Source organism: Phyllostomus hastatus, unplaced genomic scaffold (assembly GCF_019186645.2).
Source record: "Phyllostomus hastatus isolate PE091 unplaced genomic scaffold, TTU_PhHast_1.1 phas_contig_86, whole genome shotgun sequence".
NCBI lineage: Eukaryota > Metazoa > Chordata > Mammalia > Chiroptera > Phyllostomidae > Phyllostomus > Phyllostomus hastatus.
This window is the reverse complement of record NW_025333977.1, coordinates 19627316-19771494: the sequence shown is the minus strand read 5'-3', so window position 1 is coordinate 19771494 and position 144179 is coordinate 19627316. Positions and strand designations below refer to the sequence as shown.

Sequence of the window (144179 nt, the reverse complement as noted above, 5' to 3'; positions counted from 1 at the left end):
CCCGTATGTTTGAAATGCCGTGTGCGCTACATAATAGGAAAATGAGGGTGGGGTAGGGCCATCTTTTACTTCTTAAAATTCCATTTTCTGATTAGCTTGTGTACATTCATAACAAAAGTCTAATATCCTTGCTAGAAATTGTGTCTTTTATTTAAGTAAACTGACTTGAATCAGTGAAGGGGGAAAAAGCCTGATTTTTAGAAACGTACCGAGAAAGACAATCAAGCCCAAAGCTGCCATCCATCTCTCATACAATGAAGTGCACAGGTGTGGGTGGAAGCGGCTACAGTGTTGACCAGAAGGATGTGACGCCTACAGGACAGACTTGGGCCCAGTGTCTGAAGAAGCAGGTAGCTTAGGGTGAGCCAGTTTTGGTTACATCCTGGCCTCACAAAATCAATAAGGATCTTGACTGGGCAGGGACAGGAACAAAATTATGGGGAGTGAGGTCCTCATTTCTGATTGGTTGCTTGCTTGATTAGGCTAGGATTTAGCCTAGGAGCAGGAATCATTTAAACCAGTCTTTCCAAAACTATAGCACTTTCTTCTGGCATTAAATACATAAAGTTAGGTCATATATACATGACATTACCCTGACTGGGACAAGTGATACTAATTCTACATTTATTGGTCAAATTAGAAACCTTTAATTAAAAAAAATAAAGGTTAAAGTTTTACGAAACATTCCAAAAATTGTGACAGTTACATGTGAATGGCCGTTTGTGAAACATCCGTTCAGGTCGAACAGCAGACCTGTCTTTCCACTGAAGCGCCCCTCGTCCTGAGAGGCATGGGCACATGAGTCGACATCCTGAGACTCCATCAAAACCAGTGGGGTTTTGGGGTTTTGGGGTTTTGGGGGCTGAATTTTAATTTTACCTTTGTGTGTTTTTCATTTAATTCCTATAAATATAAATATAGTCTAACAGGTAATAAATGGGAAAAGATACTATCTCCCCAAGTCCCAAGATGGAGATGAATAACACACAGGATCAGAAAACATTGGTCCCACTGTGAGGGCTTTGTATATTAGCTAGAAAAAGTTATAATAAAAGTCACTACCCTGTAAAATACCAAAATTTTGGTATTTGCTTGATCTACAACATACAAAATTACCTCCCAGTGAACATGTTTAATTTAATCATGTTAATATTATTTCAAAGATGAACTCATGTGATGATTTGAGACCCATACAATAAAACAGAATTTCATAAAGTGGCTGACGACGTTGGCATAAAGGAAGGACACCACGAAAACAGCAATGTCCAACCTGCAGGCTGTGTGGCTAGGAACACACTACAAAGTTCGGTATGAGCTTCCCAACAGCCAAAACCAAGGCAAACGCAATTAGTTACTGCGGGTGGCACACTACAGCCCTTAGGCCAAGTTTCATATGCCACCTGGTTTCGTCAATAAAGTTTCACCGGAGCACAGCCGTGCTCACGTGCTTCTTTACTGTCTACAGCTGCTGCTCTGTTACAGCACAGAACCAAGTTGTCGCAGCAGAGACCCGGTGGCCTCTGAAGATGAAAGTGTTTGCCCTCTGGCCCTTTACAGAAAGAGTTTGCCAAACCCTTGAGGGGCAACATCACAGGACCTAAAAGATTTTTTAAAAATTCATTGGCTTGACTTTCTTTTTTAGTTTTAAAAGCTATTGATTTTTATTTAAATATTTGCCAATATTGATAGGGTATTTTTGCTTTAAACTTTATGTTCGGATTTTCATACTCATGGATTAGCAGAGTAAATTACATTTTAAATTTCAGTCAGTCAAAGCTGATCTCCTGTATAAATAAAATAGCATATATCCAATATCTCCCTAAAATATTAGTCTAAAAAGGGACTGCATATATAAGGCCAGCTCTAAAACAATGCATTATCATCCATTATTCTTTACATATGATGTCTAGATACAGTTTTCTGCCTTTTAAGGTACATCAGATTAGTCAATTATTGCAAAGGAAAAACCATCTCTCAATAAAGATCATTTCCTTCTGCTCAGTCTTAGTACAGATCAGCAGCAACTGTCATAAAATGGATTTAGGGCTGAAAGAAATACACTGAAAGAAAAAGATGAGAATGTCAATAAAACCTCTTTAAAAATCTTTCCATTGCTTGGACTTCAGAGGAGGCAGGGGAAGAAAGAAAATAAAGGGAGGCAGACCTAACTGTGAATATGTGAAGAGTCCACTCTTAGTTTTCCCTTCTAGCAGCCTAAACTTGAAGCCCACTTTACTACCTGGCCATAACTGCTGGGCCAGGTCCTCTCTCCACAGACCTGGCAGAGACTGCGATGTTGGCACTGAGGCACGAGAACAGTGGCACCCAGAGAAAGAAGCCTCAGGTCCTGCTGCTGAATGAAACACAGGAGCTGCCTCGGTTCCTGCTTCACTGAGGCCTGGGTGTCCAGATCATCTCTAGACCCTGTGAAGTTCTCCATCTTTTCCTAATTTCTACTGCTTGTATCCAAAGGAACTATAATTTATCCAGATAGAATTTTTTCAAATACTTAATAATAGTTACTACATCTCCCCAAGCTTTCCTCTTCCATATGGAACATATTTACTTTGTTAATTCTTTCCTCAAAAATAATTTTATTGGGAGAGAAAAATCCCAATAATCTAAACAAAGAAAATTTTAAAAAGAGTTTAAACCCAAGCCTAGACCATGGCTTCCTTAAAATCTTGTGTTCAGAACCAAACACAATGCTCAAGGCACTGTGTGATCAGTATTGCATACGTCAAGATGTTGGGAACTGCCCTGTCTGGTATCAGAAGCTGTAACCCCTGCCTAGGCTAAGGCTAAAGGAACACCCTTGGAATCATAAGCCAGCAAGGAGACAAAAGCTTATGTCCCTGGCAAGAGCGCTGCTTCTGCTGCTTCACTCATAACTGAACCCCAAAGGTTGGTCGGTTAGCCAAAGATGGGTAAGATTCCCCAAGGGGGGAACGACCTAAGACAGGCACGATCACATGGGAGGCCCCCCAGAGAAGGACTTTGGGGGCTACAGCAAAAGGGCGTGATGGACCCTCACTCCTCGGCTTTGACAGAGCTTGAGTTCTCCTCGTCTGGGAGAAAATCTCCTTATCTCTTGGCTGCCTTACTTCCCTTGCTCCACCTAAGCCTGAAACAATGACAGGGTGGTGCAGCTCTGTGCTGAAAAGGGCAGATTCCCCGGGTGATCAAGCCTAAGAAAGTATATGTAAATTACTGTGAAACCTTCTTTGTTTAGAATGCTCTCAGTTGAATGAGAAGGGTCCAAGGACAAAGTTAGTTTGTTCCTCAAAGTTTTACAGCTCTTTGACCCTGACTCAAAATTGTTCCTTACTTCCTCGTAATGAGTAATATACTTTACCTGAATTATTATGCAGAATGAGCCCAATAAAAGCAGGTATGGATGGTAAATTGGTGCGCTCCCCACTAGAGGGGGTGGCCATTCCATCCCTACTTCTCCACAGAAACTAGTCTGTCTCTGTACATGTTTTTTTCTCACGTTTCGATGAGCCATCCGCAGCATTCCATGATCACTGCTGGCTGGTGACCCATGCATCATCAAGACTATCACCTCCCTCATTCTAAACACTATACTCCTACTAATGCATCCGTAGGTCATATTTTTTTCTGATAGACACATAATACTACTGATCTTACATTTAACTAAATTAATTGTGGTTTTATCATTAAAGCTGACAGTCGATTATGTTGACTTTTTTTATCTAGGTATATAAATGTATATTTATCTCTAACACATTTGATCCTATTAATTGATTCATTCAGGTACTTATTCCAGTGCTTACATATATCCAAGAAATTCAAGTATTTATGAAACAGATATCTTTTTTATCCACTCCCCTGCAAAATCATCCCCAAGTATTTCTGAAAGGGTTCTGGCAGTGTACATGAATATGTTATTTTAAGCACCAGTATGCACACCCTCACCATTTTTCCCTGAGCCTGCCTTACTGAACATTGCAGTCTTCTGCCAGGAGCTGCCACCACTGCCTTTCATCAGACACTATTTCCAAGTGACCCAACAGTGTTCAAAAAAAATTAAGTCTACAAGCTCACCGTAGCCTCGGTATATAATAACTTCTGCCTTCCCTAAAATGGTCTAGCTGTCTGTTTTCATGTATTATTTTCCTGATGGTTTGTTGATTGTCTGGAACTTATAGTTCAAGCTATTGAAAAGCTTAGCAAATCACTGAATCCCAAAAATGTTTTTTAAAGATTTTATTTACTTGTTTTTAGAGAGAGGGGAAGGGAGGGAAAAAGAGAGGGAGAGAAACATCAATGTGTGGTTACCTTTCACATGCCCCCAACTGGGAACTTGGTACCCAGGCACATGCTCTGACTGGGAATAGAACCAATGACCCTTTGGTTGACAGGCCCATGCTCAATTTACTGAGCTACACCAGCCAGGGCCCAAAAATGTTTTTTAACTCACGCATTTAGTGTAGGTCATGCCAAACACTTTAGAACCTGTATTTTTTTTTAGGGTTTGTGCTTACCACCTGACTGGACACAGCATCTCACATATTTTAAGGCACCAGTCAAGAAACAATGTTAATGTTATATCATCAAGATATTTATTCACATGCCAGCAAGATAGTGTGAATATCATTATATCATTATTTAAATCTTCTTCCCAATAATTCACATTAGTTATTTGATCTATGAACCACTGGAAGGGAGCAGAAGTCATTAAGATTCTTTTAAATTTTGATAGAGTCCATAGTAATGATGACTGCCACGTCGACCTTTCCTTTCTTATCTACAGACATACGAAATATTATTCTACTGGGAACAGTTGTGTAAGTTGTGTGCTACTTGAGAGAAGAAAGCACAAAATCTAAGGGAGTGCTATTTACATCCTAGTCACTATATATTTTTATAAAATGCTTCTAATAAATAAATCATTACATGGTGAGTGTTATACATTGCTTTAGGAAGTAGAGTATCTCATGGAATGGAGTGACTTTGTCTAATTTGCAGAATAGCATTGTGCTGACTTCCAGCAGCGCTAGAACTGATCATAGTCACTTTTAAGTCCAATTTTGAATGGCCCTAGCTAATACTTAAGTAACTAAGAGAGCCTGGATTGCTGTTGAATGATGCCACTGACCCAGACAGAGAGAAAAAAGGAAGGAAAGTCTGAACTTCAGAGTTGGAAATGTGAGAGTTGAACTCAGTAGAATGGTAAGGGTTAGAATTTTCGAGAGTTGAATTCATAAGAGTGAACAAGACTGCCCAATATATGGTATACATGTGAGGCAAGGCGGCACTCAGGGATAAGACGACCTATTATCTAGGCCTGAAGAGGCAGAAAAGGGAAAAGGGTAATGAGAAACACAAATAGAAAATGATCAGAGTATTAATAGAGCTAAAGGAAATAATATCATAAATGTAAAAAGAAACTTTTAAGATGAATAGATAGTCCACACTATCACTAAGAGTAAAGAGAAGTCATGGAGAAAGAAGATTGAAAAGAAGTTACTAGCTTTGATAAACAGAAAGTCCTTGGTACCATCAGCAAGAGTAGATTCTATAGGATTGTTGTGGAAATTAGACTGCAATGGATTGAGGAGAGAATGGAAAGTGAGTTACTAGTGGTCATAAATATAGGCTAGATCTTTTAAAATTCTGGTTTTGAATGGAGAGAGATTATTATTTCAAATGCGATTTCTCTTAGAAAAAAATGCTACATTCAAAGTTAATATCCTAAGTCAGCCTAAAGCATTTATTTAGTCTAATGAAATGCAGAAACTGATGATTTATGATTAAAATTAGAGGAGAAAAATGCTATTGCAACACATGTAATAAAACAGAATATATTTTAAATAATATATTAAATTTTATATATTTTAATAATAAATAGTTTATGTGTCTTGTTTGCTCATAGCTGGAAATGATAGGTTTAACTAAAAGATTATGAGTTGGCAGATTGTTTTACATAAACATTACTATGAACCTCCAGAAATTTTTAAGGTCTTAATTTTATTTCTTTGTGTTTAAGTTTAATTTCACTTTTAAACAAATGATTGTGTGTCACTTTGAGTCACCCCTGTCACAGGCATTAGTCCCATAGTTTCCAGCTGTGTGTAGAGTTGCTTGGGTGTTTACAAATATGAGAGATGAAGGGAAAAAGAGGCAGCAGTTAAAAGTATGTAAAGAAGCTAGTCTCAAGGTCAGTGTGGAGAAAGGAAGTTTTGGTGATTCAAAGGTACTTATTTTTTTAAATACATTCATATCCAAGTTGGTCAAATCTTGAAGCAGATCAATGTCCTATTCTTCTTTTTTTTTTTAAGATTTCATTTATTTATTTTTTTTTTTTTAGACAGAGGGGAAGGGAGGGAGAAGGAGAGACAGAAACATCAATGTGTGGTTGCCTCTCACGTGGTCCCCACTGGAGAACCTGGCCACAACCCAGGCATGTGCCCTGACTGGGAATCGAACTGATGACTCCTTGGTTCACAGCCCACGCTCAATCCACTGAGCTACACCAGCCAGGGCGAATGTCCCATTCTTTACTTAAAAGAAAAAAGGCAGAAAAAGCAAAATGGTGAAAGAGAGGATAAAAGTTGGAACAGTGAAGAGAGTGGGAAAGAAATTTTGCAGCACTTAAGCTGACCAAGAAAGTAAATTAATTTTCCAAAATAGAGAGTCTCATAAGCTCTTACTATGTTGCTGCAATAAAACTTCAGCTGCTTGTTGGGTGGAATGAAAGATGGTGAAACCAAGTTTTCGACATTGTCATAGAGAGAAAAGTCCATTGTTAAGGGGAATTTCTTGGTTCTTACTGATTTTTCAGCCACAGGAAAACTGGACTGATTTAAATGAATTGTTTTAACAAATCTACACATACTATACCACTGTAAGGACCTCAACTTAAAAGACTTTAATGGGCCTCAAAATGTTAATATCAACAGTTGCTACAGATATGTAATAAGAAATGTTAAAGTAACAATTAAAAAGAATTTGTCTTACTTCTCCTATCCCTTTCCCCCACCTCCTTCCCCAAAACCCCTCAGGCTCAGATTCCTTCACAGATGAATTCTACTCTATATTAAGGAATAGATATTACAAACTCTCAGAATATAAAAAAGAACTATTCACAACTCATTTTATATGTCCAGCTTTATCCTAATCATAAAACCAAACTATATAATAAGAAAAAAAATATTACACACTAATATCTTTCATAAAAAATAGATCTAAAAATCTCTAATAAAATATTAGCAAATAAAACTCAGCAATATATGAAAAGATAATATAGCTTAAAAACTGGCATCTATCCCAGGAATTTATAATCGTAAAAAAACAAAAAAGAAAAACCAAATGGTCATCTCAACAAATGTAATTTAAAAAAAGTATTTCACAATATATAAACCTATTCCTTGTTTAATATTCTCACCAAGTGAAGAATCAAAGGGAACTTTCTTAATCCAACATATTACTCAGTGGTGAATGATTGAGTATTTTCCTCCTAAGACCAGGAACAAAGCAAAGATATTCACCTTACCCCTTATATTTAACACTGTACTCAAAGTCCTAGGCAATGCAATTATGCAAGAAAAAGAACTAAATTGCCTATAAGTTGGAAAGAAAGGAATAAAACTGTCATTACTCACAGGTACTATGATTGTCTGGAAAATCTTAAGTCATCTATAAAAAAGCTTCTGGAACTAATACATGAATTTATCAAGGTTTCAGGACACAAGGTCAATAAAGAAATTAATTATAACCCATATTCCAGCAAAGAACAATTTCAAAATAAAAATTTTTAAAAATTACAATAGCATCAAAAACCATGAAATATTTAGGGGTATATTTAACAATGATGGGAAAGACATGTACACTGAAAATTATAAAACATTGCTAATAGAAATTAGGTAATCCATAAATAAATAGGATGATATGCTATATTAGAAAGTTTGTTTTTGTTAAAGTATTTATTTCCCCTAAATTAATTTGTAGATTTTCTACAAACTCATACAAAATCCTAGTATGTTCTTAGTTGTCAAAATGGTAAGCTGTTTTTATAACTAATGTGGAAATAAAGAAAGAACAGAGTTAGAGGACTTTCATTGGTAAATATAGAAATTCAGAGAAACAGAACATAGATTCTACAAATAGACCCACATATACACAATTAATTTTTGACAAATATTTGAAGGTAACTCAATAAAAAAATAAAATTTTCAACAAATGGTGCCAGAACAACTTGGTAGCTATATGCCAAAAAAAAGCCTTGGTTGCTACTTCACAGCATAGACAAATAATATTGTGAAATGTATCATAAACTTAAACACAGCACTAAAACTATCAAATGTATAAAAGAGAACATAAGAGAACAATTTTGTAGCATCACTTTAAGCAAAGACTTCTTACTTAAAACTCAAAAAGTACAAATCATAACAGACAAGATGAAATCAATAATTTCAACTTTATTAAACTATTTAAACTTTTGCTTTTTAAAATATACTGGTAAACTCTAGCTGGGTGGCTCAGTTGGTTGGTGCCTCATCCCACACACAAAAATGTTGCAGGTTCCATCCTTGATCAGAGCACGTGTGGGAGGCAACTGATCCATGTTTCTTTCTCACATTAATGTTTCTCTCTCTCTCTCTCCCCTCCCCCCCAAAAATCAATACACACATACTTAAGAGAGGATTAAGCAAATATATAAGGAAGCCCTCTCTTTCCCCTTAATAGTATGTATACACACAAATAATGCCCCCTTTTTATTACAAAATCTTTATTACACAATCATAAGCATGCAATTCTGTAACATAACAATATGACACTCAAGCACACCATATGACATTTTAGGTGAAATGTCCAAATTACAACTATAGATTATTACACCTATATTATTACCCTACCAACCACACTCAAGTAGGCGTTACTTCTGCTAGACACTGTATATATACTGGTAAGTTGCTTGTCTAGACCAGATAACAAAGACTCATTTCTCCCTGCTCCTCCCCACTACAAACACTGAACTAACCACAAGAAGCAACCAAAGGAGAGATTCAGAAGGTAGTAAGATGAGCTACTTGGGGGTCCCAAGATGGAAGAAAAGGCACAGGGGATGGGCATCTTACCTTTCTCTCCACCCAATAGAAGAAGGCAACCCAGATCTGGTGTTTCCCAGGCCCCAGACTAGTAAGAGAAGGCAGTCCAGGTAGGCCCATTCCATCCAAAGATCAAAAGGGAGTCCAGATGAACCTGGCCCCACAGGGAGGAGAACGGACCTCAGAGCCCTTTTCACAGTAATTGGGCAGGGAAGCCCTCTCTTTCCCCTCCAGGCCTGAGCCTTCCTTGCCACAGCAAGCTGTACCAGAGTGGCAGGGGAACCAGCAAGAAGGACATTGCCACAACAAGTCGCCCAGTCCTGGAAGCCTCTTTGTCCCGCAGACCTGAGACACCAGGTTGAACAGCCCAGGGAAATACTTTCAACCTCTCAGCAACCTGGAGGCCAGTGGGAGCCCCAGATAAACCAGGAAGAACAAAACAACATCACAGAGTCCCTGAAAGTTGAACTGTCACTGGAACCACAGCCCACAAAAATAGGCCAGGACCTGAATGTTAAAGTTAAACAGGAGGACTGCCTAGCGAAATAAAAAGTTCAGAGGAAATTTTAAAAATACAGAGAACTGAATGAAAATAAAACATATCAAAACTTGTGGAATGCAGCTAAAGCAGTGCTGAGAAAAGTTCATTTCCCTAAATGTTTACATTAGAAACAGGGAAAGGTCTCAAATCAGTCATCCGAGTTTGATGAAACCTACCTAAAGAAACTAGAAAAATAAGAGCAAATTAAACCTCAAGCCAAAAGGGTGGGAATATTAATGATATGAGCAGAACTCAATGAAACGAAAGCTGGGTAAAAAAAAATAAATAAAATTGATAAAGCTCTAGCAAGACTGACAATAATAAAAAGAGGAAACACAAATCACCAGTCTCAGGAATAAAGTGAGGGATATTACTCCAGGCCCTGTGGTTATTGAAAAGCATAATAAAAAAACAGTACAAACAACTTTACACCCGTACACATGGGGCAAAATCAGGTGTACAGTTGTAAGCATGAGAAACACAGTTTATTCTTGTATTGTTATTTGTTAATTATTGTACTATTTTCCATATCAACAACTGTAAATCTACTTTTGCCCTGCCTTGTGTATTTTAAAAATTAGAAGGAATATGCCAATTCACCCAAAATGACAAACTATCAAATGTCAATGTCAATGAAATAATTTAATTTGTCCTTTAATCATTAAATGAATCTAACTAGTAATTAAAAGACTCCCCAAGCCCTGGCTGGTGTAGCTCAGTGAATTGAGCACGGGCTGCGAACCAAAGTGTCGCAGGTTCAATTCCCAGTCAGGGCACATACCTGGGTTGCAGGCCATGGTCCCCAGCAACTACACATTGATGTTTCTCTCTCTCTTTCTCCCTCCCTTCCCTCTCTAAAAATAAATAAATAAAATCTTAAAAAAAAAAAGACTCCCCAAAAAAGAAGTCTCCAGATCCAGATGGCTCTAATCATTTCAAGAATTAACACCAACTTTATGCAATTTTTTTCCAGAGAAGAGAAAAAGAGGAAACATTTTCCAGCCTACTCATTGGCCCAATATTACCCTGATACCAAAACTAGACAAAGACAGTGCAAAAAGATAAGTACTATGAACTCAGATGAAAATATCCTCACCAGAATATTAACAAATGGAATACAATATATAAAAAGAATCATATATGATAACCAAATGAAACTTATTTCAAGTATTCAAGCCTGCTTCAATATTTGAAAATCAATTAATATAACCCATTATACCAATAGAAAAAAATATATATAGTCACATCAATCAATTTAAAGAAAACACTTGATGATATCCAATATAAAATAATAAAAACTCTCATTAAGTTAGACATAAAGGAGAATTGCCTTGATTTGATTATGAGCATCTACCAAAAAAAATCTACAGGCAACATCTTAGTGGTAAAAGACTGGATGCCTGCAGACAAGGCGAAGATATCGACTTTACAACTTTCATTCAACATACTACTGAAGTTCTAGTCACTGAAAGAAGACAAGAAGAAGAAATAAGAGACAAATAGATTAAAAAGGAAGAAATCAAATTATCTCTACTTGCAGATAATATGGTTGTCTAGAACTAATGAGTTTAGCAAAATCGTAGGATAAAAGATAAACAAAAATTCAATTATTGAATAAACATCTAACAATGAACATGTAAAAAACAAATTAAAAATAGAATACCACTTATAATTGTTCCAATGAAAATGAAAATCTTAATCTTAAATATATATTTAAAATATATACAGAATTTGTATACTGAAAATTACAAAACGTTGATGGTAGAAACCAAAGACCTGCATCAATGGCACTGAATTCAAGAACTGGAATATTCAATATCATATAGATGTCACTTCTCCTCAAATCGATATATATATAGACTGAATGTCTATACATTTTTAGCACTCTTTTCTATAGACATAGATAAGCTTATTCTACAATTTATATAGAAAGGCGTAAGCCCTAGAATTGCTATCCTGACAAAGAAGAATAAAGTGAGGGATCACTTCATACAATATTAAGGTTTACTATACAGCTACAGTAATCAGCACAAGGAGGTACTGGTGGAGGGACAGACACATAGATCAATGGAACACAGTAGAGGTCCCCAACCTTTCTAGCACCAGGGACCGGTTTTGTGGAAGACAATTTTTCCGCAGACAGGGTTGGGGGTGATGTACAGCCCAGTTCCTAACAGGCCACAGAACAGTACCAATCCACAGTCCAGGGGTTGGGGACCCCTGCAAAAGAAAACCCCCAAATGGACCCACAGAAATACATTTAACTGATTTTTGACAAAGGCACAAAAGCAATAAAATGGGAAAAGAATAGCCTTCAACAACTGAACATCTATAAGCAAAAATAATAATTTCAAACAAAACCACATAGATTATTCAAAATTAACTCAAAACAAAGTAAACCTTTACAACTTTTAGAAAAAAATAGAGGAGAACCTTTGGTGTCTTAGCATAAAGCAGCATCCTTAGACCTGACAACAAAATCACAGTCCATAAAAGGAAAAATCCATCAATTCAACCTCAACATTATTAAAAGGTTTTGCTCTGAGAAAGACCATGTAAAAAGATTGAAAAGACAAGGTGCAGAATGAGAAAAAAAATTGCCAACCACATATCCTAGAACTAGTATATAGAATATATATATATATGTGTGTGTGTGAGTGTGTATATATATATGTAACTGCAAAACAGTAAATCAATAATCTAAGTAGAAAATGAGCAAACAACATGAACAGACATTTCACTAAAGGGAACATACAGATGACAAACACATGAAAAGGTGTTCAGCATCATTAACTATCAAGGAAGTGCAAATTAAAACTGCGATGAGACAGCACTACACATCTCTAAGAAGAGTTAAAATGAAAAACAGTGATGATGACAAGCACTGGCCAGGACACAGAGAACCAGATCCCTCATCATTGATGGTAGAAATGTAAAATGGTACAATCATTCTGGAAATTAGTTTGCCAGTTTCCTATAAGGCTACCCATGCAATATTGTCATATGATCTAGCAATTATACTGTTGGCATTTATTCTAGGGAAATCAAAACATATTCATGCAAAAATCTGTGTGTGAATGTTCATATCAGCTTTATTGCTAACAGTCAAAAACTGGAAATCATTCAGTCATGCTTGGATGGGTGAACAGTTAAACAAATTGTGGTACATCTATATTATGGAATACTACTCAGCATTTAAAAGGAACACACTGCTGATATATACAATTTTAGAGAATCGTGCTGAGCAGAAAATATTCTCAAAAGGTTACATATTGTGTGGTTCCACTTATATAACATTTTGAAATGAGAAATTTTAGTAGTTGTCAGGGGATAAGGGTGAGGACAGGAAGAGTCAAGTGGGAGTGGTTATAGAAGAGCACAGTAGGAGCCCTAGTGCAGACAGAAGTGCTCTCATCTTGACTGTGGTGGGAAATACATAAATCTAGGCATATGGTAAAATCTTACAAAACTAAGTCATGCACACATACACACGCACACAAACAGAACCATATTCTAGGAAAAATGGGAAGAAGGAAAGACAAAGAACAATTTTAAGTTGTATTTGAATAAAGTCATTTCTTTTCAGGTTAAAAAAATAGAGAAACAAGCCTCAGAGAGTTAGAAATTATTTGCAAAACATGTATCTGATAAGACATATATCAAAAATACACAAAATGCTATTTAATAATAGAAGATAACCAATTACTTGTTTAAATTTATTTTTGTGTTCAATTACAACTGCCCCCATTTTTCCCCCATTACTCTCCCTTTGCCTGCCTCCCCTTCTCCCACATCCAATTCCCCCCCTCCTTGTCCTTGTCCATGGGCCCTTATGCGTGTTCCTTGACTTGGCCCTTCCCCTTCTTTCCCATTATCTCCCTCCCTCTGTTCTCTGAACACTGTCAGTTTGTTCTCTATTTAAATGTCTCTGGTTATATTTTGCTTGCTTGTTTGTTTTGTTGATTAGATTCCAGTTATAGGTGAGATCATATGGTATTTGTCTTTCACTGCCTGGCTCATTTCACTTAGCATAATGCTTTCCAGTTCCATCCATGCTGTCATGAAAGGTAGGAGCTCCTTCTTTCTTTCTTCTGTGTAGTATTCCATTGTGTAAATGTACCACAGTTTTTTGATCCACTCATTTACTGCTGGGAACTTAGGCTGTTTCCAGCACTTGGCTATTGTCAATAATGTTGCTATGAACATTGGGGTGCATTGGCTCTTTTGAATTGTTGTTTTACCATAAAAGTCCTAGAGGAGAACATAGGCAAGAACATTTCGGATATCCCATGCAACAATATTTTCACTGATATGTCCCCTAGAGCAAGGAATATAAAGGAAAGAATAAACAAATGGGACTACATCAAATTAAAAAGCTTTTGCATGGCTAAAGAAAACATTAGCAAAATAAAAAGGGAACCAACTGTATGGGAAAATATATTTGCCCCCGACACCTCAGTCAAGGGTTTGATCTCAAAATATATAAAGAACTCATGATTCCACACCAAGAAGACAATCAATCCAATTAAAAAAAATGGGCAAAAGACATGGACAGGCACTTTTCCAAGGAGAACATACAGAGAGCCCAGAGACACGTGGAAGGAAGTCCAACATCACCAGCCATCAGAGAGATGCAAATTAAAACCACAATGAGATACCACTTCCTACCAGTCAGAATGACCATCCTAAACAAAGCAACAAACAAGTACTAGCCAGGTTTTAGAGAAAAGGGAACCCTAGTACAGTGTTGGTGGGAGAACGGATAACCTTTCTTTGTTCTTAATCACATGGACATAAATGTGATATTAGTAGTAGGGTTTTTTCCCAATTAAAAATGTGGAAAATACATATAATATGAAATTTACCATGTCATTCATTGTTATATGTACAGTTCACTGGCATTAGTATATTCATGTTGTTCTACAACCCTCACCATCATTAATCTCCAGAATTCTTTCTTCTTGCAAAACTGAAACTCTATAACCATTAAACAATAACTCTTCATTCCATCCTTCTCCCAGAACCTGGCAACCAATTTCATTTAAAAATAGACAAAGACCATGAACAAACTCTTAACCAAAAAAGATAACACATTGCCAATAAGCACATGAAGCAATATTTAACATCATTGGTCATCATGGAAATGCAAAGTAAAACCACAATGAGGAGGCATTATATATAGCCAGTGCAATAGCTAAAGGAAAAATGGTTTACAATATCGTATTAACAAACATGTGGAGCAATTGAAAATCCCACACATTTCTGGTGGGAATGCAAAATTGTGCAACTACTTTGGAAAGTAGGTCAGCAATTTTTAATCAAATGAAACACACACTTTTAATATAACCCAGAAATTTCACTTCAAGGTGGGATTTATTTCATTACCGAAAGGGAATGAAAATTCTGTCAAAACAATACAAATAAGGTACTCAGAGGAAGTAATATTTGTGTTGCATACAATGCCATCAGTTATAGTCTTCACATTTTAAAAGACTGTTGAAGAGTGAACTCTACTTCATCCTCAGGAAAAATGCATCTCAATAAGAAAGGGAGATTAAGGCAAGATACCAGTCGAACAAGATCTCAGAGTGATTCTTGAGTGGGGTGTCTTTGAGCTCAAATATCTACTTATTTTTGTAATCTAAGTAAGAAACTCAGCAATCAGCCCAGAGTAAAGTGCTTTGCATATAATTGATGCTCATTAGATATTTGGGAAATTAAACTAAAGTGATCCAAGCCCCACCCACTCTTACTTCAAGTCCTATTGAATTCCCACCTTTTACATGGAATATACCAATTTCTTCCCCTACCACTAACCAACCCTCTTCCTTTCCATCAAAGATATTCCTTGATCCTTTGATTTCCAAGATATTGTACTGTGCCTCATTCGTTAAGAATTTAATATAATACACACACATATGGCATATCTCCCCAATTAGATTGTAGGCCCACTATATCCCATAATTCCTGGCAGAGTGAATTCATCTGTTTACTCTAAATCAAATACTTTTTGTTTGTTTTGAGTGGCCAGATTGTGCCTTTCCATATTTTCATTTTCCAGTCATTTCTTAAAGGTATACTTTATCTTGTAGAAGTTTTAGAGTCACAGAAAAATTGCGAAGAGAATATAGGTAATCCAGTATAATGGTACTTGATTTCCCCCATTAACATTTTTCATTAGTATAGTATATTTGCATGATTTTTCAGATTTATTTAGTTTTTACTTTATATCCTTTCACTGTTCCAAGATTTCATATAGGGTACCATGTTGCATTTACTTGTTGTGACGGATACTGGCCAGCAGTATCCATCGCTGCAGATGCTCGTCGAAACACGAGAAAAACACACACGGACAACCGAGTCCTGTGGGGAAATGGTAATGAAATCTCCACTCTCTCCAGTGGAGAACGCCTTGGCCACCCTCTCTAGTGAAGAGTGCCTTGTTCTTCCACCCAAGTAGGCTTTTATTAAACACACCGATACAGTTAAGGAAGGTAAAACAAGTAGTTAGCTTTGAAAGGGACTGGCAGATCTCCCACTGGGATCCTGAGATTTTGGGGTATTATCATTTAAAAAGACTACAGGACCTAGAAGGCTAGTTTCATTTCCTGCCCATGCCTTCATGTTCTAATTTAATAACACCTCCAGCAAGCAGATCTCACAGGAGCTTGCATATTCTATGTCCCAGGTCTGATTACCCCGGGGGTCCACCGACTCTGGTCTGGACTGCATTGCCCCTGTTATTTCCACAGGCCTGAGTCGGGCAGGAGACAAAGGCAGCCAGGAGACTTGGATTTCTCAATGACTCAGGCTTTGACAAAGCCAAGGGGGCAGCGGTCGATGTCGATCACCCCTTCATTTCTACAGCCCCTCAAGTCCTTCCCTGAGGCCTCCACCTGATCATGCCTGTCTTAGGTGATTTCCCCCATGGGAAATCTTACCCGTCATTGGCTAACTGATCAAGCATTGGGAGGCCGGCACAGAATAGGCAGCATTCATGCCAGGGAAATAAGTTTTGTCTCCTTAGTGTCTCCTGGTTCAGAGGCCTCTCACTCAGCCTTAGCCACAGGCAGTTACAGTTTCCTAAGACCAGGCAGGGTGGACCCCAACAACTTGTCATGTCTCTACAGGCTATTCTTAGCTGTGATAGTTTTTCACATTTTCCCAGGGAAACATTTTTAGAAATTTTCATCATGAGTTAATGTTTCTCTTGAAAATCACCTAGAACAGGTAGTTTTATCTTGGTTGACTGTGTCATAATTCTGATGGGGTAAAAACTGAGCTAATAAACTTGTGGCACATTAGACTTCAGCTTGTCACCCTATATAGCTGTTCTCTCGAACACTTAGGGGTAAGATCTAGTGAATAGACATTAATTTCCAGGCATATTTTTAAGGACACTGAGTCATTCCTCCTACTTCCCACTTCCGAATTCAGGGTCACCACATTAATTTGGGCAAGATTGCTCACTGCACAAAGGCATCCAGCCAAGGGGAGAGGGATCAAATCTAGACCAAACATTATTCCACCAGCTGTGCGCTCATGGATTGCCTCTTCCCATAGGGATAGCTTTTTCCTAATGTGAACAAAGCTGCTATGTGGGCTACAGGAGGTTGGGCTTCCCAAGGACAGTTAGTTCCACCATCCATTGCCTTTTAAACAGACCAATTCTTCTCCAATGTCCAAATCAGTATTATTTCATCCCTCACCCAAACCACTAAAATTGCCTTCTAATTGCAGTGCATACATACTAAATTCTTTACAATAATGTACAAAACCTACAGAGCTCCCATTTACCCTACTGGCCACATCCACTTTTGCTATACAACATGCAGCAAAGCATGTGATCCAGCCATGAGTGCTATTTCAACACAAGCTTTTCCATGCTTCTAGAAAATGGAACAAAAGAAACCTGAGAGAGATGTGGAGGATCTGAGGTCAAAGAGACCCGGGATCCAGCTGCTAGGTAAAGCCAAGAAGAAGCATGAAGATGTCAGTTTAAAAATGCATTTTCTGTCTGTTTAAGAGTTGGGGCAGTAGACAGCTTTACAGGAGCAGCAGAAAGCCTGAGAAGGTATTGGACAGAGCTGAGAGGAAGGCAAATTCAGGAAAAACCAGCACACAGAAAAAAAGAGCAGATCCAGCAGTGACCTGTGAAGGCCGATATGCAAAAGGCAGAGAGGAACAGTCACATCTCAGCAGAAGACTAGGTATAAACAGCAACTCGGAGGGCTAGATGCAGGTGCTTCTCCACATAGAAACCCATGAATTCAGACCTAGCTTGGGTACAAGGTATACACACATTAAAGTAACTGAGATTAAGTTTTCATCACCAAATGAAATAAATGTTCTGTCATGGAAAAATAAAGTTAGAATTCCTGGACATCTGGCTTTATGGACTCAGCTGCAAACTATTAACAAATAAAGGCTAGAACTTGTTAATGTGCCTGGTACATAGCAGGTCCTCGATGAATGTTTATGGAAAGAGTGTATAAACCTCATAATAATATTTTAAGCTATCTCTAAATTCTGAAATCCTGTCATTCATTCAAAATCCTCCAGTTTTCCACTAGGTGGCAACCATCATCTGATGTTTTTTACTTCCTAGATTGCTGAAGCATTTTTCTCCCCAGTGGCCCATGGTTTCTTGTTTGCATTTGGCAGAGGTCTTTTTGACTATTTCACTAGAATCTTACATGTTTTCTTCTTATACAAAACTACTGGAATTTTCCCCCTCTAGTCTTTCCCAGGCTGTCCCTATAACTGATGATGGAAAAGGCTGAAAAATGGAACTTCAGCTTATTTAAATACCAGAGCAGCAACAGTAAACACATTGATTTCACTTAAGAAAAAATGCTCTTTGACCAGTGTGAAGTGGTATCTCATTGAGGTTTTAATTTGCATCTCTCTGATGGCTACTGATGCTGAGCATCCTTTCATATGTCTCTGTATGGAACCTAATCAATAAAGCAAACAAGCAAGCAAAATATAACCAGAGACACTGAAATAAAGAACAAATTGGCAGTAACCAGACAGGGGAGGTGGGAGGGGATAACGAAACAGGGGGTGGGGGAGGGGGAAGGGTTGTCAAGGAACACGTATAAAGGACACATGGACAAAGCCAAAAGGGGGTAGGATCGAGGGTGGGAGGTGGGGATGGCTGGGGTTGGGGGGAGTGGTGGAGAGTAAACGGAGACAACTGGACTTGAATGATAAAAAGAAAGAAGAAAAAAATAGTTGCAGGATGAGTACGCCATCCTTGTACAGGGTACCTGGCTGTACCACTGGTGGGCCACCATGTCATTTTAGTTGTTGATCTCATCAGGGATGAGTGCCGTTAAGTCTAAACCAGTGTTTCTACAAGCACTGGTATGTTGTACTACCATCTGCAATGCTCGATGAAAATTAATTTCTTCTTTCCATGCCCAGAGATTCTGAATCAGGAGGACCAGGGGCCCTGGCATCTGTCCCCAGAAGAATCTGAAATAGGCAGGCTAAAGCCATACTTACTTCTGGTTTTCCCCTGGTAATAGTACTGGTCTAGATGTGAGTGATATGTGACCAACCACGCCTGTTTGCCCAGGGCTTTCTTGGTTTCATCACTGAAAACCCCCATCGCAGGACAGCCCTCACTCCCAAGCAAATGGAGATTGTTGGTCACTCTAAAGGGGACCTGGGAGGCTGTTCTAGTCGAACCGAAGAATCGTCTTCTCTTCACACTTTCTCTCCTTCCCATCCTCCCTTTGGGCACAGATAACGGAGCATGTTATCCCCACTGCTGTTGGCTGACAACTTCCAACCACAAAGAAAGCTGCCTGAGGACAGCACTGCGAACAGCAGAACAGAGTCCTGACCCCTGCTGGGCCCCCTGCCTACCTCTGCACAATAAAAACCATCCTTAGTGCTTATCCCAGGGTGATTTAGAGTTCCATCTTGCATGCAATAACATCCTAACCAATGCAGTTTTGTGAACCGAGATGTTAGGAAGAAATACGATAAGGTACCTTTCAGACAACATGACGATGTGAACTGAAAAACAGGACATTAGGTTAAACCTGTCATTACTGAATGTGCATAAAGAATTCCTCTGGGTTCTGTCTTATTGCAAGCTATGGGGAAGAGTGTGTGAAAATCTGAATCAATATGTAAGATATTCTTCGAAAGCTGGCACAACAGCCCAAATCTAACAAGATGAAATTTAATAGCCACAAACGCAAAGCCCTACTTTTAGGCCCAAAACAGCAATTAATTTCACAAGTACAAGTTGGTAGAAACATGGCTTAAGAGCAGTGCGTGTGAAAGATTTAGGGATTTTGGTTGATTGTAAGCTCAGTGTAAGCCAACGGTATGATGTGGTTGCCAAAAATGCTAATGCGATTGTAGGCTGCCTTATTAGAAGTGTAACAAAGATTTCCCTCAGGCCACACCAGCCACAATAACCTTTTACAAAACAGAGTTTCTCTGTGTCTACAACCACCTGTGTTCTCCTGCTTAGCCCGTGAGAATTCTAGACACCCTCCCGTCACCAACTCTTTCTGGGAATCCTTTGGAGTCTTATTGTGAGCTTGTTTCTCTCTTTCTTTTTGAAAATTATCTCAACCATGGACTAAACCAGATGTTTGCTTTTCTCATTCTCACATTCAAACTACTAAAAACTGAAGAAAATCAAGTAAATGATAACACTACTAATGCACCGTCCCCGTCCACAGCTGGGCCTCCACACTGGTCAGCAACCTTTCATGATCCCTCAGCGGGGCTCTGACCTCTTTCCCACTGGTTTTCCCTTTTCTCCTCAAGACCCATGCCTCCCTTCTCCCTGTGGGTAACCTCGCCTCTTTCTTCATGGAAATGTAAGCTGAATTAGCATGGCCTTTGTCCTTATCTGCTCCCTCAAGACCTCAGCCCATGATTTTCTAAACACCGCCATGGGTCCCCCCCAAACCAAGACACTGAGACCAGTGGAGGCCAACAATTGTCTCCAGCTGGACATCCTCTGAGGACTTCCATGGTCTGCTCGAATCCCTTTGGTCCCAAGGCCTCGGTCCTTGCAGAACAAGGAACCAAAGCATGGGGGGTCCTGTAGCTGCCAGGCAGATCTGTGTTCCAACAATGCTGTTACCTGGTGTCAGCTGGCACCTCCATATCACAAGAAAAACAGCTCCTGCAGCCTTTTCTGATGGCCTCCTTTCAGTGGAACTGAGAGTGAATGCCTCTTCTTTTTCATCGTCCCCACCTTCACTGCTCACCACTCTACACCCACCCGAGGCAACCAAGCATTCTTCTTTATCATTTCGTCAAACCATAAAGCTTTCTGGGACGTCATCTCATAGAGCTAACTGTTCCAAAGGGTCTGTTTCTCCAATTTGCCCCTCATGCCTAAACATACTTCAGCCCAGCAGTGAACACAACCCAGGCCCAAGACAAGTCTCTCCACCTGAAAAACTAGGGGCCAGTGAACAGGGAGACAAATTCCTGACTTTGCATCTCAGAATCTCTCTCCCCATTTCACCATTGTTCTGTGTCTGGCCCCTCTCACCCCTTCAGAGCTTGTTTCTGTCCAGAATCCTCATCATCTTTCTTTAGGGGCTTTTTCTTTTTTCTTGTTTTCCTTTTTTTCCCCCTGTATACATACTCCAGTCTCAACAACCCCTCTAAGAAATAAAAAATAAGAAATTTAAAAAAATATTTTGACCCAGTGCCATAAACTAACAAAAACGTGCCCCAGAGGAGAACCTAATTTGAAGCCTCCTCCGTAAATGAGCTCACATCTTTCTTTCTCTTTTGAATATTGGAAATGGAATCGGCAAAGTCACAAGTCTTTTGGGGGTGGGGCTGGAGCGGGTGTTGAAGGATGTCAGGAATATAGTGAAGTGAACCCAGATAGATGCCAAGGGTGGGGTTTCCTCCTTCTCTCCCTGCTTTTACAGCACTGGGCTTGAATTACAAAAGAAATGATGTCAGGTCAGTTTCCTGAACCCAAGGGCTCTGGGACTGCAGCAGGCCCAGGCGGGCTCCAAGCCACCAAGGCTGGACCGCCACTTCTGTCTGTCCCTGTGGTGGCTCGGCCTTGACACATCCTTGTTCTTTTCAGTTACAACGCCCAGACCTCACTCATTCTCCAGATGAGCCCCCCGATTTCCAGCTTCTCTGCCATCAGCTTCTTTTTCCTATTGTTACCATACTGTGTTCCTCATTAACCTGTGTCCAGTTTCCCAATGCCCCCACCCATCTCTCCTCAACCAATTTTATGCTGCACCCTTTCCCCTGATCTATGGAAACCTCTCTCACTGAGGTCCCCCATGTCCACCTTGTTGCTAAATTCATTGACCATTCTCCAGGCCTTTTATTGCTTGAATTCTCCACAATATTCTTTACTGGTTTTTATCTATGTTTTCTTGAACATTTTCTTCCTTGGCTCATGTGAAATCATTTGCTTTAGGCCCTCTTTCTACTTCCCAAGGCGTTTAATCTCAGTCTCCTTAACTGTCACTCATTTCCTTAAGAATAGTGTTCTCCAAGATTCTGGTCTTCTTCCTTCACCCTGTTCTCTTCCCTCCCTCCTTGAATGATTGTACTCACTCCCATGGTCTCAGCCAGCATTTGTAGACTGCACATTTCCAAAGCTGCCTCTGAGCTCCCAACCCATTTTCCCTCTAAATATAGGTTGAATATCTAGAGACTTCAAATTCAACATGTTCAAAGTTTAACCCAAATTTATGTTCCCTCCACCCCAACCCTAGGCCTCCTCTGCCTCCAGAATCTGTACCTCTGTCAATGATACTATGTTCACAGCCCTGGGTGCTGTCTAGAATTTCTCCCTCTCCACTACTCCCCTGCAGCTCTGTAGCTTAAAGCCTCATATTCTCTCTAGAGACCCAACTTCTCTGATGTAATTTAGGCCTTTATCATTGTGCAGATGACGATGGCCTTTCTGAAAGGTACCCTTACCTCTATCTAATGCCCCACCCGCCCCCTACTACATGTCTATTCTCCTCACTGTTACCAGATCACTTTTTTGCTAATGACATGCTCATCTCAGTTCCTTGCTTAAAGTCTTTGAACAGTGACTGTGACTTCTCACAGACTTCAAGACAAATGCCTAATTCCTTATCATGAATGATAGCACCTCATTATCTGCTCTTCCCAGCCTCTTTATCACACTCTCCAGTGGTCCTCACACTACAGCCTCAGAGTTATCATTCTCAGAATATTCTGCTACCATGAAACAATACATAAGTGAATAAACAGGAGATAGCAAAGCCTTCATTTCCTTAAAAAAAACATCAGGTTAACTCCAGACCTCATGGCGTTTCTCCCATGAGGGATACCTGTATGCTTCTCCCAGCACTAGGCTGTGTGATCCCTGATGGTAGTAGTGTATTTTCTTTCTTATATTTCTATCTCTAATGCTTAGTATAGTGCTTGGACTATTATATTATTCAATAAATGGATGGGAGCAAAAAACTTTTATAAAATGGAAAGATGAATGAGAAAGAGAAAAAGAAAAGGAAACATAAAAAAAGAAATAAAGAAAAGAAAAAAGAGAGAACAAAGAGAAATGGGAAGAAAGAAAATGAAAAGAGAGAAAGGAAGAAGGAAGGGCTGTTCTTAATGGCATTATTCTACAATCTCTTTCAGATCATATTTTGCCATTGGCCAGTCTCTCTGTCTTATAAACATGTGCAGCCCTGAAAGCTTACTATATATATATATGTAGTATATATAGTATATGTAGTATATGTAGTATATGTAGTATATGTAGTATATATATATATATATATAAATATATATATATATTTAATCAAGTAACCTAATAAAATAATTTTTTTGAGAGACAGAGTGTCTAACCTAAAGCACCTAAGACTCCTTCAGAGAGGGAGCGTCTAAGCATCAGCAGACAGCTGGGGATTTTGTTGAAGAAAAGGAGAAATGTTAGGAGTTGAGAAGAATTATTAACGCTGTGTCTCATTAATATTTAACCCTGAGTATACCTTGAGCAAACAGGAGGGAGGATATTAAAGTTTCCCCCTCTTCTCATTGAATATTCTAACTATCCAAGACTCCCACTTTAGGCAAAATCAGAAGCCTGGAGTGACAAGATTAAACATTAAAGTTTTTTCTTCTTATTTTCTTTTCTAGAACTGACACTGTGTGCCGGCACCTTCCCTTTGTCTCAGGTGCTTCACCTTTTTCCCAGCTGTGACGGGGGACCTAAGAATATCCTGGGTAATGGCCCCATCAGGTGAGGCTGGACATGGGGAAGGGATTTGAATGCCAAGAGGTCCAGGAAAACTCCCTGTGGCTAAAAGGACAGTCATAAATGCCACCAGTTCATATCAAAGCCAGAGAGACTGCCCAGGACAAATTTGAGAGGCTGAGGTGAAAAGCTGTGGCATCAAGATAATGTGAGCTCTTTCCGAAAAGCGGTCATATAATATGGAGGCTCCTGAGCTGATGTTGGAAGAGGAAGTATGACATTTTTAACCTTAAAGCCCTTGTCCAGAAATGTATACCTTCAAGAGGTTTGATCCCTTGCCTTGCTTATCTCTGGTCTCTGAGGGAGAAATAAAGGAAAACGAGCATTCATGAATGACTCATTAAACTGCAGTCAGTGTGGTGGAACAGGGCTGGGACCTGCATGTGAGGGAGGGAGTAACCAAAGTCAAGGAGGAGAAAGGTTGGCAGGAGTCAGGATGACTTCCCTGGGATGGTGAGAGTTTTTTTTCCTCACGTGAAGACATTTTTTCATTGCTTTGAAATAGAGAGATAGGGAGAAAGAGAGAGAGGAAGAGGGAGAGAGGGACACACAGATGTGTGAGAGAGCATCAATCGCTTGCCTCCCGTATAAGCCCCGACCAGAAATCCAACCTACAGCCTTGGGTGCACGGGATGATGCCCCAACCAACTGAGCCACACCAGCCAGGGCAAGCTGGTGAGGAATTTGGACTTTGTAGGTAATGAGAACCCCTTAATTGAAAGGTTTTAAGTTCAAAAGTGAAACAGATTTGGTTTTACGAAGGGGATTCTGGCAGCAGGTAAGAGAGAGAGAGAATGAAAATGAGGAGACTGGCTAGGAGGCTTTGGCAATAATCCAGAGTAGACATGATAGAGTCCAAGTTGAGGCAGCAGAAATAAAGGGCAGTGGTGAAAAGATCAACGAAAGGAAGGAAGGAGTTACATAATAGAAAAAGGAAGGGTGGTAGGAGACCTTTTCCCCTGTTTGCCTGACTTCAATTAGGTTGTCTAATTTTACTAGCTGCTCTCTAACCCAGCGAGCTCACAGAGTAGGACACCGTTTTTATGTTCTCTACAAATCTGAGCACTTAAGGCAGAACATATCAGCAGTGCTGCCCACTGCAGCACCCACGGAGCCTTTGAACAGTAGTGAACCCTGGGCGTGGTGCCATGCTCCCTCCTGGTTGCAAATTCTGTTGAGTACTCTCTTGGTCAACAAAATTACTGACTTAAATCAAAAGTACATCAGTAAAGACATGCTCTAGGCATTAAATAGAAATATTCTTTAACTCTTCAGAGGTCTCACCATGTATTTTTAAATTGTTGAAATGTACTTGAAAAATATTTGAAATGTACTTCTTGTTTTAAGGTTATTTATAATGTTCTATTGCTGTTTACAACACTTCCTTTTGGTTATAATTGAAATAAGAATCAGTGAAAAAAACATAAACTTGTGAGATTAATAAAATAATTTCTGATAAAATATATGTATTTTTTAGTCATCCTCTCACCTAATGTCGATAAGAATCATACCTGGTCAGCATTAAACATTTGCCTTCTGAGGTCTGTCTCTAGAAATTTTTATTCAGTAGGATTAGAGAAGGAGGCAGACCCCGAACTGTCTTTAGCTTCCCGAGGTAGCTCTGATGTGCTCGGCCCATGAGCACGCTTTGGGAAATGCGCACTCTCCCTTTTGTACTAGGTTCACAGTATTGTGTATCAGTAAAATGTGTTCGACATTTCCCTCATCTACAAAGATTCTGACTCCTCCTTCACTGAATCCAGGGATCATAATTAGTTTGGAGATCAGGATAATCAAATAGTAAAGGAAAATCTTCTGATGTTTTATTTACATTGGGGGAGAAAATGATGGCTTCTTATACTGAGGGTAGGGCTGTAGACCAGTTAAAGATCAGGAGATTCTGCCCTCAGGGTGCTCTAAAGCTAACATCCCTGATGCTTCTGGCCCTGGGCTGCGAGGATTTGGAGGAAAGCCCTTTGAGCTCTAGCAGGGGTTAGCAGAACATGGTATTTACAGTCGAACTTAGGTCAGGATCCAAGAAGGAACAAATAGTGATTCATGACAAGAGTGAGTCTCAAGTCCTGGGAAGAAAGCTGGGTCAGGAACCAAATGAAAGGTCAGAAGATACAAACATTTAAGGAGGAAACCTGGTACAAGACAGTGATAATGGCCTTGGATGAGCTCGAGGATCACTGGCCAAATATGAAAGAACAAACCCCCGAATACCTAAGTTTCATCCCAGATGAACTCTGGAGGCGGACCCAAGCTCAGGTTTTCTGAAAGTTCTCCAAGTGATTCTATGTGAAGCCAAAGTTTAGCATCCACTCCTCTAAATACCTTCTTTCTCTGAATAGCTTATTGCCTTGACTGAGGGTGTTCATTGGTCCAGTCGCAAATGAAAAGGCTCGCATTCTACTACTTTTAGTCAATCCCTATTGCTCTTCCAGCTCCAATACTAAGACCGAAAGGATGTTTTTCCTCCTCCCCACTCCTTCCTCTTTCTTTCTGTGTGCTCTATTATACACTGTGTAAATACGGTTTTGTCATGGCACATGTAAATTCCATGTACTTATTTGTCTTTTCCACTGAGCTTCCGGAGGGCAGGATTTATGTCTTTATGTTCTCATCCCACTTGGCATATAGCCTGGCAAGTGACAGTTCCTCAATAAATGTTTATTGAACCCTTAAGAATTTAATAAATATTTATTTATTCTTAAATACATATTTAACCATGATGTAACTTGTTTTTAACATTTATACAAGGAAGAGATTGAACTGTATTTATTATATTGTCTCTAAATCTTAATCCCTTTGACATCTAAAATTCTGTGATTTTTTTTCTCCCTGTGTCACACAAAAAGTATGTATATGATTCTGGATAAAATGCTTTAGGTTTGTGCTTCCTAAACTTTAATATGCACACTACTTACCTGGGGAGTCTTATTAAAATACAGGTTATAATTTGGGAGGTCTGGAGTGAGGCCTCAGACTCTGTATTTTTAATAGGCTCCCAGGTCATGTTGGTGTGTCTGGTCAAGCATGACCAATTGTGCTTTGAGAAGCACAGTGTCAGGAGACTGATCCTAGCCCTCTCTGAGTTCACGCCGTACGTTGTGAGAAGGGAAGTCCTTAGCACCAGACTGCCTGAGTTCAGATTCTGGCCCTGACACGCCTGAGAGTCAAGTCACTTAACGTATTTGTGCCTCAACTTCCTCATCTGTAACAGAGGCATAACAGTAAGGTTTTTATGAAATGAACAAGTTAATTCGTATATAATCCTTTCATGAATTGTGCTTCACATATGATGAGGACAATAAATATAAACTATGATATACTTGTTTTCAAACTGCTTGCTTAGCAGTGATTAGTTCTATATAAGCAAAAGCCTTGATTTTTTTTAATCTTGAAATTATTAGAAAGCAGACTGTCTTCCCTTTTTACATTAAGAAAGCAAATACTGGATACTTAGACCAAGAAAGGCTCAGAAGAGAGAAAAAAAATTTTACTTATTCTCCACTAACACCGTTCCTCTGACTTTCCACCCCGCCCCCTACTGCCCCCTCTGCAAAACTTTGTTACCATTTTCAGAAAAGGTAAGATGCAGGACTAAAATCCATTAACAAAAAAAAAAAAAACCTCTGGCCAGAGTCTACAAACAGACACTCAGCACAACATAAATATCAGCACAAAATTTTTCTTTTAATAATAAGATGCAAAGCTTGTTTCCTAACACTAATATATTAGTTCTTCAGCAAGCCAATTGCTTTTCAATGAGAGTATCAAACTCTTAGAAAGTCATCAAATACAAGAAGGATTGCACCAACCTAAAATAATTAAATAGCAAGCATAGGGCTTAGTTCCAGACAAAGAGGAAAATATTAGAATCAAAGAGCAAGAAAAGAAACAAACAAAAACAGAAAATCTAACATTATCTGGAACCTTGTGTTACTTTAAGGAGAAAGAGAAAAGAAAAAAAAACAGAGGCTCAGAACAATCATTGAGTCCTTATTATGTACTGAGTGCTTCAAGTGTATCCGAGTTCTGAACATCTAGTAACACTCTCTGGGGAAGGCATGAGGAACCTCATTTTGTGGATGAGGAACCTGAGAGCAGGAGGGTTGGTTCTACTTGCCAGACTTAGATCAGACAGAGCTGGAATTGGAATCTACTACCGTTGGAGACTCTATTACTCCAGTCAGTCCCATCTCCTAAAATACACTGGGAAAGAACCTCCAGATCTGAGCCTTCTCAAATTTAAATCAACTTTAGGTCATATAACAAATGCTATCCAGGACAAAGTGAAGTAGAAGTGAATACATAAAACAGCTGAAATTGTGCCAAAGCTACTTTCTGCCTTTTAATAGTTTTCACTGAAAAAGTAAATCCTGGGACCCAAGCGAGTTAGTCAGGACTGTTACTAGTTCTGTAGGCTTGGTTTACAGCTCCCCTGGACTCTGGCCAGATGCAATACGGTTTAACTGGCTGGCCCTTTTTCTGCTTTAAGGTATTTTTTAAGAAGGTCTGCCCTGCTGTGTGGCGTAAAGTGTAAAACTCACCAGTAGCTTGAATTCTGCCCCTGGCTTCTTGTGTTGAAGCCGAGGCTGCTTGAGTTGCCATCTCTGTTTTAATTAGTGTGAATTCCATGGGGCCTCTGAGCCCTTGTTAAGGGAAGGAGGCTAACCCACAGGGAAACATGAATTCAAGGGGCTTGAAAAATGGTTTAACACCCACAGCTTAGTTTATCCAAAGGCTGACCTACTTACCTACTCATTTGTAAACAAAAACAGCTAGACAACCTGGCCTATTGGTTTAATCAATACCTCATTATGCTGCAAGATTCTTTTCATATCCCAATTTCTTTTCATTCATTGACTACATTACCTTCTTTTAGTGATGAACCTAGTATGTTCCACTTGGTTTAACTACAATGAAAGAAAGAAAGAAACAAACAAATAAAAACAACCCTTACCCCTGTTTGAAATATTCAGGGAGTCTATTTTTCATACTCAGAGAAGTCCAATTATTTCTTATTCAATATAATTTCCTGTGACAGAAGAAAGAAAATCACTAATAATGACACTGTTAAGGGATAAATAACTTGGTCATGTTTCACCAGTTTGGTTTTCCTAAACAGAAAACTATCCAAATCTTTTTATTTAACTTTGTTTTCCACAGAATGTAGGAATAAATGGAAAATGAAAGTTCATCACAGCCTATAATAATTATGTCAGAAATGTTCAAATTGCCATAAAGAAGTACTGAAATACTTGGAATAGAAAATGACTTCAAATTCTAGGTTATCTCACAGCCTGGCAATAGAGTATTATTGTCCGTACTGTGTATAGGTTAAATATTTTCTGAACACTGAGGTGACTTGGACATTATAATCTCTCTTTGGTAATTCAAAAGTTATTTTTAAAATCTAATACATTTTCAAAGTCAGCATAATAAACAGCAATTAACATAATTTAACTGTTACTGCCAAAACACACGTTTTGAATTTGCATGTGCATGTTTTCCAATAAAACTTTATTTATGAAAACAGGTAGTAAGTAGGCTAGAGTTGGCCCATTTGGACTATAATTTGCACAAATGTCATTTTTAAGAGAAATGCCAGGTTCATAAAATGGCCACTAAACCATCTTTCATGGTAACACATAATACTTTGAAAAACATGTCCTTTTTGTATTTTCATTTAAAATATAATGTTGAGAAGAAACTGTTCTAGCGGTCATGAATCTCCACACCCTACAGCTGATCAAAATGCACCTGCATGCGATTTCCCACTCCCTGCATGCTGCCATTACAGGAGTGGGGGTTAGCGTGACAGACATATTCCTCACAGAAACCCCTTGTGACACTAAGTGCCAAAGAAGTTGAAAGTCACATTTCAAATACACAAAAGCCAATCTAAGGCATTTAATTTTTCCTCATAAGTCAATTTTCAATGTGTTTAAGCCAAGGAAACTTCCCATTCAACTTACAATTTCTAAGGAACTAACCAATTTTTCTATCTAAACTGGAATCAAAACTCAGACATAGTTTCAAGACTGTTTGAAGTCATTATGAGTCTTCAGAGAAATGTGCTTTTGCAATATTAAAAAGGAAACTTAACTTTCTCATTTGAAGAATTTGGAGGATTTATCCAGTAAGTAATATTGATATATTGACTATAAAGTGAGGTATCCTGTAATGGAATGCACTAACTCAATCGGTAGCATTCACTGGATGCATTAAACACCCACCAGACCTGAAAAGAAATATCAAATAAAACATGTGCATCCATTATGTTTATAATAAAATCAGACATATTCTTAACATTTTAGTTACAGAGAGATTTCTAAAACGTAAATTCCTTTGTAATAAGCAATAACTGAATGGGAAGCTGATTGGAGGGTAGAGAATAATAAGGACATTCTGCACATCAGATGGATGAAGGGAAAAGTTCTTGAGAAACCACAGCTCCTTAGTAATAGAACGATGGTGGCAAAAATCAGAACCAGCATGGAATCATGGAAGCACTTCCTGAGACCAGTTACCTGAGAAGCAGTTCTGTAAGTGTGCTGGCTGCCCACAAGGGCTTCACACTGTGTAGGTGTCCTGGTTACGATTCCATCACCCCATTGCCACCCCATTGTCACCCCATTGCCACATACACACACATTTTCACTTTAGTTCCCCAAAGCCCACCTTCAAAGTCTATCTCTTACAAAGCATCTTTATAACTTTAAAAATCATCTTCTAAGAGTATAGTAATGTTGATCAATTTGAAAAGATGTAGTAATTAATCAAAAGTTAAAAATAAAATATATTAATATTACCCTCTCTCATTTCATTTCCTGTTCTTAGTTTTATTTATTTTTTTAAATTTTATTTAAATTGTTGTTGCAGTACAATTTTCTATCCTTTACTCCCATTCCAACCCACCCACCCCACCCTTCCCTCCTCCCTCCCATTTCCACCTGCCCCTAGTTTTTATCCATGTGTCCTTTATACTCGTTCTTGTAAACCCTTCCCCTTTTCCCCCTGAAATTCCCTCTCCTCTCCCCTCTGAACTCTGTCAGTCTGTTCTTTATTTCAGTGTCTTTGGTTATATTTTGCTTTTTTCTTTGTTTTGTTGTTTAGGTTCCTGTCAAAGGTGAGATCATATGGTATTTGTCTTTCACTGGCTTATTTCTCTTAGCATAATACTTTCCAGTTGCCTCCATGCTGTTGCAAAGGGTAGGAGCTCCTTCTTTCTTTCTGCTGCATAGAATTCCATTGTGTAAATGTACCACAGTTTTTTGATCCATTCATTTATTGATGGGCATTTAGGTTGTTTCCAATACTTGGCTATTGTAAATTGTGCTGCTATGAACATTGGGGTGCATAGGTTCTTTTGGATTGGTGTTTTTAGTATTCCTAGGATAGAGTCCCAGCAGTGGAATTGCAGGGTCAAAAGACAGATCCATTTTTAGTTTTCTGAGAAAATTCCATATTGTTTTCCATAGTGGTTGAACCAGTCTGCAGTCCCACCAACAGTGCACTAGGGTCCTCTTTTCACCACAACCTCTCCAACACTTGTTGTTTGTTGCTTTGTTTATGATGGCCATTCTGACTGGTGTGAAGTGGTATATCATTGTGGTTTTAATTTGCATCTTAGTTTTATTTTTGAATAGGTAATTCATTTGCTTAGTACAAAATTCAGGAGCTAATAATATTTCACAAACTTCTAAATGTTGTTGAGAGACATGGCTATGCCTGAGAAAGACCTGAAAGTAGTAAACTCTCATTAACATCATACCTCACTTCCCTTCCACGTCTCACTACAAGATTTCAGAACTCCAGTTTTAATTGTGTATTGTATCCTCATTACTGTGAGGTGTTGCTGTACTAATATACAGAATTTCATTATGACATTCTTTATAAACTGTGTAGCATTTAAATTTTTACTTATGATCTTATACCATCTCTGTATTCTAATATGTTATTCCTTGTAGACACCAAAATGACTACTAAAATATGTTGCTTCTGTAGCTCATATGAGGAATGTGAACAAGGAATGCAATGTCAATTGTGTAGGTAGGGTTTACTGAGAAAGGTGTGATAGTATGAAGAAACATGCCCAATTAAAAAATTCTTATAACAAAAAAGTTTACCTTTAAAATTTTATAAGTAAAAATCGTACTATGAAAAAACAAATTTGTAAAATGCTAAATCTAGCATATAGTCCAAACCCCTCCCCACTGTGGTAGAGGAGGAACTTTAGGCCCAGAGAAATGAAGCAACTTGCTGAAGTTACATTCGCTAATTAATTACAGATCTGAGACTAGAAACAAATCTCCTAATCCCCAATCCTGCTCTCATTTTGTTGTCAGATTTTTTCCTCTTTGCTCATTTCCTTTGAATGTCCTGCAAAGTTGGTATATGTTCAAGTTATGAATAAGAGGTTCTCTCAGATCTTTGTGGGAAGAAATAAGAAAATAGGATTATGAAAGAATTGGATAAATTCATGGATGATATATTTATAGTGATTTAAGGAAAGAATTAGATATCTTTGCAGAATATCATCAGAATTTCCCCCCAGATATGGCTGCTCTGCTTTGTTGAAAATGAACTCTCTAGAGTGATGGCCACACCTTGAAGTTCATCTCGGGGTCGAGTGTCACTCAAAGGCTCCCTGCCCTGGCTTCTGTGACACCACCTTGTCTTTGCTGTCTTTTTGATGCCCGTTTAGCCCTCACTCTCTCTCTGCTTTCATCATTCTTGCCCCTCTTTAAGACCCTCTGCTACTCACCGGAACTTCTCTTTCACTGTTACCCATCAACTTTTACTATATTTTTCCATGTAGATGCTTCCCCAGTTTCTTTCTCCTATTCTTCTGTTGACCTTCATCCAATTGCCCTTGCAGAATCTCCATTTGAATGTCCTGCATGCACCTCAAATCATGGGAAAGGCCTGGGCCAGAGGGGCTTGGGTGGGATGATTAAGTACTCAGTCCTGGGGCACAACCAACCTGATAGGAAATAAGCCTCCCGTACAGAGGTTATGAAAATACAATGTTATGAGTGTTAAAATGGAAATGGAAGCACGGCACTGGGGTGGCTCCCACAGTTTTCTATCCCCCTCCTCAAACCTGCCCCTAGGTTCACATCTCTCAAACCTGCCCTCATTAGGTTACACCCAAGGAAAATGTAAGGTACTATCCAAATAACTTTAAAATTATCAAAAATTATAAATAGGGCAAGCAAAAGAGAAGAGTATTAGGGAACTCATAACTTGGAAAAAACTCATCTAGTATGCAAATCAAATGAATGAGACCTGAAGGGAATGTAGGACAAAAGGAAATGGGGGAGAGAAGAATAATCAGGGCAAAATAAACAGTCTGTGCAAAGGCCCTCAGGTAGGAAAGGGTCCAGAAGAGTTCCTGATCCACTCATTTACTGGTGGGCACTTAGGCTGTTTCCAGCACTTGGCTATTGTGAATTGTGCTACTATGAACACTGGGGTGCATACGTTCTTTTGAATTGGTGATTCAGGATCCTTAGAGTATAGTCCTAGCAGTGGAATTACCAGGTCAAAAGGCAGTGCCATTTTTACTTTTCTGAGGAAATTCCATACTGTTTTCCACAGTGGCTGCACCAGTCTGCCTTCCCACCAACGGTGCACTAGGGTTCTCTTTTCTCCACATCCTTTCCAGCACTTGTTGTTTCTTGATTTGTTTATGACAGCCATTCTCACCTATAAGTGGAACCTAATCAACAAAACAAACAGGCCAGCAAAATGTAACCAGAGACATTGAAATTAAGTACAAACTGACAGTAACCAGAGGGGAGGTGGGAGGGGATAATGGGGGGCTAAGGGAGGAGGGTTTTCAGGAACATCTATAAAGGACACATGGACAAAACCAAAAGGGGGTAGGATAGAGGGTGGGAGGTGGGGATGGCTGGGGTGTGGAAATCGGTAGGGGGAAAATGGAGACAACAGTACTTGAACAACAATAAAAAGATAAAAATAAAAGAGGAAAATGAAAAGAGTTCCTGAGAGGTTCCCAAGGAGCCCAAGGCCAGCGCCTGGCCCTGGCCCTGGCCCTGGCCCACTACGCACAGGGTATTTCAGTTACAACTTGAAGGAGGTGAAAATATACCTTGTGCCAGTCAGGGAATTCCTAGCAGGCCACAGAGTTAGGGACTGAGGTTTGACAAAGCAGTTGGTTTTGTCTTAATGAGTTTTTAAGAGGTGTCATATTCTTTCCAATATCATAATCTTTGGGAGATAGGACAGAACTAAAACTTCTGCATTCTCTCCCTAAAAATAGGGTTTTATGAGCTGACATCTGAGGAAAAGTGAGGTCAGTCCATTTGATTCATGCCTGAGAAATGAGTGGTGCTCTGGCACAATGTTTAATCCTGAACAGTTTCTTGGTTCATCATCTTGATATTAAGATTAAAAAGAAGACTGAGGAAGAGCTGGTCCTTTCTCTCAGATCCACCTACTAACATGACCAGTAAGCCTAAGAATAGAGTGAAAGATAGTTCAATGAATTTTCCAAACTTCTAATTAAATGAGACAGAAAAAGTCATGGCAATGCTGCTACAATTACTTACTTTTGAATCTGCCTCTCCTACACTCACAAAATCAACGGGAAAAGTCTCTGACGGCTGCACAGCTCTGATCACAGCCCAGAGCAGTTTCTATTTTCGAGTCCCTGTTTTCTGCTATTCAAACACACTCTGGGATTTTTTTTCTCTACAATTGAAATGTTGGTTGCTGCCCTGTTACTTAGCCAACATTGCATGATTTTAATCCAGTCCGGCCGTATCTAAGGGGGGAAGGGCACCAACTTTGTAAAGCAAATATCGTCCCAGTCTGGCTCAAGACTGGCTGGGTGTTTTTTTCGGCCGATTTAAGATTGCTACAGATGTTGGAAACTGAATCATTATGGAATTAAAGTCCCCATTAAAATGCTCTATTTATCATGCTGAATCAATAGAACGCAGTAAGTTAATACTAGTTTCCCGAGGCAATGAGTCAATGGAATATTTTAAAGTTAAATATTTGATTCCTTGTTCGGTTGTATTGTGAGTTTGTCCAATGATTGCACAATCACTCGATTAGCCTGCTATTCTGGGTCCAGAACTCCTGGGACACTCTCCAACACATTTTTTTTCCCCATCAAGATAGTTTATTACTAACAGGTTATATAACCTAACTGCTTAAATGATAATAGAAACAAAAACAAATTTCTTCTCCATGGAATTTAAATTCTAGCAATGTTTACATTAAAAAGTATATATATTTTTTCCTCAAGGACCATAAACCAACACTAGCTGTAACTCCAGTACAGTTAACAATGAAAATAGTGTGCAATTCCAGACTCGGCTACTCCAAAGTCTTTCTCTCATTCTTCCTTGCCAACAAGAACTTTTTTTTTTTTTAACCTAACAATAAGCCTAAAAGTACAGACCTTGTTAGACTTTCTTGCATCAGAAGGAAACCATGTGACCCAATTCTGGACAGTTAAAAATATAGGGTGAAATTCTTCAAGTGTTTTCTGGGAAAGCTATTGTTTTCCTGAGTATGTGTAAGAGAGAGAGGGGGTGGGGGAGAAGGGAGGGAAGTAAAAAGGAAGAAGGAAAAAAAAAAGAAAGAAAAGATTTTCCCTTCCTGCCTGGGGCTCAGAAGTGGTGGCTGGCTGCGAAGCATCCAGTCTGCGAAGCATCCAGTCTGCAGCATTGAAATGGAAACCTCCTACTGCAAGGGGGGAGCAGGAAACAAGATAATCTGTATTCTCGATGATTCCTTTCCAGCAGATGTGCATCAGTTCTGGACTGCTTCCTCTCAGATTGCTTATAATCTGAAAAAAAAAAAAAAAAAGGAATCCCTTTATGTTCAAAAAAGAGTGCACCAGTTTTGCAGCCCGTGGCTGCAGGGGATCTTAACTACTGAAACACCCACCCTACGCACCCAGTGGTGTCTGGGGGGATGTCACCTACTTGCAACCGTGTGGCCCTGTCGCTGTGGGATGCTAAGAGAATTCTGGGGATTCAAAAAAGTAGTGACCTATGGATTCTCCTTTTCAGGAACTTATGACCTAATGAGGCACATTTGTAAACAGCTACCATGTAATTTTATCTGCCAAGTTCGGGATTTCACAAGGACACCCTGGGATAGCCCTCAGGTTAAGAAGTGGTCTGGCAGTCAAGCTTCCTAGATTGCCAGAAGTGGTCTGGCAATCTAGGAAGCTTGCTTACTAGAGCTTCACAGGGTGTGCTGGTGCACTAAAGGCTCTGAAGAGTTCTGTAACAGAAAAAGGCTATATAACTTTTTAAAAAATTATTTGTCTTAAAAATGCCATGATTTTACTGCTTTATTTTACATCCCAGCACCTCTTTAAATGGCACAATTCATGGTGCTGCTGTTTGCGTATATTATTCAAGTAGCAGCTTAACTCTGAGCCCTTATCCTGTGACCCGAAGTCAGATACCGCAGTTGGTAAAAGAAGTTATTGAGAAAGGTAACTTTGTGGTAGTTGTAAATTCTCAATGAATTTTTAAAAACATGACTTACTTAAAATAACTGTTCAATTTTGGGTGTTAGAGTAAAAGAAGCTAGGCTGCCATTTTATTCAATAGAGACAAATTAGGATTTATTCTGTAGAAACTGTCTTATCCAACTCTGTTTTCCTTAAAAGACAATCTGATATTAGAAATTATAAAAGGAGAGTTTTAGAAACCAAGTAGTTTTCTCCCATTAAAATCATTGATATTTCTTATTAGCCAATGCTACCCCAATAAGTTTAAAAAATAAAATGGTTTATATTTATGTCTAATATTCTTTAACCCATATTTCTTAAAACTATTTGATAATAAAACCCTTTCTTCCCAGGCAGTATCTCTTAATCTTCTGCAGATTAGTGTTAAAGAAAAAAAAACACTTGAAGAAATAGTGTACTGAGGAATTTAATGTGTTGTCTGTGGAAATAATTCAGGACACATGGACAAAACCAAAGTGGAGGTAGGATCAAGAGTGAGGGGTGGGGGTGTGATGGGGGGAAACAGAGACAACTGTACTTGAACAACAATAAAAAAATAAAAATAAAAATAGAAGAGAAAAAAGTGAGAAGAAGAATTCTTGAGAGGTTCCATATTAAATTACTCACTATTAGTCCCCTCCCTGCCCCCTTTTTAAAAGCTTCTGTTGTGAGTCGAACAGCATCTCTCCTAAAGATACATGGACGTCCTAATCCCTTGTACCTGTGTTTGTGACCTCTTTTGGAAGTAGGGTCCTTGCAGATATAAGTTAAGATGAAGTCATACTGAATTAGGGTGGGCTCTAAATTCAGTCACTGGTGTCCCCATAAGCAGAACAAAGGGTACAGGGACACGCAGAGCAGGAGGCCATGTGAGGACAAAGGTAGAGCTTGGGGCAACCCAGCCACATGCTAAGGGATGCCAAGGATTACTAGCTGCCACCAGAAGCTGAGAAAGAGCTAAGGAACAGATGCTCCCTCTGAGCCACCAAGAAAGCACCAGCCCTGCTGTCACCTTGCATTTGGACCATGGACTCCGAAACTATGTGGGAAGGCGTTTCTGCCATTTTAAGTCATTTAGCTTGTGGTATTTTGTTACTGCCGCCCTAGAAAACTAATACACCACCATATTCCTACTGGGCTTTTATCAATTCTATTTGTTCTAAAATTTTTCTTGGCACTTTCTCTCCAGTCTAGCAGCTGTGGGAAAGGAAAGGAGGGGTTTGAAGTCCAAGAGAGTTTGAGCCCTGACAGCCTATTTTTAACTCTTTGAATCTAGGCAAATTATTCACATGTTCTAAGTCCCAATCTTCTCAATTATAAAATAAGGATAGAAACTTTTATTCATTCATCAATTATTCCATTCTTTGGACAAGTACTGTTTGAACAGTAACTATATGCCAAGCAGTTTGCAGGGCACACAGATCATTATTAACTAAGCAGTTATTAAGTCCTGCAAAAGAAAAGCAGATGCTAAGAGAGGGCATCTGACCCCGTAACCTGACCCCGTAAACTACTCTCGGAGGCGGTAGTGAGAATTAAATGAGCAGAATGTGAAGGTACTTTGTAATCTGTACCTCCAAATACAAACAAAAGTATTATTAGAAATAGGATCAGAAGGATCAATGAGAGTACATGTCTCTCTTCCCTCTGATCAAACTGGCAGTTTTTAGGTAAACAAACAAACAAACAAACAAATAAAAACTGTTGGTGAGTTTTCAGAAGACTGGCAGGAGAAACTGTTGGAGAATCATAAGAGGGAATAGAAAAGTATGAGAGGTTTGTGAACTGATTCGTGAGAACTCAGCAAAGTAGATTTGGTCATGCTCTTCACAGAGCTTAGCCAAAGCCTCCCTGTCAGGTATCGTAATTAAGTGAGATGGTTGATAATTCTCCCCTCCAAAAGGAGATACAAAATGGATGTTAACGTTGACTCATTAAGTGATACCTATAGGAAATAATGTCAGAATATCAATAACAGGAAGGCAAAGTAGCTCTTCGTGTTGCACTGGCAAAATGTGTAGTAGAACAGAAGAGAATGAATTATATCAAGTATCTCTGAAGTCAGGCAGACTTCAGGACTTGAAAGTACCTGCATGACAAAGGTGCAAAAAACCCTCTTCAGTAAATCTGTCAGGGGTCATCATCTGATTTCTACGGACACCACACAGCCGTTTGAAAGACCCCTTCCTGGGCATTCAGAAGACTTGACCTTCCCACTCATAAAGTAAGCAGCCAAGAGTTTTTCATGCAAGGACAAGTACTGTCCTATTAAAATTTTATAAAGGGACATGGAGTCCTCTTCTTCTTTCAGAAACCAGCCACGCAATTACTCTACACTAAAATTTCCAACGCAAAGATTCGCCCCAACGCAAAGATTATGCTAGAAGATGGAACTCTGGACTCCCTGAACAGCTCCATCTGCTGCCCAACTCACGTGCTTCCCCATGTCAGGGGTCCGTCGTTCACCCCCCCAGTGTTTCTTCCCAATATACAAAGCAAGTGACACAAGAGTAAATACTGAAATAATGATGATGCGCATTTGTGTAAATAAATGCACAAAAGTATATATTTCTGCCTATTACAAAAATGTTTGGGGGGCTACTTTTAGAAATATTATTTGTAACAAAAGATAGACATTCTGTTATTACAGGACTAATATTAAGTTCTCAATATTTTATGAGCTTTTATTAAGTGTATTAAGTTTTTAATATCACATCTTAAGGTTTTGATGTCACCACTAACATTTTTTCATGGTATGAATTTTATTTTTTAAAAAAACTCAAATTGGATTTCTTTTATCCATTCAAGTTTCAAAGAAAAGTATTCATCACTCCAAACCTTGCCAACAATCCCTTGAAACAAACTAATCAACAAGAGGGCGTTTGTCTCATGGACTCTGAGGGAATTCTGGCCAACAAGCCTCACATGTTTAATAAGCATCAAAAAAATTGTCAGGAAAATATAGTGGCATAAATAGTGGTTGAGTTATGATTATACCTACCTAACACCATCTCAATTATATTCATTAATAATCTTACAACCGCCCATCCTTCTGAAGCTTTTCTGCTACCATATCCTGATGTGTATTTCCTTGTCTTTAACACTGCCTGGCAGTTCTCCTCGGGGGGACTTGCCCAGCTAAAACTGAAGTGGGTTGATGTGCTGAATGTGATTGAACAACAAGAGACAATCTGAGGGCTATTGTATTTTATTTTGAGATGACAAATATATTGTAAGAGTCTATGAACATTTGGAGAAATCATGAAAATCACAACAGGATCTAGAAGAAACTGGACACATATTCGCATGCACACGCTTATATTCATTCAGTTAAGAAGAGACGTAGATATGTTAATTATTTGTTTCAAACCCCTAACTTCAATGATAAAATGTTAGTGTTGAAAAGGGCATCATTTGTCTTACTCTGCAATCAACTAAGTCATTTCTTGGGCTGATATGATAAACTGTCATAAGCTGGGTAGTTGCTTAAACAACAAACGTTTTTCATAGTCACGGAGGTTGGGAAGTTCAAGATCAAGGTGTAGGCAGATTCAGTTCTGGTGTGAATGTGTTCATCTGGTTTGCAGCCTGCATCCTTCTCACTGTGCCCTCATGTGGCACAGGGAGAGGGGTCTGGGGTCTCCACCCCTCCTACAAGGTCACCAGCATGATTGGATTAGAGCCTCCTCATGCGCACTAGCTCTAAATACAGTTAGAAGGGAGGTCAAGGGCTTTGACACGTGAACTTCTGGGGACACAAACATTCACTCTATAACAACAGGTGTGTAACCAAGGGCAGGAGAGGCAAATTTGCTTATTCAGGACCACAGAGCATGCAGAGTGTGTTGGAGATGGGCAAGCTAGAACCGGCAGAGACCGTAATAGGACAGAAGCCTGCACGTGGGTGAGCTTGCAGAAGAGCAACCTGACTTGGAAAGATTATGCTCCCGGAGAAAAACGTCCCCCTCCCTTTTCTTTCCTCCTTTCTGTGCCCCAGGTACTCATGAGTCTGTACCGCACCACTGGCTTAGGTGCACCTCATGGTGCTCTCACTGACTGTTTGCTTCCCCACCCCCGCCGCCTCTGCAAACCAGCACATCAACTAACAGTAATTGCCTGCAACTCTCTACTTGTCTACATATAGTCAACAGCCGTAAAGACATGCTTATTTTATTTATGTGATTGCATGATGAGAATCCAGAGTTTTTCCATTTGTTTTCATTATTCTTTTTTTCTCTTGTGCATTAAACTCCTGCATTCTTTGAGGGGAGATGTAACTGAAAGTATACATAAACAAATTAAGGTTCTGATTTAAATGCCATCATTAAGGTTTTCTTCCATCCACTACTTTCAGCTCTTTAAAGAAAAGGAATTTTTGAACTCAATATCATCGATGTAATAAAATAAAGGCACAGGGCTGGTGCATTTTGTGGCCTTTTGGCCTGAGAGGTGTCTTGTCTTATTACTTTTTCTCCTGAGGGCTGGGCTTTGAAGAGAACAAAGTAGTTCTGGAGTTTCTCTTCCTTCCCCAGAGTCATTATTATCTGAAGAGCAAAGGAGATAAAGCAGAATATTGCTTCACCACAGCACTTCTCAATCTTTCATGCTTGTTTCATCTTGTGGCTGTGGTGGCATTGTTCCAGGCTATGGGGAAAACAGGCTCGTACATGGAGTGCTAAGTAAAGAGTAACTTATTAATACCAACACAGATGAGTACGTAGGAACTAAGAGAAATAAACAAAGGGAAGAAGCTCTTTAGGCATGCTCTCAACAATAAAGTTAGTATTCTCTTACGGGCCACCCTACAAAACATCTGTCTCGGGCTGCTTGTCTCTGCAATTTCACACCTTCTACTGCTTTTTCTCACAGCCCCTGTTTATTCCTTCCCAAACGGCCTGTCTCTGGTCAGTCACAATGGACGATTAGAATCAGAAGTATATAAGATTTGCTATTTAATGAACTCACATCAGACATAATTGCTCCCTGAAGGTTACCAAATGTGAAACTGGCTTAGCTTTTCAGGGTTGCAATACAAATTCAATACAAAATATGCCCATCTGGTGACTTGTTTCTGGTCAATCGCCAAGGAGAAAGAATTAGCCCAGCTATTTTTTCTCCCCTCAGATATGAGACAATTACCCCTTTCATCTTTCTAAAGTGCATAACATGTTTTCATGACTCTACCAATAGGGTCAACAAAGCACAATTTAATGTTATTAATTTCTGGATTATCTAAGTGGGTCCTGCTCTTCCAGACTGAGACTTTTTTTTTGTCAAAGAGCAACAAAGCTCCTCCTAAGTAAACTGTAGCAAGCTGGACCTACTAGGTGGAAAGGACTCCTCTGAGCCTGGGCCAGTGGTCATCAGATAGTTGGCATCAGAAACTTCCATTTGGGCCCCGACATGGCTGCTCTCAGAAGTTCTGGGAAGGAGTCCTATTTAACTCCTCCAGAGCGAAGACTTGGCACAGGACCACAGCTACACCCAGCAATACAGATGGGGCTGTCTTGTGATTCCGTGGGAAGTTTGCTTCTTTACTTGGCTTGCACCGCATAGCATGTCATTTTCTGCCCACAAGTCGGTGAAAGGGAACATCTCTGAGTTCTTCCCTAAGCGTGCAATATAAAAGCAAGTCTTTTGAGTGCAAGTGTAATGGGATAAAAGGACAAAGAATAAGGTTATCTCTTCTCTAAAAATAACTTGAGTAATACAACCCAAAGATTACATTCTACCTTCAAGCTTATGGCTATTTCAAGTAAATGTAATCATCACTATCCTTGCATTAAATGGATCATTATAGGTTATAAACATGTTGTTAAATACTAAAGAATAATTGAAACTCGGTCACAGTAATGATTGTCCTATGATTTGTGCAAAGGGTTCATATTTGAAGAATGCACACATTATAAACAATTAAAATAAGAGAGATACTGATTAAAACCCCTTCACGTACTTGGCTAGAATATGTTTTGTTGACAGATGTTGATAATGATATTTGAGAAAATATTATGAACCAAAAAAGATTTAAAGTTTCCTGCATTACATACTAGCTTCTATTTCCCTTTCTTAAACACTAGGCATATACAACACTTTGATCCTCTTCAAAATCCTCTATGACTCTCTTATCCCTAGTGAAACTCATATGCATTATTTTAGTATTTTAAGTTTATCTACTCTTTAGCTCCAGTTTTTCTTTCCAACTTAGTTTCTAATCCTCATTATGCAAAAATCTGTACTTTCATATAAGTAGACATTTTATCATTCCTTGAGAAAGCCTTGCGTTGTTCTTGGGCCATTTCTAATGTTCCTTATCCCTGAAGTGTCTGTGATACCTCCAGTCAAAAGAGATAGGTCCTTTATCTGAAGTCTGGTAGTCCTTCGTACTTCCTATGCGGCATTCTTCCTGTATTGTGTTGTATTATTATCTTCATACATCTTATCTTTCTTACCAGATTGTAATGGAACTTGAGGGCAGACTAGGAGTTATCTGCTCCTTTGGGTATCACCCACAATACCCAACACAGTGCCTTCAGTGCCTTGCATATACAATATATAAGATAATCAAACAATATTACATATATATGCCTCATATCATGCTTCACGATTCAGGTTTCTTTCAATGGCAAAATAATAGAAACCCAGTTCAAACTGGCTTAGTTTCTAAAAGGGAAATTTATTGACATATAATTGGCCTAATCAGGGACGCAGGTGAACTCAAGTATAAAAGTGTTACAGAACAAACAAGGGGGCCTGGGACGATATACTATTATTGAAAAAAAGCCCCCAGGTCCGTTATGTCTGCCGCCAGAGGAAAGACATCTCTCAATGCCAGAGATTTGTGAAAAGGAAAGGAACTGTTTATTTAATGCTATACAAACTTAAAGTAGTGACCTAATGTCTTTATCAAAAATCCTAAAGTCCCCTAAAACACCCACAAACAGACACAGTCCTTCCTTCCTTCCTTCCTTCCTTCCCCCTTTGCCCAGTCCAGAGTACCATATCTCCTAAAGCTGCGGGGGTCCCCACTCTGCCAGAGCCGTGTGGTTCTCCCTCTCAGGGCCGTGGGAGTCTTCACTCTGCTAAAGCTGTGTGGTTCTCTCTCTCAATGGCTGCCGCCTCTGGGTTTAAGTCCCCGTGCCAATCTTCCTCTGCAGCCCCATTTCCGACTCCTCCCACACTCGGCCTCACATGCCAGAACTCATATCCTTCCAGCTTTACTGGGCTGCCATCAGGAGTCTGGGCAGGTGTGGCCCCAGGTCACAGAGCCAGTCATCTCCAAGCTCCCACGCAGGCGCTGTAACTCAGGGGACCTGCCCCCCAGTTGCATCTTGGTGGGGTAGTTACTTCCATTCCCCTGGCTCAGAGCCTGGCCACAGCTATTTAACATATCTAAGCGACCAGCCAAAGGCTATAGATATGTTAAATGACCATGCCAGAGGTTAGCTACAAGGCTGTTGCTATGCGAAACAGCTCTCAATGGCCCTGCTCCAATTGTCCCTTCCCCCAACCCACACCCTGGGGGCGGGGGGTGAAGACATCCTAAAATCTCCTAGACACCTTGAGTTCTGGGCCCCATTTTAAATGCCCATTTGGGGTCCCCCCTATTGGCTGCACCCTGTAACAAAAGGACTGAGAAGCCCAAAGAATGTCATTAGACTTTCCTCTCTTTAACTCTCTGCTCTTTCTTCATCCCCTTGTCTTCATTCTGCAAGGAGATATTTCTCACATGGTGGTCCAGAAAGGCACCAGCAGCCTCAAGTCACATGTTTGGGGAAGACGACCATTGGTTCTGCTTGGGTTTCGTAGAGTCACAGTTTTCTAATGAAAGTCAAAGGTGAGTGATAAGAAAGAATGAGTGCCGTACACTAAAAACAAAATTACATTATAAATTACAAATTAACTTTTAAAGAATCTTACAGATTAATATAAAGGTTACCTTTATCATTTTTGAATTCTAGTGAAAATATCAAATCAAAAACTTATATTTTATGACTGTGCTCAAAGAATACAAATGACATAAAGCCAAAGTATCAATCACTGAGAAATCCTAGTCTAGTTGGTGGTTGATAAAATTTGATGCACAACAAATGAATGCATATAAGATATGTTATTAACCAAGGGTTAAACATTGCAACATGAAGATTTTATGGAGGTGGTGAAACTGATGATGGATGAATTGTTTTTGAATTGTTGGAAGAGGGTACAAAGGAAGGCAGGTGAAAGAAAAGAGAGCAAAATGGGGTAGAGGTAGGCAATCTACCTGTGGAGACATAATTGTAGACAATTGCTCACAAGCAGCCCAAGCCTGACTTGCACAGACCTGTGGCACTGGCTGCTAAGAAGTGAAATAACGAGAAGCCTACTAAAATCTTACATGATTTGTACCAGCAGTTAATTCAGGTTAAGGACAAAATCCTAGCCTGAATCATAAAAACAGGGCTATGGCCTTTCAACCAATTCCCAAACTTGAATCAACTTTCAGATACAGAGAACCCCATCAATAGAGAGGAGGCTAGGACCTACTGATGATGAAACGCACTGAGGCTGAAACCTTCTTTACTTTCCAAAACGCATACTGTTAACCTTTGTCCGACCCTTACCAAAAGGATCGACAGCATTTTACTGGGATATCAGTGTATTTGGAAAAAAAAATAATTAGACCTTTTGAGGACTACTGGACATTGGCTCTGAACCGATATTAATTTTAGGAGACTCACACTGTCACAGTGGTCCACCAGTCAGAGAGGGGGATTACAGAGGTCAGGTAGTCTGGAGATGTCGGCTCAGCCCATCATCAAATAGCAGTAGTAAAATATGTGGTGTGGTTTAATTTTATTGGATTCATTTATATCTCAGAATATGGTGCATCTTGGTAAATGGTCCATGAGTAATTTTTTTTAAATGTGATTCTGCTGCTGTTGGGTGGAACTTGCTAAAAATATCAATTAGGTAATGTGGGTTGATAGTGTTATTTGGGTCTTTTATATCCTTACAGATTTTCTGGCTACTTGTTTTTTCAGATACTGAGAGGAGTGTTGAAGGCTCAAGCTATAATTGAGGATTTATCTACTTCTCCTTGTTCAGTTAGCTTTTGCTTCATGTATTTAGAAGGTCTGCTACTTGGTGCATAAACGCTTAGTATTATTATGTCCTTGATAAATCGACCTTTATCATTATGAAATGACCATCTTTATTCCTGATAATGTTCTTTTCCTAAAGTCTACTTGGATATTAATATAACCATTCCATCTTTCCTTTAATTAGTGGTCTCATGGTATTCTTTTTCTTTTTCTTTTGGCATTTTTAACCTTTTTATTTTGAGGTAATTTCAGACTAACACAAAAGTTGCAAAGATCGTTCTCGTAGACCCTCCCCTCAGCTTCCCCTAAAGCAGACTGTCTCTCCAGCCTCGCCGTTTCCTCTCCCCTGCCAGGGAGGGGGCCGCGCCCCAGCCCCACGGAGTCCTCCTTCCCTGCGCTGCAGCCTTCTCTCTCGCGGCAGGTAGAGCGATCACTAATTAGGTTTACCTCTTCTGCTTCTTTCGTCTCTAGGGTGACTTTTGCCTGCTGTCTTCCGTCAGAACCATTGTTTCAAGTATTTTGTAAGGAGTTTTAGTTATTCCAGGCTGGTCCCCTTATATAGTATTTTGAGCCTTTTTCTCAGTGGTTTTCTCACTTAGCATTCATCCTGTCATGAAGTTTTTTTTGAAAACACCAGTTCCGCAGATATGCCAGTGGTCTACTGCTATGTGCTTGGGCACCTTTACCATTGCCTCTCCCAGGGCCTTGCAGTGTGCTTTCACTCCCACAGCCAGCCCCTGGGCCTGGGGCTGCTCAGGCCACTTTGCTGTTGGCACACAGAAGGCAGGGAAATTCCTGGGACACTTCCCTCACCCTGGCCCTTAAAATGGGTGCCTCCAGATATATAAACACACCAGCTCCCTCACTCCTGGTGGGAACTCAGAGGGATGACCTACCCACACTTTCTCCACAGCTTTTCAGGAAACTGAGCAAAAGTTGCAACGTGTGAATTGGCTTGTTTGCCATCTGCCCTGCTTCCATACTGATCTTCCACAAGAACCCTTCTTAATCTCTTATACGCAAATCCTTTTTCCAGGTCCCTTTTTGAGATTTCAAGCCAGGGCAACCAGTTTTAATGACGGTTAAAAGAGTATTCTACTTTTACCATTTATATCATAATTTATTTAACTGTTTCCTAGTAGTTCAGCTTTTGAGTTCTTCTTACATTTTTCTACAGTAATGGGTTTTGTAATGATTATCTTTGGATGCAAAATGTTTTCTTGAGTTCTAGATGACTTTCTATGGATAGATTCCTGGAAGGGAAATTATTACTAAACCAAAAGGCATGAATGTTTTACACTCTTGGTAGGAACTGCCAATTTCATTTCCAGAAATATGTATCAATTCCTAGTGCCTTTTGCAGCAGATCTTTTTAAAAATGGTTTTACCATGTTAAGCCAATCTTCATGAAAACTTCTAAAAATCTTGCTAATTTTAGTAGTTATAAGATTATTAGTATTGTTTTTATTTCTTTGATTACTGAGCTTGAATGCTTTCTCACATTTATACTGATTGCCTTCTGTAAATTATCTGTTTATGAACTTTGTGACTTTTTAAAATTGGATTTTATTGTATTTTTCCATTAACATTTATTCCCCTTATAACTTCTTCCACCTCCACCCAGGCCCCTCACCCCAGCAATGAACACACGGTTGTCCATGTCCACAAGGACCTTTTGTTTTTGCTCTGTTTTTTTGACAATTTACGTGCAACCATATAGCTTAAATTTGTTAAATCTGTGTAATTTATACCATCTATTTAATTGATGCAAATTTACTCTATATATTTTTGCTTTTTTTAGTATTTTCTAAAATGCAACAATTTTGATTTTCAAGTAATTCAATCTATTTGTTTGCTTTCCTTTCTGATTTCTTCTAACACTTTCCTACTTAGAAAGTTGTACTACATTTACAATCAGATACATTTTCCTCTAAAAGTTTTTCTTCCTTTTCTATCTCTTTAACATTTGTCTTGTGAATTTCTTTGTTATTTATTTTGACATATTGCATAAATCAAAAACAGATTTCATCTTCTGTGCCAAGTTTATTCTCTAACTCAGTAAAAAATGCATTCAGTGTTTAGCGCGCATCAGGTAAGGTTCTAGAAGTGATTGGCAGAGGCAAATTCGAAGGGATACTGAAGTCACATTTGAGGTCTGAGTACACTTAACGGATTTCCGATGATGAGGTGGAGAAAGAGGGGAAAGGAAATGTGTGAAACAGCAGGTCAGTGCTCGGGATTTTCCCCGCCTCCTGCGCAGTGTGGTATCAGCTCACTGCTCACAGAAAAACAGGTCTTATGATCAGGAATATGCCCAATAATGTTAACAACGGAAAATGTATAAAAAGCACCATTATACTAAAGAGGATAAACAGATTTTCATGAGTTATTTAAAATATGTTTTTTTCTTCTTCATCTAATTACTTGAAGTAATAAGCTATAACAAGTTATTTTTCTATAAGTATTTAACATGGTTACAGTCATATAATTTATATTTTACATTCTACTCTTTCCATTTAACATTATAAAATATTTGCATGTCATAAATTAGTAAGCATCATATCTAATAATTGCATATAAAACTTTAAGCCGATCAATTACTCTTTTCAAAGCAGAGTTAGTTTTTATTCTTAAATAGATATTGTTTTACAGATATTCTATTGGGCTATTACCATACAATCATGCCCATTTTTCTAGTGTACACATTTAATCAAAGTGAATTATTAAAAGCACACACCACCTTAGGCCCTCAAACAAATTTCTTTTTCAATTACCCTAGCAATCTTTTCAATTCTCTTCTCTTTAGTAACTCTTAAGATCATTCAGTCAATAATTTATTGAGTCTCTAAAATGGAAAATGAACTATAATGGGTCATGCCTTAAAAAATAATGTTCCGTGCATTCTAGTAACTGAGGGAGATCCTTCTTGGTTTCTTAGAATCTGTATTTAAATGTAGCACTTTACATCATTAACTGCCGCGGCCAGCGAGGCAGTGGGTTCGAGACGCGCAGTGACGGACTGAAAAGAGAGAGCGGCCAGATGCTCTGGTGGCAAAAGGCAAGTTTATTGAAAACTCCTGTCATTATATAGTGAGATGTTCTAAAAATAGAATGCTTGCTACACGATGAGAGTCTTTGTTCAAGAAAGTTTACACACCCCTTCAGGTCACGTACAGAACATCCTGAGACATGACAAACATTCTGGTTTAGATTAACTCCAAGGACACGACGCACCGCCCCAAGGCGCCGGCACCTCCCCGTCCTTCTCTTGGGAACAATCCGATAACAAACAAGGCCGGGGTAGTGTCAGGTCACCTCCCCCGAGGCCAAGGAACAGGCCCAAGCATCATTCTCACAATGCAGGACCCTAACTCTTGACCCCTTCCTGGGGGCTTGGTTCCCCACATCTCCCCCTTTTTTGTTTAGGACAAGGCAATAGGTACCTCATGTCTTTTATAATCCAATCTTTGTCTTTTTAAATCGAGGTATAGATTTTGGATATGCCCAAGTAGATATCGCAAAATGCACGGAAGACAAAGCAGTAAGATAAGGACAACGACTCCGGTTCCTAGCCAATTGTACAAGAGTTGGTGAATGGAGGGAAAATAACCGGCTAAAGTGTTAAAGAATTTTTCGGCATCTCGAGCAATGTCGACGTCCAATGGGGGGGGGGCATTGACTAGATCCTGTATCTCTTTGTGTAAGGCGGCGAGGTCCAAAGAAGTATTACAATTATGCCAGATTCCCGTCAGGTGATTCCGCACCTTATCCCAAGGGAATCGAGAAGAATTGTAAGGAATAATTGGAAAATAGTAGGGTTGTGAGTATGGATCAGAGGGACTGTTTCAAGGACAGATAAGGCACGAACGATATATTGACTGTCAGTGTAAAGATTGATTGCCTGCTGAAAAAGCTCTAACGCGCGGGACACTGCATAGAGCTCAACTTCCTGTGCAGATGAAAAGGAGGTGGACCATACAAAAGTTTTATCAGGAGTAACTAAAGATGCTCTGCCATTAGAGGAGCCGTCAGTGAAGAGAGAAATGGCCCCTGCGATGGGGTCACTGACGACAACCTTAGGAAAAATGAAAGAGGCAACGTGCGCGAACTGTAGAATCTTGTCATGCGGGAGGTGATGAGCTATTTCACCTGCAAACCCTTCAAAGGCAAGAGCAAAGGAGTCATTAAAATTCATCAACCAAGAATATTGCTCTGCAGTATAGGGGATAATAATTGTGGGAGGATCCCTGCCTAGGACTTGTATAGATAATTTACGGCCTTGCTGAACGCGCTCCGCCACCAGGGTAGGGTAGGAAGGAAGGGCTTTCCGCGGGGTGGCGGAGCCATGGAGCCATTGCAAAACACCCTGTTGGTAGAGAGCGCCTGTTGGTGTCAGCGAGGTGGGAATGATAATTAACTGCCAGGGCCGAGTGACATCACAATAGGTCAACTGCGCTTCCTGTAGGGCCCGAGAGACCAGCTGGAGAGCTTGTTTAGCTTCCGGGGGTCAAGGATCTAGAGGAAGAAGGGTTAGAGTCTCCATTGAGGATATTAAATAAAGGTTTGAGATCTCCGGTAGTCAATTTCAGAGCTGGTCGCAACCAATTTAACTCACCTAGGAACGTCTGAAAATCATATAATGTTTGGAGAGAGGACGTATTGATGGTTATTTTTTGAGGGGTAAAAAGGGAGGGTTTTAACTGGAATCCCAAGTAGGAGTAGGGATAGGCAGTCTGGACTTTATCGCTTGCAATCTGGAGCCCTGAGGAATGAAGAGCCTGTTGCATGTGAGAAAAGGTATCAAGTAAACGCCGTTCTTCAGCATGTGCAAGGAGGATATCGTCCATATAGTGAATAATCAGAGTATCAGGAAATCGTTCTCGAGTGGTTTGAATCGCCTGTTGGACAAATTTTTGACATAAGGTCGGGCTATTAGCCATGCCCTGTGGGAGAACTTTCCACTGATAACGTTTCATGGGCTCTTGAAGGTTAATGGTCGGAACACTAAAAGCAAAGCGAGGGCAATCGACAGGGGACAACGGGATCGTGTAAAAGCAATCTTTGAGATCAATGACAAGTTTATAAGTGCCCGGGGAATCCCGGCGGGCGAAGGCAGACCAGGTTGTAAAGGCCCCCCATAGGGTGCATGGAGGCATTCACTTTTCTTAAATCTTGCAAAAGTCTCCACTTCCCTGATTTTTTTCTTAATGACAAAGATAGGCGAGTTCCAGGGGGAAGTAGAAGGTTCAATATGGTCAGCCGCTAGCTGCTCCTGCACCAGCCGTTGCGCGGCAGAAAGTTTCTCTTTGGAAAGCGGCCACTGATCTACCCATATGGGTGTATTATCCTTCCATGCTATAGGATCCGCATATGAAGCAGGAGAGACCGTGGCCGCTAAGAAAAAGACTGTAACGGGGTTCCTGGTTGCCACAAAAACTAAGCCCATACCTTCCATAACATCTCTTCCCCATAAATTCACTGGAAGATGGGGAAGAATGAAAGGCTGGAAGGTCCCAGAGGAGCCTTCCTCATGAGACCAATTAAGCAAGGAGGCACTCTGGTAGGGGGAGGAGGATTGTCCAACCCCCTGGAGGGTCGTAGTAGTTGGATGCATAGGCCAAGATTCAGGCCAGTGCTTTAGAGAGATTACCGACACATCGGCTCCAGTGTCTAAAATGCCTCTAAAGTCCTTTCCATTGATTCGGAGCTGACACTCCGGTCGGTCTAATTTAATGGCCCTCATCAAAAATACATCAGTGGATCCAAATCCAGAGGATCCACGGCCCTTCTCCTGTAGGGAGGGCTGTCCAAAAGTTTGATAAGGAAGCAGAACAAGTTGCCCAATCCTGGTGCCAGAGGGTAGGTTAATAATCACTTTTTTCTGTTTTTGCCATAACCTTTATTTCTCCCGTATAATCAGAATCGATTACTCCAGGAGCTACAAAAAGTCCCCTCATGGTAAAACCGCTTCTTCCTAAAAGTAACCCGACCGTGCCCTCTGGCAAAGGCCCATATGTGCCAGTAGGTAGAGCCTGCATGCCCATCTCAGGGGGTCAAGGTTACATGCTGGGAGAGGCAGAGGTCCAAGCCGGCGCTCCCTGGGGGTGGCTCGCTTAAGCTGGGAAATGTCTGGCCGCTGGATACTGGAGGTGAATCCAGCACGGGATTGCTCATTGCCCCGTATATTTGCTGCGGGGGCCCGAGGCTGGCCCCCTCCTCCCGTTTCCCTGTGACGGGAGGATGTTCCCCTCTCTATCTCTCTTGGAATGACACTCATTGGCCCAATGATTGCCTCTTTTGCATCGGGGACATAAACTAGGAGCCCGGGCCGAAGCTGGCTGTGCGGAACCTGAATTCTGAGGGGTACCTCCTCTGCATTGCCGAGCAATGTGGCCGAGCTTCCCACAATTATAGCAGCTCCCAGGCGGTCCGGGCTTCCTTCTCTTGTTATCTCTTCTAGAGGCCAAGAACTCATTAACTGTTTGTCCTTTTAAGGCTGCAGCTATAGTAAGGCCCTGAACATACCCAGGCCCAATGTCAGCGCACAACTTGATATAATCATTTAAGGTAGCGCGACCCTTCCACGGTCTCATGGCAGCCTGGCAGGCGGTATTGGCATTTTCAAAAGCCATCTCCTTAGCTACTATGGACGCAGCGTCAGCGTCTCCAATGACCCGCTGAGTGGCCGTCAAGAGCCGAGCTACAAAATCTTGGAATGGCTCATCAGGCCCCCTGCCGAATTTTAGAGAGTTCCTCTCTTCGGACTCCTGATTTAGGTAGTCTCCTCCAGGCCGCAGTAGCAGCCCATCTGATGAAATCATATGCCGACGCCGGGTATAACAATTGGCGTTCAGCACCTGAATAATCTCCTGCCCCCTGCAATTGTTCTGCAGTAAGGTTATCCCGGCGAGCTGCGTCTGTTCCTGCATAACCTACACACTGCTCATAATACTCCGTCAGCCATAAAAGGTAGTCTCCCCCTGTCAACACCGCCTTACATATGGTCTTCCAGTCATGAGGAGGTAAAACATTCCCAGCAATAGTCTCCATGGTAGCAATTGTGAAAGGAGCAGTAGCTCCGTATTGGGCACAGGCTAACTTAAGCTCCTTTAGTGCCTTATAGGAAATGGGCTCATAATCACGAATGTCAAGAACCTCTCCCTGATCATTCTGCCCCTGCCTTCTAATAATGGGAAACAATTGAGACTGCGGGAATCCCTCAAGGGGGTCCCCCGCTTGGCGCGCCTGTTGCAATGCTAATTGTAACGGAGAACTGTGCCTAGTAAATCCTGGTGGAGGGTTAAGCCGATGTCCTACACGGGCTATGAGCGGCACCCCAGTGGTAAACAGGGGGTCCGGAGGAGAGGGAGCTGAGGCTGGGGGCATTTGAACCTCCTGCTTACTAACCCTTTGAACTTGCTCATCCCTTAATTCTTTAAGCACAGACAATAATTCTTTCAGGGTTGAATCCGCCTCGCCGGCCGGCTTCTCATCCTCAGCCGAGGCGAGGAACACCTCCTGAGGGGGGTGATACGATGCTGCCTGCTCAGCAAGGTCCCCCCAATCAACTTCTGCTGGATCGGGAGCCCGCGATTTCTCCGATAAGTTCACTTCTGGCTGATCATACTTCAGCGGTTCCCATTTTAGGGGAGGTGCGGTCGGCGGAGGTGGTGGGGAATATAGATTCTCCGCCGAGCGAGCAGCACGGAGACTGCCCCGCGTGCTGCGCTCCCACTTGGCAAGCTCAGAATCCCCCCTTAAGCAGTCTCGAACAAGAGACCAAAGAGAGAACGCATCTACAGGTGTCTTCTCAGGGCCATTAGCTTGATAATGCTCTTTGATGCGCTCCCCCACTTTCTTCCACGTATCTATATTTATAGTCCCTTCTTCTGGAAACCACGGGCAGATCTGCTGAACGAAATCTACAAAGTGATGGATTTGCCCTTTCGACGTGGAAATTCCCCGTCCCCTCAATAGGGAACACAGTACCTGCTCAAAGAGTTCCCTCTCGGTAGAAAGCGAAACCCCCATTTCTACTAGCTCTCTTCGTCTACTCCCTGCTACTTTCGTTTTCTTTTTCTTTCGTGTACTTACCGGGCCCCCGTAGCAGCGGTCCTGTCAGGCTCTGCTGTCGTCAATCTCAGGACTCTGGTGGTCCCCCGAAGACCTCTAGTTCAGGTCCCTGTTCGGGCGCCACTTGCCGCGGCCAGCGAGGCAGTGGGTTCGAGACGCGCAGTGACGGACTGAAAAGAGAGAGCGGCCAGATGCTCTGGTGGCAAAAGGCAAGTTTATTGAAAACTCCTGTCATTATATAGTGAGATGTTCTAAAAATAGAATGCTTGCTACACGATGAGAGTCTTTGTTCAAGAAAGTTTACACACCCCTTCAGGTCACGTACAGAACATCCTGAGACATGACAAACATTCTGGTTTAGATTAACTCCAAGGACACGACGCACCGCCCCAAGGCGCCGGCACCTCCCCGTCCTTCTCTTGGGAACAATCCGATAACAAACAAGGCCGGGGTAGTGTCAGGTCACCTCCCCCGAGGCCAAGGAACAGGCCCAAGCATCATTCTCACAATGCAGGACCCTAACTCTTGACCCCTTCCTGGGGGCTTGGTTCCCCACAATTAACCTATCCTTCTCTACTAGCTCCTTTCCAAAAAATTCTTAAGTCTTTATTAACCCAAAGACAAATAAAAATAATAATAATGAAACCCAAACCAATCTTTCTGTCGATCTAGTTTCTTCCTCAATCTACACCCAATCTATCTTTTTTCAAGCCAAATATATCAAACTCAGAGTCCACTTTCATGCTCTTCTTCCCTTACTTACCTATCATCTATTTATTCCCCAGCCTACCGAGTTCTTCCAACTCACCCCTAATCAGTTAATTCCACCGTCTTATTTTAGGCTTTATCTTAACTTGCCCTCTCTGTATTTCTATCAATAATACTCTCCTCTCTCTTCAAAGCACACTTTTCCCCCTACCTTTGGTTTCCTGTTACGTCTCTCACATACCTTTCCTTGATCACCAGTTCTTCTTTTTACCTCTCTACCTGTTTGAATGTATGGTAGAATCCCTTGACTCCAGTTAACCAACTCAGTGGACTTAGTTAGGGGAGGCTGTTCCCCTCTCAGCAAATCAGTCCCTCCTGCCACACTTCACCCTGAAGACCCCTGGCACATAAATGAATCTCTAACTGGCCTGTGCATGCCTTCTGGGCTGTGTGCTTCAGCGGAGACAGGCGGTTTGTTCTAAAAACTGTTTTGCCATTGTACTTGCTTTATCAAATATTGTGTAAACTAATGAAATATGAGAGTGAAAAAAGGAGCTGTTTTTGTGAAAATTCAGATGAGTGCTATGGGAAACCTCCACACTTGCTGGTAGCTTAAAAAAATAATTGCAGACAAATTAGGTAAAAAACAAGGCTGAGAAATAAAAATTCCACAAATCTAGACATATTTTTACACTGCATTACCTTATCAAGCAAATGTCTTTAAGTTCTTGCACCACTCAGCCAAGATGAAACTGGAATCTGAACGATGCTCCATGGTGTTCAAGACAGGGCTGCACTCCAACCAGCAGCAGATCCACACAAGGAGCAAAGGCCTTGGCCAGACATCAAAAGAGAATTCAAAGAAAATAGATTTATGTTTTAAGGTGTCTGTCTATGTACCACTTTTATTTTTCTCAGCCTTAACTGATCCTATAGATTAACCTGTCCCAGTGGCCTTGTCTGTAAGGCCTCCTTCTCTAGAAATATCTAGATTGCATCATGAAGCTCCCTTCCTTGCTCTGTTCTTTCTTTGAGAAAGTTAATTTCCAACCAGAGTTCCAACTTATTAAACAAATAAGTACAAATCTTCAAGCTCTTTGCAAAGAGGGTCCTTGGTCCATTCATCACTACCTCCCCCACTTCCACTTTCCTCTTTGCATGTGTCTTGCACACAGTAACTACTTAAAAGAAAAAATAAAACTGGTGAGATTTAAAGCATAATGAAAACATTAGTCCATAAATTACAACTCAAGAATCAAGAATCTGGCCTGAGTAAGTGTACAGGAAAATTCCTTTGCTTTGAAGACATAACTTACTCCTTCTCGTCAAGTAAAGGAGCTCAATTAAAAATTGATTGGAAAATTACCATTTTAAATTGTGTAGCTGAAGCAAATTTTAAAAAAATAACAACTGTAGTTTTCCAGAAATGTGCAGACAAATTTAGGTGGACAATGACAATACTGGTACAACATTCAGCGCTTTATCTAAATGAAGTCTGAAGTTTTGCTTCTCTCTAGAATCCTATGGGCTTATTTTCTCTGAGCTAGCCAGGACAGATGTGATTATCTTTTCCATTTACGGATGAGAGAAGTAACGGCCCTAACAGTTGCTGACTTACTCTTGACCTTAGAGAGAGTTTATGACTTCAATGGGATTTGTACCCTGATGCTGGCTACCTTGGGTGGCATTTTATTTTATTTTACTTTTGAGATTTTATTTATTTTTAGAGAGAGGGTAAGGGGAGGGGGGAGGGAAACATCGATGTGCAAGAAAAAAAATCGATTGGCCGCCTCTCAAACGCCCCTAACCAGGGACCTGGACTGTAATGTAACTCAGGTCTATGCCTTCATTGGGAATCAAATCAGTGAACTTTTGGTTTGCTAGACAATGCCCAACCCACTGAACCACATCAGTCAAGGCTTGGGTCACCCTTTAAATGTTCATAAGCCCGTTCACAATTGGGTAGGGAAATCAGGAACTAAATAGTAACAAGTCAGACCCGCCTGTCCACAATTATCACTCATGTGCTCACCAGGCTGTCTAAGATTATGCCATTAGAGTTCAGTTCCTTCATTTAACACATTACCCAACTAAGTTCTTGGAAGGAATGTAAGTTCATAATTCACTCTTTAATATCTTACTATTAATTAATATATCTAATATGCTTTTCTTTGATTAATTTGTTACTTGAAGAAAAGGACATTAATTGGAATTTTGAGGTAGCATTATGTTAGACTATCTATCCTACTTTGTCGTCAAGGAGGAAAGCCCAGTGTGTATGTTTAAAGGTGGGTGACGGGGGGTGGGGGGTATAGTCCTAGATGCGGATTCTGAAAATCCAAAGGGCATTAGTAGAATATTGGATGCTAGGAGTTGAAGCGTTGAACCAGAAAATAGAATGAGAAGGAGCAGAGTAACCCAAAACAAATGTTTCTGTTTAACAATTTTCATTTGAGCTGAATTTAATAGTGAGGTAACTTGATTCTTATTAGTTTTTATTTGAAAGTTTTCTCTAGTTTATTTCTAAGTAAAAGGATTGGTAATCCTTTTGTTTTAATTCAAAACGTTCCAGAAAACTAGAGCATAAAGGATGTTTATGAAGCAGATTATGATTTCCCTTAGGAAAAGATCTGAAATTGAATGCTGAAATTCTGACCCAGGAGTTAGCATTTGCTGTATGATAAATATGACCAGCCATGCCTCATGACAATTAAGTAATTACTATAAATACCTATCATATAACATATTAAAATTATAATACCAATTCTATAAAATGGTTATGGATAAACCAAGCACGTCTTTTATACAAAGGAATCCAATAAACTACACATTTTGGAGGGGAACCTTAAAAATGTCATGTTTCATTGGCCACGGATCTTTTCCTTGGTCCCCTGAAGGCAGGGAGCTAGTAAAAAGCTGCCTGCATGAGCCAACAGAAGATTTGGGAAATTCATTTCACATCTGAGTCTCACATATGGCCCTTTAAGATTCATTCTAACATTCTAGGAAACTATTTTCTAAAATTAATATGCTAGTTAGTTCACGGCATGCTAGCATAATAAAGGTTAAGCTACAAATTCAAAATAATTGCTTGTGCCACCTTAGAATTCAGAAGAGTTTTAGAGTATGTTCTATGGGCCTGTTTTAGAAGGTTGTTACAGAGGTTTCACAACTGACAGTTCCTGGTCCTTTTGTCTAGCTATACATCTTGTGGCAAGTAGGGCCTTCTAAACCATTTCCCCTGTTATCAAAGTAGTTCATGCTCAAAGGTATTTATTAGTGATGTTGTGGGCAAGGTTTTTCTTATTGACAAGCATTTTACAAATAAGGGCTAAACATGAACTTTACTCTCAACTCCTTAAGTATTGGGTCAGCCAAAAAGTCTGTTATGTTTTGTTTGTTTTTTTTTTTTTTTTCATATGATGGCTCTAGTGGTACTTACTTGCCTTTAACTTCATTGGAAACAATTTTGTTAGACTGTATTGTGACAACTGTCATATCAGCATGCATTTAAAAAAACACATCAAAATCGGTGACTTTTTGCGCAGCCATTTTAATATTGAAGATGGAAGAAGATACACAACATTTTTGGTGTATTATGCCTTACTATTTCAAGAAAGGTAGAAACTTAACTGAAACACAAAAGGTCTGTACAGTATATGGAGAAAGTGCTGTGACTGGTCGAACATGTCAAAATGGTTTGGGAAGTTTCTTGGTACTATTGACATTTTGGCCAAATGATTCTTTGCTGTGGGCCTGTCTTATGCATCGGAAGATGTTTAGCAACACCTCTGGCCTCTACCCTGTACAAGCCGATAGTGGGAGATAAGCTACACACCGAAAATATCCCAATCAATAAAGCTATTGGTGAAAATGAAGAATGTGTCTTTTCTTTTATGGAAAAAACTACCGGGACTTTTTGGGCAGGCTAATTGTTCAGAGTTACAAAGATGGCAGCTTAGAGACAGACCAAAATAAGGTACCAAGACACAGAGAGTGCGTTCAGTTACTTTGTTATTTATTTAGACAAAGGCCTACTTTTTACTTTGTTAATCTGCTAACAAGTATCACCAGATCATTAGCAAAGTCTTGTGAAAAAGGAGTTTCAAGGCATCTTTCATGGAGTCCTCAAAGAGAGAATACTTTGAATGTAGCTTCCTTTACCCCTTAAAACAAGTCATGTAAAGGTGACAGGAGAAGCTTGTGTGTTAATTAGGTGACAGCAAGAAGTGGCAAATAGGCAGATACAGAGTGAAGTTGCCTGAAGTGAAAAAGAGAGCTGATCTCAGCAGTTTTCAGATGAAAAGGTTAAAACTAGTTTATTAATGCTCTAATGCCATTTAAAAATGTGTTGATTTATTTTTTGAGATATAATTGACACATAATATTATATTAGTTTCAGGTGTACAACGTAATGATTCAATATGTGTATTTATCACAAAATGATCACCAAAATAAGCCTACTTAACATCTATCAACACATATAGTTACAATTTTTAAAAGAAATTAACATTCATCACCTTTTCTTAGGTGATGACTTTTTTTATAAATTAAAAGATATATATTAAATTTAATTGTAATAAACAGGTAAATGAGATATTTCAAAAAATGGGAATTATTTACTCTAGGACCCTGAATATCATTGATTTAAAACCACCCATTTTTACAAATTATGTTCTGGCTGTATCCATCAACTATATTTTCCTTGCTTTCTTCTATTGTAAAAATGAACACATTTTACTAAAATGACAAATTTGCTGAAGTTAAAGAGAATGCAGAAGAGAACGTCAGCAAGTTCCCTAATGTCACCTTAGCCCTCCTCAAATGTCAGGCCTTGAATCCCTTTAATTTCTGCCTGCCTTAGAAATAAAATATTAAATTGAGGGCATTCTTCAGGATTTACCATTTTTATATTATATGCATTGGTAAATATACAGTGTATAAAAATATAATGACATGATGCTATTATTAAAGTGATAAAGAAACAAAAATAAAGTGGAATCGATGACAGGCCCAGCAAGGTCAGTCCGAAGAGCTCCTCTGTTCCAAGCTGTGCTCAAAGGCAATGTCATGTCAACTCAGTTTATAGGCCCTGGACAGCTTCCCCAGTGCTGGCCTCCTAAAAGTTCTATGCTGGTTATTTTCAAGAAACTAGCAGCATACTTCACCTTGGAAAAGTAATATTATAAAGACACTGCCATTAGTGATTTTATGTACTTCTACATACCCTTCTTGGATTTGAAATAATGGATAAGTTCAGGTAATAATTTTTGTTCTCTTTCAAATTTTATGACTAAAATATTGAGTTGTGTTTTATGGCTTACATTTATTATTTTCTGTGCAGTCAGCCAGCAGCTTTAGGCAAAGAATACCTTCGGAGTCTGGAACCTGATGCAAAGAAATGAGAGGTTTAAAATGAGTAATCATGTATTCCGGAAGCATAAGAATTGTTCAAAGGTTCTGAAACACAACTAAATACTGCATACTGTATAATATATGAGAAATAATTTCCCAACTCTCTGTACAGTTTCTTTTTCTTTTATGACTAGGATGATTTTCTATTTAAGTATGGTCCAGGATTGTAGCTATAAAACTTTATTTCCACCCAAGGAGTTTGGGGAGATTTTTTTGGAGGAGGAGTTTGTTTAGCAAAGTGCACAGTGGCAAAGGCAAGAAATTTTCAGTTAGGAGGAATTTAACAAGGTCACAGGAATTTTCCCGTCTCCGTTTCTAAGAGTCACACTGAGAGAGGGGAATTTAAAGCGGTAGATTCAATAGCAATAAAGGCTATATAATAAGGCTATATAATATTTACACGTCAGAACCAAACTCTGAAACTTCTTTAGATCTTTTTCTTTTAAATTTGGTTTTCATTTTAATGGACCAGACACACTTGTTAATATAACTTGTTTAAAAAGAATGGGAACCTGGCTTCCATGGGAGAAAGTGATGGAAAGGACAGGATTCCGAGCTGGAATCTAAGTTGAGGCGCTCCCAACTTTCTGCATGATCTAGAAGGTCCTCGAGCTACCAGTTACTCTGACACACTTTGGTTTCTTTATTTACCGAAACATGAGTCTTTATACATTTGGTCCTCCACTGACAATGTTCCTCGACGTACAAAGTGTTAATTTAAAATCTTTCAGCTTACAATTTTTTGACTTTAAGATGGTATGAAAACCATATGCATAATAATTTACATAAGATGCTCAAACTTTATTTTAAAATAGGTTTTGTCTTAGACAATTTTGCCCACTTTGTCTGCTATCTTTAGGTTCATTTAGATGTTCTGAGTACATTTAAGTTAGGCAAGGCTAAACTATAAAGTTCTGTAGGTTAAGTGTATTGAACCCATTTTCATCTTAGGGTATTTCTGATTTATGATGGGCTTTTAGGTCATAATCCCATCATAAATTGAGGAACATCTGTGATAAGTGAAATAGTGTATTTGTACATGAAAACATTTTTAACATTATGTTGTAAGTTATTTATTAGGGAAAAGCACATGCCAAGCACACTTAGTTTTCATGCTAGTATAAATTTATGTTGCAGGCTAGCTAGGTCGTAAATTCAGTTTATTTTATGGTTTTTAGCATCCTATAGCTTCAGAGCCAACCTAAAAAATTCCACACCAGAGTTTCTGTTGTATTTAGCCAAACAGATCCACCCTCATTTTGAGCACTCACTGGCCATTATTGATAGTGATGACTAAATTCCAGTTAGAATATATTAAAATTATGCAGTGTGTAATAAAATTCCAAGACACTACTGAGGCATTTGAGGAATGATTTACTTTCTCAGAATATAGGTCAAGAGCAGAAACAAAATTACTATGCATAAACTCAATCTTCCTCCCTCGAGTACATCGAAAGAAAAAAATGCACTATGGATTTTCTTTGAAGAGGTTTATGTTTACTACGTTTGTTTTCTTGTTTTTACATAAGAAACTTTGTTGGCCTTTAAAATGTAATTTAACAATGTAACTGGTTTTTTTGGCCACCAATAAAATAAATACATATGATGAAATGAATGCATACTCATTTCAGCCTGTAAAATCTGTTTTTAAATTATTCTATTTGCAGCCGGGGAAAAAATATGAGATCATTTCTTTCCCTTCTGCCAAAGGCAAGCTGATTTCTCCAACCCACGTGGACAGCTGAGCAGTGAGTCTAGCGTGCTAGAGTGCTTGAGTCTCCCGGCTCACGTCCTGCCATCTGTGGGCACGTAACGCATTCACACTAGTACACTGGATGGGGCAAGTGGCACAGCATCTCCTGTTCCAATACGAAGACTGTACTGACAATGTAATCATCCCGTGTGTCTATCGCATCTGCCCACTGGATAGGGAAAGAAAGAAAGGGTACTCGGTAGAGTGCAGCTGCTCCCAACCATTCTCTCCCATTTACATACAATGCACTACTCTTCTCAAGTGCGTTCCAAGTGCTGGATCACACACTCACTCACTAGGGCACTCAGACACGTGCGCACCGTACCTCGCCCAGCCGCAGGCCGGGGCACGTCTTGGGCGCACCCCAATCACGCCGCCGCCAGTTCCGCCGCCTTACCCCACCCACCCTTACTCCACGTGGGCGCACCCCGGCGTCAGGGGCCAGGGCGATCCACTAGCCCCTAGGCGCCCCGCAGTGGGAGGGAAGGCGCGGTCCTGGGGTCGGACGGACAAAGCGGGCGTCCAATCGAGCCCGGCATTGCCACCCCGAAGGGAGGGAGGTGCAGCTCTGGCCGGCCCAATGAGCGGGGAGCCCGAGTGGGACTTCCTCCGGGAATCCCGTTGGCCAGAATAGCGGAGCCGTGGGTGACACGTAAGTTGGGCGGGAGACGGTGGCGGCCGAGGCTCCGCGGCCCCGTCAGTGACACCGGCCCGCCATCCCCCAAAGCCTGGGGAGCACCAAGCCCCCACCGGTCACCCACCCCACCCCACCCCCTGCAGTGGCACCGCCTGGAGCCGGGGTCCCTTTGTTGGGCGCGCACCCGCTCCTTTTGGTGGCAAAGAAGTCGCGCAGTGGGAACGGCCGCGAGGGGGCGGGGAGCGGCCAGGGCGGGACTCCGAGCGCCGCCGGGCACTGCCAGACCAAAAAGTGGGGAGGAGAAATAAAGGCAGGAGGCGTCCGGGGACCTCGGCGAGGACACCACGCTCAGAAGTATGCGGAGGGCCCCCTCCCAGGCCCCGGCACTCGCAGATAGCCAGCCTCGCAAAAGTTTGGCGGCGGCTGCCCCGGCGGCGTCCATGGCTTTGCGCCCCACGGCTCGCGGGGGCTAAGCGCTCAGCGGGCGCCACTTCCCCCTGGGCCCCGCTTTTGTGTCTGTCTCGCGTCTTCTCATGCTGCCTCCGGCCACCTCCTGCGGTGGCCGCTGCTGAGGCGCTCGCTCGGGCGGAGGGGAAGAAGGGACCGCCACAGCGCGCGGTCCGGCGGGGACTATGGGAAACGGGATGTGCTCCCGAAAGCAGAAGCGGATCTTCCAGACGCTGCTGCTGCTGACAGTGGTGTTTGGCTTTCTCTACGGCGCGATGCTCTACTACGAGCTGCAGACGCAGCTGCGGAAAGCCGAGGCGGTGGCGCTCAAGTACCAGCAGCACCAGGAGTCCCTTTCCGCCCAGTTACAAGGTACGGTTAATGGACGCACCAGGCCAATGGCCAACTTTGTCCCACGCCTCCGCCCCCGCTGGAAAAGTGGCTTTGGTGAGCAATTGGCACTGCGGGTGCTACCTCTGACCTTCAGAGACATCGGAGGCGAGCCCTGCAGGGTCCCCTGGCCCTCTGGAGTGTCAGGGGAGGTGACATCCCCATCTTCCAGGTTCCGAAGGCGGTTGGTTACCTTTGAAACGGGTAGCACCAGTCCCTGGTCCTGTTGGGCCTGAGATGGGAGGTGCACACCGAGTGTTTTACTCTAGCACTTGTCAAAGGCCCAGCTGCAACCCGGGCAGGCACACCTCTAGCCCTCGCTCCGCTTCTGGCAGCCCATTCCGGAGGGGTGGTTTCCTGGCTCCTAGGTATTTGTTTCCCATTTGACTTTGTCAGTAGCCTAAGAAATGGGGGGCTTGGCAGAGATTTCTCCAGCTGTGCTGTTTTTTTTTTTTCCGGAGAAATTAAGCCATGGCCCAGCAGCCCAACCGAATGGCCTAGCCGAATGGATACTAAACCTGCTGGTTTCTGTTGACTTAGCAGGGTGACTTAAGAGATGTCGGATGTGTTGCAAAAGTCCACGGGACCACTGTTTACCATCCTGTAAGGATGTTTTTAAAAAAAGTTTGTCTTCTTGAGTAACACTTAGTTTATCACGGAGATAAGTGTGTGTGTGTTTTACAATTAGCCCTGAGAAGTCCTAGAAGAGAAACACAGTTTTTCACTTTGCCAGACAGAGCGAATATCACTTGAGCAAGACCTGCAGAAGGACTCAAAGCTCCTGCCCTTCTATTTTAGAATCTCATTTCATGTGAATTTCAGAAACATAAATGATGCATGACTGCAGTGTAAGCACCATGCTCTCTTGTTAAGAAGACAGTCATCATATATATATAAATACACACACACACACATATATATATAGAAAGCTTTTATGTGTACTTGTGGTTAGTTTTCAACACTTAGGCAGCCCTCTCTCCAACCAAAAAATAATAATAAAGAGCTGTGAGCAGTGAAAGGTTGACAGTTTTTGCTGATAATGCAAATATGGCTTATTTCATATTAATAGGAGGATACAAGCTGTATAGATGTATCTGCCAGTGTATATGTATACAAATATAAAACAGATGCCTTTTCGTTGCTTCAGCTGTTTTGAGTGTTTTCTAGTAAAAAAAAAATTAAGACGAGAGAAAATGATGCACAGCTGACTGCTTGGTCTTATTTGTTCTTCTCAACTTAGCAGAAAGAAAAGTATTTTTAGCTTCCTGAAGCTGCATAGCCACAGGCAGTGAAAATATGGTAGCTGGTCTTAGTTCAGATGGAAAACCTGTTTTGATAGTCATAACTTAGAAATTTTTGCCCCCTTAAACTCGTGGAGGTTTACCCATGAATTACATTGTTGGTATTCAAAGTGTGGATCTATATTTATGTATTTATTTATTTAGATGATATCAGCACCTTCCCTGGGAAGTTCAGTGCAGTCGGACCAAGGAAAAAATTCGCTGTCTAATAGTACAATGGCAGGGCTGGATTTTCACACTCATGGCTGGAAGGGGCTTGTTGGGTAGGTTCTGGGGGGTTGGTGCCTTGGTCTCTTGGTTTCGGAGTCCCATGAGAGCAGGCACTGCCGTGTTCGCTGGTGCATCCTCAGCACTGCCCAGAGCCTGACATTCAGGAGGCGGTGGACATATATTTATTCAGTCAACAAGCAAAATTACCCTAAACCATGGTGAGAAAATTAATCTCATGCACTTTTGTCTGCTTTCTCAGACTTCACTTCCCTGTCTCTGCTTTGTGAAAAGCCAAACAAAGTAACAACAATGAAATGTTTTACCCAAATAGCAGCTTTGCCCAAACTGCCAATGCTGAAACTCATTGACCAAGATCCTGATTTCTGAGTCATGGCCTTTATTTGCAGCATTCTCTTTTGAAAATCACTCTCAATTTCTTTTCTCAGTTTTGTTTGCCTTCTTTCGGTGGTAATGAGAGAAAGTGGTCATAAGTGGTAACACAATACCATAAAACACACAACGTAGCTTTGCAGCAGAAGAAATGTTGTGGCTAGTTCGACTGAGTTGCCCTAAAGTCCATTCTTAATTTACTCTTTTGCCACTTCCTCTTGAGTTGTGGTGTTGCAATAATTATAATGTAATTAAGCTCAAAGAATTGTTTCACAAGCAGGCTGCAGTTTCTTCTTTTTAAAATGGATTCCCTATAGACTTCTGCAGCATTTATTTTGGATTTCACATCTTCGGCCATTCAATAAGATTTTCTGACACTGTGCAGGCTTGCCTCCCTTTTCCGATGACAAATGACGTTTTACTCAACTACGTTATATACCACCTGCACTTGTTTTTAGGGCATTAGACTCTATACTTCAGACTTGTTTAGTTTTGTGAGATCTCTTGACCTGGCTTGGAGAAAGATCAGAGTTAATTATGAGTGGCCTTTTTTAAAAAATATGATTCTTGAAATGTTTAAGTAGTTTTGCTCTGTAACTTGATGGTATACATTTGTTAAGTGAGCATATTTAGGTCATCTTCAGTTTAAGAATGAGTTGTACTCCAGAGCTTCCTTTGAGAGTAGGTTACCTCTAATACCAAGTGCATTTTGTAGTAGAACAGTTCCAAAATAGGAGATGGTGGAGGTGACACAGGGAAAGTTCCAAGACAGGCACCCCCCTCCTCTAAGAACAAATATCTATGTCTGTCGGCCTGCCCACGTCCACCATCCCTACTGCACCGTGTTTATTCGGAGGAGTGGGCCGGGTGTTCCCTGCTGGTGGCAGAGGCAGTACTAAGAACCTTTGACCAGCACAGTGTTTCCTTAACCCTTTAAATTTTTTAAAATTTTTTTCAAGTAGGCCGTGCACCATTGTCTGCATGTACACACACACTGGTTCTCAGCTTTGACTGGCCATTAGAATTACCTGGGCAGCTTCCAGGCCAATTAAATCACAATCCAGGGGGGTGGAGCTCACCTAACAATCTTCCCACTACAATGGGCAGCCACGGTTGAGAGCCACAGCTCTGTGATCTCAACACTGAACCACTTCATAGAGTTAATCTACCAGCTTAGCCTCAAAGCCATTTAAGGTTTCTTTTCCTCGAGCATGCGATTCAGATTCTAGTCCTGCAACTTCTTATGTGAACTTGGGCCTCACGTTTTAAAATTTATATACTGGAGATTAGAATGACCTATTTCATCAGGGTATTGTGAGGATAAAATAGTTAATTCCTAGTAACCTGCTAGCACACCTGGTACATAGTAGGTACTGCTCATCAAAGATTAGTTGTTACTGTCCTCATGGTCCCTTCCCAGTTTTGTCATGGGTAAAATTTTGAATTGATAAAATTTGTTTTTATAATTATCCACCCCCTTCTATTGTACTTAAATGAAAGAAACTCAAAGAAAATAGGTGAACTGTCACAAATCTGAGTACTTTACTCTGGACCAGGGACCTTCCCTGGCAATTGCAACTCAGTGTGGTTACTGATTAACTCGCTTGTATATCATCAGGTTAGGAGAGGGTATAGCTGCTAGAGATAGGCAATAGCCTTGTGCAGCAAGATCTGGGAGAAAGATATGACTTTGCATTTTTAAAAGGTAGGGACAATGTGTTCCTCATTCTTAAAACACTTTATGACATTGTTACAGTGCCCTTGGTCTTCTCAGTGATGACCGGAAACCATATAGGGAAAGGTTTATATAATATTTTCTATGCTTCTGTTCCAGATAAATGTATTACAATGATTTTGAATTTTTAAAAAAGATTTTATTTACTTATTTTATTTTTAGAGAGAGGGGAAGGGAGGTATACAGGGAGAAAAACATCAGTGTGCAGTTGCCTCTCATGTGCGCCCCCACCAGGGACTTGGCTGGCAACCCAGGCATATGCCCTGACTGGGGATTGAACCAGCGACCTTTTGGTTTGCAGGCCAGCACTCCACCCACTGAGTCACACCAGCCAGAGCTAATGATTTAAAGTTTGTAAAGAAGTTTGGTGTTTTTAAGGGTCATAATGTAATTTAAGTAGTTGTCCTTTGCATCATGCTCCCCTAATAAGCAGGATGGTCTCCTAGCCAGAACATGAACACATTTTACTATAACTTGTTACTTTGTTTTCCACCTCCACTGAATTTGCTGGAAGGAAGGAGGGAAGAAAGGAAAGAAAGAAAAAAAAAGATTTTCCTTCAATTCAGAGCCAGGCTTTTTTTTTTTTTTTAATTCTTTCACCTTCAGTGCCTGGTGCCTGGCATATAGTAGGTGCTCAATAAATATTAGGTCTGTGCCTTTGTGGAATTTTGTCTTTGCCTATGAATGGGCTTATATGTGGTGGACAGTGGAGTGTAGTGGATAAGAGCTGGAGTCAGAGTGTCTGGATTTGATTTCATCTTTTTTCTTTTTTCTTTTTAGCTGTGTGATCATGGGCAAGTTACCTAACTTCTCTGTGACTCATTTTAATCGTATGTAGTAATTACGACAATGGTGCTTATACTAAGTTGTCATGAGGGTCAGAAGTGTTAGCTTCGAAGGCTGTAGCTTGCATTCTGGACTGTTGTGGAATCTCATGTACTGCAGAGTAGTTCACAGACCTCAGTAGTTTAGACTAACAGGTGTGGGCAGCACATTGTTGGTATACTCATTTTGAAGCACAAAGTTAGGACTTATAAACATCAATTAGATATGAACTAGTAAAACATTTTCACTGAAGTACATCTTGTAGTTAAAGGAAAATATTTATCAAGCTGTTTTTGTTTCATTTGTGTTTAAAAAATGGAACAGAAATATTTTCTAGGTTTAGTGGTTTTTATTTGTATGTAAAATTCTATTTTAAAACCCATTCCCTAAATAAAAGATAAAAACTTCTAGATATGTTTGAAAATTTTGCCAATTAAGTACTCTTGAGTATATATGATTTGCAAAAATTTTGATTCCACACATTGTGTCTGCCTCAGTTGTCCTTGTAAATGGGAACATGCCGATACTGGTTGACCATGTAAGAAAATTGCTCATTGTCTGTGAGCCTTTACTTTAAATACCAGGTGGGTTGAAAACCTTACCTTGAATTTTTTTATTCTCTCCTGCCTTTCCAAGTATAGTTTCTTTTAGGGCTGGGACACAAGACCAGGTCTCAGTGACTTTAGGAATGAATGCGCTGGAGTTGGCAAATGATGACTGAAGCTGGCGTGGACCAAAATGCAAAGGTTTGAGAGAAACCAGAAGGGAGAGAGAGAAAAAGGGACTAATATCAGCCTATGGCTTTTCGGAGCATTGAGAAAGATTCTTGCTCACATCTTTATGTCCTGAAAAGAAAAAAAAAACAAAAAACAAAAAACAGGGACTAATGCGAGGAGAGCGGACTTGGCATCAGATACAGTTTGAATGCAATTCTGATGTTGACCAGTAGAATGACCTTGACCAGGCAAGTAACCTCTCTGAACTTGGGTTTCTTCATATTTACTTGGGGATCACAGTGACTCTCTTGCTACTTGTATGGATTAGAAACAATGCATTTACATTGAACAATATGAATCCTGATTTATTAGGTGAGCAGGACTACTGCTGCTGGATTAGCGTCAGGCTGTTTATCTGGCCACCGTTTGCTACATCGAGGAGGTAGTAGGGTTATTAGGTGTGTCCTAGATATGACTCTTTTCGGGGCCATGCGCCCAATTCGGTTGAAACTTCTCTTTGATTTAAGATACACTCACTCTGACTTTTCTATTGTTTTGAGGCTTTTGTGGGGTTAAGACCAGAAAACACTTTACATGCTTGCAACTGAGTGTCATTATTTTATCATTGAAGACAACATATTTTTGCTTCTTTTACCAGTCAGTGGTTTGTGTTCTGGACCTTTGTTTGGAAGTGACAGTTTCATACGTAATATAACTATATTATAAAAGAAAAAAGGCAAGCTGTATTTTCCTCTCAAGCTACTGTTATTTGAAGTGAACTTATTGTGATAGAATTTTGAAAATTCATTTGAAGGGATTAAATTATTTTAAATATGTAACACTTATCTAGTGTCTACCATGTTCAGGTACTGTGCCAAGCACATGACATGCGTCTTGGCATTGAACAGGGGCACGAGCATTTTCATGTGAGTGAACAATCTGAGGCTCAGAGGGGTTAATTAACTTGCCAGTGTCAAGGTTGAATCTAGTGAGACTGAACTATGAACCCTAATGTGACTTCCTAGCTTGTGTTCATTCCACAGTACTTCGTTGCCCTCAAAATTACTTTAGTGTCCTGTGACAATGTTACTGGTTTTGAGAAAGTAGGTTAGGTGGGTTGTATGAGGGTTCAAGGTAAAATTTAGAATAAAAAGTCAGGTGCAATTATTTGATTTTCAAAGGTAGGGCATCTGCTCCTGTTAGGAAGGACCTTTTAGGCTGATACTGAGTTGATTTTAGGTGGTATGCAGATGACACATAAAATAACATCAAATCACATAGTAAAAGAAAATGTCCTTTTGAATCCCTTTTCAGTATGTTCTTGACAAGTCAAGTAGGAACTTTCAATTTGATGCAAGAACCTCTCCTAGGTAGATTTGCTCATTTATTTTTCTCAAAGAGAGCAGATTTCAGATAGCCAACAGCCTGATAGCCAGAAATTAATAATTGTTTCATTGTTTTATTGCATTTAAATTTTATAGTTACCATCCATTAATGCCATGTAAGTCAGATTTTTTTTCCATTTACAATGTATTAGCATAAAGTTTCCTTTGTGGAGTTTATTTTAGTGAAACAAGTGAATATTTGGCAACTCATAGTACCCATACATGTTTTGTGTGCATGAAGTAAGAACTCATGTTTGGAGTACCTGCGTATCTGAAGTTCAGGAGTGCATGAACTGTTCAAATCTGATGTGAACACTGTGTTTTGCAGGGAAGAAACCAATCCGGAAGCTGATGAATCACTTCCCACGTGTCTGGAGCTCAGCACAGAGACACACCCCTTGGGTCCCAGTGCAGTGTAGCTTTCCTGCCCTGTGCTCTGCTCTCTGTGGGGACTGACAGCACCCTCTTCTCCATTAGGACAGAAATGGGTGTTGCCGTTTTTAACAATGCTATGGATTTCTGAATAGCACATTTGTGTTCTTTGTTTTTACTGGCCAGTGATTGCTTATCCAGGGGAAACACCAGTCACTGCCCTTCACTAATAAGCCTCCTTAAATAGCCTCATAGCCTGGAGGGACATGGGCATGAAATAAATTGCCCTTTATAAGAGTATGACATTTAAAAAGTATTGCTTTAACAATTTTTCATATAGAAAATGCCACAATATGTTAGATAGTGAATAGAAAAGTAAAATACATACCGTCATTCTGAAGGATGAGGCATTATAGAACATTTTGAATGGCACCATTTCCTTGCCTTTGAGGGTAAGTGAATTTAAGGAAAATCTATGATTATTTTAGGAGAGCTAAACATTTCATTTCCCATTTCACATCCTATTTAAACCCCTTTAAATAGGTTTTTTGTTAAATAGGTGGAATTTTTGCTACAAACAAAAAAGATCTGCAAATCAAGGTATTTAAGAGAGCTTTGACCTTGCTTGTATGCGCTCGACAATATCTCGATGCTATAAAATAAATGTCCTAAACATAGATTAAAATTGGGCAGCTGATAATTACTTGATTATTTAGGTTGGTTAATGTACAACAGTTTATCAAGTTTTACATTGATAAGATTTAATATTATGAATCTATAATTTCTCTTCCATCAATCTTTTAACCCATTAACAAACATTTCAAGGGAATTTTTAAAGGACTTTATGGCCTTTTTAAAGGTTTGATGCTGTAAAACACATTAAATGGTACTGATGTCAGACATCACTTTTATTAGAAGATGAAAATAAATTCTCTTTACTATATAGGTGAGCATCAGCTCAAAATCCAGAAGCCATCTGAGTGTGATCTGGGAGTGGGGCAAGCTCCTTGAGCACAGCTTCTCAAGTACAGGTCCTCTTCATCTGTAAGTCCGTGAACCTGAAGGGTCAAGTCTTCTGACCTCAACACAACTGACGTACAACAGTGGGGCAGGCCCAAGACACTTCCATATTCTAGTTCAACAAAGCAGAAAGTCTACGGGCTTGTATGTAGGAGTCCCTGGTGCACAGCAGTTTTGAAATCAAGCCAGGCAGACGGTCCTTGACTAGGTTTTCAGGCCTGGGAATAATTCTCCATGGCTCTCCATTCTACCATTTTGGCTATTGGTGCTACTCTCTGAGCCATCCTTCCTTTTCGTGACAGATAGTATGTGCCTGCAGCTGGGTTTTTTCAACCTGCTTCCTGCCCATGGAACTTTTGAGGTCTATGGCCTTTTTGCACATAGTACTGTCTCTGTCCCTTTCAGTCCAAATTTCTGTTGATAAAATTCTCTTGTTGGGGTTTACTCTGTTGGACAAAAACCACACCCACATATTTCTTGGAGATAACTCCTTCTCTGCCTTCTGCTGAGGCAAAGGAGAGACAATGCCCCTTAACTTCCCAAAGGCCTGTGGAAAGGTCTTGCAAATCACACTCTTAAACTTTTCCTAGGATCTGACTGAATAGCACTCTGAGACACCACATTTCCAAGGTCTTAACCAGGATTTGAAAAACCATACCTTTGATTTCATCACGTTTTTTTCTGACAGTTCCCTGGTATCGACCTTGGGAAGCCATTTCTCCATTTTAGCATTGTTTGCTGCCTAGAGAAGCTGAGAGTGCTCAAAACCATCTAGTCCTGCCTCCGTTCTGTTTAGTAGTCCTTCCCTCACGGTACCCTCTTACAGTCTACTGTAAGCAACAGGAAAAAACCAGGTAGCATCTTTAACATTTTGCTGGAAAATCTTAGCTATACTGGCCAATTCATTTTTCACTTTTTGTGTAACTGCCAGCAACTGTGGGCCATGCAACTACACCGAGTGTGGGTATTGTTAAACCTTCTGCCACTACATAATTTCCAGCTTCCAATAAAATTTTCTTTATTTTCACTTACACCTTTACTAGCAAGCTCTTCAGAGTCCAGAATTCTGTGTACCTGTGTTCAAGCACCTTATCCTCTCACTCACACACCTCTGAAGTTCCGCTACACAGTTCCAAAGCCTCTCCTGCCTTTTAGATTTGTGTTATGGTAGCACTTCACTTCCAAAGTCTGTGTTAGCTACCCTGTTGCACAACAAAGTATCCACAAACTGAATTGCCTTAGAACAACAAATACTATTTTATAGTTTCTGTGGGCAAGGTAACTGGGCTTAGCCCGGTGATCCTCCCAAGCTCCATCATGAATGCTGCATGATGGAGCTGCTGACGAGGGTGGAAGTCTTCTCAAAACTCAGTTGGGATATAAGAACCAGCTTCAGAATTCACAGTGTGGTTGTTGGCAGGCCTTGGAAAGTCTGCTTTCAATCCCACTCTTCTGGTCTTTTGATAGGACTTTCCATCGTGCCTACATGGAACTTAAAATACGATAGCTGCCTTCCCTCAGGGCAAGAGATCCGAGAGAGAGTGTGAAAGAGCCCAAGATGAAAGTAAAAGTATTTTAATAACCTAATCATCTTGAAAGTGGCAAAACATAGCTTCTGCCATATTCTGCTAATTACTCTTGAATCACTAAGTCAGCCAACACTCAAGAAAAGGAGTTTTGTGAAGATATGAATGACACAAGATGGGGATCTTTGGGGGTCGCCTTGGTAGCTGCCTACCACAAAGTGAGAATGTCATTTCTTTCACTGTTGGCATAGCATTACCAAAGTCCTCATAAGCTAACATTTATTGGGCACCTGCTGTGTGCCAGGCACTGTTCTAAATTGTTTTCTTGGATTATGCAACATAATGCTTTTGAAAAAAATGTTGTGCGACATATCAGAATTCGTTACAATTTAACTTGAAGTATATTAGCAACAAGTGGCATTTGAAATCATGGTCTTCAGGAGGAAATGATCTGGTATCTAAACTGACTTGGAAAAATTAAAAATAAAGGAGAGTTCCAGGTAACTTTCTGAAGTATAATCCCAACCAGTATGCTGTCAAGAGAAATCCCAAAGTGGAAGGCATCGTGTCCTTGGGTAGTTTCAAAATCCATTGACAGAATGCGACAATTTCCCACTCCTGCAAGGCAAGTAGCTAGGAATGCGGTGCAGGGTGTTCATTTACAAAGCATTTCCACGTGCCTCTGAGTGTTCTTTCTGGCTTTAGAGACTGCAGCCCTTGGTGAAGACCTTGGTATTCAGTAGTCAGAAGATAATTTTTATAGAATTTTACTGGCCTCAGCTAAAAATCTTTCATTTAAAGAAAGAGCACTAATTGCATGACAGGTTATTTCAACTTGGTTATTCATCCTACTTTAAAAGTGAAGTTTAAAATATTATAATCTATGAATATGCCTTGTGATATTAATAAAATAAAAAACAGCATAAAAGCATATCATGAAACAGTCATTAAATGTTTTCTGAACAAGTGTAATTCCAAATTCATAGTAAGGCCTCTCTTTTCTAAACATATTTTAGTAATTAGAAATGTGTGTAATAAATATTTCTATTTTCCTTTTGACTCTCCTGAACATATTTCTATAAGAGATTGGATTGGGAAGAGGACAAAGAATATTTTGTCAACATGTTTGAGGCCATATTCCATTCAAGAATTAAGGAGAGTTCTGTCTCTGTCAGTGAGAAGTTACTGCTGAGTTTCTGTAGAATCAGTGATCATCTTCCTGCCCCACTTTTATCTGTGTGGGTGCCAGCTGCTGCCACGGTGCTCATTGTTACTTTATGTCACCATGACTTCTCTTGGCGATGCTCATGCAGGTATCGTAAGTCTCCTGTGACATGTGGTTTCTGTTCTCTGTCCCCAAAACCAAAATGGTAAAAACTCCCTATGCATTGCACAAGGAAGTGCTAACAACATGTGCTGTGTGGTTCTCAGGGAGATTCACAGATTGCATTTTTTTTTTTTCACATACCTTTCACTCCCTGGGTTGATCATGGTCCATATGGACCAATCTAAAGGATGCTCTTTTCTGTTGAAACTGTCCAGGGAAGCAGCAGCCAAGAGTTAGCTAGACACCGTAAGAAACTTCATCTGAAGATCCCATGGTAGCAGCGCTTTGCATAGAGGCTGTGCCTTCAAAGAAAGACTGCTTTGTTTTTATTGTTGGCCTCCAGCTGTTCTTAAAACTGCCTCCTACTCAGCAACAACTCATTCCTGACACCACATAGTGGGTCTTGTCTGTGATCCCTTCTTCCTTAAAGGTGGCATTTTCAATTTGGGATCCCTGGGAGGTCCATGAATTAACTGAAAATATATGCCACTTCTGTATATGTGCCATTTTCCAAGACAGAAATCATAGCTTTTATCAGATTCTCAAAGCATCAGTGACCTGAAAAAGGTTAAGAACCACTGCTTTAGGGCAAATTCCTCTTTCTCAGGTACTTTTAAGTCCACCTTGGAATTTGACCTCCCCTGATCCCCTCCAATGAGCCCTTTAGAAAGTGGCTGGGTTTTGTAATGGGGAGGTAATGGTCAGCACTATTACCCTAAAGCTCTAACCCACTCCTTCCCCTCAAATTTAGGAGGAATCCTGATTAGGGACCTAAATGGCATTTAATAGTTGCATTCCTAGCATCCATTAGTAATTGCTTCATAAATAATACAAAGTGCCTTGCAATTATGTGAGAAATTTATACTTTTCAATTTGCTTTATATTCATGATATCATTTAGTCCTGAAGACAACCCTATGATATAGAGTAAAGCAAAATATGCTATATTATGGCCAGTTTAAATTTGGGGAGACAGAAGGCACGTAGCAGGCCAGTGACATGCGTCAGATGAATGTTTAAACTGCTTGAGTCCTAACTCAGGGCCCTGACTCAGCCTCAGTTTCCAAGGCTCCCTTGCCCTGGCACTATAATGAGGTTTTAGCAGTGTTCACAAAACAGAGTTTCCTTTCTGACTTTGCATCTCAGAGGGAACTCTGTCCTGTCAGATCCTGTCAAACAGTTAATATTCCCAGATGGTGACTCACCTGGGTCAGAAAACTGGTCTCCTTGGAGTCTGCCTGCCAGCCCCACCTCTTCCCATCTCTGCCCAAGGAAGGTGCTGATGGCGGCTCAAGCTCCTCATTCCTGCTTCACCTCTGTAGCTTTCCACTGTCTGTGGCATGTTTACTTTGTTCCCTTTTTGGATCTCACATGCCCTGGAGGATCCAGGCAGGCTCCGCGAGACTGGGTCTCACTATATTAAGAGCAGTAGTCTCTGTGGTGAACTTGGCTTCACCACCCTTCCCATTTATCTCTCTGGCACACTGTCCTTGATCCAAAGTTAGGGGCTTGAGTTGTCCCTTACCTTCGGATGACTGGCTCTCTTTTGGACTCCTCTGCATTCTGGGGTGTAGACAGGGCTTAAGCGCACACTTAGAACCCTGCTCCTTTCACCACAAGCTGTCTCCTCCTGATAGCATCTGTAGTATCATCTTGATTTTAGAGGGGGCTTTGAAGCTCAGCATTCAACTGAGTCTCCAGCTGTGTTTTTTGGTTTCCATATGTAGAAGTCAAATCACTCCTGAATAAATCATAGATTGGTAGAGCAGGAAAGAATGTTTGCAGAACCCAGGATGTAAAGAGCAGCATATGGATGCGTTTTGGCTTGGCCCACACAGAGCTCTGAAGAATTTCACAGTAGTTGTCTACAAGGAAAAAAAGAAAGATATTTTATGTAAACATCCGGATTTCTGACTTTGAAAGTCATAAGACCCCTGGACACTGGGCTGCATTCCTGCATGGTGAAAGGCTCACATTTTGAAGGGAGCAGGTGGGCTTCAGTTGGCAAAAATTCTCAGTGGGAATTGTTTAACTTGATTGACTTCTTTAGTTTCTCAGTGAAGAAAGTATACCTCAGATCAAATGACTCATTGTGCTGTCCAGTGTGGTAGCCACTGGCCGTGTGTGGAAAACACACTTAAGTGCAGCTAGTGTGAGTGAATAACTGAATTTTAAATTTTAGCTAATTTAAATTTAAACATTAAAACTAAAGGGTTATGAACTATTTTTCTGTCCAACAAAACTTTATTCTTTTGGTGACACTACATTTCAGTTAACTGTTGTATTGAATTAGATATCATGGGTGGATTACAGTGTACATATGCTTTCTATTTTCTTTTATTTGTGGCTGCTAGAAATTTAGAAATTAGAAATGTGATTCACAGTGTATTTCCATTGGACAGTGCTGGTTTTACAGAGTATACATAGCTTGCTGAAGGCCGTGTGATTAGTTAGCAGATACTCACAGTTCTACCGATATTTCTTCTCCATGACTAAAGTGGTACCCAACTGTTTTTGTAATCCTCAAAACCTTTTTACTATGACATACAATCTCACACACTCCTATAGGAGTTCTTTTTTCCTCAATTTTATGAGGTACATAATACAGAAGTGATTTCATGTAAAAGGAATTAAGCTTTGTGTATTATCATCTATTAGATAATAAGGGTAGTTTTAAAAATAAAGCTTATGTTCATGATACATATGGCTATTTTGAATTTTTAACACAGTCGAAGTAACACTATATTTGATTTTGCCACATATGTATAGGATATGTAGTCTAAAATTAGTTACATATTGTAGCTTTAAAACTAGACAAAATTGCTTGTATTTGACAAGACAAGAAAGAATGAAATACTTTACCAGTAAAACATAGGGCATATGAATAGCCTAATCAAATCTAACATTTCCTTTTTTTGACATTATAGCTCTGCCCCGCCTCCTAAAGATAATCACCATTGATTAATTTTGCCTGTTTTTGTACTTTACATATCATTATATATATAGTATATACATCAAACAGGTGTCTGGCTTCTTTTGCTTAACATTGTGAGATTTACCCAAACTGTTAGATGCATTTATAGATTATTTATTTTTATTAGTATGCCTTATATAAGTTTGTCACAATGTATCGCTTTATCCATCCTCCTATTGACAGATGGTTTGGATAATGTCAGTACCTTCTGATACGTTCTTTAGTCTTTTTTTTTCCCCCAAGGACTGGCAGCTCCGTAGTGTACTCAATGATTATTTTGAGTAAAATAGTGAAATTTAAGGACTGTTTTGAGAGCATTTGCAAATTCATTCCCTTATTATTGCCCTCTGCTAGTGCTGAATTAATATCCATGTACAGCCTGTCTGTGTGCACTAGTCTATTATTTGGATAAATCTAAAAATATGACCAAAATAAAATCAACTAAAACTTGATGTTCAAAACACAAGCATTGGTATCATTGTTCAGCCAGTGATAAGCTGCCCAAGGGACCACCCGGATGTGAGCTGGCTTGTCTGTTCTCTCCACCGTCATTCATGCTCGTTCGGTACATTCTTTGTCCACTGTATTGTGTAAACGGGTCGTTTTTAAAGTAATTTAGTTAGTTCAGAAAGTAGAAATTATAACAGGTCCAGTTACTGCCTTTTACTAAATTTATTTCCTGAAGCACGTTAACGGCCCCTGTGGTTTGGGAACACTGCCCGGCCCCGGAGGGTCCAGAGCATAACGGAGCTTTCCAGAGGAATATCACAGCAGCAGCTCAGACACCTCGTGGGTGCTTACTCTAGCCTTAAGAGTTTTTCTAAGTTATAATTTTGTGATTTTTAAGTTCTGAGCTGTTAGCTTCAGTGAAAAATAATGAAAATAAGAATTACATGTAGTGAGTCATACTTAGCAATTTGTTGCTACACAGTAGATTTCACAGTGTAATTTTGCGTTATTGTATAGAAGTGGCAAAAAGGGCAAAATGTTCTTGGAATTGATCCATGAAAATCTCCTTAATATTGTGTTTATAATCTGTGATAACTGAACTTGTGTTAGGCTACAGGTTGTCTTCATGTTAATTATGCTAGGAAAAAATTAAGTAATAAAAAATATGGGTAAACAAAAATCTATCCCACTTTTTAAATGAACAGATTTCTAAATACTCAGGAACATAGAAAGGAAAGATATTCTCCTAACCAAAGAGTTAACCATGGTTCCTATCTAGTGACCTGGGCAGGCCCCGAAAGTATCAGGACTCAAAAGCAGTACAGGGACAAGACTGCCAGCCGTCAGAGGGGAGAAGGGCTGCAGGGCTGTGTAAAAAGATGAAGGGAGCCCTGGCTGGTGTAGCTCAGTGGATTGAGTGCAGACTGCGAACCAGGCATCGCAGGTTCGATTCCTAGTCAGGGCACATGCCTAGGTTGCAGGCCATGGCCCCCAGCAACCACACATTGATGTTTCTCTCTTTCTCTCTCTCTCCCTTCCCTCTCTAAAAATAAATAAATAAAATGTTTTTTAAAAAAGATAAAGGGATGAAGCAAAAAAAAAAAACAAAAACGCCCTCACAGACACAGACAACAGAATGGTGATTGCCGGAGGGAAAGCGGGGTGGGAGAGGTAGGAGAGGCTCTAGGGGAATGAATGGTGGTGGAGGAGACTTGGCTCAGGGTGGTAAAGACACAATAGGATGTATAGATTATGTGTTATGGAATTGTACGTCTGAAATCTACATAATAATATAATTTTATGAACGAATGTAACCCCAATAAAGTAAACAAAAGTTATACTTATTGAACACTTCTTTAATTCAAGAACTTTTATGATTCATACTGACTCCTCCTCCCAACCCTGGTTAGGTCACACCTGTGAACTTTTAAGGGAAGCTATTCAGAAACTTTGCAAAAAACCAGACAAGTGGTTCTGGATTATATCAGATATTTAAGGAGATGCTTTACTTTTAGTTCACTTGGAGGACTGCTTGGTAAATTGGAGAAATATCTGAGGTTACACAATTATAACTTGGGTTTCTTTAAACATGGCTTATTCACTACATTATAGTTTATTTCTGGAAATTAGATTTTAGTTATAGAATGAATGTCTGTCTTTCTGTGACATATTTTTCTTAAAAAATCCCTTATGGAAGAGATTTCTGATTCTGTTTTCTAAAATAGAAGAGAGCCAAAGAAATTACTATCAGTTTGGGATAGGTCAATCAAGGTGCTGTGGCATGATGCAATTAATATTATGTTGGTAGCCTTTTAAATGTACAGAGCATCAATATATTTCAAAATCTCAGTGTTTTACAATAATAAGTATGTTCATGTTCACAGGTCTGCAGTCTGGCTGTGACTTGGCCATTATCGACTGGGCTAGGCTGGGCCCAGCTTGCCTGGACCTAGGCATTGACAACAGGTGTGTGATCAGTTTCAGGCAGACTCCAAATGCCTCCTTTCTGTGACCTGTGCTGAAAGGATTTCATCTACCTGGGGGTGCTCTTCTCAGGGTGGATCACAGGAGCACCAGAGGGCAAGTTTTAACATGCAGTGCCTCTTAAAGCCTTGGGTTGGAACTGGCTCACTGTCAGCTTTGTCTACATCCCATTGGCCCTGCAAGTCATGTGGTCAGTCCCAACACTAATGGATTGGGATGCAGAGGAATACTGTGCCCACAGCAGTAAACACAGCAACATGAGTGGCAGAGTGTGGATGTGTTATTACAACAGTGAGGTTGAAGAATTTGGAGGATGACCCCATCTATCATAGTCAGTTTCAAAATTAGTATAGTGTGAGATGAAAGAAGAAAGCTTCCTTTTTTCTTAAAGAGATTTTATTTACTTATTTCCAGAGGAGAAGGGAAGGAGAAAGAAAGGGGGAGAAACATCAGCGTGTGGTTGCCTCTTGCATACCCCCTACTGGGGACCTGGCCCGCAACCCAGGCATGTGCCCTGACTGGGAACCTAACTAGTGACCTTTTGGTTTGCAGGCCGGTGCTCAGTCCACTGAGCCACACCAGCCAGGGCAGAAGAAAGCTGCTTTTATCTGAGGAGTTATTTTATGGTGATTTGACAAAGACTTTTAAAAAGACTAACATTAAATAGTATGATTTTAGTCATATTCATATTGTCTTGGCAAAGGGTTGAATTTATAAGGAATAAGCACTTAGCATAAATTCTAAGCAAAAGGCAGTAAGTAATTATATTCTTTTATTCCACAAACTTTTTCTGAAGTACCTACTGTCCAGAGACTTCCTTGGGTTATAAATTTTATTATACTGGTGCTGGTATCAAGAGAAAGAGTGTAAAAAATGTATCTGTTAAAGTTAAAGCCCTTTCTGTTGGATTCTTATGACTCTGCTCTCTCAGTAACATTGAATAAGCAGACCTTCTCTATCAGAGTATTTCAACATTTATGATGCTGATTTTAGTAGCAAGAGCAGATATGACTAAACACAGGATTTACTTCTATATACTAGCTTATGTGGGTAAAATAAACAACTAAAACAATTTAGAACATGGACCCATGGATAGCTTTAGGCATTTATGTTTTTGTGTAGACTTCTCATAATACTTTTTAAAGAGAAAATTGTGGCATGTTTGCTGTGATTCTTTTGTAAAAAAAATTAAATGAAAAAAATTCTGTTAGTATTTATTTGAAGGTTATCGAACCTACCATGGCAACTATGTATGTTTATACCCAAGGCCGTGGGGAAAAACCATGGGAAGTTCATAGAGGTGGATGCCCTGGCTGTCCTTCCATCGTTCTTTCTTTTAAAAACTTACCCGATTTTAGGCATTTCTTTAAAACACCCTTACTTTTCAAGTTGTACACTTACTAATTTCTTCCTTTTCATATGTGATTGTCTGTGTGTGATTGTATATATGTGGGTGTGTGACTAGTCAGTTATGGTGTTGGTCTTGGGCAGTAAGATAATCCTGATAGCATTTCATTTATGTTTTTTTCTTCTAAAGTATGATTCTTCATGTCTCAGAATGAGAATATTAGAAATTTCTACTGAAAACGGGAAGCTGCAGGGATCCCTAGGTACACAAGTGTGGCTTTGATTTGGGATTGGAAATTTCCTGTGAGTTGTGCTGACACGCTTTTGGTGCACGTAATACAAGAAGCAGTAGGAGAAGACATTTTTTTTTTCTCTGCCAAGTTCATTTCTGTACTTTTGGTGAACAATACCTGCTCAGAAAATTTTCAGAGTAGGAGCATGTAGATTCTTGTTAAGACCTAATCAGCAAAACTCTGTGAAAGCAGTGTATGTCTGTTCTGTAACTCAAGGAAATACTTGTTATTAACTTGTTCCTTTGGAAATAATATGTTGATGTGGAAAGAAAATCTAGCTTTGGTCTTTATCATCTCTGCTTTATTACTTGATTTTTTAATTTTTATTTTATTAATTTTTTTTTTACTTTGCTAGCTGAGTGCTTAAACACTTTTTTTTTTTAAATAGTCTGGTTGGCACTAATCAGAGCAGACACCAAAAAGAATATTTCTGCAGATTGTTTAATTCTTTTATAAAAGGAAAAGTCTTTTTTTCCAGACCCCCCAGTATTTAACTATAAGAGATTATGATTTTCAACTACCACACCTGCAATTATTTCTTTGAATGTTGAGTTGTGTTTTAGTAGACCGTATCTCATTTCCCCTCTATATAGGTCTATTCTGGTGTTACTCGGGTCATACAGAAAAACCAGAACCGACAGGCACGGCGTAGGGCTATGTAAGATGTTTTTCATACAGTCGTGTTGACTCTGCTTTCAAAATGTCTACCCTGAATCCTACCAGTCTACAAATATTTCTGTTTCTAGCCTCCTGGCCTGACGTGCCGCAGTACCTTGACTAAGTGCAGTAGGCTTCCGCCTGGTTGTCTTGCTTTCATCCTTGCGCCCGACATCGTAGTCCAGTAGTTTACAAAGGTTACTCCTTGTAGAGTGTAAATCAGGTGATATGCTTTCCCACCTCTCTTTGGAGGGGATGTTAACACACTTGATTTAATTCACCAACAAGATTGCAGCTGCACGGGCCTTTCAGCTGTTTCAGTGGCACCCCCAGCTTCCTCCTTTCTCAGAATCTTTATGCCCGCTACCCTGTCTGTCTGGAAAGTTCTTCCCTGAGATTTCTTCATCATCGCTGGCTCCCTTTGATTCTAGCCTCAGCTCAGATTTCAACTTCAAAAGGCAGCTGTATTATTTATTGCTGCATAACAAATGACCCCCAAACTTAGAACTTTCAGGCAGCAAACATATAAACATGCACTATTTCGCAGTTTCCTGAGGGTATGAATCCTGGAGCAGCTTAGCTGATTGGTGAAGCTCATGTCTTTCATGAGACTGTAACGAAGGTGTTGACCAGGCTGCCTCTCAAAAGGTTCAGCCAGGGGAGAATTCACTTCTGAGCGCATTCCCACCGTTGCTGGCAGGCTCCAGTTCCTCACTATTGATCAGATACTCAGTTTCTCACTATAAAACATCCCTCCACACATTGCCCTAGTGTCCTCGTGACATGGCATCAGCTCCCCACAGAGTGAAGGATCTAATAGAGGAACAGCCGAGCATGGAAGCCACAATCTTTTATAACCTGACCTTGGAAGTGGGTGAGATCACTTGTGCTGGAGGCTACCAGTCACGAGGGCCATCCATGGTACAGTGTAGCAGGGGGAGTGCTCAAGGGCTCGAGTGCCAGAAGGTGGGGATTGTAGGGAACAAGCTGCAAGGCTGGGAGCATCCCTGCCCCCATGAGGTTTCACTGGTTACTTTCAAGAAGGCTACACCTTTCATATTTGTACCTCTAACACTCCCTCACTACGTGTCTTCTTGGTTTAAGGGAATATCCACATAAACAGAAAAATGATAGTAGTTCATCAATAGTTCATCCATCCAGGGTACTATCTATCTCCATTATCCTTCATTATTGTTTGATTTGCACTGATGATGATCTGAAATCTCATGTTGTATCTCCTTGTCTATTGACTTTCTTCTTCTATGGGATTATAAGACCTTAGGTTCAAAAAACTGATTTTTTATGATCACTATTCTAATTCTGAGCTTAGAAAGACAATGTCTGCAATATAGTAGATAGTTATTTGATAAGTGAATACATTGGTTTGCCTTTTTAAGCCCGAGAAGTTCTAGTGTAACCATTTTCTATGGAAGTATTTCTACATGCATTCCAGTGTTCTAAAATTGAGTATACTGAACATACATACATTTCATTGCTTTAAGGAATATTTGCTGAGTTTACCTTATATGGAGGTACTGTGCTAGATACTCTGGAGTTATATAAACACACATAAGACATGGTTCCTATCCCCAAGGAGTCTTTTTAGTAAGGAAGAGTAGGCGATGGCGTGGACCATATGAGAACACATGTAATAAAACCCTTTTCTTTATTTAAATTCAAAATTACAGGGTTAGAGGCAAGGTGAGAACTGGAGGAGCAGACCACACAAACAGAGTGTCTCCTTGATGTCTTAGGGCCAGCACCGCTATTTTGTGCTGTAATGTTGTTCCTTTTAGCATGCTCAGAATGGGAGAAGGAACAGACCCTATTCTGAACAATAAAAAAAAAATCAGGAAACCTTATCTTTATAAGCAGAAACAGTAAATTATTTAGTTGCATATTTTTAAAGATCACCTTGCTAAAATATATATGAAGTTGTGTTTCGTTATGTGTGGTCATCACACGTGGAGCAGTCCGTGCACACATTAAAGAGCCCTCAGTCAGCCAGTCTTTGGAATTAGTGCTCTGAGTAGTGATTATTTTTTATAGCATCCTTTGCTGTTACCAACTTCTTACGATAGACATGCTGTCTACTTCTTATTAATTAAAGTTGCTTCATCTAATTTTGATGTGGACTTGAAAGCCCCAAAACCAAACTTTATAGAACTGTGTATAATAAGAATAAATATTATTCTGTACAAAGTTTTCTTTTGAAATAATTAAGTGTTAAGGGAGATTTTATTTTTAATTCAGTTCTTTGTGATCTACTCATGCATCTTTCTGGTACTCACCTATATTTCCACAATTCTTAATAGACAGACAGGATGTTATTTTACTTCAGATTTCTAGTGAACTTTTGTCTCTGTTCAGTACATCATAGTTGGCTTTGAAGTCAGTCTGACTCATAGGTCTGCCGATTTTTTGTTTTCTGCCTTGAAAGAAGTTGTTGAATCTTTCTGAGCCTTATTTTTTAAAAAAATCTTCCTTACAGAGCTAGTATAAAGAGTAAATTAGTATGTTAAGGGCCTGGAATGTTTGTTCCCTGGCAGTCTATTTTCTTTCCTGGTTTTCTCCTTCCCCAGTCTTTCCCCACCAGGCTGAATGGTCTTCACACTCTGTCACCTAGTGCCTAGGGACAAATGCCTTGGTAAGCAGCGTCCATGATTCTTACAACTTTGACAACATCATCCTGGCTTGTCTCCAGTGATGTGTGGTGGGCTGAGAAGACCAGTCCTGTGGACACTTTTCTTTTCCAAGGCTCTCATCCCAAGTTGGGTTTCTGTGCAGACTGGCACCAATAACTTAGCCCTAAGGAAAACCTTGAGTCCAAGACTATCCATAAAAATAAACTTGCTTTCTAGGTATCCTTTAGAGACTTGATATCCACAAGCAGGTAACTGCTATGTGGTATTTCTCTCCCTGCCCAGGATTTGCAACAGTGGAACTCAATCAGAGGCACCTTTGAGGAGAATTGGGCGGTGGGGGTTTGGTGAGTGGATGGGGGATGTTACTGTAGATACTGAAAGTTAACAAAACATTCAGAGCAAGGAATTTTTTAATTAGAGTCACTTCAACAACATCCATGTAATTACATTTTTCCCCTCCCTAACATATTTTCTCAGCTTACCCACCCCTGTGACTCATTCAGTAGCAAAACCCGTGAAATCAGCATTCTCTTCTAATCATCAAGCAAAACTGGGTCATCACCCTGGTCTCCCAGATTGTCTGGGAGGCCCCTGAGAGCCGCCTGTCAGTGTGGGCCTCCCGCTGCCCTGTTCCCTCGTGTTCTCCTTGGTCTGGTTTCTGACGACCACTGGGAACCTCTCCCCACGGCCAGCTCCTCTCACGCCAGGCTGCCCTCCTCGGAATGCTGCATTTCTTGTACATCCAGTGATCACCCACGCCTTGGGAGTACCGCTAAGATTCTGCATTTCCTTGTTTAAATCCAGCTGAAATTCACTGAGACTTTACCCTGTGCCCTGCACTGAATTAGGCCCTGATACTTACATCGTGGATTAGAACCATGAGGCTCAAAAACATCATGTGCCCAGAATAACAGATGTAAATAAGTGAGAGAAGGAGTTTGATGCAGATCTGCCAACTCCACGTTTAGGTGTCTTTCTAATTCAGCACAACTCCCTTTCTTCCAGCTGCGTGGAGATGCTGAGAAGCAGTGGTGAGGTCAGCTGGAAGGCTGCCACGGCTGAGGTGGAGTCTGGGCCTCTGGCCACCCTCTCCCCCAGCCAGAGCAGCGGCTGTAAGCCGTGTGCGGCACGCGTGCCCAGGTACCGTGCTCTGGCTCCAGCGTGTGTCTGTAATGCCAGCGCTTAGCCAGTAGGATGGAGAGACAGCTGTCTTCTTCACCACTGATGAAAAAAAAAATTAGAAAAAAAGACTGGCTTTAAAAGTTGATTTAGCAAGTTAGGGTAGAAAACCTCCACATACTAAGAAGACTGAGCTTATTAAATGTAACAAACTTGGGGTAACTCCTTGACTTCAGTTATTCAGAATATGGATTTAATATTTAATCAGAAATGTGTTATGTTGGATGAGCTTTCCCTCTGAAATTATAAAGTCATATGCCTCTGTCTAGAAAGGCCACACAATTCTTTTCTTTTTCTAAAATCTTTTTAAAGAACATTAATGAAAATGAAAGAGGTTTCTATTAATTGAAAATTAGGCATTTATTAATTAATTGCATTATTGGAAGAGAATATTACAAATAATTCATTTTGGATTTCACAGTGTGTACTTAGAGTTTACTTTAAATTATATTTGATGAGGTAGAAGATTACTTTGGAGAATGAATGTTAATGAAGCCACAGTGTGAACACCCAAGTCAGAAGGCAAGGAAAATATGCACTTTCCTAAAGTTTGGAATGACTGGAGACCTGGGTTTAAATCTGGACTCTGTCATTAAATACCTGATTGACCTTGAGCCAGTTACCTAGCCACTGGCCTGCTTCATTGCCTGTTCACATAAGGATTATACTTGCTTTCTGGACTTAATGAGTCTAATGAAGGTGTGTATACTGTGTCTCGTTCCTGGCGGACCTTTTGAAAAAGTTAGTTAACCTCACCTACCGTGTTAATTAGTTAATAAATTATAACTTCTAGAAAAGTAAAGTATTAGTTGTACTAATAGTGAGTTAGTAACTTCACCATTCTATACAAAAGCTTCATAGTTGCAAACTATTATAGCTACATTATATAATAGTTTTACGTAACACTAACTTAGAAAATAAAAATAGAGATGACATAAAACTCTAATGATACCCTTTTAAGACCTGCATTAAGGAAAGCTTAGCAAAGACATGGTGTTTTTAATAGGCATTTTAGTTCTCTCACTAAGTGTATTTTGGAATGATCTTTGAAAGGCTGCTGTTTCAGTCATTAGTTCACTTTACTCAGGTACTCTGAACATCAAAGCTACAAACTCAATTAAGTGAAATAGTCAGGAAATGGAATATCCTGGTGAATTTAGTTATTAGTATTAAATAGAAAACTTACTATCTTCTCCACCCATATAGTTTTTGGTCTCTATTTAAACCATTCCATTGAATTAGAGTTGGTGCGGAAAGCTCTGTGCCAAGTGTTTTTCTGGAGAAAGGAAGAGAAATTTAAAAAATTCTTAAAATTCTCTTTGCTTCAAGTTATATTACTGACAAGCATTCCAAACTGTATTAATTGCTTTACCTCACTGGTTAGAACAGTCATGGAAAACATCACTTTTTCTTCCAGTATCAGAAATAGAGATCTGATAAAGAAGATTCAACGAAATACAGAGTGGGGTGAAGGGAGGTTTACAGTGGTGAGCTCATGCAACACAGAGTTTATTCTTGGATTATTATTTGTTAATTATTGTATTTTCCATGTGAACAACTGTAAATCTACTTTTGCCATACACTGTATATAGTTTTTTTTAACCTACTTAAAAATCTGTAAACTTGTTTAGGTTGGTATTTTTCATCACGTATTCCTATTCCCATGTTAAGTTTTAGAGAAATTATATGAAAAAGTAAAAAAACCAGGAATGGTCCTTTTTTGGTTTAAAAAAGAATCTGTCCTTTATTTAATCAACATTGCAGTATCTTATTGTGTATATAGAAAGCATAACAACTTTTTAGAGGTTTTTTATTCTATAAGAAGTTGATATGTAAATAGTCACATACTTGTTTTCAGAATTCAGGAAAAAATGCTCTGAAAAAATAGAACCATTCAGAAACCAAATTTTAAAATTTTTTCTATTTATTTTTTTACTCAGAGTGTTGAATGAACAGTTTTAATCATAATGATTTTTTGTTGGTTTGATTTTGTTGTTTTTTCATCACAGTAAGAAATGTAAGCCTAACAGGAAAATAGATCCATGAATAACCATTATGTGTTTTATCTTACATTGATTAATTCCTGATCACTGACTTCCTAAGGAAAATCTTGTGAAAGTTATTGTAATTCTATAATGAAGTCTTATCAGATGTATATTTTCATCAGATATAGATCATATATATAACACCATTTTCAAGTACTGTGCATGGAAGATGAGCTAATGGCTAAAGAAAGGTCACCAGATTTTGTGAAATTACATTGTCCCGCCCCCTGCAAACGCCATGCCCAGTACCTTAGAGCAGGACATGTTCCTGTTTAGAGCTACATGTGTTCTTAACAAACCATCCGGAAATGTTCATTTTCTATATCGAATATGAGGAAAGAAAAGACAATTTCAAACTCTTATCGCGAAGAAGAGCTTAAAAATGTCCAAAAATGTAAAGAGGATGTAGGGTATTACTAAGAATTCCAATCACACTGGTGAAGGTTTTAAACAACCAGAGTCAGCTTTGTCTCTGCAGCCTACCATCTTTTTCAGCTTCCTCCCAGGTTTGTGGTAACCGGTGGCCGTGGGACAGAAAATGTCAGGAAGAGTAAGAAGTGACTGTGGAGGGTCAGCTGGGATTTGCCTCAGAGAGGTCCCTGTGTTCAGTCTTAGACCTGTCGGTGATGGTGAAATAAACCATAGACCTTCCCAGCAGTAACCTTCTAGCTGCCAACAACTGGGGCATTTCTTAGATTACGTGTCACCCTTTTCTGTGCTATCTGGGTATCTGTATCAAATTTTAAACATGTCCAACACGGGAGGTATAATGTGCCCTCCACCTCATCCCCCTTGGTTCCCCTTTCACACAGTAGCCTCAGCCTCAAATACTTGCACCGTCCTTGGACCCACTTTTGCAGTGCACTTGGAATCAGTCACTCGGGCATTTTGGTTTTATTTCCTTGGATATATTTGCTTCCGTGCATTCCTCCCCCCTCTGTCATTGATTGCTGCATATGCTTAAATATTACAAGGCACGGCTCTCTTCATGCTGCAAAATTGCCCCTCAGATAAGAGGAGCTCTTGTTGTATTGAAGTCAGTACAGAGCCACTGCTATTACTTGGGTGCTTTCCTGACTGCTTTATTTTAAACAGCAGAGCGCTGTGTGAGGAAGACACATGAGGCCAAAGTGACCTCATTTAATGTGGTAAGATATTTATGGAGGCCTCCTGACAAAATCTTTTTTTCTAAAGGATGTAGTAACATTTAAAATTGTGTGGGCATTTGATTCCTGGAATGTGTCCTTACAATGTCAAATGCAAAATGTCTTTATGAAAAAATCTTTTTACCAAAGTGCGTGCACGCGAGCACACACACACACACACACACACACACACACACACACAATCACAATCACAACAAAAAACACCCCCACACAATCAGGAATTGGGGCTATAGAGGGCATACATATGCACCTACAGAGCAAATGAAAAGTAAGCTATGGTAATTTACCAAAGATCTGCAGCTGAGGACATTCCAGTGATGGTAGCAGACAGAGATTTCCCAGGCGCTGGGTCTCTAGTGAAGATGGGAGTGCCTCCGAGACCACCAGAGCACTGAAGTGCTGACCTGAGGTGGTGGGCACACAGCCGTCAGACCTGCACAAGAAGCGTTTGAATGAAATTGTTTGGAGGGATGTGGATGGAGAAAAAAATGATGTGTCTAAATGTGTTTTATATTATATTTCACTTATGTAACTGAAAATAGCAAATACCATGATCTCATGAAACAATTGTGCATTCAGGAAAGTACATGAATCATAAGTATACAGCTCAGTGAACTTTCACAAAGCAGACAGTGTAGACCAAGAACGTCACCAGTGCCCAAAATGCACCCTCGTGCTTCCTCCCAGGCTTTGCCTGCCTGCCTGCCTGCCTCCTGCAGCCACGTGCACTGTGAACAGTACCCTGTCTTGTAGCCCTACACATTAGCTTTACTTGTTTTGAACTTTTTGTAAGTAGAATCATTCAGTAATTACCTTTGCTCTCTGGTTTCTTTCCTTATCATTATGTTTGTGAAACTCACCTATGTTGTTTTATCTGTTGTTGAGTGGCATTTCATTTTCTGAACTACTACTACTTATCCATTCTACTATGTTAGATGTTCATGTTTCCAATTTGGGACTATTATGAATAGTACTGCTCTTAAGATTTTCCTGTGTGATCTGGTGACTAAATGTCAACCATTTGGTTGGGTATGTCCCTAGGCCACACAGCATGCCTTCCTCAGCCCTGGTAGATGCTGTCAAACAGCTTTTCCAAAATGGTTGTACCAATTTACAAGTCCATCAGCAAAGAGGAGAGTTCTTTCCCCACATCTTTGTCTACTCTTGGTACTTTTTTTTTTTTAAATTTTAGCCATACCGATGGAAGAATTGGTATCACATTGTGATTTTAATTTGATCCTTGACCACTTTTTCATATATATAATTTCCATTAGGATATCTTTAGGTGCCTACTCATATTCTTTGTCACTTCCTAATCTTTTTACTTCCCTAAAATTCAGTATATTCCAATTGGAAAAATGATCACTTATGTTTTATTGGTTGTCTTATTAACAAAACTGATACCACATCTGGGCAATAAGGATGTTTAACTTCCATGTTGCTCTATTTTATGTTATTTCACTGACCTGACTAATTCAACTTCTACTCTCAGATTCTCAGCTCTATCTTCTACTCTACCTATCAAGTTATTTTTTATAACCATGTACATCAAGTCCATTGCAGTCTGATCTTATTCATTCTCTCCTGACCCTGATTACCCACTTTCCTATCAACCGAGCTAATCCTAGTGTTTCCAGAACTTTCCTATAAAAATTCATGGGCAGCGAGTGGGGCACACTTGCTAAATATTCAGATTATCAAGTCAAACCTTCCCTGGAAATTCTGGTTGAGTCGAGTCAGGAATCTGATGCTAAGAGACACTCCAGATCACTCTTCAGGAACGCCACAAACAGGTGGTTTTTGTTCTGCCTCGGGCTCTTACCTGTTCTCTCTCTGCTATCTGGATTTTTCTCTGTCCTTCCTCCACTGCCATCTTTTAACATCCACACAGATGTCACCTCTGCGAGTCTGTCTTCACCCTGCCATCAGAAAATGTTTATTCCTGACCTTCCTCACAAACCTCCCCACCGGTGGCCTTCCCCATCTTAGCTGAAAAATGCACTGGTGTTACCTTCAGTGCAAATGTAGAATGAGCCACAGCTTGCATACGGCCTTGATCCGTCATTACTTCAGGCCTGGATTTCTGCAGGAGCCTGCTACTAACTAGTTTCCCTGCTTGCATCCTGCACCAGTGCTGTCAGAGTGAGCATTATTTTAAATTCCAAGCCAACCTCACATGCTCCTTCTTGGAACACTCCAGTGGCTCCCCATTCTCTCAGAGTAAAAGCCAGCCAGTCTTCACTAGGTCCTGGGAGGCCCATCGCTATCTGACCCCTTCTCCACCGTCCCCCTTTGATCTTCCAGGCTCCCTCTGCCTCAGCATCCCTGGCCTCTTGCACCCCAGGGTCTTTGCCTTGCCTGTTCCTTCTAGCCAGACCAATTCTCCCAGATGTCTGAAGCACTAAGTCCTTCATTTTTTTTCAAGTCTTGGATCAAATGCCCTCCCAGTGCATTCCACCTTGACCACGCTGTTTAAAAATGAATTCTGACCCATCCTTCCCACACCTGCAATTTCTTATAGCTTGCTCCCCACACCGAGACACTCACTAATTTCTAATATACTACGAAGTTTATTATTTATATCTGTCTGTCAGAATATGAGTTCCCAGAAATATATATTTTGCTACTTTTGTGCTCAAGATGTATTGTCATGCATCAGAACAATGCCTGGCACATGGTAGATGCTCAATGAATATTGTTTTAGCTGTTGAACGAACTGCTCAGATGTAATACATAGAGATCTTACATAGTATCTCTTTAAAAGCCATGTTTGTATGAAACCTTATCCAAGATCTGTTGCCTGTTTTCATGCTTTGAGGTGAAAATGTGACTTGGGGAGTTGGGATGAAGGTAGGACCACTGTGCTGCTTTGGAGGAGAAGCCTGATGCTGCCCGGCTCCTTCTGCCCAGGTCGCGGGTATTCTCGGGGTTCAGGTTTATTCAATGTAGAAACCTCTCAGGGTTGATAACTCACGTACCAGATTTTAAGTTGCTTCCTCTTCGCTGGTGTTCCTAGATAACTTATGAAAATTAGATATATTTTATGTTTGCTTCAAGCACATACATTATGAAAAGTATATGAATAAATTCGTAGTCCTGTTATAAAACCAATGTTCTTTCACATGTTTTAGCGCATCTCAGGGGCGTTCTTTTACATTGTTTTATTAATTTTGGGTGACCAGAAATCCAATCCTCTTTCTCTGTTTCTCTCTCGTGCATTATTTCCTGAAATACTGAGATGCTGTCCAGGTGAGGTCCGGCTGCTGGATAAGGAGGCCAGTGCTGACCAGGGTCTGTTTATATACATCTGATTTTAGAATAACTTTTGCTTCCATCAGTGTGATTCCTGAAGTTTCTAATATACATACATATATACTTTTACATGTAAGTTTTGCTTTGTGGAGTGCAGCACTTCTGTGGGACAGGGGGGTCGTTTTCCTCTCAGCTTGCGAAGAGATTACATCTAAAAATCAGCTGACTCGCTGGTCCTTGTGTCACCCCAGCTCGCCTAGCCTGTGGTGATCTCTAACTGTCATCTGACTGTTTTACCTGTGCTAGCCCCTTCTCACAACTGGAAGTTATTGATTATAAGCTTTTTATAAGAGTAAATACCACACTTGAGTGTCTCCGCGGTGCCTGGAACCCTGCTGAGCTGTAATATAATTGCTCTGAGCAGCTAAGAGAAGAATCCTTTCATGGGGAGTGAATAGATTCATCTCATAATAATGATTATTAGTGGCTCATCACTTTGAAAGCATGCCAAAAAGAAGACTCGTATGAAGAAGTATAGCTTAAGTCAGCTAATATAATGCTTGTTCAAAAGAGCCAAATCTCGATTAGATGGTGTCATGAAGGCAAGCCTCAGTGTAGGTTTATCCAAAACAGAAAAGGCAGTTAAGCACCAATTCAAGTCATGGTTAAAATTTCCATTTAAATGACTCCGTGAACTGTATGTTAAAAATAATACTTTATTGTGCAGTAAAAAATACTTCAATTGCCATGTGGTAGGAAAATACCTAATCAGACTGTTCTTCAGTCTCTCACCGTCCTGAAAGCTATATTTCAGGGCTGTGATTTAACTACTGCTAATCTTATGAGCCTGTACGTCAACAGACACATTCATGTTCAATCTCTATTCTATCATCTGTTCAGTCTCTGGGATGTGTGATACTAATGAGCCAACAAATGTGGAAGTTCAGTTTAAAAGTGCTGGGTCATAAAGGATGGCAGGCAAGTGAGGAAAAGAATGAAATATTTTCTAAATGCTCTCATTCATTTAACAAAAGTATTGAATACCACTAGACAGTAGGAGCTGGAGATCAGGACTGAGGTGGTAGTGAGGGCTTGGGATATGGAAGAGAAGGGAAAAGAAGACAGCCAATCCCATCCTTCAAATGCACATGTAGTTCATTCATTTGTTTATTCATTCATTTGTTACCTATTGAATGCTTATAGTTACTGTCCTAGGGACACAATGGTGAAGTAAAACAAACCAGGAGTTTTGTTGTTGTTTTTTTTTTAAATTCTCACCCAAGGACATTTTTTCATTGTCTTCAGAGAGAGAGGAAGGGAGAGAGAAACATTGATGCCAGACAGAAACATCTATAGGTTGTCCTCCGCATGCACCTGGCCAGGGGATCATATGTGCCCAAACCAGGGATTGAACCCGCAACCTAGGTGTGTGCCCAGACCAGGAATCAAACCCACAACCTTTTGGTTAGGGGACCATGCTCCAACCAATTGAGCCACACCAGCCAGGGCAAACCAGAAATTCTTGCCCTGACTGAGGGTATATCCTAATGGGATAGAAGGAAAATAAATAAGAATACTAAGTGCTAAGGAGAAAAATGAAGTTGGAAAGGAGACTGGAAGTGATGAGGGTGGGAAGCAGGGTGCTATTTAAGACAGGTTGTCCAGGAAGGGCCTGGGTGAGAAGGTAGAGAACTGAAGATGGCGAGGAAGCCAGGCGCACAGGTACCTGGAGGAGGAAGCACCAGGAGGAGGCAGTCTGAGGAGCTGAGGTGAAAGTGTGACTGGCTGCTTCTCAGAGTAACGAGGAGGCTGCTGAGGATGCAGCAGGATGGACAGTCAGGTGGAGCCAGGACAGGTCTTTGGGTCTCACTCGCTAATGAGAAGCCATTGGAAGGTTTTGCCCCCAGGCTTGGAACGTGGATATATAATTTAGTAAAGGGAGCGAACGATAAAAAAGCTTAAATTAATCATTAAATTCAGCTGTAAATTGTTACACAGACTGGAAAGGTGGAATTTACTGGAAGATGAAGAGCTGGGATTGAGTGGGAAGTAAAAGCTGGACTTAACAGTTTATAGGAGTTGTGCATGAGAGGTTATGAAGATGGATGCACTTTAAGTGTGAAGTTAGGAGTATGGTTGCAGAATTCGAGGAAACTTTGTCGGAAGAGTCTGGCTGGGGAGACAGTGAAGACAGCCTTGGGGAAGCCCTTGCCTACTCACGGGCTGAGGGACGGTCCGGTGGGGTCCTCAAAGTGGCATTCGTCGTCTCCCTTCATTTTTGTTTTAGCTGTTGGATGTGGGTTGTTTTCTAAGGAGATCTGTGTTCTTCCTCAGGCTTCTTATGAAGTTAATATGAAAGAAAGAAGGAAGGATAGTTAGGAAACTCCATCTGTGATGCGGTCTTCCTGTTAATGCCCAACTCATCCTGCAGAGCAGGGGTGGGTGAGTGGCTGGCCTTCACACCACTTCTGGGGCTTAGAACCACAGCTGTTTTCAAAGACTACAATAAAGAGCTATGCTTTTAGGCCTACCAAACAAGACCTCAAAAGTACTGTATTGATTTCAGTTTATTTTCCTTTTTTTGTCATAGCATTGCTATCCTACTTAAAAATCTTCACCCACCATTACCAAAAGCACAGACTTGTTTAATTTTTATATGTCAAATAACAATGTTACATGCAAATCTTAATATTTTTACAAGTTGAATTGTGTGACTTTCATATCAAGCTTCAAAGTTGTTTTTATTTATTTATTTTAAAAGAATAAAGATAAAACCTTGTGTTATTGTCAGTACTGAAAGCAAAATTTCACGGGCTGTCAGTGCTTCTGCCAAGGAAAGATCGCCCTCTCTTGGCTGAAGGCATTAAAACACTCAGCAGTGTTTTCTAATTTTAGTGCTGCTTTCTAATTCTGAATTGGAGTAGTTTGCCCCGAAATATATTTTGGATATGTATTTTGCCCATAAGTGGATGTATACAGCTAATTTCTCTTGTGACTTTCAGATGGAAGTCAAAGTTAAAATGGAAAATGGCTGTAGGAAGCTGATGTGTTTTTAAGCTCTTGAGGGCTTTAAGATGGAATAAAACCTATTTCCATTCTCGACTGAATGGGAAATATTAAACTCCTTTTCAGTAAGCAGATAATAAGGATTATGGATTTTCCTCTTTTTTTCATGAGTTCTTGTGATTCAAATCCTATACCTGTTACAGCGTTACTCTGCATTAAAGATCCTGAAAGCCAAGATTGAACTGTTGCATTTTTGTACCTTTTTCCCTTAAACTTGTTTGGTGCCATGAGAATATCATTGTACACCATTTCTGTTGCAAAGTTTCCAGCAGTATTAGTTCATCTTGACTGATGCCCTTGACTCACAGTGTAAGTAAGAAAATAGAGATCGGTGACAAGGATTGATTGGCAATCCTCCTTCTAAGCGAAACAGTAAAGCTATCTAGATAAATCACTAGCTCAAAAGCCTGGAGAATGCATTTTAAAAGAATTAAGGGTGGTGTGTGTGTGAGTTTAATTGATGGGGGAATTTTCTAGAAGAGCTGCAAGGACACAAAGTTTCTATCTGGTCTGTTTTACTGTTGTTTAATTTTTAATAAAAAATAGCTTATGGGGTTTATGAAGCTATTGGAATGATTATTTGCTTTGTCTTTTTAAGTGAATTTTTTTAAAAATTAAAGCACACTGAAATCAAGATCTTATGCCTTTTTGAAAAAATATATATTTTAACTTTGTTATTATTAGATTTTAACTTCAGGGTTGAGAGGTGTCACCTGACTTCCTCTCCGGCAACTTTAAGTCATCACAGCTGATAAATGAAAAATATTTTCGTATTTTCTGGCATTTACTCCATGCCAGGCAGTGTTCAAAGCACTTGGCCTGTATTAACTCATTTAACCCTGACATCCACCGGAAGAGATAGCCGCTATTCTTATCACCACACAGCACACGCAGAAGCCGCAGTGCAAAGACGCTCAGCGGACTGCCCCTCGAAGGATGGGTCTGGGATCTGAACTCGGACGCCTGAGTCTGTGCTCTCAGCTATTGATTGCGTTACCTCCTGCCTCTCTCCCTCTCGCCTCTTTCCAGATATCCAACTCTGAGAATTAGTTTTCCCTCACTGTCCTTTACTTAATGTGGTTTCCTCAGCTCCCAGTTCAGGGCTCCTCTTCAGTTTTTGTTTGTTTCTTTGTTTTCTTCCCCCTGAGCCCGATGAGAACGCACTTCCACTTGCCACCCTCTCTGCTGCTCTTTCACCCCCACCCTCGGTGGGTGGTCGGTGGTCATCTCGGACTCTCACACCACTTTTGCATTAAGTTACATTACATCAGGACTAGAAGCTGACGCTGTGATAATGGCTTGACCAGTTCTCAGTAAGAAAACATTAACAGTGCAATTACCTCATTGTTTCTACATATATCTTCTATTCCTGTTTATCACATCCTTTTTTCCACTACATTTGCCAAACACATTCTCTTGCCTTAGCTCTGTTATGACACCATTTTATTATTTATGAATATGCCTCAGACGTCCCAAGACCTTTGTATGTGGACTGTAGTCCACAAACATGTTCACCTCTTTGTGGGCTTCATATAGCATCTCTTAAGGTGATTTATGAAAGCTTATAACTGTATCCAAGGGTCTCTTGGCTCCCAAGACACACGACTATTAATATGTTGAATGTGTAAATTCCCATTGAGTGTAAAACTGTCTCAGACTGTTGTGTGATTCCATATGATAAATGGACACCGTGGACCAGCTGTTGGCACAGTGTCTTCCTGGCTGCACCGCAGGGGAGAGAATGACGAATGGATTGCTGCCTCCCACTGCCCCACACCCACGGTCCCTCACCCCATCCCCCACACTCCCTGTCTGTTTGGTGTAATCTACTGGGCGGTCCACTCTTACTGCAGATAAGTTTTTTGTCCCCTGAGCCAAAGAGAATTATTACCTGATCACCGAGTCCCATGCAGCACTGAGTTTGCAACAATGAGTGCACAGTGATAACTGCTGTCCCTTATCCAGTATGAAAGAGGTTCATGGTGTCGGAAGTTGTGAATGCAGCTGTCCTCCTCGATCCTGTTCTGCCACAATAATGTTTACTATGTAGAGTCTGAGGTGGCTGCGGATGGGTGGTGAGGTCCCTGCATACACATGTTTTTGACTATACTGCAGGTTTGTTTTGTTTTGTTTTTTAACTATGGGTGCTTCTAGGCTGGAATTGTTAACCCCTAATGGACCTGACATTCTCAGGAGCCCCAGCTGCCTCTTTGGAGCAAAGAGGAGCAAGGTCTTGACTACTTTGCCTGTTTCTTTCTTTGAAAATAATGCACATGCTTGTTGAAATTGCCTGCAATATGTCCAATTAATGCACCAAGATTCCCTTTTAACTGGCATGTTCATGCTCTTGTGATCTTCTACCCAGACTGTGGGAGCTTTGGCCAGTGGGTTGGAGTTGAGGGTGTGTTTCCTTCCAGCCGGGACCTCAGGTGTTCCTACAGCATCCTGTTCTTGCCTCTGTCATATTATGATAGCATTGTATTTATCCATTTCCCTGTAAGTTTCCCCAACCTGACTGAAATTCCCCAAGACTGTGAGCCTTCACTTCAGGGCTTGGCTTTAGTGTGGTTATAAAATAGCAGTAATCTCCGTTTGCCCTGCTTAGCCCCAAATGTCATACAAGATGGTGTTGTTAGTACCCATCTGAGGAAATGCTTGGTGTTAATAGGCTTTTAGAAGTTGGCCGAGGGACTTAAATACCATACGTGCACATATGTTTGAACAAATGTGATTGCTCAACAGTGGACTTGCAACCGAGCTCTTGGTGTGCAAACACCTTTGGTCTGGTTTCAGGCCTCTGGGCCGTTGTCCCTGTGACATCTTCCTGAAGGCCTCCCTCCGCAGTGCCCCTGTCTCCAAACTGCTCTTTGCTATTGAAGCAGCCAGGAGGTCCCCTCTTCTGAAAAGTCCTCCCTCACCCTGCTCCCGATCAGAGCTCATCCATGGCTTTCCTTCATTGTTATAGTCTCTCACCAATGTTTTCCCTGATGTGGGGACACACGCCTTCTTTTCCGTTCTGTGGTGTGCTGCTCAGGTTTTGTCACCGACACACAGCAGCCTTCGTTTAGGTTCAGATGGCGTTGACTTGGCAGTGCTTAGGTGTTTCTGGGTGGAAACACCCTGTAGGCTTTTAGGAAACACTCTTCAAGTGCCCGAGAGAGGCAGGAGTTAGAAATAGAGATCTGCGGGCGCATGCTGGCAGGTGGTGGTTAAAGCCATGAGAGTGGACACGTTGCCCAGGGCGAGACATGGAACCTCACAGAGATGCTCGTTTAAGAAGTAAGAGAAGGAACAGTTGCTGGCAAAGAAGGTGGCAGCTTCTTCCAGTGTCCACCAGTCAAGGGGCAAACTGCATAGGAGTTGGCCCAGAGTTCTGTCGGTTATAACATCGATTTTTTTATCCAGAATGTGGAAGTTATAAACACATACATTTTTGTTTTAATTATGAGACGACTCCAAGTGTTTTCCTTCTGTTTTAAACATTGATGTTGATTTTACTGTAGAAGTTTTAATTATTTGAATACAAATTTTAACTCTTCTTTTTTTTCAGTTGTGTATGAACACAGATCAAGATTAGAAAAATCCTTGCAAAAAGAAAGACTTGAACATAAGAAGGCAAAGGAAGGTAAATAAATAATGAAATTTGTGTTTTGTTTTTATCTTTTTGAGGCATCATGTATTTGGTTTGTCATTGTTTTTTGCTAAGGAATTGATGAAATCAACTCAAAGTCAGATGCCAAGCTATTTGCTGTTCATTGTGCAGTAAAATAATTCCTACTCAAGACTGGATGTAGAATCTTTCATTCCCTGTGTGCCACCTTGAGGTAGTTCTTACATTGGTTATATATCATTTTAGAAAGAAACAGCTTTTCATTTGTATATTATACATATATGTTACTAATGCCTAGAACTTTTGTTTACAAATATCCAGAAAGTAACAATGTGCATTGTCCAGAATATAACAAATTTTATATATACTTATGCATATGCATGCACATTTATAACATAATAAATTGTTCACATTGTATGATGTCTTTTAAGTTATACAGCTGCTTTTATCTTGTGAGGGCTTGTATTGGACAGCCAACTGGTTCAGTTCGAAAAATTAACATTTAGCACAGGTTTAGGCAGTGCCATGATTTTGATCAGAATTTTGGTATAAAGCCTAGGCGTTATACAGCTTGTGATTTAAGGTTATCTGCATTTATATTTTTATTCATGTTCTGTGATAAATCTTGAGATTTAAGTTACGTGTTCTGTCTGATTTACTTGGTGGGCTGACGGAGGGAGAGCGGGGGAGGGCAGAATGGGTGAGGATGCTTCACTGACCCTTGGATTAAGCCTGTGGGAGGAATAGCAGTTTAACATCATTAAAATGCTTTGATAGGATTTGGATTTTCCTTGTCTTCAAATGCAGCGTGATTTTATGGGGCCATCTAGTGGATAATAGGCTTTAAGAGCATTAACAGTGGTTTCAGTGGCGTGAATTCTCTTTTCAGGCCCTGGATGACATGAGTGCGCCATCTAGTGGGTTGCAGTAAATCAGCTCTGTCTTTAGCTGTGCTGCATGATTGTTTTCCTCTAATTTCAAGGCCAGTTAATTGCAGAGTGCACACTCTAAATGCACTTTTAACCGGTTGGTTATCATGCGGATGTTTTTAGTGTAAGACTTATAGCTTTTAAGTTAAAGAGAATTATGTGATCGTTTCCCCCCCACCATTTTCTAAAGCAGGAAGAGGCTATACCAAGTAGATTGTTTTAAACCTAGAACTACTTTTTGTAAGTCTGAGTAAAGCTTGCCTTTATTCTTTCAGATGCTTAAAAATTTCACAAGGAATTAACTGGCACTCTACTTCCTTCATTTTGTATTTTCCAGATTTTCTTGTTTATAAATTAGAAGCACAAGAAACACTAAATAAAGGAAGGGTAAGTTTTGTTCTGTTTTGTTTTTTCATGAAATTTAGAGGAGAAGGAATTGCTGCAAAATAGTTTATTCTGTCAATCATTAGGATTGTAGGGCTGAAATACATTCCTTTTTTGGCTATCAAAAATTTTTTAAAGGAAGACTTTAAAAATTGTTCTTTTAAAACCTACCTTTGCTGATTTATGATAGCAATAAGTTGGGAATAGGTAATCCTCAACAATAACAAGCAATTTATTTTCATTCATTTATTTGTTCATTTCTTTATAGCCTCTTTTCTGTAGAATACAATGTTTGGTCTGCCTTTGCACAACATCCCTGCCACTCAAACAGGCGTTACTGTGTAGCATCTAACACAGTGCCATGGGCTCCCGGGAGCCAAGGTCCTCTTCTCTCCCACCTCCCCCCTCCTCCATCCCGAGCTCATCCAAAAACATCTGGCGAATGAATGAATAAGCAATACTACCAGTAAAAAGTTTTAAGTCCAAATTAACTGGAGAACAATTGGTCTTTTTTAACTCTAAAAAATGTAAGCTTTAGCTGAATAAAACATTGGTATTTGAGGGTCTTACAACTGAAAAGATTCAGTTCCTTGGGTAGCTGGGATGCTATTAGCTTTCCACTCTCATTTGCTTTTAAAAGCCCTGACCAGAACTGTGCGCATTCTCTAGTCCATTTTATAATGTGATTTCCTTGCAAATTAAAATAAAGCAATAAAGTGAGAAAGCAAAAATGCAGTTCATTTTAGAAGCTGTAAAAATATGAAATAAATGATGGAGCATGGACTTGTGCTGGCCACGGGATGAGCAAGGGGTAAGGCGTGTAAGATGAAACAGCACAGCAGAAGGAGAGAAACCTTCAGGTGTCTTGAATACTGACTGGTCACAGCTGCTCAGAACTGGGAATGTGGGAGGCCCCCTTGTGCAGACGCTGCTCCAGGACCCAGTGATCTGCTCCTGGAACATGGAGCTCAGGCTTAAGGTTCAGTCCTGACTCTGCTGCTGAAGCAAGTGTTTGCCCTTGGTCTGTTCCTTATCCTAGTTCTCGCTCTGTGAAGTGCAGTCTCACTGGGGTAAAGTAGTGTACGTGGAATTTCTTACCCACTGAAGCTCAGGGAAGGAAAGCACCTTTTCTCTCCCCTCTATTAAGTTATGCTAAGCTTGTGAGGTCTGGTGCTTGGTGGTTCAGCCCTGCTTTTCCTTGGAGTGCCCAGCACAATGTATTAGCATCCATATGCCGTGCTGGGTCTCAGGACAAACTCCAAACCGGCAGCCTCAGTTCTTCTGAAAGTGCAAATGGAGGTAACATCTCCGAGGGCTCTGTCAAGCTGCTATTTTATGATTTCATGTCCTCTCTTTCATTATTAAAATCTAGCACACTTATGGAATGATAAAACTTCATTTCTGCTATTATATAAAGAGATGGCCTCAAACATCCTGGTTCAAGTATAGAATTCATTGTAGCTTATGCAAGTGAAATAAATGAAATTCTTCTATTAAGAATTTTAAGCTATGCTTAGCAAAAGAGCCAGATTTTAAAAATCTTTTGTTAACTATTTTCTTTTCAATTTACAGCAAGATTCCAACAGTAGATACAGTGCATTGAATGTGCAACATCAGATGTTGAAAGTGAGTAATGTAATGATGTTCCTCATGAATGAGTGAAAGGATTAACTAAGTAACCTAAGCGATTAAGGACAGTTATAGAAAGTTGATTTCTGTTATGATGTGGTGTAGTAAAGTCATTTGGCTAAAATGCTACAGCAGTATAATGCCCCCTCATATTTATTACCTCATTACAAAGAACATATTTAGCTTATTACACAATTTCTTGTAACTCATACTTTCTGATCAGCTGTTTTTTTCTGTTCTTTTTATTCTTTAAGACTTTTGTTTAATTTCTTACAGTAGTTTTCCTTAGATATTTTACCTTATACACAATGGAGGTGGTAAACTATTAATATGCCCCCTTTGTGCTACTAATATTTAAAAAGCATCCTTTTAGCTATAACAGGGAAACGATTTATAATTAAAGATCCTCTCCCTTGGATCTGGGATAAAATTCATTCTCGTGTGTCAGGTAGACAGACCGGGAGAGAGACCCATTGCTTCTGTCAAGTGGGCGGAGGTGAGGGTACACCTGCACTGCAGGCCAACCAGACCCCGACCTCTACCTGACAACCTGGCCATTTGTTGTCCGTGCTGTCCTTTCTCCTCTGTCATTAGGGCAAGCACTTGTCACCGAAACCAGAATCTTTTCTGGTATCAAGGAAACAATTCCTGAACTGAAGCAGACTGTCCTTTCACAGGAAGAATTTGGAGACTGTCAAATTTATCTGGGTTGTCATTACAGCGTAGTGTTATAATTAGAAGTAAGATAAATGAGGATAATTCAATAAGTGGTCAATGTATTACTTCCTCCAAAGGGAAGCGTCTTTGCTTTCCTTCTTTAAACTGGGTCACCAGGAAGGCTGAAAATCAAAGAAGGGAAATCAGAAATGAGTTCAGGGAAACAAAAGCGTGAGAGAAGAGTCCAGCTTACCCCCAGAGGGCTGATTTCTCCGTGAGCTTTAACCTTGTGTGCACAGTCATTTGAGTGCTCAGGAACTTCCCCAGGCCCCTGTCTTTTCCCTCTCTCACGCTAACTTCTAGCTTCTTGTTGTTTCCATCCATGTTAAAAATTGAGAAGAAAATTACGTTTGGCCATGATCCCAAACTCTTCATTTGAAATGTGAAGGAAACGGAGGTGAGCTGCACAAATTAAAAAGCAACCTGAGGAAAATGAAACCTACTTTTTATTCATTCTTACTTTCTTGCAAGAGAAAGGCTATGCTACCAAGAAATAGACTCTGATATACTGGTGATTTAGAGAATGTACGTTATTGCAGAAGGTCTTGTTTTTTGCAGAGCCAGCACGAGGAGCTAAAGAAACAGCACAGCGACTTGGAAGAGGAACACCGCAAACAAGGGGAAGACTTCAGTAGAACGTTTAATGACCACAAGCAGAAATACCTGCAGCTGCAGCAAGAGAAAGAGCAGGAACTTTCCAAGCTGAAAGGTATTTGGAAATCTAATCAGCCAGTTTATATGGAAATAAGCGCTTGTATTAATGTTTCAGTAGAACAATAGACTTTTGTTTTTGCCTGGTGGTTGATTTATCTGTATTAACTGGTCCTTTTTTAGCCACATAATTTCTTTGTAACATTTCACATTTATCCTTATCTCTTTGGTTTGCTTGGGGAAATGGAGAATATTTAGTGTTTTCCAGTGAGGCTAACTGGCCATGTTGGTGAGCAAGACAGTTCTCTGTGTGTGTGTGTGTGTGTGTGTGTGTGTGTGTGTGTGTGTGTGGTGACACATTTGGCATCTCTGACCTCAGCCCACAAACTGTCTGTCATCCATCAGTGCTCCCCAGGCATTGTGATGATCAAAAATTGTGATGGTGAAGCCTTTCTGAAACTCTTCAAGAGGAGGAAAGAGTTCTGGTTGATGGCTGATAGTAGCTTGCAACACCTCAGGCTCCTAGAGTCTAATGGCCCTGGAAAATCAGCCTCTTCAGTTACTTACTATGAGTGGGGACCCCAAAAATCCCAGAATTATCTTCTGGAGGGTGGGCCCCTTGTAGTACAGGCTTTCTTGCCACAAGATGAGTGTTCTAGGAACCCATGTCTATCCCTGTACCAGCTGGCATTGTTGTGAGAGGCTGTGTTCCACTTCACTGAACTTTTTTTGAAGACCTTTTCAACATGTTTGCCCATTTGGTGATGGATGATTTATGATTTACAAGCTCACCTGTCTACACCCCACTGAATGTTCAGCAGTTTTTGACCAAAAATGGTATGGGACCCCATCCCCTACTGTCCTTATTCACCCAGTCTCACCCTCAGTGACTTTTTTTGTTCCCCTGGATAAAGACAGCCCTCAAAGAGAAATGTTTTGCTGACATGGTAGAGGTGAAACAAAAAATGGCAGAAGCAGTAAAATGCATCAAAATTGACGAGTTTAAAAACTGTTTTGAGCAGTGGAAAAATGTCTCCATAGGTGCATTGCATCAAATGGAGAGCACTTGAAAGGTGACTGATGTTTAAACAGTAAGAGTAAATATACAGTGTTTTATAAATGACTTCTGTTTTGGGCCCCCCTCATATATGTCTACGGGCAGGTTGTGTAATCACCACCAGCTTCCTTGCCCTCATCTGTAAAACTGGATATTCATAAACACTGTCAACCTCATAGGGTTAGTATGAGGATTACCTAATTTGTGTAAAGCACCTACAACAGCTATTGGTATGTGGTGAACCTTCAATATAAATCGCTGTCAATTCAGCATCAGGTACTTTCATAGTAATATGGAACAAAATATATTATTCCTCCAAGTACATGTGAGTTTTGGAAAGAGAAGTAGCACATTCTACAATTAACCTATTTAGTTATTGAGTTAATATTAAATAATAGTAAATTTAAATAAACAATTTAAATAATGTAACCAAACACAGGCCAGGCCGCCTGCCACTGTGAAAGCCAGTACTCCAGAGGCAGGTGCTGATGTAAGGAAAGTGGTTTACCTGGAAATGCCGGCCGTCTGGAAGATGGGGGCCTCCTGTCTCAAAGCCCATCTCTTGGAAGATGGAGGACTCACGTCACAAAGCCCATCTCCCCATCTCAGTGGAGGCCAAGGTTTTTTTATAAGGAGGGAGCAGGGAACAGAACACAGAGATCAAGGGAGGGGGTTGCAAAGCTCTCTATGTGCAGACGAGCACGGTCCATTCCAACAAGGCAAGTGATGGGTCAGCGTGCACCACCCTGGTTCAGCCATCCTGGCTTCATGCCATCCCTGACTCCATGGTGGAGGGTCAGCAGATGTCCCCGAGCTGGGATGCCTCAAGGTTGGAGTTTGTATGTTTTGAAGTTAGTTCCTAGGATTCTTATACAAACATGCTGTTTATCTACAAGCTGCGTATTAGTCAGAGTCAGCACTTACAGAAACCACGTCAAAAGAGTAGTGGGATGAATTACAATCCCCCCCCGCCCAGCTATCACAGTTTTCCACTGTTACAATGAGTTTAAAGTGTGACAAATGGTTTAAAAAGATACGTGATTCCTCCAAAAACAGTGTTGAAATCTGAGTAAGGTCTATAGTCTAGTTAATTGTACGGTGACAATTTCCTGGTTTGGGTGTAGTGCACTGCACTTATATAAGATGTCCTCACAGAAGCTGAGTGATGCATACCTCAGACTTCTCTGTGTTTTTCATGCAACATTTTGTCTATAAGTATTTCAGAATAATACGGTACAACAAAAAGGTGCGTGGGAGGAGTTAAGTAGCCACTGAGGCAATTTACAGAAGGTGAAGGTGGTCTTGATAGAGTTGGGTGCCAGCAGAGGATACCCATGAGATGTGGACATGCAGGAGCTTTGGCTCGTTGGGGATGCAGCAGCAGGTGGTGAGGGGTGGCCGGGAGAACGAAACTGCGGTGCATCTATGACAGACCTGGAGCAGTCACTGTCTGCTGCTGAGGTCCCAGTGCAGATGCTACAGGAAAGGGTCCTCGCGCTTTCTGACTGTCTGATTGTGGCAGCTGAGATTGAATAGGGGAATACAAAAACAAACAAACACACAAAACAGGAAGCAAGAAAGACGACACCAGAAGTCCTCCCGAGGGTCATATAAGGGGGAACTCCAGTGTCAGAAAGCCCTTGCCATGCCCTGGAAAGCTGGCCTTCCAGCAGTGAGGGAAGAGACTTATGGTATTTTGGATACACTGTTTAGCATTTGCAAACCTGAGCTAAGCTGGGTAAATATATTAAACTGTACTAATGAACAATAAGTACATTAGGGAATGGGAAATAAAATTTCATAGGTGCCTGCCTTGACTTGGCATACTTGACATCATTAGTTCATTTAATTTTAGCAGGATCCCTAAAGTGCAGGTTTTCTTATGTCTACTCTATACTCACCCCTTTCTTTGAAACAAAACCCATGTGTCGTGCAATTTTCACAAATTATAGAAGTAAGAAATAAGAACCATGGAAAACAGAGGACGCATATGTGAGTTCTACAAACGAAGATGATGTGAGCCTGTCACCTGTCTGAACTCCTGGCACCCAGGACGGAAGCGGAGCTGCAGTGCGTTGCAGAGGCTCTTGTTCTCAGGAAGGGAGTGCAGACCGATACCTTGGGGGCAGTGGGGGAGAGAGCCAAAGGGAGAGTAAGAGGGAAAGAGCGAGAAACACTATTTTTGTTACCAATTAATTTTTGGAAAAAAATTCTGAAAAAGACCTTAACCAACAGAGTGTGAGAATGCCTTGATGACACTTTTGTAAGTAATTGCCACGTCTTTGTATCAGCAGTCTTTTTTGGCCACTATCCTTGATAAAGCTTAGGATCGTAGGTTAAAGCCTGTTGTGGCAGACTCAGGTTCCCAGTTGTAAACTAAGGGGGACAGTCGGAGTGATACTTGGCAGTTTAGAGTGACATGGGAAGGAATTTAGAATTCCTAGGGAGAGGAGCTGATAGCATATAAGCTTAGGTAATTGTTCTTTCCATTATCACCATCGTGAGCACTGACACTGGACAAATGTTCACTGTGTGCCAGACCCAGGTGAAACTTGTCACGCAGATATCTTGTTTAATTCTCATAACCTGTAAGGCAGGTGTTGTGGTCCGCCTGATATAACGAGCGAAGAAACTGAGGCCTCCTAAAGTTGAATAACTTCAGTTAACACAGCAAAGGCATGGGAGCCTCCGCTGTTAAGTTCATAATCTCTAAGTACTTTCAAAGCTCGCAAAGTTTGGGTATTTCTAGCGTGTGTTCCTGTGTGTGTGCACAGAAGCCCGACACATTTACAGTCCTCTTCGATTGCCAGGGGTCCTGTTTCGACCTTTGAAAAAATCCATTATCACATGTGGATGGACAAGCCAGTCACTGGCCACATTCCCCTCCTTGTTGTTGGTCTCTCCCCCAACCCTACACAGATCCGACGCCCAGGAGTCAGGCGGGGGCCCCAAGGGAGTGAAAGTGGACATAAAGTATGCAGAACCATGGTGACTGGCACTTTTCTTCAGTGCCGAGTAGCATGCTGGAGAGTTAGGGTTTTGTCGGCAGGGGGCTGGCTGCCCCGTAGGAACAGTTTGCCCAGCACAGCCTAGGTTTACGCCTGCTGTTCCCATATAATAATTAACATCACTCCCTTTCACTCTCCAAAGCATCTCTTGGAAAATAAATGGCATATGGTCACCCTTCCATCGCCTGACTTCCACTGAGTGTTGCCCATGAGAATTGGCCCAGTGTTGCCAGTTTTACTAGACCCAGATCCTTGATTTTATAAATGGTGACAACTACTCAAATGTGGAAGATTCTAATATAGGACAATGTTGCGAGGCAAAAAAAAAAAAGTTTATGGCTGCCAGTTTATACCATTTAATGTCCAGATACAGGGAATGTGAGAAAATTACCAAGAAGATAAGAGCTGTGGGTCTAGGAGAATCCTTAAGTTACTGCAGCTGTACCCTGACCAGTAGGGCATAAGGGCACAAGACTGGGGATGTTCAGGACTTCACTGTGATGGCTAGCCTCACCGTGGCTCCCAGGAAAGAACTTCCGCGGATCAGAGAATTTGGAGCCGTCAAAAATTCAATGGTAGGAGAGCAAAAGTGTATTAGAATTTTTCAACAGGTGTTTCTTATTCCATGAGTTGCCTTTATAATTGAAATACCTTTGGGGGGTGGTAGAAATTATTCATGCACTGAGAAATAAGGTTTGTGCTTTTTGATAACTCTGCCCTTAACTTGTAAAGAGTCACGCCTTGGACCACCCCTCCCATCACATTTTATTCCTAAGGGTTTGCTTATGAACAAAAATATTTCATTTTTAACTCCTGAGTAATTAAAACTTCTTAACTTCTCCTACGCTGTATCAGCTGTTTAAACATATTTGAACTGCCGAACCAGCTTGTATTGTACTGTATTGGGATGTCCAACTGAATCCACGCCCAAAGGGTGTCGTTTCTGCTGATGTGGGATATTATATTGTCAAAGTTCAAAACAAATCCTAAAAGAAGTCTATGGGAAGATTTAGATATGAAAAGCCTAAAAATTCTAAGGTCTTATGTGTGACTTTTCTTTTTCTGAAATAGAAACTGCGTACAATTTGAGAGAAGAGAATCGACAGCTGAGGAAAGCACACCAAGACATACACACACAGCTTCAAGACGTCAAGGTAAAATGAACCCTGCGTTCCACAGTGCTCTGTCCGCCTGGTTTCCTTCGTGTGACGGTTTTAAAAGCCATTCCCTAAACGACCCGCCCTGCAAGCCCACACTGTTAATTTGGGCTTTGTGTAAAGCAGAGTGCGCCCAGTGTGTTTACCACTTCTGCATCACATGCTGCAAAGAGATGGTCTGAAAATCCAAACATTTTCATTAGTACTGAAATGATTCTCTTGCTAGACGGTTGCACTTTAAGGTGCTTTTTATTTATAAAGGTTTATTAATAATGAAATCTTCATTCCTTTGGTGTTGATTTTTATTGTAAGTGATTATGATTTCTGGGTAGCACATTCTGTAGATTTTAGAATACTACATTAATCAGAGTCGTCTGTGTAAATGATTTTTACACTTGATAAATGCTGCGACAGCAAACAGAGAAATAAATAAGCAAGTAAGCAATGTTTGGGTTGGTCATACCACTGTCAGCCAAAAAAGAATTTGTCTCAGAATGTTAAAACTCAATATGCAAAATTCTTTTTTGTGTAGCAACAGCATAAGAATTTACTCTCCGAGCATGAACATCTTGTAGTGACTTTGGAAGACCACAAGAGTGCACTAGCGGCTGCACAGGTTAGCAGGGTAGCAGCCTCTACCGGTTCTTTTTCAAGTCTGCTTAACATTTCTGAATTCCTTTGTGCATGTAGTCTCTTAAAAGCCAATCTTCAGCGAGTTCCTTAGTACAGAGCTCTCCTGATCCCAAGAATCATGCATGCTTTCAAAATTCAGTCACGAGAATATTAAATAAACCTTTGATTATTTTTTGTTTTGCTCTGGTGGTGTAGTGCATATGACCGTTTCTACCCTGCCTCTGCCCTCACATGCAGCATTCTGGTCCTTGTTTAAATCATAGGGTCTCTTGCCACTGTCTGCCCTGCGTCGGCTCTTGCTTTAGTAGTTCCAGGGTTTCATGACACAAGCTACCTACATAAATTATTGTCAGACTTTTTCTTCCCTCCCTTCCTTGCAACCAGCGTTCCAGCCGACACACGCTCCTTTTGGGACTAGGCTTAGATGTGGTTGCTCCAATTACAGAAAAAAGGAAGAAGTCTCATGTCAGTAGAGAAGGAAAAACAAGAGTCATAATTTCCGTTTGTTCAAGCCCAGAGCAGCCTGGCACAGGGCGGGCCCTCAGCAGAGACTCCCTGAAGGGACAAGGGAAGGAGCGCTGAGGTGGGAGTGTGGGGAGGGTGATGCCCTGCCGAGTGTTCACATGCCGAGTGTTTCCCGGCTGTCCTGCAGAAGCACGGGTGGGGGTGGCTGGCCGGTCACCGTGGCTTCCTAATCACCCGGTCTCCACTTTTCTTCTCCTGGAAGGATGAAGAGGAAAGGGCGAAGGAAAACCGGCCATCTGTGTTTATCAGGAGGCCATGTATTATTTTCTTCTCTTTATAAAGTCATTAGAAGTATAACATGGTGGGCCCTGACCCGTCTCCCAGGCTGCAGCATCTGCATTTGCGGGATCCTGTTCATGGCATTCATTGGGTATCTCCCTGCAGAACGAGCTGCATGGTGATTTTTTTACACGTGTCTAAATAAAATTGACCTCAGAGGGATTATGTCATTCAGAACCTTCATTATATGTTTTGCTAAGTAGTGTGTTATTTAATGTGAGGCTGTTTTTTATACTGAAAACTGTGACAAACCGATTTGAATAATCTGTGTGCTATAATAGCCATAAATATTAGACAAGGCAACAATTTGAAAACCCAGATAAATATATGTAAAATAGTTCATTTAATGACCATAGCCAAATTCTGTAGTAAGCACACTGGAAGTATTATTGACAGGGGGTTTTTTTTTTTTGTATGAAAAGAATTTTTAAACTTAACCTGTATATATTTTTCTATTTCTTTAAATATCATTTGGCTCTTTGGGGCGAAAGCTCCAGGTTTGTCCTGCCTTTTGAGAAAATAGTTATGCCAGAACTAGGCATAGTGCTTAATTAGATTGTCACCGCTAATCCCCATATTAACATTTTCTCTGCCTCTTCTTAGAAAACAGTGTTTAGACATCCACATTTCTTATATAAATCATCTTATGACACGATTTCATGTTTAAATATAGCTGAGGGAGGAGAAAGCAAGAACAGAATAGAATTTGAGTCTTTAATTATTGGGGATTATCATGAGAACTTTACCTACAGACTTTGACATTTACAACCTGCTGAGTTACACAGCACTGTGCTCGTCTACAACCAAATGATAGTGAGGTCAAAGGGAGATAGAGTAGCAGGCCCAGCACCAGAAGCCAGCTGGGAGGCTGGGGCCTCCCGAGGTCGGAGTCCCATGAACTGAAGCTGGTGTTTTTGCAGACTGCCCTCCGCCACAGTTACCAGGGACTTGTCCCGAACCCACTGGATCCTGACTACTAGAGTGGGGGCCCAGGGACCTACACACTTAACTCAATCCTTCTGTGATTCCTAATGCACACTAACATTTAAGGACCACGGCATTAGTGCCTTCAAAGATTATATATTTGAAGGACAAGAAAGAAAGAAGAAAGGCTAGTATTAAGGCTTGTATATTCTTCCCTATTTATCCTAAAACATTAAAAGTATCACTCTGAGGACATCAGTTGTTTTTTTTCCTTAACCTCCAAGGTTGGTTGACAAACGTTTTGATAGATTTCTGAGCTAAGGCCACCATTAGCCCTGTGGCACACCTTTGTACAAATTACAAAGAAGCACTCTGGGAGACAGATTCTGCAAGCAGACTCTTTACTTTGTGTGCATTAGAAAAAGGCAAAAAGGCACCTCTTCCGTGGGGTGGAGAGTGCTGTGCAGGGAGCTGTGGCCACACGAGCACTGGCCGGTTCTGTCTCCGGCACCCATTTGCTCTGCACACCAGAGCGAGGCAGCCCGTCTGGGAAGCTTGTCCAGAACGAGATTTCTGTGTTCTTTGTGTTTCTGCAACTGTGTGTCTGCACACACAGCATTTGTCTTAGGGTAACAGTGTTGAGGTGTATGAAGAGCTAAGTATACACAGTGTCTATTTTCTTAGTTAAGGTGTGACTTTTTTCTGCCTTTCTAGTTCCTTGTATTAAAAATATTCCACACATATGCACCCCACCCCATATACACACAGATACATTTTTTAAATACCTACATGAGTGCCTTTATCACTTTAGGAGAGAAGTACAGTCAGAACTAAGAAGTAAAAACCCAGCCTCACTTCATGTCTATGCTATTGCTTTCCAAACACTGCAGAGCACAACACTGCCCATGTCTGGGGGAGGGAGAGATCCCATTGGAGCACAAGTCGACTGGGAGAAGGGTGGCCTGTGTGGTTTTGTGTGTATGTGTGTTCGGTTCCTTATCTTCAACTTATGATTCCTCGCCCCTGAAAAATGTTACTCAGACCATATTGGACCATAAAAGATGCCTGCACCTGTATTTATAATTATGTGAATTTTTATAGATTTTTAGATGCTATAAAACCAATTGCATAGGTGTCTTTTAATAGTGATATTTATACTAGGAAGTTATTTATACAAATTCTGACTTTGTTTAATGTAGCATGGGAAACTAACATCTGCCTTAGATATTTTTTCCTGTTTCCTGTAATTCAAATTCTAATTTGCATGTGCTTAAAAAAGGTTAAGCATGTTCCAGTAAAACTAGCTAATGCATGAAAGCAGTCTTCCTATTTTTTCTAACTTGTATTTAGGTATAATACTTTTGTTTATTCTTCCAGTGAACCCTAATGCCTACCCATGAGTGATATCTTTTTCCCTCTTCAAATTGTGCAATTTCTATGCAGACTCAAGTTGCAGAATACAAACAGCTGAAGGATACTCTGAACAGGATTCCGAGCTTTCGAAAAGCAGAACCAGCAGAGCGGCTGAGTGTTACTCAGGTGGCACATTCTCCACAAGGTGACAGCACAGTGAGGGAGAAGAACCCAGCCAGAGAGCCACAGCAGGTGAGAGGCTGGTGACCTATGTATGGTCAGGTCACTCTCCCTGTCAAGCTGTCATCAGGTAAACTGCTTTTCCTGCAGAACATGCTTTTCCTGCAGAACAACGGTTCTTAAATTTCAGCGTATATCAGAGCTCCTAGCAGGGTTGTCAGAACAGAGATTGCTGGACCCCAGCTCGGGGTTTTCCGATTCAGCTAATTTGAGGTGAGGCCTGAGGATTCACATGTCTGATCCAGCTGGTCTGGGGAGTGCACTTTGAGAACGACTGCAGCACTTTCTGGGAAAGACACAGTGGATGTGTCTTTATACACATGGGTTTATTTGTTTGAAAAGGGTTGTGGTGTCCTGGGATTTTTTAAAGGGTTTGTTTTTGTTTGCTTGTTTGTTTTTAGAGTAAGAAGCTAAATGATCATGAATATCTAGTGTGATAATCAGCCCACTCAGATATTGAAGTGGATGATATATTTGAATTTGATGCAGTGCTAAGCCCACGTAGAACATGCCAGAATCGGCATTGAAGGATCTTTATGAAACTGCCGAGGCTGTGAGTGCTGCTGTCACGACTGGCTTTTTTATGTTCCTGTTCTTAAAAACTAAGCCTTGCTTCAGAGTCTCTGATAAACAGGACATCAGAAATAGTGTCACCCTAGTCATTAATTCTTACAAGTTGATTTTGCAAATCCGGGTGTAATAAAAATAGCAAGTGCGGTGACGTTTTCCCTGGCACAGTTGTTCAGTGAACGTTGGAGCAGACTTGCCCCCACGCTCCCATCCTAGGGGGATGAGTAAGTGATGAGAGTGGACTTCCTGTGCATCTTTGGCCCTCACAGAGCATTTTTTCACAGACAGGACTGTGTCCTCATGGACCCTTGTTTCGTCTGGGTCTCAGGTTACTACTCATGTATGAAAACACAGCCAGAGCCCTGGCCGGGGAACTGGTTTTATTCTCTGCCCTAGTTGACTAACAGTCTACCAGGCTCATCTTTTAACGATTCAGAGCTTCAGTTTTCCCACCTGTCAGGTGGAGATAGTTGTTTTCTGCTCTAAGCTTTCGCCCAGGGATATCGTGGAGATAAATGACAGGCAGCTGAGAGCACTTCGTGCTCTTTAGAGAAATATTTCATGTCAACCCAGGACAGTATTATGTCACACCGGCCAGGTATGTGAGGCTGCTGGTAAAATGTACATCTCCAAAAGTTTTCCTCAAATGTCCAAGAAAGGACATTTCATGTAGGTTTATTCATTTATTTATACCATCCATCTTCTCAATTACACTCCTGTGAATTTAAGGAGAGGCCTTCATATTTATTTCAGTTATGGGAGAGCAGTCTGACCAAAGAAATTATCTTTTTTGATAAACAAAGAGGCGGGGAAAGGAGTCAGGAGCACTCCTACTGACATTATATAATCTCTGTTTTGCCCCTCTTTTCTAAGTAATGAAGACTATATAAAAATTTCTGAAACTTACAGGGAAAGTGGATTTAATCAGTTAATTTTAGAAAAGGGGTGCTCTTTAGACACATCATTTTGTGTTGTTGTTAAGGTTCCAAGTTTTCTGTATTAATAGTACAAAATACAAAAGCCTTTCTCTGGTTTACAAAAAACCCTGTACTTTAATGCATATGAATGGGGTTATATTGTTTCTGGTTAATGGGCACTATTTTTAGCTAATGTGGATGTTCATTAGTAAAGGCATTCTATTTTTTTTATTAGCTAATAAAAAATAAACCCGACTCATCCTCTATTTGAGCTCATCCTTTTCCAATTATTAAGACAAAATTTGCATTCAAGGAAAGTATGCAAATGTTTCATCACTAAGTTTTTTTCCCCTTTTTATTCTATGGGAAAAGAAGGGCTAGATTGCTTTTGATGTCAAGGCCTGCTGACATGTGGTCACTTACAGGCTTTACTTCTAGGTCATTGGCTGTATCCTCTCCCAGATGAAGCTTTGCTTATGCTGTCTCTACTTGATAGGTTGGATTACACAGTGAGAAGAGTTGGATGGCTCCATTGAAGCCAGGCTTTCTAGTCAGGACTCTGTATTTCTAGACGCTAGGATTTCCCTTATGTTGTAACCCCACAAATGTGTTTGTAAGTAAATTATGTCACTGCTTATGAAATGGGAGAGTGTCATTTCCAGGGTTCTGTTTGACCTAGGTGTCTCGAAATGATCACGTGTGGCAGAGGCATGAAGCCAGGCCTGGAAGAACAGAAGAAACGAAACCTTCCCCTGCCACTCGGAGGGAAGCAGAATTTCAGGCTCCAGCAGAGCAGAGCCAGCAAGAAGTGGAAGCCAGAAAGCCAGAGGAGCACCAGGTGGAGGAGGAGCACAGGAAGGCCCTGGAGGAGGAGGCGATGGAGCAGGTTGGACAGGCTGAGCACCTTGAGGAGGAACACGATCCGTCCCCCGAGGAGCAGGACCGGGAGTGGAAGGAAGAGCGTGACCGGAAAGAAGACGCCAACCTTGTGGAAGGGCGTGCTCACGCCCAGGGAGGCGGTCATGCCCTTCAGGTGGGCGCCCCTTCGGCCCGGCCTGCTGGGAGAGGATGCGAGGCTTCGTTTTCAAATACTAAAGGGAAAAGCTTCCCTAGATATGACAGTCTCTAAAATAACAATGCGAGTGATTTCACTGAATGTTACATGCACGGACGTAAGTTTTCTCATGTGATGGTCATAGTAGAGCCACTTCCACACCTAAACAATACCTTTGGAGAAAGAAAGAGTTGTGGGTGTGTGTGTGTGTGTCAGCATGGGTCCACAGTGCACAGTGCAGGGGACCCGTGCTCATGTCCCTTTCACAGGGTAGCACAGGGGGAGCCCCTGCCTGGGCCCCTGACTTTCTGTGATCAAAGGTCTTGTGCTGCTCACTCACTCTCCAGTGTATGCTGGCTCTTGCCCATTCACCTTCAAGGTGGTTATTAAGTTATCAAAAACCCGATCTTATTGCTTAAGGACATTCCACTAGCTGAGCATGTTTAACCTCTGCTCAGTCGGGGGACCGACTGAGCATGCCCCTCTCACATAAGTAAGATTTCTATAAATCATTTAGTATATTTATAAATGGTACTTTCAGAGGACTTAAAGCAACACTGAAGGCAGCGAGGCGCCTTTCTTCCCCTGTCTCTAAGCTGATACTTGACAATAGGCTACCTGGTCTTTGCATGGATGCTGAAGCTATGTTTATTTATAACTGAAGCTGTTACTGGCCTTGAACTTTCCAGGGCTTCAAGCTGCTTGAGACTTCAGGCTGAGTAGGTGTGAAACCCTCTGCAGCTGCACTCCAGTGCCGCAAATTTAGCATCAAGAAGCCTCTCCCAGTTTTGTGGCCTTTGTGGCTTTCTTCAAAAGTGATTCCTCGCTGGGTGTGCTTGCATCAGCTGGGGGATGGAGGAGAGAGTGGTGGGAAGCAGAGTTTAGGAATTCCTGTGTCAGACTTTCTTTTGATCAGAAGGCACCATCTTCTCTGTTTCTCGGAAGAAAATTGGTTCTCTGCTCTTCTGCCCTAATCTGAAATTTCACTCTTTGGGTGATGTTTCGCCTGAGATTGGGACATTGCTAGTTAGTTAGAGTCACTCAGGGTGTCAAACTCATTTTCACTGAAGGCCACATCAGCCTCTCAGTTGCCTTCAAAGGGCTGAATGTAATTTTAGGGCTGTATAAATGTGACTACCCTTTAACTAGGGGTAAAGAGCTTGGCACTGCCACTGGGTAGAAACAAGGTGCTGAGCTGGATAAAACAAGGTGGCCCGAGGGCCTTGTGTTTGTCACCTGTGCCCTAGGTTTTTAGTCTAAAGCTCACAAATTGCCCTGATGAATGTAAGGTCACCGAGTTCCCACTTACAGCAGGGCCTTTTGAATAGAAGTTTAATTAAGGTTCAAAACTCATTTCTTCTATTTGCCCTCTTCCTTTTAAGAGGGAGCACATTGAAAACTGGCCTTAAAGCCAATAAATCGGGAGGGTCAGTTGCTAAGAAGCCAAGGGCTATTCACAGGGAGTTGGAAAGTAGGAGTGCCAGCACTGGGTGACCCTTGAATGTCGTGTCTCATCACAGTTCATCTGACAGAGGGCCTCATGAGAAACAGAGGGAGATTTCAGAGGAACTGACTGCTTCCGCTCAACTCCAACTCACTTTTCCCCAGGTGCATTCTTCAGCTGAGCCGGTTACCAAGTTCCAATCGCCCTATGAGGAGCAGCTGGAACAGCAGAGACTAGCGGCGAGGCGTGCAGAGGAGGCCCAGCGGCTGAGAGAGCACCAGGAGGCCCTGCACCAGCAGAGGCTGCAGGAACACTTGTTGAGGCAGCAGCAGCAGCAGCAGCAACAGCAGCTTCTCGCGCAGGAGGTGGCCCAGCAGAGGCTGGCGCGGCAGGAGGAGGGGAGAGCACAGCACCCGGAGCAGCTACGGTAGCCTTCTGCGGGGTGTGAGGGCCCCTGCTCCAGTCTCTATGAGCAGATGGAAGACAGCTTTGTTCATTTATTGTCCATGAACATGAGGGGCTCGCATTGCTCTTATAGCTGAGGCAGAATTAAGTTCCAAATATTTCATCTTAAAAATAATCAGCCTTTTTGTGTGTGCTTAAAAGTGATAGTGTAGGTCTCAGCATAACCTAGCAGGTTTTGTGCTAACTTTATTTTACCATTTGAAAGGTAGTTTATCTTTTCTAAGGTATCTTTTGAAGTATATCCAGGGCTTTTATTAAAACTTAGTTGGCTAACTTTTTTAAATAAGTTTTTATGGCTTTAAAAAAGTTGAAAAATTAGTTTATTACTGTCTTTCAAGATAAATGACGTACGTCAAACTGTGCTGCTTAATTTGTGTTGCTGAGTTGATGATGTCTGTGCCCCTTGCAGGCAGCAAGCTCATTACGATGCTGTGGATAATGATGTCGTTCAGGGAGCAGAGGACCAGGCCATGCAGGAAGAAGGAGGTGGTAAGGCTCCTTGGGTGATGGATGCTTTAATAAAGTTGCTTGGTAATATGCGCCCACTCAGGGTTCCACGCACGCCTGAGTCTGTGCAGAGAGACCTGTGTTCCGTGTGTCTTTGGTTGTTGTGTGTTTCTTCCTTCTCCCAGACAGTGCGAGATGGTGGACACAGTAGCCCAAGAAAATGTTCCCCTGTAACACTTTAGAGTGGAAAGGAAATAGTAGTTTCAACTTTTGGATACTAGTTACTTCTGACATGTTATCATAGGACTGTTAAGACTTTGGGAAATTTCTTCATTTTCTCCTTGCCTTGGAGGCTTTTGGATCATTGCCTTAAAAGTTTTCAAAAATTAAGCCGATAGTAACTTTCCGTTGTAGTGTGCATCGGGCATGTAATTTATCGAGTGTGGCTCTTTCTGTGATAATAGAACTGGACAGTAACTGTCTCTCTGACAACACTAAGATGCATATCCTTCCTAACAAGTCTAAAGAAGAGGGATTACCCGAACTCCCTCTCTAGCCTGTTCTGATATTTTATAGCCCTCAGAGTCAAGAAATTGTTTTCCTTCTGTTCCCTGCGCAGCACTTGAAGCTCTTTTGTTCTGTTATCAGAAAGATTAGGGAATGGTGTGTTCACTTCTTTACTTAATGAGTCCCCTGGTGCACTTGAAACCTATGGTAAGTTACCCTGTGTCCTTGTTTTCCACAGGTTAAATCTTCTCCATCTATGTAACCTTTCCTCTTATAGCTTACCAAAAAAGTTATTTGTTCTCTTATATGCTCTTATCTAAATTCACTCTATCAAAAAATATTTTTTCTAAAAGCAGCTAGTGAGTGTCTGTGTATGATGTGGACGTACCTGGGCTGTGGCCCTCATCCTCCCTGTGAGTCAGAGGTCACAGGATGGGCGCTGTTTGTGTTTCTGTTCCACATGTGGGGTTGTTCTTTCCTTTATTTCCTGAAACAGTGTCCATTTCTACTCTTGGTACCTTGCTATTTCCTCCAATATTACCTGAAATTAGTTGGTAATTTTAGCAATATCCAGTTGACTGGGATTTAATTGGGAGAGTTTTGATTGTTTTTTTGCACAGAGGGGCGGGGGCGCAGTGAATGGCAGTCTGTCTTATAAACATTGTTTCCGAGAGTTAGAATGCTGCTACTCACCGTCACGTCTCCTTACACACACACTCAGGGAGAGGACATGGCGTTCTTCGGAAAAGCGAGACGGGCGCTTATTTTGAGTTAACCTAGCTGGAGGAGAGACTGAGTGAAGGGTCTCTGGAAAAGCCTGCTGGTGGTGGCTTTGGTTTTGGGAATGGAAAGAATCCCGTCTGGTTCTTCTGGGCTGATGTCGATTTCTTCGATTTGCTAGCCTATGAGAGAGACAACCAGCACCAAGATGAGGCCGAAGAAGACCCGGAGAATGGACACGTGCCCCAGGAACAAGGGCTGCCTGAAGCTGACCCCGAGTCCGAGGCAGATGTAAGTGTCCCCTCTTCTGGTCATGCCACTCAGCACCTCACAAGGCAGAGAGGAAACTTGAAGGTTTGCCTGACACCGTGCCCTCACTCCACACAGGCCTGTTACTTCCTCAGCCCCAGAGGAGGGCACCTGGCACTACTATAGGATGTGAGCAACATCGTTAACTGTAAAACATGGTGGGGGCGGACGATGAGAAGGGGTTAAACTTTGGGAAAACATCAAAGGGTTCTTTCTCTGATGACTTTTAGATTAGTGAATTAAAATTTACAAAAAGTAAAAGCAAAACTGAAAGGCATTGTAACAGGTAGTCATTCTGAAGGATGAAAAAGAGGCAAGTGTGGGAGCTGGAGCGGGAACCAGAGAAAGGAAATTAACTGTTAGTGGGCATGGCGAGCAGTCTGCTAGGGCGTTACATGTGTCCCGTGACTGCAGTTTCCCAGTAGTCAGTGACTGTTTTAATAGACATGTGGATTAGAATGTATGGTTTGAGAAGCGGAAAAAATTGCTCAAGTACCAGGATGCTATGTCGTGTTTACCAAAAAAGGACCACGACTCCCAGTTCTGCTGGGTGGTCTGGGGCCTCGGCCTTGCCTCTGAGTATGGCAAGCCATGTTGCGTGGGTGTGTTCTTGTGCTTAAGTGTGTATGATTTTTACAACTTACTTTAGCTCTCCTGTCATCTTTCACTAGTAAACCAACCACCACGTTTATAAAGTTTAGTCTGTGCTGTCCTGTGGGCCCAGCACATATTATATTGACCTGGTGGATTGAAAAAGGGCTCCATATCTTTCCTTGATTACTGTTGAGAAAGTCTTCCTGATGGCTGCTTAACGCCACCTTGATGGAAACGGCTTTCCCTCACATGGAGAGAAGGCGCAACACATTCTCCCGCCAGCCCCGGAATTAGCACTGTGAAAGTGTGCTCCAGGGAACCCTAGCCCTGAAATGCTTTCAGGAAAGAGCAAGAGCTATAGAGAGCAGGAGAGTCTGAGAGAGCCAGAGACTGTGAAAGAGCAAGGGAGGGTGCATGAGAGAGCAGCGAAGTGAGTGTGCAGAAGCCTGGGGGCGTGCCGAGAGGGTGAGTGTTCAGTCCGTGACCTTGGGGGACTGCTGTGTGTACCTGACTCTGTACTCTTTCCCGACCTCAGTCTACTCGTTCTGGAGAGCACACTGGGAAGCACTGGCCTTCCCGCCATACCTCCTTTTAATTAGGAATCGTTAACCTGCTTGTCCTTCTCTTTGTCTTAATCCATTTCATTTCTTTTTCCTTATGTTTTTAAGATTTTATTTAATTATTTTCAGAGAGAGGGAAAGGGAAGAGAAAGAAAGGAAAGGAAACACCAATGTGAGAAAGGAACAATCTGTCGGTTGCCTCACACACTCCCATTCCGGGACCTGACCCACAACCAAGGCATGTGCTCTGACCGGTAATTGAACCAGTAACCTTTCAGTTTGTGGGGTGATGCCCAACCCCCTGAGCCATGCCAGTCAGGACTATTTTTTTCTTTAATAACTTTTTCTATTTTTCAGTTACATTTGATGTAAAATATTACATTAGTTTCAGGCATACAACGTATGATTAGACATTTATGTATGACTTACAAAGTCATCACCCGGATAAACCTAGTACCCATCTAACACCATACACAGTTATTATAATATTATTGACTATATTCCCTGTGCTGTACTTTACATCCCCGTGACTATTCTGTCTAAGTCCCAATTGTACATCTGAATCCCTTCACCGTTTTCCAACCTCAGGGAGGTAGAATTGATCATCTAGTTATTTTATTGGGCTATAACCGCCCTGCCTGTGAAGTCTTACTTATTACTTGGTCAGAGTTGGAGGTAGGGTGTATATTTTTTTATTAAGTTTCACAAGAGCTTTGGTCCTTTTTTTCTTGAATAGAATATGTGACTTTTTTTTCTATTTCCACACGAATTATTGATAATGCACAAAAAATGCATATAAGAGATGGTGAAGCAACTGGAGCTTAGTGTGCAGGTAATGGTTTCTCACACTGAGAGAAGTGTCATTTGCACTTGAATGAAGTGTGCTGCCAGGGATGCACAGAGAGTGATTCAGCAGAGACTGCAGTGAGCTCTCCAGCACGTGTAAGGCTCCCAAGCGAACTGAAGTAGAATCAAGTCTGGAGAACGCAGAAGGGGACTAAATCTTACTCTGAGGCATCCCCATCCCTGGGAAGTGTTGGCGTCTTCAGTTAAGTGTCCCATTGGTGACACTAGAGTGATGGGGAGGCATGCACCAGCAGCGCCGTGTCTGCTGAGCTCAGGCGTTATATCTGAGTCTTTATGAGGTCATGTTTCATTTTGAAAGGCGCTTTGGGAGCTTAAGTGGAAAATCGAGATAATTCTAAAGTTGGTAGGTAATATGGAGGGAATGCGTTGAACACAGGAACTGAGCTACTTGGGAGGAGGGGGTGGGTCGAGGGAGATATTTTTCTTTTCTTTTTTTTTTTTAAAGACTTTATTTATTTTTTATTTTTAGAGAGGGAAGGGAGGGAGGGGAGAGAGAGAGAGAGAGAGAGAGAGGGAGAGGGAGAGGGAGAGGGAGAGGGAGAGGGAGAGGGAGAGGAGAGGGAGAGGGAGAGAGAGAGAGAGAGAGAGAGAAACATCAATGTGCGGTTGCTGGGGGTTATGGCCTGCAACCCAGGAATGTACCCTGGCTGGGAATCGAACCTGGGACACTTTGGTTCCTAGCCCGCGCTCAATCCACTGAGCTATGCCAGCCAGGGCGAGGGAGATATTTTTCAAAATAATAATTGCCGATTGGGTTAGCTGGGCTCTTGTTCTCCTGTCCCTGGCCAGCACAGCGTCTCCCAGGGTCCCGACAGTACTCGTTATAAAGAAATGTGATCCATGCATCCGTACTAGAAGTCATTCATTTACTTTTGAACTAGCCCTCTTCCTATCTCCTTTCCAGGCCCCTCCCTCTTTGGTCCTTTCCGGTGTCGGCCTTATTTTTCTTCGGCTGCTTTTTCACCCACTTACATGTAAATGGCTTGGAAGGGAAAGCTTGTCCCCATAAAAATCAGCACACCAGTACATGAAGTTACCGTTTGCTGATCTGAATCTTCCATTTTAATTATTTCTCCTACTTGGGCTCTTGGTTTTTATTAACTATTTTTCTCATGCCTATTTAGTCATGCTCTCTTACTTGTGATAGTGAAGTTTTGAGGACCAATTTGGAAACACAGAAAAGAAGTGCCAGTCATATTTCATTCTGACTCATCAGCCTCCAACAAATAAGGCAGGGGTTTTCTCTTTTGACAGTGGGATGTGTACTCGTGCGTCTTGGCAAGGATGGCCCTGCACCATCCGGTGAAGATGATTTCATTTTCTGCCCGTGGGTGGCCTTTCAAATGAAATTAAACTTGATCCTGGATTTCAAAGTGGTGGTTGCTTTTTATTAAAATTTTACAGAGGGCAGCTGTAGAGGATATAAACCCAGCAGATGACCCTAATAATCAAGGCGAAGATGAATTTGAGGAAGCCGAGCAAGTGAGAGAGGAAAATTTGCCAGATGAAAATGAAGAACAGAAGCAAAGTCCTGAAAAGCAAGGGAATGCGGAAATGGAGGAGCATTTGGTGGTAAGCAGAGGCCTCTAGGGAAGGCGGCTTTATCCTGGGTATTTTAATAAATGCCTAGTTTATGCAAAAGATTAGTCATAACCTACATTGACAGACGGTCTGCCTCTTTGGCTAGTTTTCAAGCCATTATATGAAATGATGTGTCTGCACTCAGAGAGTGACGGGCGGCCTGGGCTTTTTGTGTTGGGAATGATTACTCATTATTTCCTGGCCACCAATGCATTGAAAGTACACTTTTCATGGCGGCATGCTTGTTCTTTGAGCACTATAAAACACATCTCCAGTGTTCAGTAACCAGAGCCTCCCCTCTTGTTTCAACAGATGGCAGGAAACCCGGACCAGCAGGAGGATAATGTTGATGAGCAGTACCAGGAGGAGGGAGAGGAGGAGGTAGGACGGTGGAATGCAGGAGGCTGATCACACTAACCTTAAACAAACCTCAGCGGCATCGGCTCTGATACGTCTTTTATGGAGATGTTCAGAAAGACTTAGGCAGGACAAGACTTAGGCAAGAGGAAACAGACCATGGCTGTGAGGCAGGGGTTAGAAGATCACAATAGCAGGGTGATGGAATCCCCTCTCTCCTGTTCTAAGTAGGAAGTTTGAATGAAGAAGACATTTGGCCTCTCAGAAACAGTGCACCCAGGTGTATGTGAGCTCCGTGGGGCTGTTTTTTCCCCCCGTACGTTCCCTCGTAAAAGAGAGAGCAACAAAGCTCTGCACACCGAGGGAGCCTGGCCTGACCCCGTGACTTTCTCTGTGGGCGTGGCCACTGTCTGCCCCACAGTGTCTGTCAGGTACCCTTCACACCCTGTGGACGTTTAAAAAACAAAATGTGTGGTCTCTGCTTTTAGGCTTTTCCATTCCAAGAATTTGGTATCTTAATTAAATTTAACAATATAAAGAAGAAAAATACGTAAGGGCTCAGTTGAGTGAAATACATTTTGTTGGGATTTTAATCCCTGTTGTTTTAATTTGCTTTTTTATTATAAACTTTAGCATGTTGTTGTTAGTTAGGTTTGGAGCATCACGGTGCCCTGTTTGGTGACTGACTGAGGGGTGCTGTCAGCTGTAGCTGCCTTGTCACCGCACTTGACTGTACGGACTACTGAAGTACTTGGGGACATGACATGGATGAGGCTGAGGGCCCCCTGTTTAGTTTCTCTCTGGACCAGTAAATGCTCCAGCATATTAAATCCCTGTGTTAGAGGTGCCTGCCTCTCAGCTAGGCATCTTGCTAGTGTGTGTGGCTTTGGCCCTAAAGGGCACCATATGAGAGGATGGACAAATGGCAGCCCGGACAGACCACCCTACCTCCCAAGACCCTGCGCACAATACCTGTGCTGCTGCACTCACACACACAGTTCCCTCAACGAGGTCTGCTTTCTTGTTTTTATTGCATTTGTCCTCTTTCAGAGCCAGTGCTAAAACGTGTGCTTGTACCAGGAAGAGGAAAGGATGCCGTGCTCCACAGCCCCGGGCAGCACGCATCTCCAGGCACGTGCGCTCAGACAGGCTTGATCTTTCCATCCTCTCTTTTCTCATCCTATTCAAGAGCCTGAGCTGTCTTATCAGAAGAGAGCACTGGAGAAACTAGCATCCTTAAATATTAAGATGTTTGGCAAGAAAAAGATATTCATCTGGACTTTTCTTAGAACAGGATGTCTAGACGAATATTACTTTATTTTATTTTGGCAGATGCCAGGAATCTTTTGAGAGATTAAAAGGAAAGAGGTTCACCTTGGCTTCCTTTTAAAAATTCAGAAGGGTAAACATAAAATTTTAATCAGTATTTACTGATGATTTCTTTATTCCTGTGTTATAGCAGTTAAGGCAAAGAAGATAAATCCTGTGATCCAATAGGGATTGAGGATAAAAAGTAAAGAAAGATGGGGGTGGGGTGGGGAGAATGGTAGCCAGGCAGCAGGTTAGAGTCCCTCGCACGGCAGCCACTCCCTCCGGCCGAGGCTCTTCCTCCCTCCAGTGGGGGGAACTGACCAGGAGCCTTTCCCTCTCCCTGCACCAGGCCCTGGTCCTGCTTCTCTTTGGCCAGTTCCCTGCCCAGAATTCCCAGGTCAGCATCTCTGTGCCCACTTGCTAACCCGTCTCCCGTAGGCTCTGGGTTGCCACACCCCTTCACTCAGGCCTGTTGCCCAGTGAGCTCTCCGAGGAAGCCCAGTGTGCCTTTCTTCTTTCCCTGGGTAACTGTCTTCTCCGCCCCCTGAGCGTCCCTCGTTCAGGCTGTGTTGTCCTTTTCTGGTGGTTCCTGAGATGATCGTTATTGGATCTCCCCACCCCTTTCCATTGTTCCCAGTTCTCCCCATGAGGAGGGTGGAGAAGAGTGGCTCCCAAATACCATTCAAGGACTAGTTACAGTTAGAGACAAAGTTCTCAGCAGGGTATAGCAAAATGGGAAACATGAAAGGAGTCACAGTGTGGGAGAACCCACATATTGTTGTTTGTCAGTGACGGTGTGTGAAACACCGAAAACCATAGAATACTGTGTAATGTACATTGTTCTTATCTCCATCCAGCCTCAGGGTCTCCTGGCTGACCCAACCAACCACTGGGATGTGAGCCTCACTGCTCTTGCCGGTGCCCCTCCCCTTGGGAGGAAGTGCATCTTGCTAGGGCAATCAATACCTGTTCAGAGGTGCAGCACCTCAGACTTGGGACTTCACCTGTTCAGAGTAAAGGACCCCAAACCAGTGTGATTTTTAGGAAATGTGCACTGTCCCCACCTTTTGTCTTAGTGCAGTGTTAGTCGCCCTTCAAAGACAGGGAGATGATGGCCATGGACCAGCCTTCACTGTTGGTTGTTTGGCATTGTTTGAGGGAAAGATACTCATATGGTGAGCCCATTGTGTTGCTAACTTAGCAGGTTATCTACTTATGAGCAAACTAGACAAATTATGACATTGCCCAAAAAGTGCTCTGTGTGCTTTAAAATTAAATGTTCAAAAAATACAGAGATTGAATGACTGCTTGAAAGCGCTAATTGCTCAGTTTCCCCAATACAACTGAAAACAGACCAATCTGAACCCTCGAGAAAGCAAGCACAAGGTGATTTACTTGGCTGCCAGTAGTGGTACCACCGGCCTGTGCATCGCCACATCAGGAACCTGTCCAGATGGCAAAAACTCTTCTGCAAAACATCCCTTAGCCAGCAGGGGTGCCCACCACCCCCGCTGACTGAGCCGAAGGCCTTTTCTTGGTCACATTCCATCCACCTGTTTGGATCCTGATGTTTCTGACTACTTACAGTTCAGCCTTCTGGTTCGTGGCTCCTCCCATAACAGCTTCGATGGATAAAAGAAAGGCATTGATTGATACAGGGACAGGGACAGGGGTAGCTGGCCAAAGCCCACCTCAGTTTTAGTGGATCTGTTTTGTTTTGGCTATTTATTAAACTTCACCACACCACATGGGGACCATTTCTAAAAGGCTTAAATAATATCAGAGTTCAGTGAACAAAAATGAGTAATGAGGAGCAGTGTTGGGAAATCTTTAACAAAATGTTTGTGTCAGCTTTAATGGGATACTAAAGAGGGTCAAATGTGGAAGGCACAATTGGTGTATTTACATCATAAAAAAATGCTAACAGTTGGCTTCTGGTTATTAGTCCAAGCATATTTTAAAATTAGAAATTCCATGTCATTTTTTTTCCTTTTCCGTAATGCCTCTAAGATGAATTTGAATTACAGTACTTTTTCCCCAACCATGAAAAATATGTTACTAGAATAATAATGTGTATTTATAAATCTAAACAATTATAAGATTTTCATCTGTGGGTTCCCTAAATTAAAGAGTGATTTAAATGAGTACTTCCCACATCTGATTATATTGATATATGGTAAGCAACCTGAATTTTCTGCAACAGATCCCAAGGTAAGAAAAGAAAGAACTCATAATATTTATCACTCTAGCCAATATCCATGGCACTCAAGCAGGTGGCTCTCAGTGCTTGCTGTGGCGAAGAATCACCTTGGAGGGTGTGTGAAAAATACAAAGACTGGGTCTACCTTACCCTTGGAGATTGTGACCTTGTCTGTGTGGTGGACCTTGCAGTCAGAGTTGTACCCAAGCCCCTGGCTGATTGATGCTGGTGTTCCAGGAGCACCCTGTTTACAGACACAGCTCTAGGACAGATGGTTGCAGGGGGGACTTGGAAAGTCTGACCCTCCTGAAACTTCTGTGCAAATTATGTGTATCTATACCTATTTGCTAACAACTTTCTTACCAAAGTCATAAAAAGATCTGTGATTCCCCATACCCCAGAGAGTCATCCAACTCTTTATTTTACAAATAAGAAATTTGAGCTTCAGTGAGATTGGCTAAATTTTTAAAGGTCACACAGCTTGTTATTATTAAACCATGACTAGAGCCCACCAAGGTCTTATTTTAAAGTACATGCAGTATACACTCATGCATGTAACTAAATAGTGGATATGGGCCAGTTGTTAGAAGTTAGGAAATGCTGAAGGAATGATAAAATTAGAGCGTCACCTTCTGTAGCCCGTAAATTAAAGCAATTGATGTAAGAGCTGTCATCAGTGGATGATATTACTATTGAACGGAAGTTGGAGAATTTCACCATGGAGGGTCAGGCTGTCACCATCAGGCTCACTGAACAATCCTAGCCTCACTAAGCGTGGGACAAACGTTATGTACCTCCTCATGTGATGAAAACATGAAGTCAATAGCATCACCGCTGAAAAATCCTTGCTTTGCAAATTGAATGTGAATTCACTCAAGCCTTAAGCTAACTTACTTTCATAAGAAATGTGGGGGCTGAAGTAATGCGTTAAGTGATGCCTTAAAGAAGCAAGTAAATCAGTAATATGGAGGAGAAAAGAGGAGAACCTAAGTTAGGAGTGGCCTTTGTTTGGATGATGACGAGAACAAACCAACCATCAATAGACATTTCTAAGACAATCAGGACAGTGTAAGTATGGACTGGACACTAGGCGATGCCATGGAATTATTTATCAGGTGCTTTAATGGCACTATGGTTACATAAGAAAAGCTCATTGCTTTAGAGATGCATACTGAGATGGGTAGGGATGAAATTATATGACGTGTAGAATTTTGAAGAATAATTCATCACAAAATAAAAGCAAAAGGTGATGCAAGTGTGACAACTTTGTGATGACTTTTGAACCTTGGTGATGACTATAAGGAATTCATGAAATTATTTTCTTTTTGTGTGTATGCTTGAAAATTTTTATAATAAAAACAAATGACCTCATTGTTAATATAGCCAGGAGAGCTGCAGAACCAAGGTTTTAGTCCGGGTTTGTCTAACCCCACAGTCAGTGTGTGGCTGGCAAACTAGCAGCCTCAGCCTGTTTTGTGAGTGAGGTCTTCTTGGGATGCAGCCCTGTGTTTCTATTTGCATGTTGTCTGAGGCTGCCTCTGCAGTGCAGTGGTGCAGCTGGGTAGCTTCTTCACCTTTTGGGCTGAGCAAACCTGATTATTTACTCTCTGCACCCTTTATAGAAAAAGTGTGCTGACCCTGACTTTTATATCCTTTCTGCCATTCTGCGGTTTCAAGGTAGTTCCCTCCCAACCCCAACTAAGCCATGTGTAGTGTTCACCAGCTATAGAAGACATATCCATTCACTGAAATTGACCCGGACACTTGAGCAATTTAACGATGTTTCAATTAGTGAGAACTTAATATAGTTTGAAATAAGTGCTTCATCATTTTCATCACAATGTCCCAGGGAATGTTGTTATGAGGTTCTGCGGCGAAGGGCAGAACAATGTCATGGACACAGGTAGAGCCTGCTGGTGTGACGTGTATCTTCTCTCTAGCTCACCCCACCAGGACATGTGAACACAAAAGATGCTCTACACCTCTGTCCCCAGAGTGAGTTTATTCTGTGCCAGGGTAGTTGAGGGTCTGTGAGTCCAGCTGGCACTGGGCTGGGTCATGAAGGTGGGGCTCTGTCCAGGGCATCGTTGAAAGGCTATCTTTGTAGGCTCCTAACAGCCCAGGTAGGTTGTGGTTCATTTCTGTTGTACTTGGGCTGCACATCTTGAGACAGTCCTTAATTTCTTGGTCCTTAATTAGAACACCTGCATACTTCCTTTCCTTGCCCATTTCTGGGATTTTTAACACCTCCCCGCTTTGCACACCCCCGCCACCAAAAAAAATCAAGTAATTTTATGTGTTATTCTAGGAGGCTTCCTCTATACCATGGTCTTTGGAGAGATCAGGTTTTCTTCTGGTACCAGAACAACACACTATGCTTAACCATTAGTCAGCAGTTTTTTGAAAAGTATTCAAATGACTTAAACTATTTGCATATGGTATGGTTTTCAAAATAGTTAAGTTAGAAAATATCTTCTAACATTTTTCTAAATCATATATTTTGTGGAATGTGATCATTAAATAGAGATTATTTTAGCAAAAATATTTGAGTAATTTCTTTGCATTTAATTGGTATCAAGGACATAACAGTGATAATGTATATTATAGAACATTATTTAAAACACATGTCATGTCAGAACACTGAAAAGATGTAGGGATCTGAGGAAGTTTAATAACTATTCTATGAAGAAATTGAAATGATTGTGTTCTATGTTCTGGATATTTTAGCCAGAAATTTTATTCTTAATTATACATATGTATATACACATTTTTTCTCTCAGTTTTCTTCTACCTTATGTATAGGTCATGGGGTCTGTTTTCTGTGCCTTACAGAGCAGATGTTATTTGCATTGATTCATTGATTCATTCATTCTACAGTATGATTAAGCCATGTGCCAGGTATGCATCTAGACACAGCAGACAGTTGAGTAAGATTTTTTATACCAGGCGTGGTACGCATTTCTTCATAGCTAAGAGACAAGTCACATGTTTGACTTTTATCTTTTTTCAAATTTATTTTTAGTTTAATTTTGTTGCTGCTACTTTGAACTTTTTAGAAATCAGAATATGTTGTTTCAAGTGCCTAAATGATAAAAGCGTTACCTAGTATCTCTGGTTTGTTTTAGGTTCAGGAAGATTTGACTGAAGAGAAAAAAAGGGAATTGGAGCATAATGCTGAAGAGACCTATGGTGAAAATGATGAAAATGTATGTGTAGGATGTGCGTCTCTGTCGCGCCTGTTTATGCATGTGTAGGGGATCCGCGTGTGTGGTGGTCAGCACATCTGAGGTGCCGCGGAGTTTCACAGGCCAGCCGAGACTTAGGAGAAGTTGTGACAATGTGAAGATGAGGAAAGACTGTAGCACTGTTGCCTACTAGAACATTAATTGTCACTTCTTTCCTTCCACCAAAATTGAGTGACTTCTCACCTCTTTGTTTAAAAGAGGGGATTATTTGTCTCACGAACTCTGTGCCCTGACACTTTTTTTTTTTTTAACTTGAAGGCTGACGAGAAAAACAATGATGGAGAGGAACGAGAAGTTCGAGCTGACAAACGCCCCAAAGGCCGAGAAGAACACTACGAGGAGGAGGAGGAGGAGGAAGAGGATGGGGCGGCTGAGAAATCACAGCGAAGAGCTGAAATGTAGCTGCACCCCCAGTTCGCAGACAGCAGTCAGCCGACAGATTCCTTACAAGCTGCTCAAAACTAAACCTGCCTACTGAACTCTAGGATATTTAATTATTAAAATTATGTATTTAGATTTTTTAAACTTTTGTATTAGAAATGCTCATACAATTACATGATATATTTTGATAACCTAGGTTAGAGCTTCTTTTATATTCAAGCTAAACCTGAGCAAAAAGAAAAACAATAAAGCAAACCTTAGGTCCTGAATCTCGTTTTTCAAAGATTATGTGATGTTGGAAAGGACATCGATTTTGTACATTTTTCAACTTGTTTCTTCTCTCTCTTCTGGTTTCTAGGTATTCTGTTGGTTGCCTTTGATAAAATACAGGACTTCAAAATAAAGAATAGTGCAAAAATGCTGTGCAGACTTTAAGGAGAATGGCCAGTTTACTAATTGGTCCTTTTTTGAGGTTCTTGTGTATCATTCTGACAGAATTTTCACCAGTGTGTGTATCTCTGGAGTAAGATCCACTGAAAACCAACATTGTTTTCAGACTTGTCAGAAAGTTAGAAAAATATTTCACTTCACTTCAAAACATGGCTATTCTTCTTAAAAGGAATTAAATTTAAAAGTGAGATAGTACTAAAATTCATGTAACAGTATTCTGGACTTAGATATTTCAATATTCAAACAAGGTATACACCTTAGTGCATTAACCTTTTTTGAAGGACTGACACGTAGTTTAATAACTAGTTTACTGTGTGGGGGTGGTGTTTTCTACACGAGCACCATTCTGTGACTTTTCCAAAGCCACCTGGTGATATCTTTGTTTCGTTATCTGATTCCCTACATTACAAGGAAGTGTAATATACATTTCCCCTGCAAGCTCTGTGCCTCAATATGTAATCACTTTGATGACAAGTGTGAATATGAAGACATACCAAGCTATACAACTGAATGAGATTATTTTTCAAAGACTGTACAATGGTATGATAAACCTCAGTGACTTTTTTGACAGCTGGGGTTGTGTCTGCATTATGCCCACAGACAGACATTTTAATGATGATGAATTATAAAACTTACTTAAAGAAGCGAAAAATCAAAAATTTCCCTTGGGATAGAGACATTTCAGTCTCAGGCATAAAGAGTTTTAGGTATATAGAATTAGGTTATGTAATTCATGTTTGTGGTTTTGTAATACTCTCAAATTAATAAAAACATTTCCATTGCTACTGCTGTGGGATGGATGTAATTTTATTTTGTAGTGACCACACTCACATACGGCTTTGGTTGTCCCTGCTGAGTGATTGTGTATGTATGCATAGGAATGTTTCTTCAAATGTATTTTGGATTTTCAATAATCATAAAGCAAATTTTACCTTTATGTATAAAAACCCTTTATGTAATGTAAAATGTATAATATTGTACATAATATTCAGAATACAATTATTTTGGTAAATTAGTTTGTATTTTTAATGTCCCAGTTGCAGTATTTAATTATTTGAAATATTAAAACTTGGTAATAGTCAATAAAGCTATAAAAAGGAAGTGATAAAAGTTTTAAAGTATGTGATTTTTAATAGTTTGTGATTTTATAACATTCTTTTTCTTAAAAGGAAACAAATTTAAGAGGTACCAATATGTATTAATAAATTATAAAATGCCTTTCTCAACCTGTTATTTTACTTATACCTCTCTCTACTTCAATTGATGTGTGATTTTTCCCCCCTTGTCCTAAAGAAAGAGCTAAGAATTTTTTATTCGTACTAGTTCTGGGGGAAGAACAGAAACAGATACAGAAATGTTTGAGTGTCATATGCACACAAACAGCAAAAAGCAGCAATCACAAACCATACTGCTCTCAGGATGGCGTAAGTTATATGGCCGTTTTAGCTGATGTTTGGAGGAAAACCAATCAGCCAGAGCTTATCTACATCAATGAGATAAGCACAAATAAATTGTCACTTGTACTTATCTTGCCAATTAATCTATGGCTTCTGGTGCAACCAATAAGTCAAAGGATTTGGCACTATCGATGTAATCAGAAGGGAAAAAAGGCACATTTACTAGGGACAAAAACGCATTAGTACAAATACAATAACTGGATAGTTATAAGAGAGTGACTGAAAAAGATCTAGGAGTGAGAGTCTGAGCCACATGTGAGTCAGAGTGACTCATTTTATCAAGGAAAATACTGATGTTTATTGAATGTCATGGTACAGTCGGTGTGTTACTAGGACCCACTTCATCCCACACTGCTCCTTTCAACTTGGAGTTCCTCACTCCCCCGTCCCCCAACTGAGGAAATTTGTTCGAGACTATTTGACATGGTTTAACTGCTTTGGGTTCTGTGCTTTATTTTTAGTTCTCTCATTACGTTGTGGTATGCCGTGGCACGTTGCACGGCAATTTTTTTAAATGAGGTCAGCTTCTACTGAATCATCTTTTGGCTTCCACTGTACTATCTGCTCCTAGTTTTCTTCTTTCTATTCTGGCTACTCTTTCTTGATTCTTTTTTGCAGAGTTCCCTTCCCGTGTCTTTCCCTTAAATATCTGTGCTGTTTGACTTTTGACCTAGAGGTCTGCTCTCTGCTTCACCCTCTTCCCACCTGCGTCTCAGACACGTTTACTGGCCTGTCTCCTCCGCCTAGCTTTCTTTGACCTGTCCCACCTCAAGTTTCTAGTTTTCAAAGCTGAGCTTGCATTTCCCACAGAAAACCCACTTACCTTTCTAGGTTCTGCATCTCCAGTCACTAAGTCTACCAAAACCAAACAAAAAACTTTGTCCTTGATTCTATCTTTTCTCCTTATAGTTGCTACCAAACTATCCTTAACTGCCCATTTCTCGTTATCCACCCTTGCCGGTTTAGGCCCCTGTTATCTTTTTGTCTGAACAATTATAACAGTCCCTTAACTTCTCTCCTCACTTATTCTCATCTCCCAAACTCTACAGTCTGTGCTAGTGCGATCTTTCTCAAGTTAACACTGACACTACCACTTCATAAAATGATTCCGTAAGATTGCTATTGTACATATGAAAAATTCTGGACTCCTAGTATGACCTACATAATTCTTCATGATCTGGCCCCATCTTACCTCTTCAGCCTTATAATTTACATTCTAAACTGAATCATAATACATGTGACTCATCTATGTCAAGCACATTTCTCTCTCAATGCCAGTAAGCAACCTTGACCCCTGTCCTTCAATGGGAGGTCAACTTGAACAAAGCCAATAATATTAACCCATCTCCTTGGACAACATACTCAATCCAAAATGGGCACACGACTGAATTTCTTCCATGGGAATTTTTGTTGTTGGGGGGCAATGATGGCGTTTCTACACATCTCGAGACAGCTTTTCTCCTGGACTATCTTTTCAGAAATAAATAAATCACATACCTCTATGCTTTTAATCCTATTGTCAGTGATATGTAAAATTCCAGTATGAACCAAAATTGTTCTAATTTCTCTTTCACAAGCTTGAATTTCATCCAATTTCTAAATTATTTGATACTTCTTTTTAACCCTGTCAATAATAAGTTGAACCTCCTTCCTCACATTTTTCTCAGGTGATTCTGGAGATATTTTTTTAAAAGCAAAGCATTACTTTTTTTTAACATTGTAGCCCTTAGTCATCATGTGTTATTAACAATATTATGTTACACATTGCTATGAGTCTTACATAGCTATAACATATAATGTACACCAAAAAGGATACTTGCCTAACAAACAGCCAGAAGTTAAAGCTGTGTCTCCTTCTGGGTCAGAGAGCATATGCGCTCCCTGACTAGGAAGCAGAGAACAGACGACCTAACCCACAAGGACAAGCAAACAGCAGAAGCAGAGATGCATTTTCTTCGGTCCCTGTATCTTGCCATCCCTGATGCCAGCCAAGTCCAGCCATGAATTGCTTAATGAGCCAAAAAATTCTAGTTTTTTATTTGAGCTAGTTGGCTTGCCCCCTGAAGATTCCTGACTAATAGTTGACTAACATTCAGTTCCTTTAAAGCATTATGCCGTCTCATGTCTTGGTAAACTTGTCTCCTACTTTCCCCCAAGATGCTGTTCAACCCCTGTGCTCTTCTCTCATTTGCTTGGCTCATTGCTCTAAGTCTCACCTTAGATACGGGTTCCTCAGGGAAGAAAGAGTCTTACCTCTCCCCCCAACCTCTTCTCCCCCGCCAAATCTACTTTGCACACCTTTTCTCTGTCTTCCTACAGCATCCTGTGTTTTGTGTCACAGTACTTACCACAGTGTATGGAAACCACTATTAACTTGGCTGTACACTCGACATACATGTTCTATGAGGGTAGAGACCTTGTATGTCTTGTTTATGTTTGCATCCCAATCTCTGATACTTTCAATAGATATTTACTAAGTGAATAGCTTGTAGCCCTCATTTGTAAAATGAGAATATTGGTTATTTCAAGATCATACAGTTTTAAATAAGTGGCAGAGTACAATTTCTCCCCAAGTGAATCTGATTCCAATGCTAATTCTAAATATAGCAGGAATCGTATGGCTCACTAGCCAGTGTCACATTCTGAGTTTCATATGTTCAGAAGGTGTGTCTTAAATTTTGCAAAAAAGGAAAAAAAACACTCAAATGTAATGGGAGTAAAAAAAAAGTAAAGTCTCAGCCATAGGGTTTACAGGAGGAAACAAGAAATTAGAATTCTTTGATCTGAGATCAGAGGAAGATGTAACACTGTATGTTCATTTTCTATGAAGCATCAATTAGAGCATCAGGAACAGGTGAGAAACAGAACCTTGAGAAACAGGTGAATGGAGTTGTAAAATCTAAAGAGTAAAATCAGAATGTATTAAATACCATGTACAAGAGGTCTGCATAAGCCTCTTATGAGGATTAGATGCAATATCCCTAGAATTTCCTTGGCTGGTGTGACCATGTGGGAGGGCCAGCTGTAACCGGGGATGAGCACGGGGTGAGGCTTCATGCTCATCCACCGATTGTCCTCTCTTCCACACACCATTTCCTCTCTGGCTCTTCATGTGGAGGGAGGCCCAACACGTCACCACGGGGGAGAGCCCCAAACCAACCACTGTACTCTACCTTCTTGGATTTCTATACTGAGGCTGGATAAGGAAAGTGCTCTCTGGCTCTGGTGAGGGCAGGGAACATACATCTGGAGCTGGCAGGGGTCATTTTCCCCATGACATGGAGAAAATCCAGTTGCAGTGGGAAATAATGAAGCCAACACAGAAAGTAGGATAGAGTCGGGGTCTAGGGAGGGAGGGGGAAAATAGATAAGGGAGGGAGTCAGTCATAAAGCAAGAGAATGGTATTTAAATTCCCAGGTTCTAATTTCCTTTGATTTTATTTGCTAATAAATCTCTTTCTCCTCCCCTCTTTTGTTTCCTAAGCAAGTCTGAGGTTTTTTCCTATTATGTCCATCTTGAAGAATGTTGACTGACTCTAGAGTCACATTTTTCTTTGTGGGGCAGAACAGCAGTAGGGTGGGAGGAAATACTTTTAGTCATATTGTCCTAAAAGTGGCAAGTTTTAATAAATAATGGCATGCTGTTTTGTCAATCTGTTGATTGCCATGTTTTCTCTTGGATCTATATGCCTTTAAGGCCCAAATAATCTGTGATAAAAAGTTTAGGGATTAGCCCAGGCTGGTGTGGCTCAGTGGATTGAGTGCCAGCCTGCAAACCCAAGGGTCGCTGGTCCAATTCCGAGTCAAGGCACATGCCGGGGTTGTGGATCTGGTCCCCAGCAGGGGGCACTCAAGAGGCAACCACACATTGGTGTTTCTCTTGCTCTCTTTCTCCCTCCTTTCCCCTCTCTCTAAAAATAAATGAATAAAATCTTTTTTAAAAAAGCTTAGGGATTATTGTAATAAAATTAAAAATACTTGTATATTCCTATTCTTTAGCCTATACCAAAGATTAGCAAACTGATTTCTGTAAGGGTCAAGATAGTAAATCTTTTAGTCCTTGTGAGCCACAGAGACTCTTTTGAAACTATACTTATTCTGTCCGTTTTACTGTCAAAGTAGCCAGAGACACTGCATACGGGAATGAACATAGCTGTGTTCCAACAAAAGTTGATTTACGTAAACAGAAAGCATGCCAGATTTGGCCTGCAGGCTGTAGACACCTGTTCTATATGATCCAAATGCTTGCTATAAAGGCATTGATTTCAACAGAAAATAGAGCATTTTGAGATCTTCAGCTATAAAGGCTTTCTAGCTCTCTCCCATAAACCTTTCTACTTTAAGTTGGCAAGCACTCAACATTATCTTACCTGCTGCATTAATACACTGTTTTAAGTAATTGGAAATGAAATACTTTCGTCCTTTACCATCTTGGCTGACCTTGTTCTCACCATTCCCTGTATGGTACTAATGATGCTTGAAATTAAATGTCATTTCTGTTTATCTGTTAACACATATACAACATTCCCCATAAAGTACCTATCTTTTAAAGAACTGATTCATTGGAGAACATGGATTTGAGCTAGATAAGATGACTTCTCTTGATCTGGTACGTTTGTCCTCTTTCTAAGACATAAGGTATAGGAACATATAACCATGCTTGCCCACTAATATGTTAACAATAATCAAATTTGTTGTCTTAACTCAGTTTTTGGGTTCTGTGGGTCTCTGATTGCTGTTAAGTTTATGCATCCTAGTGGAATTAGATTATTATTTTTTCCATAAAGGTAATTAAAGCACCTTTTATCATCCCTTAGCTCTGGCCAATTATCCTCTGTGGTGGTTTTAAGATTTGTTCACAGAACCTTTGAGACTCTTCTCTTCAAGAGGTGAAATCTAGTTTCTTTCCCTTGAGCATGAGCTAGACTTAGTTACTGGCTTCCAAAAAATGAAATGAAAGGGAAGCGAGAACGTGTGACTCCGAGATTAGGTGATAAAAGACAGCACCGCTTCCTCTGTGCTTTCTCTTGGAAGCCAGCTGCCATGTCGTGAGGAAATTCAAACAGCCTTACACTGAAACTACATCCATGGGGTGACAAATCAAGGCTTCTGGCCAACAGCCTGTGAGGAACTGGAAGCTCCTGCCAACAGCCACATGAGTGAGTTTGGAGCAGATGCTCCAGCCCCAGTCAAGGCATCAGACTACAACTTGATTGTGACCTGGAGCCAGAACCACTCAGACCAGTCATACTCAGCTTCTTGGCTCACATAAACTTTAGAGAATAAATGTTTATTCTTTTAGGTTTTGGAGTGACTGGTTAAACAGCAGTAGATACTAATGTATCTTCTAAGGAGTGTTTGTGTCTCAAAGTGGAGAGGCCAGAGGTGGAGATGATGGTGGTGGAACCGGGCGTCTGGCAGCTGCTCTGCTAGAAGCCGGGCCTGGATGTGTTGGTGAGGGAAGATGGAATTCAACTTACTGAGTTGAACAAATTTAAGCCAATTTATTCATTCAAAATTATTAGATTCTTTTTGGCAGATATTAGTAGCCTGTAATGCAGTAGTTCACACACCTGGAGAATTTCTAAAGTGGTGATACCTGGGTCCCTATCCCACAGACTCTAAATTAACTACACTAGGGTGTCATCGGGGAATCAGGATTTTGAAAATCCTCCAGGTGATTCTAATGTGCAGCTAAGATCAAAGACTACTATTTCACAAGTAGATCCCTCCCCAACATCTCTCAACCAGACGGTAAATTACAATGAAAGCAGCCTCAGACCAAGTTTGCAAAGCAAATATTTACAGGCGAGCGGAAACCGATAGTCAACTTTTCTGAAGTCTCCATGAGTCACTGAAAGGAGAGGCATTCTAGACAGGCACGAAGCCTGAAGGATTTGCTCTGGGCAGAGCCCATGATATTCCAGGACCAGAATTCAGCTGACCTGGTCAGATCCCGTGCCTGGCAGCCTTCCCCTCAGAGGCCCCGGGCCATCTGTAATGGGTGCCGGGCTCACCACGTGCTCAGACCTCTTTGTGGGAGCAGGGAGGTGCCTGTACAAGAATTCCTCAAGCTCACCCACATGTGAACTTCATTCATTCCTAGAATGAAAACAAGTCTTCAATATCCAATGTGCTACCTAACCAAATAGTACTGATTTGTGCTGAAGAAAGCAGATCTTGTGAGAGCACTTTGGGAAGTATGGGCCCTGATGAGAGCACTGGTTTTGCAGCCTTGGATGCACATGAGAGCTCCTAAAGAAGCTTTTAAAGACACCCCAGCCCCAACCCCAGTAATCAGATCCGAAACTGTGAGGGCAGCACCTACACATTGGTACTTTTTACAAGCCTCCCAGTGAATCATGATTGGCAGGGGTCATGGTGCTGGGGAGGGGTGACCCTGAGTGGGCAGCACACACAAGGGAGTTTTTAGGTGGTGAAACTCTTCCGTGTTCTGAGTGTAAGGATGTTATACAAATCTGTACACATATTCACACTCATAGCTCTGCACTATGATGGGGAAAAAAGGCCAGTCTTATTGTATGATAATTGAAAAACTAAAATATTACAACTATTAAATTCTTTTTAAAAGCTTCAGGTGTTTCCAATGTACAGCCAGGGCTGGGAGGCACCAGGTTCGATTCATACAGGGGCTGATTCCCCATCTGTGGGACTTGCCTTCATAGCTAGGGCGCCACCAGCACTAACGTCCTAAGTTAGCAAACCCCCTCCAGCCACACACATGCACATCGACATATATAGGCACACCGCATTTGCTATGTTAAAGTATTTTACAGTAAATTGTAAATACCATAATAGTGAGATATAGCTGTCTTACCAGGTTCACACTGGAGAATTTCAGAATATTGCAGAGGGGAATTGCATGAGTCAATAGTTCCATTAATCTCTGCTCTTGGAGAAAAAAAACTCATAATGCAATTGCTTTGCCTCAAAACAATGTTTCTCAAACTCATAAACTGTGGTTTTTATAGAATAACGAAGAATCCCAAAAGGAGAACAGTGTGGCAGTTTAATTAGTTTTATTTCTGAGTAGGATTACAGGAAGAAATAAATACATTTATATCCCCAAACTGTGCATGAATATGACTGTGTTTTATAAAGGAAATAAAAGTCTTGAGAAACAACTCGTGCCATTTCCTACTTTACTCTTTTTCACGGCAGTGTTGGTCGTGACCCAGGGTCTTGATAGCACAATGTACTAATGTTGAGAAATGTCACAGTTAAAACACTGTGGGAGAACACGACCAAGTGTTGGTGCTTTTTCCTGCCACGAGGCAAGGGGGCAGACAGGAATCGGATGCCTGGCTGCACCATTCTTCAGCTTTCTGAAGTCAGACATGTTTTTTGATCTTTGTGAGCCCCCATTGGCTCACTGGTAAATGAGAATAATTGCAGCAGCCTGCAGGTTAGGGTTGGGTTCCCCGCACCCTCAGCTGATGTGCTCACCTCCTAAGTCCTTCTCTCCTTCCTCTACATTTATATTAAGACTCACTGAGAAAGACACTGGCCATGGAAGCCCTCACTTATTTCTTAGCTTGGAAGCCAGAAGATTAGATCTGTATTTATAGTCTTTTCCCTTTAAATGATGTTATGTGGAAGCTACGTCTTATCAGAGCTTTCAATTCATAAAATAGTCAAAAGAGTTTAACAACAGTATAAATTCTTTAATCCCCAATGATTTGGGTCATTGTGACTGGAGGCCGCAGAATGATTAAGCAGTTATTCTGGCCAAAGAAGATTAGGATCCAAGCTGATCCACCCCATGCACATCCTTCCTTTACAATAACCAGATAAGTTTCACTACAGATTTGTTTTATGGAAACCCAATAGTAGTACATGAGGGGAAAATGCTATGATTATCCTAGTCCAGAAAAAAAGTGTACAAATGGTCCCATTGGAAGGGGGTGACCACACAAACAGGCATGTGTTGCTTTCCTTGCCGCTGGTTGAATTGCCCACCATGCACCCACCTTCAAGCCATCCCAGGGCATCTGAGGGCCTGGCAAATGGAGCAGGGATTGTTAGCATACTCACTAGGGCACTTCCTAAAACTTTGGAGATATGGAACAATGTGTCATATGTACAGAAATATAAATCATGCAGAACACAAGTGAACACTGGGAAGTAAATTCTCAAGGCAAAGCTGTTAACTTCGTTCAGCCTTTGGTTTCTGTTAGCTGGGGCAGGAGCAGGGGGAGCTGTTGTCTCACTCACGGCAGCCAGTCCCACTGTTGGTCACAACATGGACTGCAGTTTAAACTCGTGAAAATGTGCTGTTTGCCTCATGTTTATTCAAGCCCAAACCAGAAACTTTTCTAAAACACAGAGGATAGCGACCTTGCCAAGTTTGTGGTTAAATTGGGGTAGTTCAAGATATTTAAATCTCCAACCCATCTTTTAGATTGCAAAAGCTATCAAAAAGGCTAATCCTGAAAGAAAATCAGGTGCCGGTTTGCAAACTCAGGATTTTCTGTATGAAATACGTAAGTGGCTCTGGTACACTGAGGGCAAAGAGAGAGGAAAGAGGCAGACCACTCCAGTTTGGGAGGTGGCAGGTTTAATAAGCAAGGAACTTACTTACATATGAGGCTTGTCTTAGGTGGCCATAGGACCAACGGATGTACTGGCCTGCCAGAGTCTTAAAAGTTTGTATAGAATCCTTGCATTCGGTCAAGTATACTGTCCAGATGGTCTGAACAACACATTGGTCTCTCACAGCTGCATCCTTGAAAAGTCTTCAGCTATCAGAATGGCAGGAGGAACACACCTTCCAAGGATGGGAGAGGAGGAGGGGCCTCCAACTGTCCAGGTCCAGCTCGTACCTCTCCATGACCTCCTCCAACAACAGCAGAAACGTGTTATTTGACCTGCAACAAAGTTGCAAATGCAATTAAAGAGCACAATGCATATTTAACAAGAATGAAAGCATGTTGGGAGAAAAATCAGCTATAACACACATTTAGAAAGGGAAGAAATGACAGTGTTGAACTTGAAAACGACAGGTTGGATCTGCTTGGGGCTGTGCAGCAGGGGACTGCAAAATGAAATCTTGGCTTCTCACTTTGCAATGCATTTAATTTAATGTGCATACACACTCTACAGTTTTGACCTTGTGTGCCCCTGGGTGGTTACACCACAGGACAGCCCAGTGCAGGAATGTCTACATCTGAACACCCTGGGAACCTTTTCCTGACCTCTCTGAATCTTCTAAGGTCCACCGAATATGTCACAGTGTTCCTGTAACTTCGGTAAACCATAGCATGTACTCCTCAGTTGTTCTTCCTTCTCAATTGTTTTTTCTACCCCCTTCCCCCTTTTTTTTCTAAGCAGCTTAGTGATACTTGAAATATCTTTACCTGAACACTAGAACTTGAAGACTTGAAGTCCTCACTCAGGAATGAACGATTTGGCACAGGATTCTCTCTAGATGAGGCAGGTTATCTTCCTCCACAGAATCTTAGGCAACTGAAATGTGGATCACTAAATCCTAGAGACTTGGGGCTGGGAGGCTGCTGGGGTTGGGTAAACAGCCAGAGAATGCTTGCTGGCTCTCTTGAAGATGGGGAGCAAAGGAGGAGGGCTGCAGACCAATCTACTGAAAGTCTGCCTATCTTTGCCTTTAGCTGTGAGTGAAGTAATAAAAATATTTTGCATTCAAGGTCAAAGATCTTGACCCCTTGCAAACCTGAGGAGTAGTTACTTTTATTCTAATAGATTGCTGACCTTGATTTTTTAAATGGGTTAATGACCTTATTCTGCACCCTGGTCTGGGAGTGGGTCTCAACAGCCCCCGGGAGCCTCTTCACAGCGCCCTGGCTTCCGTTGCCCCAGAGCTGTGTGAAGGCACGTGGGTGCGCCCAAGGCTCCTGGAACGGAGACTACAACTCTGAATCCTTTCCTCTGCCGTTGCCTCCTTCGGCTTTACATCTATAAATAGTCTTGGTTCTTGAGAACAGAATGGCTGAATTAATAAGTGCCTGTGCACACTGCACAGCGGGAGCATATGTGGGCTTTAATTCTTTCGGCGTTCCCCTGTGGTCTGCTCGCAGCTCTGGAATGAATGCGTGCTCCCTGTTTGTAGGCGAGCTTGGCTGTGGCCCCTCTCTCTCCACCCTACCATGCATTCATTGTTCTTACACTCATAGCCTGGTAAACTCAATAGGCTCTGATTCAAGACTCAGTGTGAAGGATCAGCTGGCCACTCGCCAGGATCCCATGGTTTCCTGACCTTTCATAAACAGAATTCATGTCATAAGAGTAAGAAATAAGACAAAGTTTACACTAAGCTAGGAACTGGCTTCTGGGAAGAATCTTAATGTTATATTTTTTTGGTTTATAAGTAGCTTAGAAAAGCAAACATTCCATGGCTGGATATCAGTAAAAAATTTTATATAATGTCTATATGCTTAAGAGTTTCCCCATATCATGTGGAGCTCTCAATAGCCTTTAATATGACCATAAATATTAGTAAATATATTCCATGAAAATTGCATAGTATAGCACTAATTTTATGTATCTTAGAGACTGATCTAGGCATATTGCCTGTGTTAATGACAAGGTAACTCAGCAGCCTCATCTCTGTGTAGAACTGATGAATTAAGAGGCAATACAACATTTACTTATATATATATAATCCCAGCCCACAATCTGAGGGGAAACTATTCAATTGGTATACTGCCTGTAGGATACTTTTTCTGCTTAGAAACCATAATCATGCACTTACCTTACATGAGAAAAATTAATTGTCATTAATTAATTAACTGAAAAATTAATTTATATTTCGATGGCTAGAATAAAAAAACTAGTTAGCATCTTCAACTCACGCTCTTCTCATATCTTTCTCTATTTCCCCAGCAATACAGTTCCAGTATAGTTTTAAATCTGTAGGCAACGCCCACAGCAAGTTAAATTTTCTAGTGATTCATGCACCTGTAAGTCCCAAATGTCAAATTTGAAAAAGAAATTCCAACTGTAAATGTTATCTTTGTACCAATTAAAAACAATATATTTCTTCTTATTGTTTGGAAATGCACTTAACTGTTTAAAAGTTATTTCTTAGAAAGCCAGGAAATTGTTAAAATAAGAAAAAATTTAGTTGTTCTAGGTACAACATTAAATATTGTTCTTATTTTTGAGTTATATTTTCAGAATTTAATGCAGTTGCCAAATAGTATCATCTCAATACAAATAATTTTCTTTGTTCTTTTATTTCAAACAAAATATTTCTGGGGTAAGAAGGGAGGAACTTATTTGAGCAAATAAAACAAATGGTTAAAGTATTTTTGTATAATTACAAAATGGCTTTATACAGTCAGAAACAACTTCATCAATTTTTTCTTATGTTGACCTAGTAAAGTAAAATTGCCAGATTCATTATTCAATAACAATATTTCATTAATGAATGGGTTACACGTAGCTTTGAAACTATTTCCAAAGCTATCCTTTTATCTTCATGAACAACCAAGAAGGAAAGATCATTGTTCTGAAAATGCAGTGGGAGTCTGTCTGGCTTGCCTCTCGCGACAAGCCCTGTCCAGTTGTTTGTGCACCGTGTGCAGCCGAAAGCACTACCTGTTATGCAGAAGTGCGATGATGTATGATTGGTAATGTTAATGGAGAAAATATAATACCAGTTTCATATCACTGTACAGCAACAAATAATTAAGTGGCAGAGATTGAGCTCATTTAAAAACTTAAATCAGATATGTAGAACTGCTTTGAAAAGTGATCACTTTAGATAAACTAAGACCACATGTGTTTATAATAGAAACAAAAGTAGTGGTATTTATAAAATAGTTTTTTTTACTAATGTCTAAACAATTGAGGCATCAGCAAATTTCTAACAATAAGCAAATATTAAAATTTGACCTTAGCATCTATATTATTTTCCTAGGGCTGCCATAACAAATTACCACAAATTAAGTGATGTAAAACAATAGAAATTTTATTCTCTCACAGTGCTGGAGGCTAGAAGCCCACAATCAAGGTTCTGAGGGAAGTGCGGTTCCACGAGTCTCTCCTGCTTCTGGGGGCTCCCAGCAATTCTTGGCAATCAGTGACTATCGGTGCATCACCCCAGTGTCTGCCTCTGCCCCCCACTGCCACAGTGCTGTCCTGGGTGTCTGTCTCTGTGTCAGCCCCCTACCTTCTGCTAAGAACACCAGTTGTTAGATGTGGGACCCAGTTAATTCCGTATAACTTCATCTTAACTAATTATATCTTCAAGGACCTTATTTCAAAATAACTCGCATCCTGAGGTCTGGGCAGACGTGAATCTGGGGGTAGAATATGCAACCCAGCGCTGTGTCTTAACATTGCAAAGAGAAAATCAACAGTTTAAAGAAGTGGCTCAAAATACATTTTTGGTATTCATATGCTTGAACTGTCAGTTAAACAATTTTATTTGGGAAGTATGTTGTTTCATTTTTACTGAATTTTTATATAACTAAAGAATTAGGAAATCACCCTGGTATGGTAGCTCACTTGGTTAGAATGTCATGCCAATACACCAAGTTTGCAGGTTCAGTTCCTGGTCAGGGCACATACAAGAAGCAACCAATGAACGCATAAATAAGTGGAACAACAAATTGATGTTTCTCTCTCTGTCTCTCCCTCCCTTCCTCTATCTCTCTAAAAATCAATCAATAAAATAAACACCTTGAAAACACACATTAGAAAAGAATTAGAAAATAACTTAGTAACACTGATTTTAGAAAATGTTAGCATAGTCTCCATATACTTAATTAGAAATAATCAACAAATATTTATTAAAACTTTACTATGTCCAAGGCATATCTTTGGGGACTATTGTTCTTTCATTTATCTGAACCATAATTACCATTGATTAAAATATTTATTATATCCATTCTTGATT

The 144179-nt window shown here is 40.9% G+C and overlaps 1 protein-coding gene, 1 long non-coding RNA gene and 1 other non-coding gene across 5 annotated transcripts; 2 read left to right on the top strand and 1 right to left on the bottom strand.

The window, feature by feature from the left end:
- Positions 1 to 53652: 53652 nt before the first annotated feature.
- Positions 53653 to 61877, bottom strand: LOC123827122. Its single transcript, XR_006787188.1, has 4 exons — positions 61741 to 61877; positions 59572 to 59635; positions 54950 to 55080; positions 53653 to 53709 (listed from the first exon to the last, which is right to left on the bottom strand). It is a non-coding gene; the product is annotated as an uncharacterized LOC123827122 (long non-coding RNA).
- A 365-nt stretch (positions 61878 to 62242) lies between these two features.
- Positions 62243 to 130839, top strand: GOLIM4 (golgi integral membrane protein 4). Of its 3 annotated transcripts, XM_045851470.1 has the most exons (16): positions 62249 to 62871; positions 98303 to 98377; positions 99629 to 99678; positions 101248 to 101301; positions 102580 to 102730; positions 107809 to 107891; positions 108427 to 108510; positions 111699 to 111860; positions 114015 to 114368; positions 115998 to 116260; positions 116708 to 116787; positions 118154 to 118263; positions 121707 to 121874; positions 122196 to 122264; positions 128877 to 128957; positions 129255 to 130839. In XM_045851470.1, exons 1-16 carry the CDS (start codon positions 62685 to 62687, stop codon positions 129396 to 129398), a joined length of 2115 nt encoding a protein of 704 aa, XP_045707426.1. In that variant the 5' UTR covers positions 62249 to 62684; the 3' UTR covers positions 129399 to 130839. The 3 variants fall into 3 exon arrangements, with proteins under 3 accessions (XP_045707427.1, XP_045707428.1, XP_045707426.1); XM_045851471.1 differs by lacking the exon at positions 128877 to 128957 and having other exon boundaries at positions 62243 to 62871; XM_045851472.1 differs by lacking the exon at positions 108427 to 108510 and having other exon boundaries at positions 62248 to 62871.
- On the top strand, positions 105147 to 105277 carry LOC123827624. Its single transcript, XR_006787282.1, has one exon. It is a non-coding gene; the product is annotated as a small nucleolar RNA SNORA31 (small nucleolar RNA).
- Positions 130840 to 144179: the final 13340 nt, after the last annotated feature.

What these genes read in the sequence shown, in the direction of transcription:
- GOLIM4 (XM_045851470.1), top strand. Translation starts at nt 62,685, where the DNA reads ATGGGAAACGGGATGTGCTCCCGAAAGCAGAAGCGGATCTTCCAGACG. An exon ending in GAGGCGGTCATGCCCTTCAG is followed by an intron (nt 114,369 to 115,997) that starts GTGGGCGCCCCT and finishes ACTTTTCCCCAG; the next exon opens with GTGCATTCTTCAGCTGAGCC. An exon ending in AAATGGAGGAGCATTTGGTG is followed by an intron (nt 121,875 to 122,195) that starts GTAAGCAGAGGC and finishes TTGTTTCAACAG; the next exon opens with ATGGCAGGAAACCCGGACCA.